Source organism: Uloborus diversus, chromosome 1 (genome assembly GCF_026930045.1).
Source record: "Uloborus diversus isolate 005 chromosome 1, Udiv.v.3.1, whole genome shotgun sequence".
In the NCBI taxonomy this organism is placed as follows: Eukaryota; Metazoa; Arthropoda; class Arachnida; order Araneae; family Uloboridae; genus Uloborus; species Uloborus diversus.
In genome coordinates this window covers 40,601,644-40,724,473 of record NC_072731.1, presented here as the reverse complement: position 1 = coordinate 40,724,473, position 122,830 = coordinate 40,601,644, and the positions used below count along the sequence as shown (strand labels likewise).

Genomic DNA, 122,830 nt, shown 5'->3' with positions numbered 1-122,830 from the left:
GCTAAAGCTCGGAAAGAAGCTTCCAAAGATATTGGAAGTATTGTTATAAAAAGCATTTACTTTGATGGACGTATAGACAAGACTCTGATAAATGAGAAAACAGGAGCTCGTTACCATCGCAAAGAAATTTTAGAAGAGCACATCTCAATTTTAGCAGAACCCGGATCAATTTATTTGGGACACACAACGCTAAGTCGTGGCACTGCAAAGGCAATTCTAACTTCGATTACAGCTCTATTAGAAGGTCAATGCTTGAATTTAGAAGACGTGATTTGCGTTGGATGTGACGGAACTGCAATAAACACCGGTTGGAAGGGTGGCGTGATTCAATATTTAGAGGAGTATTTGGAAAGACCAATGCAATGGTGTGTATGTATGCTTCATGCCAACGAATTACCCCTTCGTCATTTATTCTTGACCTTAGATGGTTGCACTTTGGGTCCTAAAGAATATTCCGGACGTATTGGAAAACAGTTAGCTGGTTGTGAAAATAAAATGACATTGTCTTTTTGCGCGGTGGATGGTAATTTGCCTAATTTGCCGAAAAATTTGGTTGATGAACTAAGCACGGATCAAAAATATCTTTATGAGATTTGTCAAGCTGTATCAACTGGTTTCTGTAGTCCTCAGCTGGCAAATCGCCAACCTGGAAAAATGGCGCACTCGAGATGGCTTACTTCTGCTAATCGTATACTCAGACTTTATGTAAGTACTCTTAATCCAACAGAAAATTAGCGATTACTTGTTAACTACGTGGTTAAAGTGTACGCTCCAGTTTGGTTCTTAATCAAGCAAAAGTCATCTTTTAAGGAAGCAGCCAAACATATTTTTCAAATGATTGTGTACTCTCGATTTTTACCCGAAAACTTGAAATCTGTTGTGTATTCTGTTATCGAAAGAAATGCTTTTTTTGCGCACCCAGAAAACCTGCTCGTCAGTATGTTGTTTGATGATAGGGAGCACATTCGGGAGTTAGCATTACGAAGAATAAAAAAAACTAGAGAGGCTGAAAGTAGCACTAAACGCAGAATATTTAAAACACCAAAAATTAACTTCTCTGCTAAAGATTATACGGAAATAATTGTCTGGCAAGAGTGTCAGGTTACAGCACCACCGGTTCTTCGACATATTTCTAACGAGAACCTTCAAATTATGGCAAAAGATAATAGCTTGGAAATCGTTGACTTTCCTTGCCACTCACAATCTGTGGAAAGATGCGCTAAACTAATAACACAGGCTTCACAAAGTGTTACTAACGCTACTTCTAGAGATGGCTTCGTTAGAACCAGGTTGCAATCTCGCGCAGAAATGCCAAATTTTGGACACAAAAATAAGTTTAAATTCTAAACTTTTGTCATTATTTATAAACTGTAGTTTGTTTATTTTGTTTTCTTGTGCTTTGTTTCATTAGTTTCTTAAATAAAATGCTTTCTAAACTTTATTTTTGTATTTTTTAAATCATATCGTTTAGGTCTGTCAAAAACGTAAAATATGCAAAACTTCAAAGAGCGGTAGAGCCCTCAAGACGACACGCAATTCCATTTTTTTTACCGTTTTCGTGATCTGTGAAAAAGTTCGCAAATTTTGACACCTCTTGTGATAGTGTAGCTCAATTTTTTTTCTCATATATGGACGGGACACCCTACTAACTATTCAGGCTCCAACACCATCAACGGTTAGCATCGATGTGAAGCTAACTGCAACATCAATTTCAGATCTACCACGTATTAGTGCAATACCAAGCTACGTTCGAGATTTCACGTGCTGAAAAAAAGGTCTGCTGATATGATGATTGTGCAATACAATTGCACTGTAAAAACATGAGACATCACTTTCAAAATGAATTTTACGGAAAGAAAACTCAATGAATGTATCAGTTAATCATTAAAAAAATATTTTGCAACATTATACTTTCAGAAACAAAACGAAGTTGCTAATATCTGCAAATAAATAAACCACGAACTCATGTGCTAAAAACGTTTGATTTTCCAACAAATGTCACATGTGTGTTATACTGCAACAAATTAAAAAGAAAAAAAAGTCTTTGCATATCACTAGTTTTTTTGACGAACGTGCTTTGTGAGTAGCCTACACACTTACACTTTATAATGTAATACGTAATAAATATACACTATGTTTAAACTTTAAAAAAATGAGTTTATTAATGCTTTCAAATTTCCTTAAAACCTTCTGTTTCAAATAAGAGTACTCATGTTTTCAAATAACGTGCTGATTTATTTACTACTCAAAAATGAGTACATGACTCGGTTCATACTAAATTTTGAAATCAATTCTTACTTAAAAACATGTTCAAATGCCTCAAAAATGAGCACATATTGTTTCATTACTGAGTAAGTGCGAGGTTTCAAAACTGAGCATTTGATTGCCTGAAATTTGAAAATCACATCGTCGGAGCCACATCATCTCTGCGATATGCTCAAATTTCAGTACTTTTTAGTTGTTTTTGGATCTGTTGTTTTTAAAGCGTATTTACAGAAATAGAAGAAAATTCAGAGATAAAGATTTCAGTATTTGCAAATCGAAGATGAAGAGATTCAAATAATTATCTTGGAAAACTAAGAAGTATAAAAAAAGAGAGAAAAAAACTTGTCTTGAAAAATCTATATGCAAAACCTTACATCATTGTTCTTGTTCAATTTCTGCTGCACTCAAGCATTTTTCAAATAACAGTAAAGCAAATTACTATTCATAAAGTAGAAAATACAAAAGAAAACAATCATAAACATAAAATATTTTTTTTTACATAAATAATCAAAAAATAAGCAAAATGTGCATTCAAAAACATCTCCCACATTAAAATATTTCACCCAGCCTATATAGTTAGAAAAAAATCTAATTAAAATAAAGACAGAAATCCCTCAAAAATGTTCCTTTTTCACTTTGTTTTCGTATTAAAACTGAGTATATGCAGTGAAGACGAAATGACTTTTCCTAAATCCGCAAGCAAACATATTCAAAAAACCAACTCTATACCGAAATGATCAAAAATTCCAACATCCAGAGTAATGTTCATTACTATTTACATTTTGAAATACTTATTGTGCAAACTAATTTTTCTTCCGAGTCTGCCACATAATATGTATTCGTTGAAGCGTATTCTTTATTCCAGAAATGGAAATGTATGATTATTTAATTTTCTTGGAGTTTCTCCAGAAGACATCCAGTGAATCAATATTTCGTCGTATTTGCATTGTTAAATTACATCAAGTTTTCTTCAGTGCTTCCTTTTATGATTACATTTGGGTTGAAATAATTTTAAGGTTCTTGTTTCATGGAGAAATTCTTCTACCAATTCTGCTTTATATAAAATTTATCAAGCAAAAGAAACGTGACTTATTTTTTAGAAAAAAAGATTTTTCAAGCTAAAAAAAATATTGTATTTTTTTTTAGTTAAATAACGATATTGTTAAAGCAGTAAAATATTTTTACATGTACTCATTTGAAATGTTTTTTATACAGTTAATACTTTTTCCAATATGAATATTATTCAGTTCCAATGCTAAAGATCTAGTTTTACTAAGATAAAATTAAATAATGCACTGCTTGATGTCATATAGAACAATGTAGTATGTGTGGGCGGTACAAAAAAGTAACATTTTGTGAGGAACGTTATACAATTAGGAATTTTCAGCATGAATTGCATTTTGCTCAAAATGATTCACAATCGGTTCTAAAATATCATTTTCTAATCATTTTAAAGGATTTTTTGCTGATCTGGAAAACAAAGCTTTTGCTTAGACAACACATTACGTTACATTATCAAATAAATTTGGGAAAAAATGAAAATGTTTCTTTATTTTTATCTGAACTGAAATATTTAAAATAACATATGTTTTTCTTCAATGGGTGTTATCCGCATAGAATCCGAAAAAAAACTTTAAATTTAAAGGATTCATTAACATGCTAGTTTTGTATTTTTTCCTCTTTAAGTTATTTTCTAAGATAAGGAATCGCAGAAGTTCTAATTTAAGTAATTGCATAATACTGTAGACACATATTGTCCATTTTAAGGCAAATATGAATTGTCACCCATTGTTTGTCTTACAAGCCCCTGATCTAAAATCATTAAAGACGGCTTAATGCATCTTCACGCGAAAGACGAAAGAAAAAAGAATAGGTCAAAACTAAAGAAAGTAATTAAACAAGCATCCAAAAATTAAAACGTGGAAAATTGAATTTTGATATTGCAAAAATGTATCAGTTGGTCGGTCTGCCTCCCCCCTCCCTTTTTTAAAAATAAATTGAATGTAATTCCAAATAATATAACGGATAATTGTTTTTAAATTTAAATTTTGTATCTTCAATTTGAATCTTATGAAGTTGTATGCTTAAAAGTTTAACTTAAACATCTCCAGGCAGGAAGGTAGGTCCTTAACGGTTAATATAGTTTTGTAAAACCTAACTTTTATGCAAGAACCAGGTAGCTAAAGACTAGAGATGTAAAATTTCTGGAAATTTTGATGTGGTGGAAAAAAATCGGTTTTTTGCCTCGTTTTTTCGGGAAAAATTGAAAAAGTTGATTTTTTAATGAATGAAATGGGTATGGCTAGTATTTTGAAAAGAGAAAAATGTATCTAAATTTTGAAAACATGAATTCGTTTCGCAAAAAAAATCTTACTCAATTTTTTAATGAAACACATTTAAAGTTCACGTACATGGTAGGCTATTATTGATATTTTCTACTAGTAGCGTTTACCAGGGCTGCTAGTACTATTTCTTTGCTCCAATACAAAGGAGAGGTTCCCTTATCATTTGTACTACTTATATCCATTGTGTTTTAATTTGGCATTAACATCAATCTTCTTCTCGCTGCCTCAAATGGTTATAAATGCATAAATCTACAGGTATGTTTATACATTCTGTAAAAATACAAAGGAATCAAAAATGTATAATCCTATTAAACTAATATCCTATCAAATATGTTTAACAACAATTACTTAGCTGAAATTACGAAAATGTATTTTTTAAGTATGTACTTCCATAAAATACGAATAAATAGCAATTATTTCTAATTTATGAAATATTTAATGAAGCACAACTTCCCAAAAGAACTTTTGCTCACCAAATGCCTCGAATTCATCCTTTATATTGAAATAACGGAGATACATCCAAGCTCTGCATTAACCGTTTACCCGCCAATGTTCCAAAAATGGAACAGCGTATTTAAGTGAAAATTTTCCCAAGAAATAACGTTAAAATAAACAAGTTTTTTTTAACACAGTTTAGTCTTATTTCAAAGTATTTTTTGATTTTCTGCTTGATTGTTTATATGTTTTCAATTATTTATTGCGATTTTTCAAAGATGAGTGTTTTTTTAGCTTTTTGCAACGTTTTCTTATAAAATTTACCAAAAATTGGTTTTTTCAGAAAATGTGATGATATTTATTATAGTTGTGAAAAATACTTCAATGTATGATTTTAAAATGCTTGTAGAAATGTACAATGATATTTCCGAAAGGTGTACCCCTTCAAAATAGCATGTTCCAATTTTGGAACATTGGCGCTTTTAGGGAGTCAAATTTCCAAGAAGTAAATCGTTCGACTTCCAAGGGGAAATTTCATTTTTCGTAATATATGTTTCTTTTTTTTTTCTCATTTTGAATGTACTCTGATGTAGATGTTGGCAAAACCAAGTAAGTTTATATTTTGAAAGGATATGACGTTTTGTTAGCAAAGAAAATAATAACAGTCTTCTGTTTGACGGACTATATGGCTCCGAATCCACACCTGCTCGGACAGCTGCATTGTCACGTAATAATAAAAAATAATATTAGTGAGAGTTTTATTCTTCATACTTTAAATGCAGTTCAATAATTCGCTAGCTTTGTTTTCGGGCGAAACGAAATTCTGTTTGACATATACCAACTGTTCATAAATGTTAAAAAATGTCTACAAGATTTCTTACTGTAGAACAAGCTGTGGCTTATTTAGAGACATTGTCAGATTCGGATTTGTCAGATGTAGATATATGCCAATTACCCCCTGATGAACTAGGCAATATCACTGAGGAAGAATAGATGTTGACAGAGATGAAATCCTACAATTTTTTGGTTTGTTGCTATGAGTGGGTACCATTCTGTTCCTTCTGAAGATATGTATTGGAGCAGTGCAGAAGATACATCTGTGCCAATTGTACTAACAGTTATGCCTCAAAATCGTTTTCGAAAAATAAAAAACAACTTTCATTTGATGGACAACCATGAATTAAAACAAAATGACAAACTAAGAAAAGTTTTCCTTATTTACGAAGAATTGTGTAAAAAGCCTCAACAATTTGGTGTATTTCATGAAAAATTAAGCATAGATGAATCTATGGTTCCCTACTACGGTCGGCATTCATGTAAAATGTTTATTAGATGAAAACCAATAAGATTCGGCTTCAAAATTTGGATGCTGTGCTCTTCAAGTGGATACCCACATTCCATGGAGATTTATTCAGGCAAAAAAGAAGGATCCCCTGATGTGCAATTAGGATCCAGAGTTGTAAATGATCTATTATCAGTTTTGACTGACACGTCTAAGCATGAAGTATACTTTGATAACTTTTTTACATCATATGACTTAATTTCTCAGCTATCAAAAAAAAAAGTGTACGAGCAACAGGAACAATTCGTGAAAACCGAACTGGCCATTGTCCACGGAAATCCAAAAAAGCCCTTTCTAAAGAAGATCGCGGAAATTTTGACTATCGATCTGATGGATCAGTGTACATGTGCAGCTGGAGAGATAATGCAGTGGTTACAGTAGATCTAATTGTTATACACATGAGCCACTTTCATCTGTAAAATGTTACTCAAATGCGCAGAAATGCAAGATAGATGTGCCACAACCTCATCTTATCAAGAGAAACAATGAAGGAATGGGGGGTATGGACGTCTTTGATATACTTTTAGGGAGCTACAGACCTCATTTGAGGAGTAAAAAATGGTGGAGGAATCTTTTTAGTAATGCGCTGAATATTTCAGTTGTAGCTAGTTGGTTACTTCATTGTGATTTACAAGAAGTCAAGATGAAGCATTTAGAGTTCCGAAGAGAAATAACAACTCACCTCCTAAGAAGAAAAGTACGAGTGGAAAGTCCTCTAGGGCCTCGTTGTCATTTACATAAACGGTCAAGAATGTCTGACGGACATTATATTGTATCTGCATCCCAAGGACGTTGCGCAGTGTGCAAAAAAATACGACTAAGAAATGTTTCCATTGCGACAAACGACTTCACCAGCAATGCTTCCTTTCATATGATGGGCATTAGATATTTCAGTATTGGATTTTCTGAATTCTGATATGTACACAAATGCAATTTAAAATATTATTTTTTCCGCAATAAAGTATGCTAAGCTAAAAACCGCATTCAAAACCTCTTAGTTTAAAAAAAATTCTCTGAAAAAAAAACTTCATGCAAAACGCCAATGTTCCAAAAATGGAACACACTGAAAATCATAGTAAAAATTTTTTTTCTGGAAATTTTATTTTATTTCTGTATTTACTAGACACAAATAGACATAATTTCAAAAAATTACTCAAATTTGATCATCCGTCAATAGTTCGGCGGTTAAACGGTTAAGAATCTTTTGGAATGTAAACAAAATTCCTGTGTATAACAACGCTGTTTGCGTGGCTGTGTGATTGTTAGTAGAAACTTTTCTGATACCCGCGGCAAGAAGCTAACAAATCATATTTCAGAATAGATTCCGAGCATAGTGAGAAATATTATTACGACTGAATATTTTTCAAATTTATTCAACTGAAATTTTGATTAGATGGCTACGAAAAGTTTGCGCTTTGGTAATTTCTAGAATAATTCGGAATGATTTTCACGCATGTTAAGCATTTTAAAATGTGCTGAACTTTTAAATATAATCTTTAAGAGGGTCATTAAATATTAATTTCTAGTCACATATTAAAAATGCGTTTTTGATATACTTTCAGAGTATTTTTCAGAAAATACGGCAAGTTTAAAGATGGAAACGACAGAATTAATAATGTCGTGCGTTAATTATAAAAAATGAGGCGGGTAACAAATTATTTTTTACCATCTACTGAATTTCAATATTTTAAGCATTACAAACTTAGAATTGCGTTACAAGAAACTTGTAAGTTTTAAAATTTATTTTTTTACAGAAAATAAGTTTTTTTTTTTACTAACAGCAATCACAATTGTAATGGAAAGTTTTAATTAACGCTGAATGCGATCTATAAAAATAAAGTCATGTCTTATGTGTTGTGTTTTATCTTATTATTCAGCAAGTTGCAAAATATGTGATATTTTTGTATTGCTCCATGAGTACTAAGTAGTTATGATATAGATATCGATCACATTCAGTGCTATGGCAAGAATATCACCTATTGATTTTACAACAAGAGAAAAGTACGGCAATGAAACCTTAGAATAGAATCGTGCAATTGATGAAAGTCCCCACACTCCGTCTGAACATGAACAGGTAAAGGGAACTTAAATGACACAGCGCATCACATATCCAACTCATGGAACTTTTTTCCCTCACACGTCTAGCCTATCATAGACTATGTATCGATGGATTCAAAACTTAAACAGGAGTAGCAGAAGTTTTTGTTTACTTTACAGGAAACCACTAATCAGAGAACTCGAGAAAAATACTGTAATTTCAAAATAGTATTTTTCAAGCAGAACTTAATGCGCTTTTAAAGGCTACTGATTTTTTTTATGTCATTGCACTCCGACGAGACCCAGATCTTTTCTTACAATCTATCTTACTAACAAACCTTGACAGATCCATTCCAGCGGAGCTCAGCAGCTACCCAAATTCAGCAATTACGCATTACATTATTTTGCTTTACTGGATTGATGTACATTCTTGGGAAAGAACAACCGTTATACTAGCAAAGGCAGCAGTCAATGACTTTCTCCATTAATCAACTATGAGTCTTTCTTTTATAAATTCGAATCTTCTTCATAATATTTGCATCCAAACCTAAGCAAGTCGGCAATTTCGTAGAAAAAAGCCAAAAAATGATCACAGGTTTTTTGAATTTTCCCAACAGTTCCTCTCTCTCCACGTGTTAAACGTCGTTTTTAAACTGTTTTTATATTTAGCCATGACTCTTTTCCTGAATACATAAATTGTTTCTCATTTTTAGACTCCTTTCTCTGCTCTTGTGGACAAAGTTTCCCCGCAGTACTTCCTCTATCACTGTTCTCTGACTCCAAATTTTCATATTCACTGGAATGATTCTCTTTCAAGTTTTCAAAACATTTCATCTGTACTCCCCCATTGCAGGAACTCATGAACATGCTTTCTTCGTTTATCTCAAGAAGGTTATATGTTCATGGGCACAGGATCTCGTCCATTGAATTCTACTCTTTTGTTTTCTTTCTCTGCTCTTGTGGAGAAATAGCCTCCCCGCAGTACTTCCTCTATCACAGTTGTCTGATTCCATATTTTCATATTTACTGGACTGATTCTCTTTCAAGTTTTCAAAACATTTCATCTGTCTTGTTACTCCCCCATTGCAGGAACTCAAGAACACACTTTCTTCCTTTATCTCAAGAAGGTTATATGTTCATGGGCACAGGATCTCGTCCATTGAATTCTACTCTTTTGTTTTCTTTCTCTGCTTTTGTGGAGAAATAGCCTCCCCGCAGTACTTCCTCCATCAGTGTTCTCTGACTCCATATTTTCATATTCACTGGAATGATTCTCTTTCAAGTTTTCAAAACATTTCTTCTGCCTTGTTACTTCCCCATTGCAGGAACTCGTGAACACGCTTTCTTCGTTTGTCTCAAGTAGGTTATATGTTCATGGGCATAGGATCTCGTCCATTGAGTTCTACTCTTTTCTTTCTTCCCAGTGTTTCCTTCGTTTAGTGTTTTATTCTTAGTGTATTTTGCCCGGGTATCTTACACTCATTTATTATAAAAAACAAGTTCATTTAGGTAAACACTTGTTTTTTTTTCTTTCTTTCTTTTTTTTATGAACACCAATCATTACTGTTATAACAATTTGTATTTTTGTTGTCAAATTAATTTAAATATATTTATAGATTTTTCTTCTTAAAACTTAGTCAACAGGAACATTTTAAGCAAATATAATGTTTTACCACTGTAAAGTTTTCTTTAGCCACCCGCTGTAACAAACACTTAAATAAGTAGAACTGAGGCTGATTCGTCATTTGGGGCCTTACTTAAACCAGCAAACCACAACTGCGGTACTTAAGGGGCCTTGTGGTGCAATGTGATGTAATACATCCAAATAAACTTGAATATGCTGTTGCAAAATGGAAGGCACATTCAGAGATACAGTTCCAAAATCTTGCAATGCGTAAATACTCCAGTTAAAAACAATTTCTTTTATAATTATTCGAAATAAAAAATATATTTCTTCAAAACAGTTCTTTATTTTAATATTTTCTTGAAATTATGCAACATTTAAACTGTAAAACATTCAATACGAAAGTATTATAAAATATTCTACAACTTGCATTACGCACCATGTTCTTTTTTTAAGGAATTTATCCACGCTTTAAAGTCAAAGACAGAAAAATAATCAAAATTATTTTATGCTAGTAGAAAAAGCAAACGGTTCCAAACTGTTTTCCTTTCGGCTCGAAAGAAATACTCATTGAATCCAGTAAATAGCTAAAACAACTAAAAGATTGTCATGTGCTATGTCCAACTGCCTTTAAAGATACATTCCTCAGCTTAAGCATGAAGTACATCCCAGGAGTATCTTACACAAAATCGTATTCTAAGCCAGCAACGTTCGAAGATGATTCTTTTATGTGTCATTAAGCAGCATTTTCTAATCCCAAGCCCTTATCTTTTCCGTAGGTGAGGATTCTGTCTCTATAGTACGTGGTTGTTTTAAGGTATTAGTTGGGCTCTTTTGAACTCGGTATATTGCAGTTTTGGACAATACATTCTACGTAGTCGTAGTTTCTTTTTTTTTTTTTTTTTTTATAAATGTACTTTCTGCGACGCCCGGCCTTGCGTGGTCTACCTCCAAAATTAAATGTATGTCAAGTGACGCATGTTTAACGGTAGAGGGGAAAAAAGGATAATCTTCTGAATGGTTTTATTCACTCTAATTTAAAAATAGATTGCGCAAACGATAATTTTCTGACATGAAAATGCTGTTCCATATTAGGCTTAAAAATGCTTTTAACTTTTTTTCGGTGATTTTACAGCCTTAGCTTCTTTTTGAAATTCGAAGTAATTCCATCATTTTCAGGGGTATTTTTCGCCGGCTTTTGAATCTTGCTAAATTTGAACTAACCGGATAATTATTTCGGGTACAAAGAGCCATTTAATGCCATTTTTGGGCTTTAAAATTAAATTTCGTATGGTTCGGTTCTTTTTTGGCGTTCAAAAACTGCCACACGTTCCTTCTCGGGTGCCCAAGTACCACCCTGCCAAATTTGGTTCAGATCTGACGAAGGATTTGTATAAGGGACACACATATATATATTCTTTGTTTTATTTATATAAATATAATTTTAAAAATGTATAAAAATTGAAAAATATGTACAGGGTGACCAGCGAATTAGCCCTGATTTCAAAATTAAATATCTGAACAACAAAGATCGATAGAATTATGGGGTAAACTATACGTTTATTAGCAAAACTGTAAAAATGGTGCACAATAGTTTTGCAAATTTAGTTACGAAAATTGCCAACAGATGACGATCTGCGATGAAAACTCTTTCTGTGAAAGGAGTCAGAAAAAACCCTAATAAAGTTTAGCAGTGTTTGAAATCAGAATGCAATTTTTTCAAAGTGTTCACCATACGAAGCAATAACGTGGCATAAATGAACAATAAAATTTGACATGACGTCTTGCAATGTCTCAACGGAAATTGAATCACATGCAACACCAATCAACAATTCAAGCGTATCTTGAGTAGCGAGATCGTTTCCACATAAACTAGCTTTCAATGCGTCCCACAGAAAGAAGTCACTAGGAGTCAGATCGGGAGAACATGAAGGTCAATCTATTCCGGTGTCAGTAAAACCAGTCCATACCTAGTCAATCCTCCAACGCTGTTGATTGCTGACAAATTGATTAAAAATGTAACGAAACGCTCAGTAGAACGTTGAATCGGTTTTGAAAGCTGTGACATGTTGCCATAGGACGGTGCTGTAATCAGTAGAATTCCAGTACAAAAATCACATGTTCTTCATTGGAATACATTATTTGACTTCCTTTCTAGCCTATTTTCACTGTCCAACAGTCGTACTGATCGCGCTCGAATCACATTAGAAAGGTTATTGATAGATCATTGTGCTTACAGCGCCATCTGTTAACGATTTTCATAACTAAATTTTCTAACCTTTTGTGCAGAATTCTTACGGTTGTGCTAATAAACGTACAGTTTACCGAATAATTCTATCGATCTTTGTTATAGAGATATTAAATTTTGAAATCAGGGCTTATTCGGTTATCACCCTGTACATTGGTAATGTTTTATTATTATTTTTTTATTTGAATGCAAAATCTATTTTTTTTACTAGCATAAAGTTATATGTATCACAAAAATGAAAAATCAATCATAAAATGAATTTTTTTTCAAGCCTTTGAAAAGACAAAAATTTAAGGAATTCGATTGCAAATTTAAATGTTAATCACAGCTATTCCTGAGCATTTTAAGGAAACAATTTATATTTTTAACTTCTCCATTGCTATTGTAATATGGTTTTTGACTCAATTGGAATAAAGTGAAATAACTTCTTCTTGCAATGTTCAGTTATTTCACTTAAGAAACATTAATTATTAAGCCATTAAGAATGAATTATTACTGTGGTTCAAAGTAATCCTGGCACTTTGCGTAGCTCTGAGCTAAACGCGAAAGATGTTGAAAAATTTTACAGTAAATCCGGGAGTTGAGCCTTTTTTTCTTTTTTTTTTTAAATTTGTGACTTTATAATGACTTTTATGCATGAAATGTATTTTACGCACAAAAAATAAATTAAATCATTCTGGGTTATTTAATGGTTGTCATACAACTTATATACTGCAAAAAAAGGTAAAAATACAGGGTGCCTTGAAAAAGAATAACTGTTTTAAAAAAATTATAACAGGAGAACGGTTTATGATAAAAAACAAATTCTTGCAGAAAATTCATGTGGTGGGCTCTAAATTATTTCCCTCAGAGTTCCAAATTTTAGTTCAAAAATGTTCCAATAGATGGCGCTGCACAGAGTAGTCGGTATGTCAAAAAAGAAAAATAGAAATTCACCGTTTTTTTTCTCCAAAAACGACATGGGATTACAGCCGACGACTGTTTGAAAATATTGTTTTTTGTTATTTCGTTCATTATTTTCGCAAAAATTATAATGTAATTCTCTATATTTGTTTTGTTTTACGGCATTACTATCTGCAGCGCCATCTATTGAAAAAATCTTCAACTAATATTTAGAACTCAGGCTGGAAAAATTTAAGACCCACCACTTGAATTTTCTGCAAGAGTTTGTTTTTATCATAAACCGTTCTCCTGTTAAAAAATTTAAAAACAGGCAGTCTTTTTCAGGACACCCTGTAGTTTATACATTTTTTTAAAGAATTTGTTCCTAATTCAAAACCTTTTAGCCCATAACTTACATTGCGGCGCACAACCCGTATATTCAGAGTAAGACGCCACAGCTTTGCGGGATTTATGCCGGCCCTGGTCCACGAACATAAGTAAATAATGAAACCTGAAGTATTATTTACTAAATGAAAATAGAAAAAAACTCATTGCTTGCAATGTTGTGAACCGTATAATGCTTGGACATTCATTTATACATAATGATCAGTAGTGGGATCTTAACCTGATTGAAAACTGAATTCATCTTTCTTTTTTTCTTATTTTTATACAATTTTAGAAGTGTTTCTCTAAATTTGATTTTTTTGAATTTGTAATAGTGGCTACAAAAACCACTGTTTTCATTATTATGCGTTTTGCTATAACCTGGCTAAGATTCGAAATGATATTCAACTTATGTTCTTATTAGGTGACTGACGACGGTTTTATATTGCTAATTCCAGGTTTTGTATGCTGTAAATTGATTTTAGATATGCTGCTTAGTACTGAACTTGTAGAACTGCTCCCATACGTTGTGCTTTTGTACTAGCACTTAACTTTTCCTCAGTTTAAAAACAAATAATCTTAAAGATCGTTTTCTTTAAGAAGCTTTATAACACTTGTTAAACCCATAAAACCTACTGCAGTAACATAAAAGTCATTAACATATTAAATGGTTCGAAAAAGTTCAGTGTTAGCAATAGCGGTACCTCATAAAGGGAAACTGCATCATGTATAATGAAACGCGGTGCAGCATGTATCCCTAATGTTACGGTTTAAACGCCGCGCACTATATATTTTTAGCCTTGTAAAGGAGAATGCCGTATTAAATACTTACTGTATAAAATACTTACACTTAGTTTTGACTTCAGAATTACGCAGGGTTACGGTATTTCCAGAGAAAAAACTATTTTAGAGTTAGGTGTTTAAAGTTTTGGTCGGAAAATTATGCACTTACCTCAAAATTAGGATTTTACTGCTAAAAGTAATTATCGAGTGGAACTCACGCTGTACACTGGTTATGGAAATATCACTTATCTCCTATACTGTGCGTTTGACAAATTTTTATGAATAATTATAAGAACTACAGTTGGTGCGGCATATATCCCGAGAGCGATAAAAAGCCATGATTTACCTAATATTTAATTAAAAGATCATAAATAAATAATTTCTTAACAATTCAAAACCCGTTTTCTTTCTGTAACATTGCAAGCGTTTTATAAATTATCATATTCTATAAAATACAGCAATTAGGGAGAGTAAAAAGAAAATGAGAAAATCATCAATACTTAGAAGTTTGATTAATTTTATTTTTTATGTAAGAAATAAAACTCAAAAAAAAAAAAAAAAAACTTTCAGTTATTAAACTATAAATTGCTCCACTCTTAACCATATTGTGTTGTTAAAGTATATTTTTAAATAGGGGATATCATTAAAATGTAACATTTAATGTTAATAGTTAATTGCCTCAAAGTTATGTGCCGCAATACGGATTTATTTATCCAAGGATGAGTTTACGAGCAAGATTTACTAGTATTGCGGAAATTGTGCGCATTAAGTTCGTGATTCTAAAACAATATTTCGTTCTGTTGCTTTTTTTCAAATGCAGTAAAAAAAATTACGTTTCGAGAAGCACATGCGAAGACAACTAAATTTAGTTTGTGCACAAAATGTATGCATAGTCAGTAACAAACAAAACTAAACGTTTTGTAATAACATAAAACATTGTTAAATCAACCTGTTAAAGAAACTGAGAAATTAAAAATTATAAGTGAAACAAAGATCCTGATAACTGGATGTATAATTAGTTACTTTAAAACACTATTAGATTTTCAATAACTTAAAATCGGTATTCCAAAGTGTATTCCAAATCGCAACTTTTGATTTGTTGTACTGATAACATTTTCGTAAACTTTCTTTTTGAAATTCAGATTTGAAAGCTGATGCAATATCCTTCCAAGCTGAGTTTAGTATCTGTGATTCTACTTTTCTATAAGTGGAATATATTTAAAAAATATATATAAGGGGCTTAATTTTGAAGGGGATGGTCCAAATATATCATGATTGAAAGAGCATTTAAGTTGCTGCTATGGTCCTGATTATTACAACTGTTACCTTTCCAGAATAGAAAGTAGTACTAGCAGTTGATGTAAAGTAAACTCTTAAATACAGGTCTGCTTCTGATGATTGACATTGAAGTATTACATAAATACAAACTGGTGCATAAAAACGCAATGACATCTCTTTAACATTATTTAAGTTCTTGTGCAAAGTTAGCTTTTACACAGTAAAAACAACATCTGCAGCAAAAACATATCGCAATATTCCTTATGTACTTTGATTACAAATAATATCTTTTAAACTAATGAAAAAACAAAATTGAATATAGTTAATCGTCTGAAAATCGTTAAAAAAAACATGTTATAAGATTGACTAATTTGGAAAAGATATAACATAAAAAATGTGAAACGTAACATATTTTACTGATTAATTAACTCTTTCGGTCGCCTGAGCAAATATATTAAACTAAACACTATTCTTATTCCAAAATTACCGTTTTTAAAACTAAAGTGCAATTATTAATGAAAACGTTTCTTTAAATACGAAAGCCGAAACTCTCATTTCTTTTATAATTCACAGAGGGAAAACAAATGTAACCATAATACAAGACTCCCACTGGCGGTTGTAATAGTCCTCTCTAAAATAACTGCGGAGGATTTGAATGTAAGCGGAACCATTTCAATAATGGCAGTATGTTCAACCGTTACCTCTTTTTAGAAACCCTCCAGCCATTATACTTTCTTAGTTTACCTTGTAATTAGAAAATACGGACTTGTAGCTTGATTATGCCATCTTATTAGGCGATAAATCAGGGTAGTGTTACGAATTGTTTCAGGCATTTTTTTTTTTTACTGCTAAGCCAGCTAGCTGCAGAAATAAAAATGCTGACAGCTGAGAGTGGCAAAAATCCACCCTCCTAAAACTAAATGAGGCAATTTTTTAGGGCTTTGTCTGCCGAAGTAATAGCATGGGCATTAATTTTGCTTTTGGTTTATGTAATTGCTGACCACTAATTGCGGCTTCTAATACTCCTCGTCTAAAATAATTTAGGGGGGTAATTAAAGGCAGACGGAAAAATCTTTCCGGGATTTGAAAGATGATTATGCCAAGGAGCTTAAATATTAGTTGTTTCTTCATTATAAATTGTTTGATTTAAGGTAATTCTATAGAATGACGAAAAAAAAGAGAGGGAAAAAAAGTATGGCAATTGCAATGTATTTCTTTCTTTTAAAAAGCACACCACTATGTAAATGTTTAAATACATTTTCTTTTCAGCCTGAATAAAGGAGAAACATAAATGATAGCGCATGTTTACTAAAAATGCATTAATGTCAATTTTTGATTTTAATCCCGGCTTATATGCATACAGATTTTTTTTTTCTGATGAATTATGAAAACCACGCTTCCCAAATCTGACAACAAAAATTGCAACCATTACAATTTTTTTTTTTAAGTAAGTGCTAAAAAAGGTTTTCAAGTGCAAAAATTCTTTAGGACTAAAAATTCAAGTTTAAAAAAAAGGCTAATATATTTTTTAAAATTAGGGTTCAAAAAGTGTACCTACAAATAAAACTTCTAAATTACAAAACTAAACTAAGTACCATTCTGTAATGTCTTTTTATTTCTTATACTCTAAAACTAGATCAGTTTCGTCATCGTTTCTATACAGTGTATTGTTTAATGTATGCTTGATATTGTTTTAATCTTTCATAATTTTTGCTTTTCCCTGCTTCTTTCATAACTACGCCCCCAATACGATAAACCTTTTTTTTATTTCGACAAGAAACTGTACTTACATCTCAATTAGTGATTTAAATTTTTACTTATGTATTTTAAAATGTTTACGTCCCAATTAAATTTGAACAAATGTTGTTATATTCGTCATAATGGTTAAACTATGCACTGATCGACATTGCCCGTGTTTTTCTATTATAGGTGTCTTGGATCCGTAGGAAAGATTTCCATGTGCTCACTGTTGGGTTAGATATCTACACGAGTGACGATCGCTTCCAAGCCCTCCACGCCCACAACTCCAACGATTGGACATTGCAGATTAAATTTGCCCAGTTAAGAGATGAAGGTCCCTACGAATGCCAAGTCAGTTCTGACCCCAAAATCAGCTTCTTTGTTAACCTCACAGTGCTTGGTAAGAAAAAAAAACCATAAATCAATATTTCTTTTGAAAAAAAATAGAAATACGTGTGCTTTGCTTCAAATATATATTGATATTTACGTTTCTCATTAAAATATGAGCTCAACTACACAACTGTTATATGGTTTTATTGTTTGAACGATTTAAACTTGATGCGTCTTTGATTTTCTGGACTTATCATGAAAAATTTTAGACGCAAGTCCTTAGTAATTACTATTTACAAACAATATTAATTTTTCAAATATTAATTCGCATTATAAGTAGTTTCGATTAGTTATTTTAACACTTCAATTTTTTTTAATTATATTTCAGACAGTGAAATCATAAATCCTAAAGTACTTTACTGCCCCTGGTAGGATTTAAACTTGATGCGTGTTTGTATTTCCTGACTTATCGTGAAAAGATTTAGACAAAAGCCTATAATTCGTACTGATTACAAACAATATTATTTTATATTCAAGCGTATTACATGTAGTTTTCACCAACTATTTTAACAAACCGACATTTTTTTTCTTAAATTCTACTTTAGACAGTGACATCATAAAATTAAAAAAAAAAAAAAAAAAAAAACAATACTCCAGGGGTTAGGTAACTGACTTCCTTTTACTTGCCTATTACAATATAAATCTTACGTTATGAAGTAAAAAATCCATGAGCTTCTTTACTGCCTTTGTACGAGTATATATGTGAAGCTTTTACTTTGAATTTTTTAATTAACCGAATTGTTATAAGTTCTAATAATGACTCGGAACGCTCGAAAAAAAAAATCCTCAAGTAAACATCATTTTGTTTAAACGTAGACATACTACATTTTTATCATTTAAACCATCATCTTAGGCTTCATAATGAAAACTTTTGTCGGTCATAACTGTTTTTTCTTTAAACTTAGCTTTCTTTTGTTATCATAATCATTTCTCCGGAAGACACCCTCTTCACTTCAGCTTATATCCCTGTTTTTATCCTTTCGGATGTCGTTTTCATGCAGCTTCAACAATTCAATTTTTTTCCACTGAGAGTGTTATTTTTTGTATGTGGCCAAACGATAACTTAGTTCATTAATCAACCAAGACGCGTTGTCAAAGCACTAGGTGAAACTTTTTTCTTTGGACAAGTAAGCGCTACCCCATTTTTTTTTTTTTTTTTTTACCCTCGTACTTATATATCCATTATTCCTTGGTTCCAAACTTCATTAAGGGCGTAATTTGAGTTGTATTTTTTCTTGGGTTAATTTTCCTTTTCTTCCTCTGGTAGATTTTTTGCTGAAATGATGTAGGAAAAACAATGGTCTTATTTTAAATCTTAATTAAGCAAAGGCCGTAATTTTTTCCAAAGTTCTATGGGGAAGATAGATAACTTTTTAATTGTTCTTATAGGATTATTATCGTGTACTGAAATAATGAAATTGCTTAGAACGAACTTTCAGCTAATGACATTTTTTAGAGTCTTGTCATTTTAATTGGATTAGTTCGATGTTTTTATGCCGTAGATTCTTAAACATAAAGCCTAGCTTATTAAACATAATAAGCAAACATAAATTGTTATGACTTTCTTTTGTATTATATAAATTTGTTTATTTGAAAAAAAAATCGTGGCCTTCGTTTTTAACATAGGGGCTGTCTCATAACTCGCATGAAAAACAATCTTACTATTTTATCAAATATAATGAAGCACTAATTATTAAGTTCAAATCATGTGTGTTTTAAACGCTATTACGTGCTGTATTTTATTTTGTAAATATTGACATTTAGCTTGCTACTAAAAATACTTTCAAGTTCGCATTTAAGGGCATTTCTGATTTGCAAACATTACTTGATAATCGTTCTATTGATATTGAATACTGTATAAGTGTTTATTTTGCATGCCATTTTTTTCAATTGTATTGTTTTTCATTGTAACAATAAATATTGCCACCATACTTCATCGAAAATTTTTGCTTGATAATAAACTCTGCAATAGTTATACAAATTCGCTCAAGTGCTCATGGGATACATTGATGACATGAAAGCGTATTTTAGAAGTAGAAGGTTTCTAACGAGAGTCAAAATTTCTAAAGCATTCCATTTGGATACTCAACGCGTAAAAAATGCATTTGTAGCTTTTCCGTTAATGAATACAAATATAGTAAATTAAATTTTTTAGTAAAATAATATAAGAGTGTTTCATTAGTCATAAAAAATAACGTCATAAGCTCAAGACGTGCTTTGCACTAAAAAAGTAGTTATCATTATTTTTTTTCGCTTGGTAAAAAGTAATTTTTTTGACTAAAAAACGCCCTTCAAATAGTGTTTAAAAATTTTATGCTTTATTATAAATAATGATTATGATTTGCGAGTTGGGATTAGATTTTGTTTAAAATGGGAAATAAGAAATAGGGAAATGTGGTGCAAAGTGAAATAGTTAAGATAACTTACTTTTTTGACAATGAAAAAGTAGGAAATCTGTTCTGAAAATTTAGGTACATAAAAGAATGAACAATATATTTTGTAATAAAACTTGCAATGAATCATTATTTTTTATCTTTGGCAATGGTCTAAAAAAATGGTCTAAAATTTTCACTTCTTTCTTTCCCGGGACAAAGTGAAAAATAAAGTATTTTTCTGATAAAATATTTTTATTCGCATATAAAATATATTTTTGATCAAATAAATTAATAAATAAATGAATGAAGGAAAAATTAAATGGGCACTGAAACAATAATTGAGTAAATCAATCAATAAACAAGTAAAAAATGAATCAGTTAATGAAATAGTGAATGAGTGAATAAATGAGGAACTTATTAAATGAAGGAATGTAAATGAAAGAATTAACAAACGAATACGGTAAAAGATTGAATAAGTAATTGAAATAAATTATTTCACTTTGTCCCATCCGCTTTGCCCCGCATGCACTTGACTAACTGTAACATACATTTTAAATAAAAAAAAAGCTTAATGTTTAACAAATAAATATTGCACTGAATATTGGTAGGTCTTAACGATTATTTAAAATGTAAATAACAAGAACTTTATCATTTAATAATAACAAAATAATTTTTACTTACAACACAACATGCAAGTATAAGCATCCATTTTTGAAAATTGCTTATATTATTATATTCTTTGATTTTCAGGTGTTTTTTTTCTTAACTGAAATGTACTACATGTGTTCAGTCTACATGTGTTCGTATATAGTTAAAATATTACTAGGTAGATGGCGCTAAATGCGGAGTAACTATTTCATTATTTCACTTTGCTCCGCAGTTCTCTATGCTGCTTTTGAGCGCAAGTGTAGCTAACAGTATTGGACATTTCGTTAAAAACTCTTTTCTTTTTTTTACTAACCGGGAAAAAGTTACTAAACACCTTTTTTTTTTTCACATTTGTAAAATCATTATAATTTAAAGAATAATTTATAAACCACGTAAGTAAATTCTTTACTTTCCTCGCTTTATATTCTAATAAAAGAAAGCTTGTAAACATTTGCATCTTTCTTTAAACATATTGGAAATAAAATGCCATTGAAGTAAATCTTCGCTGTAATAAATGTGCAAATTTTGTTATCTTAAGAAAAGCCGAAATTTAGAATTTACTTTTCTTTTCAAATCTCATTTAATCCACATTCAAGCAAAACGTGATAGGGAGATTTAAACTGAAGAAATCATAAAACACGTAAATTCAAGCCTATCTCATAAAGTAAATGAAACTAAGAAAGGTAGTAAGAAGAGCAAAGTTAAGTTAAGGTATTAAACCTTAAATCTCTTTGAAGATAAGTTCTAGAATGTAACAACAAATGTTTCCCTTCATGATGGGGGAAATCAGGAGCAGTATTAACTTTATTTAAATCCTCTTCACAGTGAAAATGTTCGGAATTTCCAGTTTTAGGAAAAAAGAAACAGATTACTGGGAAAATATTTCAGAACACGATTGTGCAAAAAGAAAATTTTTCTGCAGTTTTTACAGCCTATTATATATTCATCCATCAGTAGAGTTTCTGAATATTTTTATTTGTAGTAAGGGATATGTTCGTTCATCCAAATAACAAAATAATCAGACGCCACCTGCGCAAAATAAAAGGATATTCCTCCGTGCCCTAGTAATAGCGTCTGTTTTTTTTTTTTTTTTAGGACTCGACTCATTAAAGAAGAATTTTCACTATTGGAAATCGGAAACTGCACACTTACCCGGCTCACATAAACCAAATTAAACTCAACCAGAGAAAAAAGAACAAAGATATATATGTTAAATTATGAAATTTTTAAACTATCTTGATTCCATTCGATTCATTTGTCTGAACATTTACATAAAAAAGGTTAATAAATTTAACGGATTTCGTACACAAAACGAAAAGTTAAGTTAGTGTTTTAAATATAAAAAAAAATGCCTCGGTAGTAATTTTAACTTGAATAAACACGAAAAAAAGCGTAAAAATTAGAGTAAATTAAGTAAAATTATTTTATATTAGTTAACTTGCTGTTGAAGCAAAAGTATAGTGTTTTTGATGTCTGACGTATGCTTTTAGGTGAGTTTCAGTTTTTTTTCTTTGAAATAGATCCAACTTTTCAAGGGAGAAAATAATCTGAACTCGTCTAAAAAACATTTGAAAGAAAAAAACACTCTTTTGAAAAAAAATCCAAATGCCTGCAAATATGAGGTCTGAAGTTTATTTCGATTGATATGTCTGCTACAATCATTACAGCAACTTTTGTTTGTAAAATATACATATTGGACTTCAGAGAGAGTTTCGGGATCTCCCGCTGGTAAGAGAGGCGCGAGTCTCTAATAAATAATTCAACTCGTAAGGTTATTGGTGTTTTCATAACCGACCGAATTTTTACATTTTGATAATAATTTGAGAATAATCTTTTAAAATTGACTAGGTATCCGTAATTTTCTATTCAGGCTTCGAACAGTTTTTGAATCAACATATTGTAAGATAGAAGTAAATTTAAAAAGAAAATCCACGTTGTTTGCCAAAGACATTCTCTTAAACAAATTAAACAAAAATCTGTAAACACTTCAAAGTAGAAACTATTTAAACATTGGAGTAATGTTTTTACTCCATTGTTTGTTATTTCAACTCCACTTCTGTTACTCCAAATGAAATTTGAAATAAATTTTGTAGCTTACTTCAAAACACTTAGAACAGCCATTTTAGGAACACAAAATTCTTAGAATAATCCATTAAATAGATATGATTACAACATTATTTACATCCATTTAGATGTCACTAAAATGGTTAACATTGTTAGAAATCGATAAATATTTTCTCTTTTCGTCATTAAACTAAAAGAGGCTTCTTAAATTATGTATTATGCGTATGCATTAAGAACATGCAGGATATAATTTTGAATTATTGGGAATTGCTAAATCTGACGCTTCAAAATTTTGAAGCAAAGCGTTTTTCACTTCGTCAATTAAGCATTATTAAGCATTTCCTAAAATCCGTTAAAACTACGTTGCACCAAGTGCGTGCATTAAGTTTGGCAAAGAATCGCAATTGAGCTTCTGGAAAAGTAAAGTTTAAATTTATCGTCATGGTATTCTGATAAAAAATAGGAATGATAATTAATGCGTTAAAATGTATGAAAAAGAATTTAATTTTAAAAGCAGCTGATTAATGGCTTAATATAAAATTTTTCGGTTTTATTTTCTTATAAAGCTCACACACTGATAAAAATGTTAATATTTTATCTTCTTATTGTTATTGCTTAATCTGTATAGGCAAACGCACACACACACACACACACACACACACACACGCACAATTATATGTACTGTTTCCAAAATCAGCCAAATAAAAATTAAGAAGGCACATCGAAACACCTTGTGCTAATGCCAGTTTAATCTTAAATTCAAAGCACAAGTATACTCGGCTTGATCTAAGAATGTAACAATATAACATTGAGAGAAAAAAACAAAGAGGCTTAATGAGTTACATAACATAATTAAACGATTGAAACAAAACAAAACGAAGTAGAAAATTGGAATTTACAGCAATTATTTTTTTTTAGCAAGGTTTAGTAATTGAATAAAATTCATATTCATTGCCAAATTTAGTCTTCAACTTAAAATGAAAATTCGAATAATACTAAAGAATAAATGCGCACAGTTTTTTTTTTTCAAAAATAATTGTCGTGTGGTTGACCGTAACTACTTTTCGTTAAAGAATTTGGTTTTTATTCATTACCGTAGTAAAAAAAGTGTTACTTTTAGAATAAATAATAATAAATTATGATTATTATTATGGCCATTTTAATGTTAACGAATTAAATATTTAAAGAAAAATTGCGAGTTTTCTCAAATTATGTTTCAGAGTAGTTGTTGCAACAAACAAACCGAAATCGGAATTGAAAAAAAAAAAAAAAAAAAAAAAAAACCCTGACATATTTTGAATTAAAATATTTTGCAGAGTAAAAAATGATAAACTTATGCCTAAGACATTATGACTTTTCTGTACTTTAGTCTAGATGTCATCTTAAATAAACTTTGCGGAATATTTTTAACACATTGCAATTGTATTACATTCAAAAAATAATGCATATGACTTAATGTAGCAAGAAATACTTGCAAAATATTTAAGGTTTCATTTCTGTGGTTAGAATATTTTTTCTAAAACAACTTCATCTTGTGTTTATATCATGATAAAGACACGCATTTAGTACTACGTTACATTAAAAGACTTTTTTAGAAATTTTGCTGTAATGCTGAATCATTTAGGTATTTCTTTGTGCAACATCAGTAGTCGTGAAAAGATTTTTAATTACTAGCTAATAATGAATTAAATAAACGTCTTGAAATGTAATTACTGGCGTTAATTAGACATTAACGCACGTTTCTAATGATAGACTTGTCATAATTGTCACTTAAATAACGCTTGCACTCATGAAGAAGCTTACTGCCCAGCTTTCCGAGTCGTTTTTCCTCGAAGAAAAACAACTGAGCATCACTTTCCAATTTTCCGGGCTACTTCTTGCAATTAGGCAACCGTTAATGCAAAGAAGTAACAAACAAGTTAAAGGAGAGTAGCAAAGCATGGAAGAAAAAAGACGGTTTTCCGTAACCGTGACCTTAATTACCCGGGGAAGGAATTGTTTTCCAAATAAAGAGTGTTTGTTTAGCGTGTAATTATTTACAGTCCAGTGACGAGGCATGACGTTTGTTTCAACTTTCTTGTCAGGCTACGTTAAACTGTAACAAAACATGACATTCATAAGCTTGGCATCAAAAAAAAGATGCGTACTTTAGTAATGTGCATTATGTATTTTTACAAATTTCTTTTTTTTTCAAACTTTTGTCCATACGCTTATACTTTAAATTATTTTTCCCTTAAAATTTAATTTTTCTTTTCTAACCCGGTCATTTTTAAGCCAACATATAACAGAGCATATTTGAAATTTTAGTGTCAAATAAAACAGCGAGTCATGGAGATAGTTAACATTTCTGTTTTTATTTTGAAGGATGAAAACATGAGTAGAAAAAAAAATGTGTGAATTTTAAATTACGGCAATATGATTTATCTGAAAAGGGAAAAAAACATTTTAATGGTTATTGAGTAAGAGGTTGTTTAATGAACTTAATTTCGTAAGGATACATTTCATTTTTAAAAAAATCTTTTTACTTCCTTTAACATAATAAAGGTAGAACTGCATTCGCAAAAAATATTTTTTACCCAAGTGTCAGCTTTTATTTCCATTTACACCCTCGGAAAAATTTTGAGTATTTTGGCCCGACCGCACGTACATATGTGGGTCATTCGTCAAAAAGTAATTTTTCTGTCACACGCATTTTACTGTAAAAACTTTAAGGAACAATTCATTTAACAATGCTTTTTAATTTCATCAAAAACAGATCTTTTTAAACCTGCCAGCAATTTTTTACTAACACTTTTTATTTTAATATACTTTTCGTTCACAACATGTGAATTATCACCTCCGTGGCAGGTCACACGCATGGTATGACTGTTTATGTTGCTTACAAACTTGTTTAATTAAAAGCATATACTTATTTATTTATTATTTCTTTCAAAAGTTCTCAAATAATAATTGTTTAAGTATTTTTTTTAATTTTTAAATATTGGGTTTTAGTTTGTTTTAGTGTTATTGGGAATCATGTCTAATTCTAACCTTCGTTACCTAAACACAAAATGCCATTTCTCATTAACACATTAATGTTTAATTTTCCATAATACAAGGGATTTCCTCTTGTTTATTTTCAGCCATAAGGAAGTTGTGAGATTTTTGAGAAAAACAAGAAGATAGATTTTGTTTAAAATACTAAGTGAGGTTATTATGAATTCTCACCTTTGTGAACTTGAATTTCAGGAATGTAAATTAATTTTAAAAAAAAACAGTTCTTTCATTGAAAACCGTGGGAAAAAATGACTTGAGAAGTCTTAGTAAACTAAACCTCGATTTAATTACTGATTGTTTAAAATAAAAATACCTCCACTTTCTGTCTTAGAGATATTTCTTTTTAATATTTTAGAGAAAAATATTTAGCAAAAAAAAAAAAAAAAAACAGGAGAAAAAAGGGCAACAATCTCAAAGGAGAAAAATGAATAAAACTGTTCAATATCTTGAGATTTAGGGCTAAAGAAATGGTACTTCTTTAAATCCAAGTTTTCAAAAAGAAAAATTAATAATAGTCTTTGTTTTCCGAAGTTATCTGGCGCAGCTTAGCAGAACGGCTATGCTTTAGAAGTTCTTTTTGAAAATTTGAAAAAAAAAAAATGTTTTATATATTTCACCTGTTTTTCTTCAAAACACGTGGATTCTTGTTTTTGTGTTTCGGAAATGTTGAATAAATTTCAGAAACTACTAAGATTGACATTTTTACAAGATTGTTTCTTGTTATATTGCGTGTATTGTAAAAATACTACGTACACTTTTTTTTACGTTAACTCCAAGAAGTTAAGTGTAAACTGAAAAAATACAATCCTTAGTACTTAATGATGTAACGCGAAATTGTAGCAACAGTATTTCACGTGTAATATTAAGTTTAGTGTGATATCTGTACTTTGAAAAACTCAAAAAAAAAAAAAAAAGAACATACGATAGTTAGAAATTTAGCTTTTTTTTTTTTTTTTTGCACATTTCCTTTTGCAACACAATCTTTCCAGTGTAAAAAGTCAGCAATTCGTTCTATACATTTTCTTTTTAGTCTATCAGCTAGACCGAGAAATAGCGTCATTTCTGCGATAAAACTGGGTGAGATGTCAAGATCTTCAGTTTTTTGCGTAGATTACGAATATGTTAAGGCGGAAATCGAAATCATCAATTTATGAAGCTTCGGCTTTTTGTCAAATAGAGGGACTTTTACCAGCAAAAATCCAAATGAAAGTTAATCAGTCTTTAATTATATACTGGGAACTCCATTTTCTGCTCGATTCACTCGCTAACCCCCGTTTGCTGCCTCCGGTGGTGACACAATGCCGCCTGCAGCGGAAAGCAATTTCTAGCGAAAAATACTGACTTGTTGCATTTAATAAATGCAACAAGTTAGTCAGCAATTAATTACATACTGAGGTCTCCACCCTTTGATCGGTTCGCTAACTCCTGTTCACCACCTACGGTGGCTCAACGGCGCCTGCAGCGAGTGGTTAATTTCTAGAAAAAAAAACTGAATTGTTGCATTTCATAAATAAAAAAGGGAAAACATTTTTTAAAAGTTATTAAAAAAAGTATGCTATATGACTTTTTAACTAGACTTGGGGTAAACCTAACCTGGTAGCATTGTAAAGCCTACGCTGATCCTAATCTCAATATTATGAAACTGCCAGGTTAGGTTTGCCCGAACTATACTTATGTTGAGTTTTAAAATGTGCAATGTTAAAGAAGAAAAGTATTTAAAATCCTCTTACTTTAAATTGAATTGAAAATCGCTGTTGTCGTCATTCCCAGTCTCTTTACAATATCCAGTATTTATAAAGTCGTGACTATCTGCATCAAGCTCTTAGTTGTCACATAAGCAGTTGTAGATGTCAGTTCATGGCAAGTTGACATCCGAGAATGGACATACTCCTAGTTGGCAAACTTTGCATTTGTTGCACGATATCATTTCCATGCCTTCCTTGGGAGAGGGTATCTCCCAAGCCAAGTTATAACAATTTTATCGTTTTTAGCATTCCAACCATGTTTGTATGGCTTGGAACAAATTGATATTGAACAAGAATTTTTCCCCATATTGCAGCCTGGGAGTTGGTTCTCTTCACATGAAGACTCCCTGTAGATTTACAAGGAGGCAAGATCTCAGGCAGAACATAGGCTCCTTTAGAGCAGTACCAATCGTGCCTTAGCTTGTTCATGTCTCCAGTTTTTGAACCGCCGTACATTTTACATACCAAGCGTTCAAAGCTTGCATTCAAGGGTTCACTTACGGTTCATTCTTCACCAAGGTTTTTAACGGTTTTAGTATAAAATGATGTGGTGACCATTATTTTGAGGAAAAATGAACAATGAGAATTTCGTGCGTTAATATTTTATACAACAAATAAGTTAAATCGTGAAAGTGAACTTGAACGTTTTCAGCTAGCCTTTGCCGCTGCTTTTTGAATTTTCTATCTACTTATTTATATATAAATTTTTTTTGACGGCGTTCCAATCTTTCTCATTCATTTTTTTTTCTTTTGAAGTTTGGATCGGTCTTACAGCAACATCAAATTGTATGTGTTTTATAGTTTTTGAAAAAGAATTTAAAAAAAACATTTTAATATAGTAATCTAACTAGTTCATTTATTTAAAAAGTACAAGTCACCTTAAAGACAGAAGCAAGTCATGGTTATTTATACACTAAACTATTTCTTTTTGACACTCTCCGTTTTTATTTATTTATTTTTTTTTTAATTTCTATTTCTATTTCATACTATATGCTATACATTAAGAGCTCTATTACTATTAGAGAAATATTAGTTTATTTTTTTTATGGAATTATGAAAGATAAATTCAACTAGTTAGTTACTTGGTTCAGAAAACCATTCAGCTTGCCTTCCTCAATAGCTTGATACACTTGAAATAGAACGTTCGACCCTCACCCTCGTTTGAGGCGTTTTTTCATGTTATGTAAATCTGTCTCAGTAAAAGTTATACTGACGGAGGCAAACGCCAAAGCCTGACCACGGAGAGATGGTGGATGACCTTGAAGCGTAAACATCATTTGTAAAAAGCAAAATCAGCCAGACTGCGACAAGTAGTAAGATGCACGTTCTCACTGATCCAATCGATTACAAACTAATAGCAAACAACCCAAATACAAATAAAGCAAATAATGTTTCCGCTTCTAGGTCATCCGCCATTTCTCCATGGTCAAGATTTAGTTCGTAGTGCAATTTCTTTCGGTCAAAGCAGCACCTTGAGAACTTTAAAGAGAAATTGCTGCAGTTTGCCATCAACTTTATCTGTGAAATAAATGGGATTGTTTTACATCCTGCCAATTTTTGTTTTTTTTATTTTACTTCAGAAAATGATGTAAATTATGTTTGGCAATTTATTTGCACTTCGAGTATTTTTGAAGCTGTAATGAAACATTATGTAAAAGCTAACCCAAATACGAAACGAACGGATGAAGTTGTAGGAAAAACTAAGCTGTCGAAAAGATCGAGAATATGATGGATGAAGATGAATGCTTCTCCCACACTGATATTTTATTAAGAATTTGCGGTACTTTGTGATTCGTAGTTAATTAACGTTGTATTTTTCTTTGTTTATTGAAAAAATATCATTAAGTATAGATAAGGAATAGTATTTTTGATTAAGTTGCTGTCAATGTATCTTTTTAAATTAATATAATTCCTGACACTAGAAAAAAATCTGTGCATTTTTTTTTTTTTTTGTAACCTTGTTATAGAAATAAATATTGTTTTTATTTTTTTAAGGAAATATTTAATTTTTATAAATATTTGCATAATTATGTATATGTTAGCAAAATTACACAACTTTTGCAGATCAAATTGATTATATCGTCGCCTCAGACCCCAGAGCAATAGTGAAATATCTTATTGTTGCACTGGGGCGACGATATGTAGCTAAATGTTTAATAATTTCCATAAAACAATTCTGAATTTATATATCCGGCTGGAAAATCTTTATGTAGCCGGATAAGCTTCCTCCTAGAATTCTGTATCTAATGGAACCTGTAACGATTTAAGTCCTGGATCGTAGCTTAAAAGTAGTAACACGTCCCCCGTCATGGGGATAAATGCCTCCTTTTTATATTTTTTTTATGTTTGCTGCAGTGAAATAGCGTATTTTGCTTATTGAATCCGTAGTTACAGACACTATAATGTTACAGACAAGCGGACAGATTAGTAGATTTTAACAGTGTTGCCAGATTGGGGGAAATTTCCCCATTTTAGGGAAATCTGGTGCTTTCTGGGGAAATTTTGGGGAAATAGGTTTTGAGGGGAACTTTTTGGGGAAAAATTTTTTCCTTGGGGAAAACCTGGGGAAAAAATATTTTTTCCGTATTTAAATTCGCATCTTGACATCTGGTAGTTACATTGTTTGTATCAAACAGCGTTGGTTTAGCTTTGCTCAAATTTATGGAATTCGCATTTCGCATTATGTGGAATATTATGCTACGGAATTCGCATTAAGTAACCAGTAACCAGTAACGCATTAAGTAACCAGTCGCATTAAGTAACCTTGAGTAACTAGTTGATACGTGAAATAGGCAAAAATAAGTGTGATGAAGAATGTTCTTAGATAAATATATACAAAAATCATAGTTTAAATGTACATACAGAAGCAGAGTAAGTAAATGCGAGTAGAAAAAAATATTTGTTTATTTCTTATCTCTCGGTCAGGCGCTTGTATTTATGACTAGTGGCACCAGCACGGCTTTGCCCGTAGTAGAAAATTAAAAGGTATTTTGGTTCCCTTGTATATTTACAAAAAATGCATGATGAATTTCTCGCCAATTGGTTTGTCCATATCACGGTTCCGCATTATGATAACTTGGTAATTTAGTCGTCCATCTTATGATAATGTTGCTCTGAAAAATGTTCTTAAAATTGGAATAGAAAAAGAACAAAATCGAATTTTCGAAAAATCGCTTAAAGGTGCACATCCCCGTGCTACAAATTAATTCTTTGCCAAATTCCATGAAAATCGATTGAACGATCTAGGTGGTATTTGCGTCACAGAGATCCTGACAGAGAGACTTTCAGCTTTAGTATTAGTGAAAATAAAAAAAAAAAAAAGATAAAGATAAAGAAGACAAAAAAAAAAAAGCTAAAATGGGAAGAAAAAAAAAGTTGGGGAATTTTATTATGAAATTTGGCTATTTGGGGGAAAAAAAAAATTTTCAAGAGACGAAAAATATCAGAGAAAGTCGACTTATTTTATGAAAATATTAGTGGAAAAATAATTTTTGAATTTGGGGAATTTTGATAGAGAACATCGCTTTTTGGGGAAAAGTTAGAAGGGAATTGGGGAAATCTGGATTTGATCATCTGGCAACACTGGATTTTAATAGCACAGACATCATTTACATATTACGATGGACATCATTATGTATTTTTTATGAGAATATCATACAAAGGAAGGTTTTCTTTTGAGCAATCACGATTGCTTATTGTTCTCATTTGACTGTTTTGATGTCCTATCTTTTTATTTTCCCACCGCACCTCCGCACCCTGTCACCGTCGACCGGCTCCTCACGATGCTGCTCCTATAGCGAAAGCCGTCTCCAGGTTGCATCTATGTCCTACACACACGCGCATACATACGCAGCTACACACACACACACATAGACACAAACACATACACACACATACACACAACTACCCACACATTCATGCCTGCACACTGACACAAACACATATGCCTGCACACACATACACATACCCCTACACACAAACACACATACCCCCACACACAAACACACACGCCTACATACACACACTTGTGATTGCGAAAAACATAATTTGAATTCAAAATGTCAAAATTCAAATTATTTTTTTTTAAATCTCATTTCTTAGAAATGTTCGTCATTGCTTTATGATGGTCATTATCATCCCAAAAACTCTGACACAAAATCTTCAAAAAGCGAATAAGGATATTTTTGTGCAACCTTAGCAATAGTTCATTTCTCAGCGATAATTATGCAAACTACGCCACACAGTGTGAACGGTCACGAGAATTCATGAGAATTTCTTTTACAAAAATGACCGTTTATAAGTATAACTAGGTGTCATTGTGCAATGTACACAAGTAATATTCATACCATGTTAAATTTTTATTCGTTTATTTTTTTATTCCATATATTTTTATAGGTTCTAAAGGTTTTATTTCTTGTTGACTTAAAAGTGTCTACGCAGTTCCACATGTGTTACATCAGGAACACCCATTGATACTATTTCAACGTTCCAAAATAAGTTAATGTGTTAAAGGGAGAAAACACATACAATGTTTCTATCCCATCACATTTAAAAGCACCATTTTTTGAAATTACATTACACATTATTATTTTTAAAAAAGATATACTGTAAAGTTAAGCCCTCTTAAGCCAATTTTCCACCAAGGATTATTCCAAAAAGTGGGATATTCCATCAAAAGGGATTAAAACAATAGTCAGCGACGGTTTGGTATATTTAAAATGTATTTTATTAAGCGGGATATTCTTTCAATCGATATTCTACTAAGCGGGCTTGACTGTAGTTTATATGTTAGAAATGTATTTTCAGAACGAATTCACAATACACATACATTAAAAATATGTAAACGAAATCATGTGTTTGACATTTTGTTTCCTTTGTGTGCGGGTTTTCTTCTTCGAATAATTGTTTTAAAAGCCGCAGTGCACGCTAATATCATTTTACTGCAACTAATGTATCCTCATGAAATCTGAAGAACATTTTGGTCTAGTAAAATAATATTTTATTCAATCAACAACAAAACACTACACAAAGAATATAGTTTATTGCAAAGAGCTGATTTAATACTTCAGTTAGAAGTAAACAGCTATCTCAACCAAAAGGTCCATATTTCACTTAACTAAATTCAGTCTGAGGTTCTTCGTAGAGCGACTTTTACGCTGGAGTTGTTTTGCAGTATTAATCACGATGATGAATTCTTATCGTACTAAATCTAGAAGTGCGGTGTTCCATGTATCAACAAGTCAGAAACATGAGAAGGCATAAATTTAAACACTTCTCGCTGTGGTAGAGCGGATTTAAATTTTAAATGCTTAGACAAAAATGTCTTGTCTTGTAAAAGAATAAATTGTTAAATTTCATTCATATAAATGAAGCAGAATGTACGTTATATGTATATTAATAAAATAATGCATCCTTAAAAATGATAATACTGGAATACGATTAACTGACATAGAGGGGTTTTTGCAATATTTTCAGGTCAAAACATTAGTTCATTTTTCTTTCTTGGCAATTATTATTAAAGCTCTACGTGTAACGCCGATTATATTGTCATTAATTTTGTGCAATCTATGTTTTGGCAATCCGTATTCTTTTGATTACGTATATTCATCGTTTGAATGTAAAGTTAAAGAACATTCCGAAAACGCATGTTAAAAACCGATACAGCAAAAAAGGAGTCAATAAAAGAACAAACAATTACTTTTTTACTAAAGGAAACCTGTAAATGAATCAAAGGGAACTCTGACCTCTCCATCAATGTTCCGAGTATTAAGTTTAGTTAAAGTAAGGAGGGGATATCAGTCGGTCAACGTTTAGTTAAAGTAGGGAAGGGGGATATCAGTCGGTTTCCCAAAACGCACAATTTGTCTATACCTAGAGTCTATAGATAGGACTATAAACTATGTTGAAGAGATGCAGGTGATCAGAGAGGCTGTCGTGTCTTTCGAAAAGCCTAAAATCAGCGAATATTTTGTGTCTAGGTCAATTTGCGATAGTATATAACTTGTATTTCAAAGGATTTTGAGAAGCACAGCTACAGAGGTTCTACAAGATCTCCTCAGAGACATCATTTTTCATTATTCACAGTAACGCACTGAAACAGATATATGCAGGATACTCTTCCAGGATCTGTAGTAGTAATTACTGATACACTACAAAACAAGTACCGTGTGATACATACTTTCCGATGTACACCCAAACCTGTTTTTATGCGTTATTTTTTATGGGGTTTTGTTTATGTACGACTTAATGGTAAATTACAATTTCAATCAGATTGGAATTTATATGTAGAAATAAATTTCCTTATTCGGGAAATTTTGTCCGACTACTCGGCAAAAGTTATCATCACTTGGTTTATTTTGATTTCGTTTAAAGATTATTTTGTAAGTTTTTGGGATATTTTCTATGTGAGACTTCTTTATGCGGTGACCATCCACCGCAAAAAAAAAAAAAAAAAAATCACTGTGTTGCGAAAACAACTTTTTAAAGCTACTCATGAAGTTTCAAACGATTTTTTTTTGCGGTATCTATCTACCGCATACCGGTTTGGGTGTACTTGTATAATACAAAGAGTAATTTGTGATGCATAATTACTAATACATTTAAAAATACTGTAGAAGAAGCTGAGTAAAATGCGTTATAGGAAATTTATATTGTTAATGCTAACCTATATCAAAATATATAAACAAACTAATTATTGCGATAAAGATGAAGAACATTTTGATTGAATAGTTTTCTTTTTCTTTCTGGTTTATGCTTTTATTTTCTTCCAGTATAAAGTGTGATAGACATGACTGTTAAGGTTTAAAAGATCACTATCAAATATAAATGTGAAAAATAGCAACAAGCCCAGTAAAAATAAGGTTCAGGGTAGTCGTTGTAAATTGAAGAAAAAGTTAAGATTCTACCGGTACCAAGCTTTACAGACGCTCTTATCATAATACGTATTGATTTTGTCATGCGTATTTGTATCATTTTACGTAGTTTTTAAACTCATTTGAAAATCAAGTTTTTACTTTATTTGATATCAGACTTTCAACTTGAAGCAAGTTTTAATCGCCAAGAAATTACCTCCAAAACAATTGATTACTTCAATTACAAAGTAACTTGCCAATTTTAAAATCTGAGAAAATCTTAAAAAATCTGTAAAATAAATTAAAACAGTTTCCTAAATGAAATTGAGACTACTGGACAAACCTACAGCGATGATTAAACTAAAGCAATTGCTAGGGAACTTGGTTCCCGATAGATCAGGATTCTTTTGTCGATGAGATCAAGTTTCGATAAATTCACTTTAACCGAACCCGGTGCCTTTTTTGCAATTATGTTTAACTGGATTATTTTTATTTTTGTTTTAAATTAAATCAAAGGTTTCGCCTTTATTTAGACACTTAAATTTGTAAGCAGGTACAAATATATGACTTTTTTTTTCCTAACAGATCGCTGGTACCTTTTAATTTGCAATTTTAGGGAAATTTACAAAACTGGCGTCTTGAAGAACAGTATTCAGTACTAGGGCATCATCCGTTGTTCGCTTGTGCTACTCTCAGAAAAGTCAAAATACATTTTCCCTTCATCTTTGGGACCGACCAGATCAGAACGCGACAAGGAACAATTGTTAAGACTCCCAAGTTATTAACATCTTTATCGTTCCGGATTTTCTATATCTTTCGGGATGGCGGCGCAGAACATGCTAAGTTCGTATGGGGGGGATCCCGCTGTTAAAACTGATATTTCCATTTTTGCTGCTTATGGTATCATTTTACAGTATAATCTAACTATAAAGTTTCTTAATGACTTTAAGAGCTCTTTCTCAAGCTCAGTGAGTGATTATTTTTTCGTCGTTGTTATGTTTTTTTAAAAATAAATCTATTGACATTACATTACATCATAAAATTGTCTGAAGACTACATTTGATTCCAAATTTGGAGAAGAATAATTTACTTGTTTGACTATTTTTTTATGTCAGCGCAAGGTGGCGTATTTAAACTCTAGAACTTTAAAATTACTTATTTGACTGGTTGTTTTTCATTTTCATGGATATTTTCGTCTTGTACGAAATTTTGGCATTTAATTTTTAACTTTATCAACCTAAGTAGCGGCTACTTTTGATAAACATTTTGTTTTTAGTAGTATGAAGAAAAACGTTGAAATCGTTGTCCTACTATGATGTTCCTTGAAAAAATCATAAATGTTTGCTGTATTCATGCAATTTTTGGGTCGATTAGACTTTTTTCTCTTTAAACATGCATAATGATCAATCAAATTTTAAATACGTTAGTCAACAGGAGTTGGTTTAGGCTTTCAATGAGTAAGTAAGTGAGTAATAAAAATAATTTTTCTAACCTTAAAAGTAATACCATAACTGTATGAGGTGCATTCATGATATTTGCGATTGTAGGTGTTCAAGAGAGCAAAGAAAAGAGGATCCCAAAAGTGCCTGTGGGGGTTCTCCTCAGAGGGTAAAGGAGCTATTAGACATACAAACTTCAATTACGTGTAGAAGCTTTGTTAACATGAAGTGGTGGAAAGCAGCCCAAAAGGGTTTGTGTAAAAAAAGGAATGAAAAATCCTACTTTACGTACAAATTGTGCTGAAATTTTCAGTTTCTTTTGTTTGTTAAATAAGCAATATTCATCTATTAATTTTGATCTTAGCTCAATAAAAGTACTTGGGTTGGACCAATATTATTATATTTGAAGCATGACTCACACCAAAAAATACTGTATACAACCTAAGATGTGACTACTATCCAACAGCTATCGAACAACCTAAATTAAAAAACCCATAAGCTTCAGATATACTTTTTAAAAAGATTGACGCTTGTTTCGTTAGTTTCAAAATTACCGTTCAAGTTTTCAAAAAAAAAAAAAAAAAGCAACTTAAAAGTGAAATGTTAACAAGCGAATGGAGAATTTTAAATATAAACAGCTTTTTTTTGCCTAGATAAAGACAAAAATAAAAATGAAGTAGATGACATGTTGAACAATCTTTGCATATATATTACTTTTCCATAAAATAAACTTTAAAAAACGTGCACATAAAAATAATCTCGATACACATATATTATCATAGCGATCCTAATTTTAATATTGAATAAAGCACTATACAACATTTTTAAAGCGCTTGTATTATTTAAGTGTCACTTTTTCACAAAACGAGTAATAATTCATGAACAAAAAAATTCTCCTCAGTAAAATGCATAATTTACATTTTCAAAAAAACCTTTAATCAAACTCCATCATCAAGTTTGCCAGTCTCTTAAACGAATTTTAAAACCAAACCCTATCATAAAATATTGCAACAAAATAGGTGGTTAAGGAAAATCACGAAAGATTTTTAGGGTGCGAAAATACTTTTTTTCTAAGACTAATTTTTCTTTCTATGAAAATGTGAATTAGTTTATAATTTCATATAATCTGAATCTACATAGGAAACAAGTCAAAATTTCATTATTTAGGAATGAATGTATGAATAAATTTAAGGGAAAAAAGTTTGAGATGACGTAGAACAAGAAATAAGAAAAGAAGAAAGAAAAAAGTCTAAAAAATAACTTCAAAGACTTCATTTATCTTGCTGTCTCATGAATAAATGGAACAGCTTTATCCTTCGGTTGAAAATATTTTTGATGAATGTATAAATACTTGAGAAGAAGTAATTAATGATTATTATATTTACATCAAAGCTCTCAAGTACTAAGAAAGAACAAGTAATGATGATTTTTATATACATTTTCTAAACCAATATGTATTTTTTTAATTAGTCAAAGAACATTTTGAAACTAATAAAGTGAAATGAAATAAATTGATTTTTGATTGGAAGTGTACAGATGTCCCGCTAGTGTATAACAATGATCCGTTTTTTTTTTTTTTAAATCGAGATATTCGTAAAAGATTCGTTTTTTGCGATTGCACTTTTTGTAAAGAGTTTGTTCACAAAACTGCGTTCTTCAAATAAAATTTTTACTCTAATTTCTATCAAACCCTATTCGAATGGAGTTGATTTCTTTTTATTTTTCTTGATTACTTAAAAATTAATCATACATGCTTTCCTTTACATGCCAAAAATTGAATCAAGTTCGATACATACTTATTAGTGTCCTACTATAGTCACTGGCCAATGGATAAGAAACCGAAGATCACTATTTTATTGAACCGCTGTTTGCACGGATAACGGCTCTGATTCGTTTGGGCATCTGGTCTACAAGCTTCTGGAGTGCATTTACATCCAGAGAATACCATGCATTTGCAATGCAATTTTTTAGATCTTTTAAATTAGATGGAGGAGAAGAGGGCTGTTTAATGCGTCTTTCCACCACATCCTGCACCTCTTCTATGGAGATCCGGGCTGTGCGGTGGCCAGGGAAGATGTTCGAATTGTCCATGAAATTCCCGTCGCCATCAGGATAAAAAAACGCAACACTGCAGGGTGCAATTGATCTGCCAGTATATCTAGGGATCGCATGGCTCTTTGTATACCCTCAAAGAACACCAGAGCACCACTCCCATGCCAGCACAACATGCGCGATATCATGATACTCCCTTTAGACCCTTGCACAAAGCACGCATTCAAATAATAATCTCAAAGGTTTCTAATTCATTGGCGAGCGAGAGCATTTTAATCGCATGATAAAAGAAGGGAAAAAATGTGCACCTACTGTCAACAGTAATTTCGTTGCATACAGAGATGAACGCTGGAAATTACTTATTAATAATGAACTGTGTGGGTTCAGTAGTCAACACACACATCGCGCTCCGACAAGAAATGTGACATTCAAAAAAACAGCATTTGAGAAAGATCAAGATTTTACGAAGATTTTAAGCAGTTTAGTTTTTAACATTACAATCGGCGCAATATAATTTCTTTCATGAGGGACAAAAAGTGGAGAGAGCGAAGCTTTCAAATCATGAAAAAAAATTTCAATTCACGTGATGTATTTTAAAAAACAGTACTGGAAGAAATCAGGTTTCGTTTACGATACACATGTCTCCCATTCGTCGTAGTTGAACCATGTGACTTGGGATCTCCACCTCAACATTTCTTAAGATAATATTCGGACTTGCTCTCTCCAGGCACTAATTCCTAATCTAAGTATAATTATCATGTGAGAGAGTGAGAAGCAAAGGGATGTAAGTGGCAAAATTAAAATTTTGGAGATAACCAGCACAAATAGTCGGTGAACCCCTCCTCCATCTTGCGGAAAGATATAGTACTAGTAACCCTGGTAGGTACTGCTGTACAACATGGTTTCGAAAAAAAAATAACGAAAGCCTACCTAAGAAATTTCCTTAAAAGTCGTTTTACTCAAAACGTGAAAATGTCTACTTACATCCCTTTGCTTCTCACTGCCTCATGTGATATTTACTGTTTTTTTTTGTTTTTTTTTGTCTAAATTCAGTCCTTAGAGATAGAAGCACGTAAGTCACATTATGATAATTTTACAGGAAAGGGGGAAAACCTTTTTTCTGCCGCATGCAAAGGATGGAACGCGCTCTTTTTTAACCCCGATAAAAAAAATTGAAAATGACATTTTTTTTAAGAATTACGTTCATTTGGCTCGATGTGCAATTGGCTTCTACATGCTTACTAATAAACAGTAAATCGCAATTTTTTGACTCACGTCAATTTGGTTCGGAGGCACATAATTATTACTTAGGTCAGTCAGAAAGTTAGTTGCACTACTTGGTAAATATGATCCGTCTGAGACAAATTTGTGACATCTCTTCAGACATGTACCTTAATTGTGTGGCATAGCTTCTCCAATGCTAATTCAGTTTTTCTTATAATCACGTGCAAACATGTCTCGACAGATGTTAATAGCGTCCCAATTGGAAATACATGCAGTGGTTCGATTTTGTGGGCAAAAAATGCACCTGCACTGAAATTAACGGGCAATAGCATGAAGCGTATGGTGAAAATGCAATATCACGTTAAAATATCGTGAAATGGTGCAACATGTTTGAGAATGGACGTACAGATATTGACGACGCTGAGCGCGAGTGAAGACCAAGTTATGGTGGGAAGTGTGGGATCACCCTCCTTAGCAACCAAAACCTTTTAACACCTGACTTCGGTGTTTTTTGGTCCCATAAAACAAGAACTTTCATAGCAACGATACCATTCGGATGCCGAAGTGAAAGCTGCAACCCAACAATGGTTATCGGACATTGGATAGGATTTCTTTGCAGAATGTCTTGCTCTTGTACCACGGCCTCGGATAACAATAGGACTTAGAATAACAATAAACTTATTGTAAAATTTCAATCATTTTTTTTTGTTTTCTTGAACAGTGCAGCTAACTTTCTGACTAACCCTCGTAATTCATACTTAAAGTTGCAGACTTTTTCCTCTCAATTACGAAACTTTGATGATGTGTCACTACTGATTATATTGTTTGAAACCATCGCACAAAAGTTATGTAAGCTAACTTTTTGAGAGTTTTGCGGCAAGATATAGCATGACATTTCGATTTTGAATCAATAGCTTGTACGAATTTCCCAAATTTTGAGTTGCGTCACTTTCCTTGCTGTGGTGCAATTTGTGCTGATATGTTCAAATAAACATACACACACACGTGATTAATACTCGCATTTCGATTTCGCTTAAACATATTTTTTGTTTCCGCTCAATAAACGTCAAGCACGAAGGAACTTTAAACACAGATAAAGGAACAGGAAGCATTGTTTATTTTCATAAATGAATGTTAATGAAATTGATGTATAAACAGAGCTGCATCCGTCTTTGGAGGGAGGAGGGTCCTGGCATATTTGAAACTACGCTTAAGTTTTTAGTGGAGGCGGTTGGTTAGGGTGTCATTTCTCCTTTTTTATCGGAGGAAGGGGCTTCCGTTTTTGGGAGGATTTTGATGTAATTTGGAGAATATTGCTCCATTGCTTTTAGGAGGAAAGGCGTCTCTGATATAAATAACATTCAAAAATATAGCAAAAACTCAAATAAATATATAAATGAGTTAAATAAATACCTTTATGTATGAAAAGTAAAATAAGAAATGAAAAGGCCAGATAGTACACATTGCAAGTTTCTGCAGACACGTGTTTCGGTGTTACATGAAACTCTCTTTTCTACGTGAAAGACCTGATCTTGTGGATGAAAAGACATCCGACAAAAGCTAATGCCAGATGTCTTTTCATCCACAAGCTCATTTATTTTACATCGAAAAATGCGTTCCATGTAACACCGAAACACGTGCCTGCAGCAATAAGCAATTTTTGCTATCTGGCGTTGTTATTTCTTATTGTAAATCTATTGTTTTTTTTTTTTTTTTTAAATATAAATTTCCAAGTTGCACAAACGAGCAACATTGGCACGAGCACTTCCAACAAGCAACTTTGTCACCCATAAAATAAGCAGCACATTTAATTAGGTGTGACATAATAGTTTTAATATACTGAGTGAACTAAAATATAATTTTTTTTTTAACTTATTCACTTTTAAAGACAAATATAATCTTTTTTTCTTCATTTTAATCAATTTTCATTATTGAAATTGACTAGTTTTCCCAGTATTAAACTTGGAATAATAAAAATATCAAATAAAACGCCTTAACAATACATGACAATAATATTTTTTTTGTTCTTAAAATCACAACAGATAACACTATAACTTCAATTAAAATGCTCACAAATAAATGTAAACAAGGACTAAATATATTGTTCCCTATATATTTTTTGCCTTAAATATGAGTCATTGTGTAACTAAAATAAAGTGTTGATTTGTTAGCGAAAACATCGGAATTTTCTTTTTCTTTTACGTTATTCTAAACTCAAATTTGACAGTTTCCGAGTTTTTATATATATTTTCTTCAAAACGATGAAGGCTGCATTACAACGCCTATCAAAACGTCATATAGAGTTTAAGAATTTTCTCAAAAATATTCACGACAGGCATTAATTTTTATTAAAATACAAAGTCTCCGAAAAGAGCATTGGCAAGATTTATTGTCGTGATAAACAGTAGGGGCTGGAGGTACTTCCGGAAAAATTAAACATTAATACACATAGTGTTGGTCGGCGGAAACTACTGTTGGCGCGTAAAGAAAGAGAAATTGAACTTGGCTTTCTGCCTAAATAAAAGTTTTCGCATATATCTCTTAAAATTATTAAGCTTGTGTTTGACTTTTGGTTTTACACAACAAGTACAACCGTCGACTTTCTGTTGATGTTAATTAATGAATCTCATGACACAACTTTTAAGAAAAGTTAATGTTTTCTTAGAAAGTGTCAAAACACTTCCCAAGGAAGAATTCTAAAAGCTTTTACAAGAGTAATTAAGCTTAAGCGATGGTGCAAATCTGTTAATAAAAGAATTATTTCAGCAAGTTAAGACTTGACAAAAACATCGTGTCGATTAAATAGTGTTAAAATCTGAGTTATTACAAAATAAGGATTTAATCAGAAACGCATAAAAGAGGTTATAATATAATACGTTATTATACTTGCGATATAGTTTTGAGATGAATATTTTGTGACAAGTTTTGTAAGACAAGGTTTAAATTTTTAAAGTTTATAACATTTTTTAAAATTAATATTTTTTAGAAAATTTAAGTAATTAAGACACTCTTTACATAAATTTTAATAACGATTCGACCCTGTGAAACAGAAAAGAAAATATTTCGGTCATTTCTATCTTAAGTCCTTTTTTTAAGGACTTTTTTTTGGGTGAGATAATTTTTATTTAAAAGTAAACACAACATTATGATGCCCAGCACTATACAAATGACGTATAAAAATTAGAAAGTTACCTTTCGATATAACCAAACTTTGCAAGAAAATATAATCCGAAAAGCGTGATATTACCTTGAATGGGATCACATAGATATGTTCAAAACCTTTGAAGTAACTGTTATGCCAAGAAAACGTTGAAATGCACCTAGATTATAGATTTATATAATTAAGAAACAATTTTTAATGAAAGGAAAAGGAAGGGGCCGCTGATAAAATAGAGAAAATTCGTATCACATCTGCCAAAATAAATAAATAAATAAATATTGAATTTAGTTGAGAAAAACCATTTAAACTTGTGTCAATACGCTTGCTGTAACTTGGAAGCTTTAAAATTTGAGTCATCATGCAGAATTTAATTGGGGAAAAATAGAACTTTCGGATGGTATCAATATGAAAATTGTTGATTATATTCTGTGTTCCTTCCCTCTTGATTTTATTAAGTCACTGATAAACGACTGAAATGGTAACAAATCTAGAAAATACGATATAAAAAGCTTCTTTAATTCGATTGATTTATATATTTTTAAAAGTGCAAGGACTTTTTCACCACTAAAAGTAGGGAGTTTATTTAAAAATTTCGTCTTCAACTTCAAATGAAAAAAATCACTACTCGAACCTTTTAAAATTGATTTCTGAAACACTTTCAGTATTAAAATAAACAAGCTAACTGTTTACGTGATGTTATCCAGACAGTTATCGTATCTTGCGCATTTAAAAATACAGCTGCTTTTAAGATACTTTATTTTATACTGAAATAAGTAAAATCTTATCTTATTTATAAAAGTATTTAAAGACAAAATTACAAAAATATTTGCAACACGTATTTCGTAATTTCAAGAATCACGTCTACACCTATCATACAAAATCTATAAATTTGAATTGGCCTAAATATGGTTCGTGTATATTTGATTCAGAATATTTTTTTAAATATTTTCTTTTAAATGCTTCTCATTCACAAATAAGGCAGTGAGAAGCAAAGGGATGTAACTGCCAAAACTTAAAATTTCGAGACATCTAGTGCAAACGTTAGGAGAATCTCTTCTCTGTTATGGGGTAAGAGATGGTACTAGTAACTCTAGCAGATGCGACTATTCAGCAAGATTTAGAAGAAAAAAATCAATGGAAGCCTGCCTAGGATCTGATCTTTAAACGCGTTTTACTCAAAACTTTAAATAGTCCACTTTCATCCCTTTGCTTCTCACTGTCTCAAATGTTCATAGGACATTGCATTTTGGCTAATTGTGTTATAAAGAACTACCTGGTACCCGTAACCCAATTTTCATAAAAAGTGCAGATACGACTTTTGTGCTTAGCACGGCAGTATAAATCTAAGTTTGTGCCCTTTCTAACCTTTATTCTACAAAAACATGTTTAATACTCTTATATTATGTTTTCGCGATTAATTTTTAAATTTACCTACACAACTAAAAAATAAATGAAGCATATTTCATTACCACAAGTAAAATAAAAGCTATAAGGCGCGTTTTTATTGTCTCTGAGAACAACTATCTGAATGAAACACGTGAAGCGCGTATAAAATCGAAAAAAACTATTTATACTTTTAACTTCACAAAACTACTCTTCGAAAGGAACATCTGTCTTTTTTTAACAATAGCTTAGAGAGCAGAATAAAATGGATGCTTTTAAAATATTGTTAAACGGCAACTTAAATAGTCATGTAAATTTATGCAGATTTAATGGTAAAATCGATGTTTTTTCTAGACTTTTAACATTCTATTTGCATTTAAACCTCCCCGTTCCTCCAATGAAATGTGCTTACATCAATATTTTACGACTAAAATATAAAACAAACATTGAATCCTGCTATATATTTTTCTCGAATTCAAAACGAAAAGCGTCCATAATTTATTATTGCATTTTTATGATTCATATTCCTTTATTTGTTATTAATATGACAGTAAAATAAATAGGGGCTTTACATTTCGAATAAATTTATTATTTACTTACATTTTTCACACTTTTCGTTGACGACTTTTCGTATTCGGTGTATTCTTTCTATTTCCTACAGTAGTATTTATTTTCTTGGTTTAAAATACATAAACCTAAATATATACATCATCACTTAATTTTGTTGCAAACCCATAAATTAAGATAATCAGTAAATTTTAGTGTTCTTTGTTCTGATTTGGTCTGAGAATTTTTTTTTAAATTTCTGGTATATCAATCTTAAAAACAGTTTAATGAATTTTACTCTTAGACCGAAAAAAGGCAAACCTGCTTCTTTTCTCATTTCAAAATATTTCATTAAAGTTCCTGTTGAAACTATTTCTTATGTAGAAAAAAAAAATACTCCTTTCTAACAATGCGTTCTATTGTCTACCCCCTGTAAACACACTCACATAGAGGTTTTCTCATGCGACCATCGATACTAATATCTTTATTTGCATAAAATATTTGTTATCGCTTTAATTTATCAAAATAGGGGATTATTTTAAAATTGAGTTAGAATTCTCACTTTTTCATAAATTCTTGGTTTTAAGCAACAATGAAATTCAAGCAACATTTATTTTGCATGCCATATTGTAAAATGATGTGTACTTTGACGAAAATAGTACGTGCATTATATTCATGCACACTGAAAAACTCAAATAGTACCAGAAAATATCCACAAATTTTGGCTTCCATAAATGTTTCTAGTAGCAATTCTTAAGTTACTTTCCAACGTCACTTAAAAACAGACACCGCTTTAGTGAGCAATTAAAATATCTGCTATTAGAAAATGAAACATAATTGATTATTAAATAACTGCAGTTATAATACAGAAATAATAGTTTAAACAGAGCTATATATATATATATATATATATATATATATATATATATATATATATATATATATATATATATATATATATATGTACTAAAATAGATTAACACCTAGCGAAAATCCATTGCATCACCAAAAGTAAAATGGGATTGATATTTGTAAGAAACATATGTTACATAATGTAGTTCAATTAATACAAAAGTATTTCATTTCGACAATAAAGGTTATAACTTATAATACCTAAAGTGCTTCTCTACACGCAATATGGCGACATATTTCAGTAATAGCTACAAAAAATGTATGCAAATAAACGAATCACAAATTTGTAATTTCTTTACGATGTCTTTTCTATCAAAAACACATTTGTTATAAAAACTCAAATTTTTCTGATGTCTAACCTTTCACATCATAAATTTAGAAAGCTTCTTCACTCACTTCCAATTTGTTCAGAAAGTTGTTTCTACTTCAAAATCAGATCAAAATTCCTGATTTGGGGAGGAATATCTTTTTCCATCTACGATTCCAACAATTTCTATTTTCTTCCATTCGCTTATATGCTTTCCGTTGTGAAAAGAAAAAGAAAGAAGTGCTCACAACTCGAAAACTTGAGAAACAAAATATATAACGAAATACATAGGGAGCTGGTATAGAAAATAGTCCACAAATTTAAAAAGAAAACTGGGAAACAGAAGAAAGTGATATTTTCTTTAGTAAGGATCTAGTTATTTTTGTCATTGAATAATACCTGTATATGTTTGTATGTGCGTAATTATGTTTACTAACGATTTGGGTATTTTTAGTTAAGTATTTAATTTTTAATTATATTATTACTAATTGCTTTGATATTTCTATAAAAGTTTATGTCATTAATGTAAGAGAGAAAACACGTAACAGATGCGTAATTGATTAATTCAAGTAGGCTCCCTTTGAATATACAATAAATACAACAACAATTTTCTTAAGTTTTCCTTCTTTCTATTTATATGCATTTAATTGAAAAAAGTTCAATTGCAAGTAAGAGAAGATACTTTCTGTCGGAAAAATGTTCACAATTAACAATCACAAATACAAAACTAAACTACGAAGAATCAAATATTTTAACAAAATGCATACACCGTTTTTCAACCTTATTTGGATGTCATTTAAACTTGGAAGTACAATTTAATTAAATATTTTTTAAGAATAGCGATTTTGATTTTTTTCATTCATTACAAGGAATGGTATATGCCATACGGGTCATTCGTCAAAAAGAGTAACTTTTCTGTCACACGCCTTTTACTATAAAAACGTTAAGGAACAATTGATTTAACAATAATTTTTAATTTAATCAAAAAATATTTAATAATTTTTATTTTAGTACATTTTTTGATTCACAACATGTGAATTCTCACCTTCGTGCCATGTGACACATCTTGTGTGACTGTATAAGTTGTTTAATAACTTGTTTAATTAAAAGTATCTACATATTTAATTATTTTTCCTTTTAAAAGTGTCTCAAATACTAACGGTTTAAGTATATTTATTTTTTTTATATTGTGTTTTAGTTCGTTTTAGTTGGACAAGGAGTTATGTCACACAATAAATTCTCACCTCTGTTACCTAAACAAAAAATGCCATTCCTCATTAACATAATTTTATTCTGACTTCTCATCTCCGTGAACTTGAATTTCAGAGATGTAAATTAATGTAAGAAAAAGAAGTGAACATGTTTTCATTTGCCTAACATGTGCAGATTGTAGCAACGAAGAAACAAAAATCCCTGAAAAATGTATTTATTTGCCCTAGATTAATGGAAAATTCCTCAACTCCGTGAATCTCACCTCCGTGACAGACCTTATCAATGTCTTAATTTCTCGGGTGAAATAAAATGATGGAGGGGAAATACATCAATAATAAGCATTCTACCAATATTATAAATTGCCAGTATATCCTCAAATTTACTAAATATTAATTTTTAACATACATTTGAAACTATTAATTAAGCCGTACTTCAATTCAGTGAGCTTGATATTATATTCCCACTAATCATTAAAATAGCTGATTGTTAGCCCAATTAAAAAAAATATTCAAATTAGATATTATAAATTAGCTTCAATTTTTTATTATTATTATTTTTTCTTTTTTTTTATTTCCATGAACGACGCATTTTTATTTATTTTTATTTATAAGTAAAATAATTGAAACTTATAGCTGGGATATTGTTTATGGTTTCTTCTAGTAATTTGCACTTTCATCTAAGAATGACAAAAAAAAAAGAAAAGAAAAGAAATGGTTTCGAAATTGAAAAATATTTGCTCTCAAAAGTTACGTTTTCTGGAGAATGACCTATATACGTTTTATAATAAGCAACAACATTTGTAACTTTAATGGCTCCATTTATGATAAGTGGATTAATGAACGGGAATAGTAATTGGAAAATATGTTTGCTTTTTTCCTTCTGTATTATTCGAGTTGTTCCAAAACTGCCCTATATTTCTCAAATATGCTGCAATATATTGCAAAATATGTTTGAGTATTTTATCAAATTAAACTGTCAGTTTTTGAAAAAAACAATCGATTTTTGCCTTCAATAATCGTTTCTCATTTTAAATTTCATGTGATAAATTTGGCAATTTCAAACACAATTTAATACTCATTGCTTTTTTTAACCATGATTGAAATATCATGAAAAAAAAAGGATTATTATAATGACAAACTAAAAACCTGATTTGTTATTTTTTTAACGTATCAAAGATCTTTGGGAGAAACGAAAAACCTTTCTCAAGGGAAGTTTGCTATGCTTGCTCATTGCATTTGGCATTCTTCCATGCATACCACAGAAACTGTGACTCTGAACTCGCTAATAATCCCACTTTCTCAGAGAAAACACAGCTGTCTTTCACAAACTAAAATCTTGCTAGAAAATGCACATCCCCAAACGTTCATTAAATGTCGTCCACCCTTATGCCAGTCCCCCCACTCAGTCGTTTAAAATATCTTTCCTTTCAGTACGTAAATAGACGACCAAAGCTGTTCCATAAATGCATGAGATGGAAAGTTAAAGAAGATATCTAAGTTTTTTTTTTTCCATTGTTTCAAGGCAGAGTTATTTAAATTTGAAACTACAGCATCTTGAATGCAAAATTATTCATAATCATTTTTGCTTTGCTATTTTGCGATGGAAATTTCTATCGATGTTTAAAGAAGCGAAAACATATAATGAGATTTAAAACTTTATCAAAGTTCGCTATCCGTAAAAAGTTTGTTCATATTCAAGTAATTATTAGAGTTTTTCTTTTGTTTAATGTTCACTTTTTATTATGTTCTAAGATTGAAAGTGGGAAGTTAAATTGTGTAGCAAAATGCATTAAAAGTATTTACATGATAATTATGTAATTTTTTTTAAAAAGATCATTTGGTGTACTTGTAGAAGAAAAATGATATCATTAAACTGTTTGATTCTTATAACGTGCTTTCGTAATGCGTATATTTTGATTCTACTAATAATTTTGAAAACATGGTAATACCCTTAAATGATATTTCTTGACACATGTAAAAATAATCTTGAGAGCATTATTTCAGTCAATGAAGCATTGAAGTACCGAATGCAAAATGAATTAATCTATTACTAGTTCGGCTTAGGTTGCCCATTTCATTCAAACTTTTTCTTTTTTTGTAAATGAAATTAAAGGTGGAAATGCATTCCATTTCATAACATTAATTATAAGGTATTAATAAACAATGCACTCTGGCTACTAACATGGGCATATACGAAAATGATTTTTTTATGCGAATGTTCCTATTTTACACAAATAAAAAGGTCCAGAATCACAAGGAAGACGACAACGCTGAGTGTACCAAGAGTAGGTCCACTACATTACATATAATGATATAATAAAATGCATACTATTGAGCTCTTTAATTGCTTTTAAGTTATTTTTTATTTTTTTGTCTTAAGAAAATTTAAAACTATAATTGGCTCTTTTAAACGAGCAAAAAATCAGAAGATCCAGAAAAAGGGATACTGTTCCATTTAGCAGTCAAATATAAAAGGAAAGAGGTTGTAAGGGTAAGGTGTTAGCAAATGACCCTAGTATGTCTAATTGTCACCAAAAGTAAAAATAGGTAGGCGAATTATTACGTGAAAGGTTTTCAACACTCAAGTTTTAAAAAAAGATTTTTTTTTTTGGAATTTTAGTGCACATTTGTATGTGTATTTGAATGGTTAATTAGTGTATATTTGCATGTTTAATGAAATAAATATTTAATTCATATTTACATATAAATTAAATAAACAATATGTGCATATTATCCAAGCTCTACTGATAACATATTAGCTTAGACATAGCTGAAGAATCTTCCATGGCGGGAAAATACTTCTTGAAAGGCATTTTGGAACAGAGACACCTGCTAAAACAGGATACACTAGTAATGATCAATTTTGTTTAAAAAAAAAACTATTTGTAATCAAGAATGACAAAACATTTAAAAGTAATATTTAAAAAAAACTCTTCCCCCCCCCCTCCCGCCTTCCTTTTTACGCTGTTTATAATTTCTGTTTGAAATAAAAAACATGAAACTATACTTGGCTAATTGTTTTAGGGACGTTTCTTAATACCAATGCGTGTGACGTACACTTAATTTTTTAGCGCATATAATTTTTTGCTGCACATTAACCGAGCTTTACTGATAGCAAAGTACCTAAGACAAAGCTATAGAATTTTATATGACGTTAAAGTACTCCTTGAAAATTCATTTTGGAACACTGACAATTGCAAAAACAGGAATGACTGTAACAGTGAGTCATGTAGATAACCTTAAAACGTTATATGCGATGTCGGATTTTTTAAACTAGAAATATCGCCTTTAAAAATAAATTATAAAAGTATTAGTAGCAAAATACTGCAACTAGAATAGTTAATGCATCTTTAAAGCAAAGCTGCCGGTCTTTTTAAATATGAGGTCTATTATAACAAATAATTTGTGATAATCGCAAAATTTGCCACATACGAACAATATGTACCGACCATGTTCATCCATAATACAAATCAACGCATCGTGTATAAGAGCAATATATGTAGAGGTTTTTGTAGAACAAACTGTATTCGACTAGAAAGTTTGCATGTTGTACAGCTTTCTTATGAGGTAATAGAATCTGAAATATATGAGCCACTATTGTAGGGAAAACCAGAAGATAATGCCTGCTTGCGGAAATTTAATTCCTAGTTTAATTTTGTTCCCGGAAATTAAAAGCCCCCGATTCGAAAAATTCTCAAATTCAAAATACTGATCTAAATGATATTATTAATCTATACATATAATAAAATAAGATGTTTGTGTGTGTGTGTGTGGGGCGCGCATCCCGGGAAAACGGTAAGGCCTAGAAAGAGGAAATTTGGTATACAGGTGTAGTTTTTGCTGAAGTTGTGCACCTCGGGCTTCGATTTTTGATATTTTAATTAGAAAAAAGTTATTTAATGTTTTATGTGATTTTTAGCACTTTTTAGTACTTTTAACCTCACAGACCCCGAACCAATCGCGTCAGACAAATATTTTTGGTACTATAGTGTCGGAAATTTAATTTTAAATATGATGAACCAAAAAATTTTGAAGATAGAACAATTTTTGTATTTTTTATGAATTTTTGAAAAAACCTTTAATTTGCATGTTTTCCCGGGTTTTACTTTTTTCTAATATCATCCTGCGAGAAGTATCAAAGCCTCATTTCTGAAATTTAAGTTGGTAATAGTAAAAACATTTCGCCCTCTTCAGAAGAAAAAAGTTCTTAAAAATACGCAATAGTTTTTTTTTACAATTTTTTTTAATGCTCTACACATCATGTCCTTTCACGCATCAGTCGAAAAAAGCGTTCTTCAATCTTTTCTGCCTGTGACGTCACTACTTGGGTTTCGATTCGATATTTACGATGGAATCTTAATCGCAAGCAATGTTAATCTTTTTTTTTTTTTTTTACTATATAGCTTGCTTCTACATTTTCTGACGTGATGACCACGTGTTTTTTCGGCAGCGCTTGCATTTTTTCTTTCCTTTGTTTTGTTTTATTTAGGGATTGCATTTATTTCTTTTTCCATCCCCCTCCCCTCAAGCTGGACCTTTCGCTGTATCTATATTACGTTACATTTCATAGTTGTGCGCATTAATTCAATAAAAACAGCGAGATTTTTTTTATCTTGGTCAAACGCTACTTTTTGCACACTACGAGGAATTTGAGCTTTTTTTTTTTTTTGCTCTACTTAAATTAAAAAAAAAGCGGTTTTTCGAGTGTTCTTTGTTTTTATTAGGAAATGGGCGAGGAGGTCAAAATAAATAGAGATGGATAAGAAAATGTAGAGATAGATTGTAAAGGTAGATAGCCACCGAAGGCGGCAATCTTGGCGTAAAAATGATAATGACACAAAAAAAAGATAGAGATGGATTGATTAATGCTGCTGCCAAATCTATTCAAACAACCGCCGAAGGCGGCAAACTTGAAGTAAAAAGTTAAATGACAAGTTAGCCAAACAGCCGCCGTAGGTGGGTGCTTGCACATTGGGTGTCAATGCCCCCCTCCCTCCCCCACATACACCATGACTTTGAAAAAACAATGCTTTCACATAAAGTGGAAGTGCTTTTTGTTATTTTTCGACAAAATTTGCATGAAGAGTACGTCGTTTGGGTCTCCCCTCCCCCTCCTTTAAAAATATTCCAAACGACGAAACTGGAGACAGATCTAGAAAATATTTTATTCAAATTATTAATGATATAGATAGATATAGATTGATTGACACCGCCACGAAATTTATTTAAGCAGCCGCTGAAGGCGGCAACATTGGCATAAAAAAAACGAATGATAATACTGATTTATAGAGAAAAACATTGATTAAAGTCGTTGCTAAATTGTTTAAGCAGCCGCCGAAGGCGGCACCCCTGGCGTAAAAAGGCGAATGGCGTAAAAAGGCGGACCAGCTGGTCGCCGCAGGCGGCTAGTTAGTTATAAAGCCTTTGAAAAGCGATTTTCATAACATAGGTAATATCTCCATCGAGTTCAAGGCTATTTCATGTATATAATATGTTTGCTGAATATCACATGTATTGCAATTATTTCAGTAGTTTTATATTTTTACAATCAGCCATGTTTAGTTCTCAGTTTTTTTTTAAACTTGAGCCTTTTATAATCTGTTATAAAATGGCTCAAAAGCTCACATTTTTTTGAAATGAAACATATTTTGCAGCATGATTTAATATCAAAAGAATAGTAAACTTAAACGGATATAATTATTACATTCAGTAATAATATTCTAAAAATTCCATCTTTTATTTTAAAGAGTTCGAAGAAATTTTACTGGGTAACGCAACTTGTCGATGAATGCGACATCTGTCGCTTGTCAGTCAAATTTCTGAATCCAGTTCAGAACTCCACTCCCGAAAAACTATCTTTCCTTGTCATTTCGACTCTTCAATCTCCTATCTCAATTTCATCTTCCTTTTCCAACGCTCTGGAAAACAGTTCAAAAGCCCTTTCTTATAAAGTAGAAAAAAAAAGCGAAGAAACGTCTGAACTTTTCTTTGACATCTTTGCGTTTTGGAGAGAGAAAATTGCAAAAACGAGAGGAACTTACTTTGAAAAGGAAGGATATTAGCAAAAATGAAAAGTAACGTAGAAGATCAAGGGGATCTTTTTAAGTTATATTACAAACCAGTCAAAATACATATTAAAAAGTTTTTTTTTAAACAATATTATTTTGCAAAATATTTGGGGGTACTGTAATAAAAAAGCAGGGTAATAATTGCTTTAGCAGCACTGTTTCACTTTGAAACGTTGGCTTCATTTTTAAGATTCATTAAAAAAAAAAAAGCAAATATTTTCTAGCAATGTTTTTCTTATTTTCTTAAAATTTTGCAAGCAATATATTTAGAAGCAAATGTGCATGTTTTTATTACATATTGCAAGCGACATCAATATATATTATAACTATTGAAACTTGTTGCATAATTCCATATTTTAAAGTTTTTTTAGCGTTGTAACAGGTATTGCAATATATATTTATTCTTTTTTTTTCTTTCTTTTGTAAGGAATACTATTTTAATGAAAAAACAGATATGTATTTAAATAAACAAAACATGTAACAGCCATTTTTACCATGTTGTATTCTTTTTCTCTAAAACTTCATGATAAAATTTCAAAAAAAAAAAAAAAAAAAAACTTTTTATTTTTATTTTTAACGATGTACTATTTTTAAACAACTAAAAGTTTAATTATTCGTGTCAAATAAAAATAACCACTTATTATAAATGGAATGTGCGAGAAATTAATATTATTTTAGATAAAAAAAGTTTCTACGGAAGTCTAAGTTAAACAAGCTGATGTGTGCATCATGTGACTTCCTTTTACTCCGATTCAATGTAATTTTCTCATTATTGGCAGTTTTAATATGATTCAATAATTTGCTCTCTAAATAACACCAACAGTGGCCAAATTGAAACCAGATTAGAAATAAAAAAAATAAATAAAAATTCGCCAAATGTGTCGCCAAGTTGGCGACAAAACTCGGCGACCAAAAGACTGGCGAAATATCGCCAAGTGTCCGCCAAGTTATAACACCACTTGAAATTACATCGAAATTAACAATGATCTCCCCCTTAAAAGGGGCAAAAGAACCCCTTTGGAGCATCCGAATGCAACCAAAAAAAAGGTGCACAACTAGACCCCACTAGGAGTCTACGTACCAAATTTTAACTTTCTAGGTCATTCCGTTCTTGAGTTATGCGACATACATACACACATACACACATACGCACATACATACGTACATACAGACGTCACGAGAAAAATCGTAGTAATTAACTCGAGGATCGTCAGAATGGGTATTTCGGGTGTCTGTACGTTCCTAGGCATATATCGATGTGTGGTCGGGTTGAAAAAAAAAAAAATCAACATTCATTTGGGGTTGAGCAGAATGGAAATTAAGGTCGATTTCTGGGGGAATTTTTTTTCGCGAATACAATACTTCCTTTTTTGTAAAAGGAAGTAAAAAAGCATAATTTTGTAAATTTATATTTTCATTTTTATTTTCGTAGCAATTACTAGACAAAATGTATCATCACAAATGATGCATGGGTATCATCTAAGTTAATATATGTCAACTCACATAACCATAATTGCTGCTAGTTCATCAAAAGTGAGAGGTATTTAAACCATTTAAAAAGTCATCCAGTAAATATCCGTAGGCAATCCATTTTACATTGGAAAATGTTCTTGTTTAAGTAATCTTTATAAAGCAAACTCTTTTTTTTTTTTGACAAACATTTTCATATATCCTTTTCATAACTCTATTATTCTAGTTTCTAATTTTCTCCACACCGATTCCTTCACACGTATTATTAGCGATGTTGATTTCCAAATTAGAAATTATCTTTCTGCGATGTATACTCTTTTCTAGTTGAAAAATCAGCACATTACGAAGTACATGTTCTAAAGTGTCATTAGTTTCAACAAAGCACCTAAGAAAGGAGTACATTAATCCTAACTAATGAGGAAAATGAAGAAATTTCTTTGTTAAGAAATATTCTTTCTAAAAAACTGTCTAAGTTATAATTTATGTATGCTTAACATCCACGCCACCAAATGACTTTTTTTTCTTTTTAGCCATAAATATTCATTGCATTTCTATTAATATTTATATACGTGCAGTATTTATTGTTTTATTTTCTTTTCGACAGATAAAGATACATTTATAACTTTTGGAAATTTCTGTCTAACCTTTTGTGTGGTATTTTAAAATTAAACTAGGAAGATCCACGGATTTTTTAAAGATCGATTAATGCATAGTGTTTTATTAAAAATTGGTAAGTACTAAAAAAAACTGATTTTCAACTAAATAGGCTAAATTTTGACTATCAAAACCAATCAACTAAAATATTTCTCGCGATTAAGTTGGCTAACCAACTAAATCAACTAATTTTTGACCAATTATATTCTCCTGAAATTTAAAAATATTTTCTTGGGATGTAATTGAGTTTAATCCGTAATTGTTACACTGAAACAGCTAATAAACCCTAATTTAAAGTTATTTCAGTATTTAGAATTTGTAGATTAAGTAGGAAAAGCTTTAGTACAATGTTTGAAATGGTTATATATTTAACTGCCGATTCTAATTGATCTTATCCTATTACAACTCAACACGGATTGCATTCCCTCCCTTATTTTTAATTAAATGTAAAATATCATGCTTATTAATCTTTAAATGTATAGTTTTTTTTTTAATTTGAAAAAAAAACATTAAATGTTATTTTGCGTTGGCGTAATACTTTTTGATTAACGAAAATAAAATCAGTTTGGCATAATTATTTATCATAAATGTATTTGATGCATGGTCGAGATAAAATCAATAAATGCATAGTGTCTAGAGATTATAAGAAACGAACTGCTAGTAGTTGGTAATACACTCAAATTTGTCTAAATTTCATTAATCTTGACCTAAACGTTAAACTGTTAATACAATCTTTACTAATCTGAGGAAATGCTTTTTGATAACTATTATATTGTTAAACGGTTTACGCTGGAATCATCCGCAAACAGTAATTATCCAAGGGTTATAATTTTTAAATCCTCTTTGACATTTGACAACTTAAATATGTTTTTACACTATTTATTTCTGCCACAATCTTCGTTATAACCGCATATGAAACTGATTTTTATTTAAATACTGCCCATGAATTGATAATCATGCCATCTGTTGGCTTGATGACATTGGTCTAAATAAAATTGATATTTAACTGAGCTCTTCAACCCTTTTTTTAACTACAACAGCTGTTTGCAGTTATCTGTAACTACAGAAGTAAAAACCTATATTTATTTTCAGTTTTTAACTATAACAGCTGTTTACAGTTAACTGTGTCTACAGAAGTAAAAACCTATATTTATTTTCAGTTTTTAACTATAAAAGCTGTTTACAGTTAACTGTATCTACAGAAGTGAAAACCTATATTTATTTTCAGTTTTTAACTATAACACCTGTTTACAGTTAATTGTATCTACAGAAGTATAAACCTATATTTATTTTCAGTCTGCAATGGCAATGTTTATTTTCACTAACCAATTTGTCTCACTTTAAATTCTCAAGTCAGTTTTTTACAGACCTGAAATTATCTTACTTTGGTAAGTTAATTGTAAAACCTTAGCGAGAGATGATCATTGTGTACTTTTCTTATGCAAGTCCAAAATTATATTACGAAGTTTGGTCAATACATTTGAAATCACCCAAATAGAATAAAATTTGTTGCTCGACATTTTTGATTTTCCTAATTTTTCTACTTGTTACTACGTCGTGAGTTCAAAAGTGTTCAAATAAACTTTTTAGACTTTTTTTTTTTTTGGACCAAAAACAAGTTTTACGTTAATACATCTAACTCGGTTAATTTTATAGCCATCAAGACAAAATAAGCTCCTACATCATCAAAATGATGCCCTACATATGATTTGCCTGCAAAATATTTTTTAGGTGGTGAGAAAGGTGAGGGAAAAAATTCACAACCACAAATTAAAAATTAGCAAAAAAAAAAAAACGAGTCTTAGTGCGGAAAAATAGTCAAAGGAGGAGAGTCTCAGCTCCATTTTTTTCTTTTGTAGATATAATATCGGACTACTTGTTGTAGAAATTTTAAACTTGAGAACTTTGTCCTTTTTTTTTTTTTTTTTTTTTTTGCAAAATGTTTCAAAATGGCAAAAATCGTATTTCGCAAAGTTTAAAGTAAAATATCTCAAATGGGACTGAGTGAAAAATTATGAAGTTGATATAGGTGACATCTTTTTATAACATGAAAATATGATAACAGTTTGATGACTGAGACTCAACTGGTAATATAGTTATAGTGCATTAAGGTTGACTAAATATTGCATTTTCGCAAAGTTTAACCCATTCGATGACCAGCCTGAAAACCCTTAACGCGCATGCCGCAGATAACGAAACGGAGTTGCTTTTTGCTACGTTGTAATAACACTTTTCTCCCCATTTTGCTATCGGTATTTTAATGTTGTTTTTGCTGTTCAGCTTGCATTAGAAAATCGCTTCGCTTTATTTGTTTTTAAGCGCTGAATTAAATAGTGCAATAAAATACAAGGTTGCTAATATGTGCTGAAATATTCATACATTTACGCAGTACATAACAGGAAAATAAGAAACAATAGAGGATTGGACGAAAAGAAATTATTTTCATAACACTAATTATTTTATTAATTTATTTTTCTTTTTACTTTTATCTCAGTATATCTTTTTTTTTCTTTTACTGTTAAACGTAAGATGATCTATCTTTCAAAAGGCCTCAACAAAACATTCTTCAAACAATTGACTGATCGATCCAACGTGTGAGCAAGCGGACAAAACGCTGAATGGACAAAAACGCTTTAAGTGTGGGAATGATATTCTAAGAGGATAAAAAGTATTCTTCGGTGCCTTTTGATATATTGTGACACTTCAAAACGACCAATAAACACAGAACCCTTTGATGGCAGGACTATGGTCGTCTTTTATCGTAATTCAGGTGACTTTTAAATCTCTTCTGAATGCCCAGATATCAGTTGCTCAAGCGTGGGAAGTATTTTAAAGATAAATGATTACAAAAGATCAAAACTTGCGGCTAATCCCCTATTTCCCTAAAGGATACTTTTGTGCATGCAACTAAAAGCCCCCAGCTGAGAGAGGAATAACTAGACCGACTGGGAGGTCTGTATTCTCCAAGGACCCTCTTTGCAAACATCCGAGCAAGTTAGTTCCATTCAAAGAATGGTCAGAAGGTTTTAGTGTTTTGTGGTCAACCCTTCCACATTATTTTCTTACAACAAAACAGTTTAGCTCAGAAAGGAATTTCAAAGCAAGCTTTTATGCTTATATGACGGAACATGTCTTTAGAAGGAAAAAAAAAAGGAGATCTTGCTTGAAATCGAGTCGGATTTTAAATCTTTTTTTTTAAACATACTTGGATAAATTTTAGTTAGTTTCATAGGATTATTTACTAATTATGGCAATTTGATTATTGAAAAGAAACCAAATATTTAATTTATATTTTTAAAATATCATAAAAGAAGGTACAATTAAAACATTGGAGCTATTTTAAGACAGTAAATAAAATCTGAAAAAGAATGGGAGAAAAGGAATGTTTTGTTTCTTATGAGTAAAGCGTACAAAAAAAGAACTCAAGATATTATCATTTTATTCGTACTGTCGTATCTGTTTTATGTTTTACATAGTCAACTTTTACGTATAGTCAATGCGGTCGTCTTTTTTTTCGTGAAATAAAAAATATTCAAAACCGTATCACTAAAAATCCATCAAAGGGTGCCGCGAATATAAAAAGATATAATTTACGTTTCAAAATATCATGATTTAAAAATAAATAAGCACTAAAAAATAATAATAGTATACAAATAAATAAAAAGCGTAGTAAACACATTATAATAATTAAAAAAAAACGTACTCGTACAAAATTAAGATACGTAAGATAATTTTTAAAAAATATTGTGTAAAATAAATTATAAAATTTGAGGATTATGAACAATTTAGTGAAGGATACTTGCGTAAGAAGGTGGATTTTTGATAACAAGAAAAACATATTTCTGTTTATTTGCTTTATTCAGGCATAGAAATATTGATAAATATGTAAGGAAATATTTTCACACTTGTTCATCAGGAGTTCAAATGCCAGAATGCTAAGAAACAAAGCTTCCACGAAAAGATAAAAATATAATGCCTGATTATTTGAAGCATTATACGTGTCCCATCAAAGAGTACTTGAAAAGTTAATATCTTAGTAAAATAAAATAAATTACAACAAGTTCTGTGAAATACTATAAGTTACATCCCTTTTGTCTAAGAAAAGAGCTTGATTACCGCTCCACTAAAAGCTCCAGAACCCAACAGAGAAGCGCAATAACAGGGTTCTGCTCCTGGAAGGATCGCCGACACATATTCGGCCGAAGCAAAAACTGCTAGAAACGCCGTGACGACACAGGATCGTCGAGGGCAGTTAGGAACCATTTTCTTGCGACGAGCCTGAATCGCCGGGGCAGTATTAACACAAACTGCGCGGCCGATCCTGTATCGGCCGGGGCAAGGAATGGGTTAAAGTGAATTATTTCAAAAGGGACTCAGTGGAAAATAATGAAATGAATACATGTAACACTTTTTAATGAAATAAAAATTTGATGAACGAGACTCAAATCGGTCATATATTGCATTATACATACATTACATTTAGCGTTATTAATGGTAAAAATGCACATTTTAACTTAATATCACTGGATCTGAGTGTGATACAAAAACATAGTACGTGTTCATTTGATTTGTCACTATGTTAAACTATAATTTTAAGTATTAAAAATGATGAAACTTCGGTGCTCAGTTCTCTTATTTTGTGCTTTCTGTCACGAACACATTCTTAGTCATTAAGAAGTTATCTCGCTTATAACTTTTTCAAAAAAAAAAAAAAAAAAATGAAAAAAAAAAAAAAGAACCGACTTTAAAATTGCTCTAAAAAGTGAAAAATAATTTTACTCTTTGAACACCATCGATAATACTTTTAAACATAATTTTTGAAGTTGGCGCAAAAATGAAAAGTAAAATCTAGAGTAACCATGCTTCGTTCATATTTTTTTCAGAAAATCATCCAAATTAGGAACGAAACATTTATATCGTTACTCAAATATGCTGTTATCAATGCATGTGGTCGTGAAGAAACTGGGTTAAATTTATAGTTGTAGTTGAATTATGGCTGTGAATGATTTTATCTATCGTTTTTGCGCCGACTTCAAAAATTATGTTTAAAGTATTATCGATGGTGTTTAAAGAAAAAAATATTTTTTCGCTTTTTAGAGCAATCTTGAAATTGGTTTTTTTTTTTATTTCAATTTTTTTTTATTTAATTCTTTTTAGTGTAAATGTATTTCAAAAATAGTGAGAAGTTACCATCACGAAATTTCACATTATTTTCTTCATGAAAATGCTGCACATTAAAAGATAACTATAAATACGCCTTAATCTTTAAGCGATTAATACTAAACATTTATCTTTGTCCATCTCTGGAATTCATTTGTGCATTAATTTAGTTATAACCATTTAAATATTACGTTTTCCTAAACTACTTTACATTTCACAGCATACAAGTTGCTTGTGATGCAATCCTGCGTCTCTTTACTTAGCCCCGAACATCTGTTACTGGCAGAAATGATAACGATAAAAATACTACTATAGTTGAGACAAACCTAACCTGGTAGTATAGTTAAAGCTACGCATATCCTAACCACTGCATTACCTCGCTTCCAAGTTAGGTTTACCCCCACTATAGGGCAATGACACTGAAGAAACTTATTACTAGCTTCAGAGAAGCCTTCATTAAAAATTATCATTGCAATTACTATTAATATTTTTGTTGTAAGGCACCCAACTTTCGTTACAATGGGTTTTATATTTAATCATTTAATAGGGAAATTGTAGAAATTTACTGTTTTTTGACCACAATTTTTTTTTCAAAAAGAAATATGTTAAAACAAAGTAATGGGACCTAAGTTGAGCCAACCGCTATCCATTAAAAAAAAGAACCATCAAAATCGGTTCACTAAGTGAGACGCTGTGAGTAGACAAAAAAAAAAACATACATATGGTATGAACTGATAACCGCCTCTTTTTTGAAGTCGGTTTATAAAAATATAAAAATGCTTTTTGATTTAAAAAGTTGAGGAATGTACTGAATATAAAACTTAATACACAACACTAACATTTGTATACTCAGAAACAGCTACTGAGACCATTTTTTATTTGAAATACACAAAACTAAATTAACAGTAACTCACACACACCCCCCCCAAAAAAAAAATGTTAAACTCATTAAAATAAAAAAAAATTTTACCATACCAACTATACATAAGATCTTATAGCAGGCTATAAATTAAAATGTAGTGCAGATGATAATAAACTATTTGTTAAAGTCAACTTAACTGGCACAGTAACTAAATTATATCTCATATTCAAGACTGAACAATTATTTATTTTATTTAACACAAATTCCTGTTGCCTGAATTTAATTTATTGAATCACATATATTTAAACAATATGATGTTTTTAAATGTAATATTTCTCATTATATTACAATATATATTCTTTAAAAAGGATTTTTTCTATGAATTAATGTTGAATTTTGTGTATGTGTAACGCAATATTTGACCAATTTTGATGCAATGCAATTCTGATACCAGTTGAGTCTCGTTCATCAAATTTCTATCACAGGTTCATATCATAAAAAAGTGCAACCTGTATTAATTTTATTATTTTTCACTCAGTCCCTTTTGAAATATTTTGCGTTAAACTTTGCCAAACTACAATTTTTGCCATTTTTGAAAAATTTTGGAAAAAAAAGGACAGAGTTCAAAAGCTTAAAATTTCTGCAAAAAGTAGTCCTATATTATATCTATACAAGAAAAAAATAGAGCTGAGACTCCCCTCCTTTTACTATTTTTTCAGCAATAAAACCCGCATTTTATGCTAATTTTCAGTTTGTGGTTGTGAATTTTTTTCTTCACCTTTCTTATTAATTAAATAATATTTTACAAGCAAATCATATCTAAAGCATCATACTGATGATGTAGGATCTTATTTTGTCTTGATGGCTGTAACATTAACCGAGTTAAATGCAGTTACGTAAAACTTGTTTTTCGACCAACAACAGCTACTCAGCAAACTTAAAATGGCGCGTAAAAAACATATGAGCCTATTTTTTTTTTCAATAATTTTAAAGTCACTTAGTAGTTAGAAATAACTGGTAAAAAAATTCGGAAAATCAAAAATGTCGAACAACACGATATGGATTGATCCAGAATAATTGATTATCCCAGTTATATGCAACCCAAATTCAAAATAATAGAATATCAGTTGTTTGAACAAAACTTCTCTTTGAGTCGGAAAAAATGAACGCATGCAAATTCAAAAGAATAAAACTCGTTATTCATGAATGGGTTAATTAAAGCATTTTGTATCCAGAAAGAAATGACGCATTCTAGTATTGATATTGCTTCTTTTGAAAGTGTTTTCCCCCTTTAATACGAATATTCTAATTTTTTGACTCAATGTAAACCTTCATCACTATAAATAAACTTTTGTATTATTCTGTCTATTATTATTTATAATTGAGTATATTTGAAATGAAATACGCACTTTGAGGTCTAAGAGATGTGGCAAGTTCATTTAAATAAATAATTTGCACTTATTTTTGGTTAGAAGAAACTTTTTTTAAAAAAAGGGAGAAGTATTCTATTATTTTGAATTTGGGTTTGTAGCAATGTTTTAATGAACTTATATAATTTTGTTGGGTAGAAATTTACTAGCAAAATAAAATGCCTAAGTAATTGTTTTTATTCTAAGATAGTTTCATGTGACTCATATACTTTATCATTTTACAGTGAAAATTGTATAGAAATGATTATTCCTCGATTTGTAGCAAAAAACGAACAAGTGTAGGGCTGATAGCTTCTCTTAAAACTGTTAATGTTACCTTGAACTCCGGGTAGCTGTTTTTTTTTTTTGTTTGTTTGTTTGTCAAACATGAATGTCACTTTACATTACTTATACACGAATAGCTTTTAGTGTTATTAATTGACTTAGGTAAAATATATTAATATCTAAAAATTTTTATTAATTAATTAAAAAATATTATTAGCCGTTAATCATTATTAATGACGGTCAAAAAATGTCGTTTTGTTGATAAAGCGATCTCGGGGATTTTTTCATTACTTCATTGAAACAATTGAAATGTTTGCTCACAAAATGATTGTGTTCTTTTCGAATGACAAACTGTTCTTTTTCGCTCGTTAAGTTAATTGCTTATTTATGCATGTTTTAAAAGTTTTTTCCATGAAGTATGTTAGTAAGATTTTCTTATTAATTTAAACCATTTAAGAATTTACATTTTTATTGTAGTAATTAAAAAGCTACGCCAACTTAACGGAAAGTTGCCCCATATAACTTATTTTTTATATTAGTGCAGCAGGTCTAGTTAAATTTTTAAGCTTTTTTTTTTTTTTTTTGAAACACTGTGCGCATGGCGATTTATTTTTTAAATAAAATATTAAAGATCTTTCTTCGGCTTACTCTTCGAATTTTAAAACCACAACCTCACATTCGTTTAAAATGTATTCGCTCTAACGATGGATACGGGATAAAAGCAGATCCATAATACATGAGGCAGAAAAGTCAAAGTAGATCAAGTTACTTTTTTTGAATTTCCAATTCCTATACATTTTATTTCTTTAAAAAACACGAACGAGAGTTTTTGTAACGAATAATGTAGCTTACGTTATCTTTCTGCATGTTTCGTTTTAGGTAAGATATCCAATGCTTTGTTTAAAAGATTTCAGTTCGGTCTTGAAGAAACGAAGTTAGCTCTAGGCCATTAACAATAGATTGATCTTATAACTAAGTAATTAAAAAATATTTCGTTATGAAAGCCCTCTCTCTTTTAAATAATATAGAATGATATGAAATGATATAGTATATATTTTATGAATACATGTATAGCTTTGGATTTATTTTATTTATTTATTTATTTATTTTTCGCGTGGTGGATAATAAAATTGATGTTACTACTACAGGATTCTTCCAAATAAATAAATAAATATATATATATATTTTTTAATATTGTCATTTTACTGAACAAAAGCACGTTTTAGCGTTTAGTTTTATTTAATCATTTTCAACAAACTGATTAATTTTCTTAACTGCCTATGTGTTGTTCGAACTGCTACAAGACATTATCACCCAGAATGTAAATTCAAAACTTCTACATCGCACTGCAGTGATAAAAGGGTTAACATCTATTGCTCACAATATAGATGTGCATTAAACTTAGTTATAGTTACACACACTAGAAAAAATAGCAGTCTAATCGGCTTACACTGCAAAGAAAAAGAAAGTTTTCTTTTTTCTTTTTTTTTCAACTTATTTGTTTCAACTTCTTTGAAGTTGTTTCGAGCTTTCAACTTCATTACTCTTATAATTTAATTTTTTGACATGTTTTGTATTTGGAGAGCAGGAAAACAAAAATTGGAAACACTTTACATGATGAAAAATTGTACAAGAAAAAATAACGTTCACAAATATTATTACTGTAGATTTTCACAATATAACAAAATACTTTGAGGAAGTGAGTGTATCTATTGTACGATAAAGTATTTTTTTCAATTTAAATTTCACGCGTTTTAAGTTGCCCGCGTTATTTGTACTTAAGGCACATAGAAAGATTATACCGATTTGCTTTAAAATAAAATAATAAAATTAGTTTTGCAACTGAACTTGCTTCGTAAATAAAATTCATGTATTAAGCCCATCGTTGAGGTGTAAAAAATCAAAAAGTGAACAAAAAAAATATGTATATTTTTGAATAAATGTGATAAAAAATTGAAATGAAAACGTGAAGAGGAGGAAATCCAGTGGCTCTCATTTTCAAGAGATTCGTGCATCGTTACGAAGCTTATTATGGATAAAACTTCACACGTTGTCAGCTATCTGAGCTCTTTGTGAAATAAAATAATAACCTGTCTCCTTTTTTGCTATTTATCATTTTCCCATTGAAAGATTTGACATTTTCCATAGACTTTCAGCAATTTTAAATGCAAAAATCTTTCTCTTTTTTTCTTGATCTCCTTTTAGTATTTATTATAACATGTCGACTATTAACAGAAAACGTTTTTTTTTCTTCCGTAATAGTAATTAGTTCTAGATACATGATTCGTATTTAGAACAATATAGTAATATTAGTGGTAACATGAAAATAAATTTATATAAATATAGTAATATATATATATTTATCATCAGTACCGTGCACATCATATTTCCACTTAGTAAGCAATGATTACCAGTGTACTTTTAACTAAAATTTCGTTGTATAGTTATTAAATATATTAAGTATTACAGAAAAAATAACAACGTTAAAATAGAACAAATAACCATAATAAGTGCCGACACGGGCTTCCGGGCCTCCAGATTACTAGAAGCCCCTAGATGTTCTTCGAAACTGCGTCCCACGATGATGATATCGTCTAAGTAGACCAGACAGCATTCGTAGGAAAGTCCTCTTAACACTGTCTCCATAAGACGCTCGAACGTAGCTAGTGCATAGCAGAGGCCGAAGGGCATCACTTTAAACTGCCATAAGCCTTGTCCAGTTGTAAACGCTGTCTTATCTCGGTCATCAGGGTGTATCTCAACCTGCCAGTAGCCGCTCTTCAAGTCCAGGGTCGAAAACCACTTGTGTCCGGAAAGAGTGTCCAAGGTGTCGTCTATCCGTGGAAGAGGGTAACTGTTTTTCTTGGTGATTTCATTCAGCCGTCGATAATCGACACAAAATCTGGTGGAGCCATCTTTCTTTCGGACTAAGACGATGGGAGAGGCCCAAGGACTGGATGACGGTTCGATTACATCATTCTCCTTCACCTCTTTCAGGAGATCTTCTTCAACCTCTTCCTTCTTGGCGAACGGTAGTCGTCTTGGATGCTGTTTATAGGGGGGGGGGGTATTCTCCAGTGTAAATCCTGAGTTGCGTTAAATTCGTACGGTCAACATCCTCCGATGTAGATGAAAACAGATGCTTGAAGTCGTCCACCAATTCTTCCGCAGCAGTTTTTTGATCTTTCGATAATGGCGCACTCCTAATTAACTTCGATGTCAAGGACTCAGAAGACACATTCTCGGGGGAATTGATTCTTCTAATGATGCAGTGTACTGGAGTACAAGTTGCTAACACTTCACCTTTCCGGATATTCATTGGCCTTTCACTCACTTTGGCAACTCTCACAGGAATTACATCCTTAGAAAAGTCCACAAGCGTAGATGTTACCAGCACTCCTTTTGGGTTATTGCTTAGGTTAGGGTATTCAATTAGTCCAAATCGAAAACTATTGCTTTCTTCAATGGCGCCAGGTATTAATGATTCTGACCTTGAGTGAATCGATAAATCTGTTTGGGCTATTATTTGATGAGCGGATTTTACATAATTTTCAGCGTTGAAGATGGCTATGTCTTCTCTTATCGAGTGCCGTTCATTAGTTTTGAAGTCCAGGGTGAAGTCATACTTCTTTAAAAAGTCCAATCCGAGAATGAAGGGGTCCGTGATAGCAGCAACGAATGCGGTATGATGGTAAATGGCATTGCCAAACGCTATTTCCAAGTCCACTTTACCCTCAATCTCAATTTTGTCACCTGTCACAGTCTGGAGACTTACACGTGGCGATGTCCACAACAGTTTCAATCCAAATTCACGAGCCACATCTGTCCTAACGATTGTCACATTGGCTCCAGTGTCGACAATCAGTTTGCAAGGATTCCCATTCACATGTGTGTAAATGAAAAGTCCATCGCTGCCACTACTAGTAGAGGAAATCTGCAGAGCTCTGGTGGAGGTGATTTCTTTCCCTCGCGTAGCTTGGCGAGCCGGACAACTCCTTCGCAAGTGCCCTTCACTACCGCATTTCCAGCACTTCTGCTCTTGTTTCTTTTGGGCTGTTATGCTGTTCAGATGTCTTGCCAAGTCACCGAGTTGTTTTTCAAGTTCAGCGAGATGGGACGACATGGAATTAGGCTCATCAGCTTCCAGAGTCCGGATGGGATGGCGATCCACACGGGTTGCTTGCTGGGCGGCCTCCAACTTCATCGCATACACAACAGCAGAATTCAGGTCTTTGACATCCGCCATCCGTAGAGCTTTCTGGATTTCCGGATCTCGAACCCCGTCGATGTAGTAGTTGAGTGCCAGGTTGTCTCGAACATCCACAGGGCAGTCGCAAAAAGCAAGATGAGACAGTCTCTCGATGTCCGCCGCAAGCTCTTGCAGGGTTTCCCCGGTTTTCTGGAAACGGGACTTCAACTGGAGTCGGCTGAAATCTTTCTGGCACTTCTCACCGAAGCGAAGCTCCAACGCAGATGTGAGGGCGGCGAAATCCAGGCGCTGGCCGTCCGGAAGGGTCTGAAGAATGTCCGCTGCGTCACCTCTCAGGGATGCTGCAAGATGGCAGGCCGTGGTAGCAGAGTCCGATCCGTTCGCTTCCGCCACTATCATGAATTGAGTTTTGTAAACCTGCCACGAAGTTTTCCCATCAAATGTAGCAAGTTTAATGGACGGACGAGCAACCGATGTGGGAGCGCCAAACTGTACAGATCTGCTTTCCGCGGTCGCCAATCTCCTTTCCATGTTTTTAATTTTTTCATCCACATGATTCTCAACTGTTGCGATACGGTTTTCTACTGTTTCAAAATTTTCATCAAAAGCATCAACCCGATGCTCTATCTCATTAAATTTATTTTCCATCACAGTCTTTACCGAATTAAGGTCGTTTTTAATTCCCTCTTGGTTAGAAGCTAAATCATTTTTCAGCACCATTAAATCACTTTTCCATTGTTTTTGATTAGCCGACATAGCATTTTTTAATTGTTCTTGATTAGCCGCCATACCATTTTTTAATTGTTCTTGATTAGCCGCCATATCATTTTTTAATTGTTCTTGATTAGCCGCCATATCACTCTTCACAGAGTTGATTGCGTCAACAAGTTGTTTTAATTGTTCATCCATTGCGCGAGTAATCACATAAAGTCCACATTCAAAAAGTCTTTATGAAAAAATGTCCAAAGTGACACTTACTCCAAGAAAGTCCAGAAGAAGCCCCACGTTGGGCGCCAATTTTAACGGATCCGGCGAGACTTTCAACTTTCTTGAAAGGACGACACAATTCTTGATAAAAACACAGGAGCTTTATTTACACTATGTACAGGAGAAATCGTTAACAACTGCTAAATTAATCATCAGCAATTAAACAAATATCACTCAACACCGTAAACTCAATGGTTACACACGTATTTACTTCCAAATACGAAAACAACACAGCGAAATGCCTCGCAATAAACAAAGCTAATACACTCTCAGTACAAATTCTCAATCGAAACTCAACTTTTTATCCAGCGTAACGGCTTATATACACACCGAAAAGAGAGCTCTCAAATATTCCAGAAAATGCTACACCGTTCTACACTTTCATTGATAAATTCAGTGAATGAAATAAGAAGAAAAAGAATGGGGGGGGGGATCGTATACTTCGGCCGAATGTAAAGGGGCTGTATATTCATTTCGGGAAACTATTTACAGGTTACGTTACTACAATAATTACTATTTACAGAATTTGTAACAATATATTTATTGTATAATGAATAAAACTTTTCTAAAACTAGGAAAATTATTTAAAAGATTTTGCAACTGTTTAAAATATTATTAAGTGATTGAGAGCAGTTTTTCATTCATTTTTTTCCTTTGAAAACTCGGTGGAAAACAACTTTAAGAAAAATTCTGAAATTAGGAAATACAAAGTGAAAAAATACATAAATTATGCACTTATTCCCGTTAATTTTTCGTTAAAATCATCTTTTAGCAAAAACTCAAAACGCATTTAGAAGATTGTTTTAATTACTAATAAGCAAAATTAGTGCATGTAAAAGACCTACACTCTGTCCCAAAAATATAGACAAAAATATAGATATTTTTTAAAAACATCATGTGTTGAATTTATTAAAAACCTAGAAAAAAGGATGTAGCGTAATTATAAACACTTTTTTAATTCATGAACTTTTTTTGAATTTGAGAAACACTTACAAATGAAAATATGAAATTGTGTTTTCATTACCTCTAGTTACTTCAAACACATGGGACAGTAAATTTTCAAAAAAAAAAAAAAAAAAAAACCTGACTTTAATGACTAAATTCTGTAAATACAGACTAATACTAACCAATTTTTAAAATACTGACTTTAACTGACTTTTACTGACCAGTTTTATGCCCTGTGTGTATTATATTGTGTCTAAGTTATTTCTTGTCACCCTGTATTTCAGACAGTAGTGAAGTCAACTTATATCTTACGTTTAGGATAAACCTGAACGAAGCATTTTCTCCAAAGTGGATTACATTACCCTTCTGACAATCGATAAAACTACGGGAACGATGATCAGTATGCGCAACTAAAGATTCGACTTATGGCTTCTATTTGGGGATGTGGAAACATTGCTATCTACGACACGTCCCTGCCATCAAGACGGTCCACATTAATTACCCACATCCGTTGTAGGTTCGGTATTAAGTCTGAGAATTAGCGCCAACAACATCTATATCAAGACGGGAAATATTATTAATAGGTCTTAATGTTCGTTAGATAAAGCGTCGCTGACTACTTAATGCAAATTGGAAGTTTGGAGGCAGAAGGGAGGCAGAGGGAAATATGATTTAGAAAGTATTATAAATTTCCGAGCAGTTAGCAAAGTCAACATTTGAATAAATTTCATCAGAATTTGGTTATTTCTACTTCTTGGCACTATCTTATCATTCCTACGTATCTTATTAAGGTGATTTTGTTTTGAATATAACAAAACCGTTTTCATGAATATTTAACAAAAAAATTAAATTCGTTGAAATTTGTTTTTTTTTTTTTTTTGACTTGAAACGTTCCTTGTTTATTCATCTGTTTTTTTAGGTTGCATAGAAAATATGATGTATGAAGTATTGGTTATTTAATTACAATTAACAAAGTAAATATTTCAGTATATTTCATTCAAACTTGTTGATATTTTTCTTATTACTTTAATTGTAAAGAAATATTTCACTATGTGACATTTTTAGTCGTATAGTCTATATTTAAGTATGTAAAATGTTCTAAATGTAGGGGAAATCCGGGCAACGTGAATACCTTAAGCTTTTCTTGATTATTGTCGTTTAGTTATTACTTTGGAAACTGAAACAATTGTTTATAATCATTCTTCATTTAATGAACTTACGTAATGCAGTAACAGTTGTCCTTAAAATTAATTACACTATTAGATATAAGGTCAGTTTTCAACAATGGCATAAATATCCACTTTGCCCAACACCTTGGGTAAAGTGGATTCGGTACCAGGGCAAAGCGAACACCAACATTATTTACCATAAAACTAAACATTTTAAATAAAATAACCATCAGAAACTAAAGGAATATATCCGAAAAACATTTCTTTGCTACAATGCCAACTATTGTAGTTATTACAAACAAAGAAATTGAATTAAAAAAAAAAAAACTAAACATCGAAAAGTAAAGGAGCATATTAAAAAACATTTTTTCCACAATACTAATTATTGTAGTTATTACAAACAGCGTTATAGAACTTAAAAATAAAACAAGTATCGAAAATTATTGGTTCATTTTTAAAAAACATTTTTTACAATACTAATTATTATAACAAACACAGAAATTAAACTGAAAAAAGTCAATATCCAAAATTTCAAAACATTTTTAAAAAAAAACATTTTTTCTGCTACAATATTAATCATTGCAGTTATCACAAAGAAAATCATTACTATTTTCGAATGCTGAACACTTTTTATGGCATCACCTGAGTACAAATATACATTGTATCATTTGGCCGATCATCTTCTTCAATGAACATTTCACCACAGAAAATGCACCTTACATCATCAAATTTCTTTACTCCCTTCTTAACATTCTCTTATGCAATCCTATGTTCTGTACCACAGACCTTTTTGGTAGTGGTCTTTTTAAAAGTCTTTTGAGGAGCTTTAGTAGAAACATCATTTAGTTACTTCATGACAGTCTTTTTTGAGTTTTTAAATATTTGTTTCTGATTGTCCTTTACTGGAGTACTTGTCAGGAGTGTAGAACTATGTAGCTTTAGCTTACGTGTTGTTATTCGTTTAGCAGGCTGAGAAATAGGCCGTATAACGGAAGGACTGTAGTAGCACATCCAGGTTTGGGTGAAGCGGCGGGAACATCATTAAATTAGACTTATTCTGTTGTTTCTGGTCCCATGGGAGTATGAGGACAGTGTTCAATCGTAGCACTGTCTTGGGATCTTAAAAATTGAAGGACTTCCAGGTTCGGATGAAGTTACTTGTCACGACCGGGCATAGTGAATATGGTATCCAATTTGCCCAATCCGCTTTGCCCTTCAGGTACATTTTTGAGGTTACTAAAAACTACTAAAAAATCAAAGCATCTAAACTCGTCGTCTCCGGATAGTTGAAAGCTACATAATCGTACATTAAATCCTAGTCATAACTAAGAACATGTCACAAATAGTTTTACAGTTATAGATGAAACATTAACCTCTGTAAACTAATATTGTTTTCCCCAAAACATACTTTTTTCGGTCACTGGCGTCGCGTGAAGCGAACTCATCCCGACGTGTATGCCGCACACGGAGCGGCAACAGGCGACCGTTGCTATGACAATTCGGTTGCCGGCCAACTAATTATTTGGGAGTTATAGGCAAAATTCACTTTGCCCGGGGTATCCACTTTAACCGTGTTTCCCCTATATGAGCTATTTTTCATTAAACAAGTTGTTGGAGTAGCCACACACATATACACACAGACAGATACATCATGTAGATATTCAAGAAAATATTAAAGTTATAAAAATGGTGATAAAAACCTTGTAGGCTGATTAACCTTCAATCTTGTGGCGTTAAAAACCTTGTAATGTAGTCAAAGTGAATTAATTTAAACCTCATAGGCAAAATAAGATTATTAAAAAAAAAAAATCCTCATCTGGTGAAAAAAGGCACGAAAAAAAAATAAATAAACAAATAAAGTAGGAAGAAAAAGGAAGAAAAGTAAGAATCACATCAAAATAAATACATTTTGTTAAAAAAAAGAAATAAACAAAAAAAAAATATCGTTTCGCTATCTTCAGGGTGACAATAATACTCAAATAAAATATGTTTTATAGCTGCAGGTTCCCAAGGTCATTGTTTAACTCTTCGTAGTTGCATAAATGATGTAACATAAAATTTAAAAAGAATACTTACACGCGCAGTCAAGCTTACATATACTATTTAATAAACAATACTTTTAGGTAATTAAAGGATAAATCAAATTTTTACGAAACATGTATAAAAACGAAGCATATCAACTGTAAAAGCGTATCACATTTGTGGAGCATTTCTGTTCCTCAAAGACTTGCGGTTATTTTGACATTTGAAATATGTTGTGAATATGAAAAAATAGGGCAAACTTAAGATATTGATAGAGTATAGCTAAAATATTTGAAATCAAACGGCATTTAATTCGGAGTTTACAATATCAACAATAAAAGTGTTTGGATTTAGATTAGTTTAATGCATTCAAAATCTTGCAGTAAAAAACTACAAATACACAAAATCCAGCCTCTTCCGTCCGATAAATTACCTGGATTTTTTTTTTTGGGGGGGGGGAGGCATTTTCTTCGCGTAGCAAGATTAAAATTATTTCTATATTGAAAAAAAAAAGTTTTTTTTAAATATCAAAATAGATGAATTCAACAAATTTTCAATTTTTGCTAAAGTAACTTTAATTTTAACATTGGAAAAAGTATTTTATTCCATGCACTACCCTAAGCAACACTATTTTACTATTGAGCACCCTTTATCACATGATAAAATCATTTTCAAATCTATAATACTCTAATTCTGAATCTTATCAGTGCTTACTATCATATTTTAAATGTTGCCCCAATTTCTCAGATACACTCTGTTTACTATAAGCTTAAGATGCATGCACTAGTTTCATTTTCACGTACGGAATCATAACTAATGCAGTCTTAGTAACTGAGAATTCTAAGAGTTTTCTGCATATATTTTTATAATAGAATAGTTTCTATGAGATACGAGTGAAACATGATACACTTTCTATGAGTTGATCTTGATCATAATGAATTGTTTTCATTATGATCAACTCATAGAACGTTTTCTGCATATATTTTTGTAATAGAATAATTTCTATATGATACGAGTGAAACATGATACACTTTCTATTAGTTGATCATAATGAATTGTTTAGTTTACCTATTACCATTAATTATAGCAAAAAAGTATTTCTGTTTAGTACAGTCTTCCTCTCAGCTGAGAGGTTTTTTTTTCCCAATTTTCAAAAATTTCACTGTATATAATTTTTACTTTAATCATTAAACAAAATTATGAAGTTAAAACAATAAAAAACATTTTTCTTGCTTATTATTATTATTATCATCATTATTCTTATTTTGTTATTATTTTACTGTTCCGAATAAAACATTCTTCGGCATTGTTTAAAAATATTCAATAGCAAAAGAGTTGCTTACAATATTAAGGCACAAAATAAAGAGGTATATCCCTCTTAAATCTTTCGGATTAATATATTTATAGTTAACTGTAAACTACAAGAATTTATTGAAACCCCTATAACTGTGTTTTTTTATAAAGGAATATGTAAAATCAATAATTTCAAAAACATAATTTAATAAGCTTAAAATGTTTAAAATCTGATTATACCAGTTGCATACAAAGAAGACTAAAAACAATTAAGAGTTTTTTTGCAAAAACTTCTTAATAACGCTGATGACTTGGAACATATAAGAGAAAAACTTTAACGCAGTTTTGATAGTCCGAGTTTGTTTTTCCCACAATCTGAATATTCAAGAATTTTTCTTACTTTGACGCAGAAAAATTGCCTGAAAAAAAAAGTGCCCCCCCCCTTTTTTAGAACTTCTTGTAAGTATGCATTTATTTTGCAGAAGGGTTTGACATTCACAAGAATTGCCACACACTATCTTCAGCCATGTTGTTTTTACTATTTATATCAATTAGCAGACAAATCCTCCCATGCAGAATTAGTTTAATTTTATGTGAAAATGCCTGGTTTGTATTCTATTCATCTGATATTTAGATTTTTGAATTTTTTGTTTAAAAATATCGATTACTGACCCTTTAAAATACGCATCAAGCTTTATTGGCCTTACATTGCATCAAAATGATTTTTTTTAATGATACACCTAGTTAAATGACTGAGTTTTCTCTCCATAATATATTTTTTTAAATACTTGTGAATTATTATAATGCCGCGGGCAGGTAAAGGCAGTAACAGCATTTTTTTTATTTTTCATGTCAACATTTTTATCAACTATTCTACTTTGACTTTATTGTACAAGTCTGCTTAGCTACTTTCCTCAGAAAAAAAAACCCGTCTAATTAAAAGATTTCCCTTTAAGTATACAATCCAAAATATACGTTTTCAAATAGATACGTGGTATAGTACCTAATGTATTAAATAACTAATGGAGAGATTAATCGGAACAATTAGTCAATTCACACTACAACTGCCGATATTCTGTTATACCTTAGAAGGGCCGGAAAAGGTTAAAATGACCGTTCTAAGAAGCTGCAAATGCTGAATAAAATGTCTATTACGAAGTGAAGCTTTTTATGTCATCTATAATATGAATTAACACTGATAAAATTTAAGTGAAGAAAACTTTATCAGTGTAGTAAAGTTTTCAAAAAGACAAAAGTATTCAAAAAACAAAAAAAATAAATAAACAAATAAATAAAATAAATAAATAAAAAACTTTCACGTGCACTCAGTTTAAATTTAACGTCAAAAATTTGATTTACGCCGTTGGAAAACAAAGAAAAAAAAATCTAAAAATCTGCGCGAGCGATTATAGCCTAAAAAAAATAACTGAAGGTCACACATTTAGAATCATACTCTTCCTGCGTTTTGTATGAAATTATCCAACAAAAGTATGACCAAAAGTAGCCCACGATCATTTTGACTGCTTTTGGCCACTTAGGTATAATCTAAATTTGCATAGAAAATAAATAAAACAAATTAATGAATTTTTCGGTGAAAGATGTTTATCAATCTTTAAACAATACCAAAACACATCAAAATGAACAAACAAGACCAAAACATTTTCGAGCGAATTTAAAATCATTTTATTGTCAAACTCACCGGTCTGACCATTCCAGTGTAAAATTACAGACAGTTGTTATTATTTAATTATTTGAATGCATTATTTTGCATACTTTAATTGTTAGCAGAATATTTGCACTTTAGTTCCATTTTCATTACGTAAAAACATTTCAGCACATTAGTTTTAGAAATATACGGGTTTGATAAAATGTGTAAAAGAAAGATTAATGTAAAGGTAGCATAAATCACTCTTTGAACTGAAAATCCAGAATGAACTTGAACCGGTGTTGAATATTATAATAAGTTCAGCTCCGGTTTAATACAATAAAATCATCAGTATGCGAGATCACGAGTTTCCTAGTGCTCCCAGAATTGGTTAATTTGGAAATCAAGCAATCAGAGTGTTTAAGCGTATGCACTAGCATTTGAGGAAGACTGACTAAGTCAACCGTATTGTTTGGAACACGAAAGATAAACATAATGTTTCATTAGGTTAGAAACTTCGGAATAGTTGCTAAAATAAATAAAAATCAAATGTTACGAAAATAACTATTTATAACAATTGTTTACAATGTAGGGAAAACAGAACGAACGTTATGGTTGTTTTTGAATGCCTAAAAATAGAAACTGAAAATACTGTGAGTCTTTTAGTTCGTTTTCTAGAATAAATATTTTTAAATAAATGGATGGAAAAGTTTTAGTTTTTATAATTGCCGTATATCTTTTACCGTTGGATATATTTTCTTCTCAACAATGCAGTCTAAAATCAGAATGCGTTTGACATGTTTATAGTTGATTTTTGTTCTCCGAGACACTAATTTAGCAGAAAAATATCCAATCTGTTTTTCCAGTTTCAGACGCAGATTTTTTTTTTTTTTAACTTCTAATGCAACAATATTTTGATTGACTATATAATAAGAACAATGTAAAATTAATTACATATATATATATATATATATATATATATATATATATATATATATATATATATATATATACTATTTTTTTCTAATATTTTGTTTTGGCAAGTTAGTGATTTTTCCACTGGGCAATGCTTGGTCACACACCGCACTTCCTATTTCACATTATCACCTTCTCTTGCATGCACGATATCCTGTTTTGTCACAAATAGAGCATGTATGGGATCACCAATTGTGGTACGAGTTGACGTAGGACATCATAGGAGCCCGCAATGTCTCAATTATCTACTACATGGGTTCTCAAACTGGGCGCCGTGACATCCTGGGGTGCCGTAGGAAGGTGCGAGGGGTACCGCGAAGTGTTCATGGCATCAATATGTGTATGTAACTTAGATGTGCCGAATAAGGCCATTCGATCATATTTTGATGCAGAATAACAAAAGTTCACTAGAGCAAGACTTCATCGTCATCACAACGCATAAATGAGAACAAAAAAGTATTTAAAAGTTTCAATTAAAAGTTTGAATTTTAAAAGAATAATCAAAAATATTCAAACAGTTCACATGATATTTATGATTGATTTTAAATATATTTTTTTAAAAAAATGTTAACTTAAGGGGGTCCGGAACACATTTTGAAAAAAAAACAAAAACAATTTAGAGTTTTGATTTTTTTTGCAAGGATTCACCATCTACTTCATAAGCAAAATCACAACATAGGGTGACGGCACCAGTAACAGAGAAGGATCCCGTAACAGACAGTCATAAGTTTGGATTAAAATAATAAGAATTTTAGGCGAGTTAAAATGATGTTGCTGTGGCCATTGAATACGGTCCTGTCATCTAGTTTTATCAGTGTGAATTTCATGAGTCAGTATGTATTTACAAGGTAGTAGTGGAAGTTTATGAATAGCTACCTCGAGGTTAGCTGGCGCTTCATGCTGCAGCTAGCTGTTAACTTTAAGAAGATGGGTGTTTTCAACCATCATTTTGCATTGTAAAATGTCGACATGACTGCATGCTAGAGGTATTTTTAATGTTTGAAATATGCTCTTTTAAGTTTTCTCATCGTTTTCCATGTACAATCACTTCTAATGTGAGTTTTATCTATGTCTGTCACTCATCCCTAGATAACTCGCTTTTCTAGTAACAGATACCTATGTCTGTTATTGGCCCTTGAAACCTTTTTCATTTTTATCTTTTTTTTTTCGCTCCAGATGAGGTTATTCATTGATGTGATTGTGCCTACAGGTTCAAAATTGGAAATTGAAAACCGTGACTAGTGTCAGACAGGGTATATGTTAATGGTCCAAAAGGGTATCTGTTACTCTTGCCATATTTTTTTGAACCTCAGAATAGTGAATAAATCTTTTTTTCAGTTCAGGATGCCCCCCCCCTCCCTTGCCAGAAATTCTCTTACAGTGAAGAACAAATGCAAATTGCCCTATTGGATGTAAATAATAATGGTATGAGTGTTTTGAAGCTTCAGCGAGAAATAATAGAGCCTCACGAGTTACACTTTTGAACAAAGTGAAAGGTTTTATGCTAGCATAAGAAGGATTGGTCCAGACCTAGAGCTTTCAAAGAATGAGGAGAAAATACTCATACTCTGGATAGCCTCATCATCTAAAGCAGGGTTTCCGATATTAAAAGAAGAATTTTTAGACAGTGTGTAGCTGCTCTTAAAAGAATTGGGGTGAAATAATTTTTTTACAGATGAAAGACCTGGGACATCATGGTATAATGGGTTTCCTAAACGGATCTTCAGTCGCTCATAGGATCAGTGAAAACCTGACATGGAGTTGTCCCGTTCAAAAGTAATTACAGAAAGCCTAGGCAACTAGTTCAAGACCGTTTACGACAATTTAAAAGACAATCATCATGGCACTTTAGAAAATCCAAATTGAATTTTTAATTGCGACGAAACTTTTTTTTTTCTCAACCCAAAGGCATTCCGAGTGCTTGCAATAAAAGGTGACAAAAATGTATACAAGGTTGTGAACAATGATGAAAGAGAATGTGTCACAGCTTCATTCACTGCAAACGCTGCTGGGCATCTTCTACCACCAACAGTGATCCATAAATACGTAAGAATCCCAGATAGCATTAAGTTCAGTGAGGTTGGGGATTAGAAAAGTCGGATTCAGGGTAAATGGCAAGCAAGACGTAGTTTGAATTTTTGGCCAATATATTTTAGCCATGGCTAAAAACTCAAAGGCTGAATTCAGTTGAGCAATCTTGAATTACTTATTGTTATCATTTGACCTTTGAATGACGTTCCTATGATTTTATTTCCCCCCCCCCCCCCGCCTTCCTCTGCAGCACCACCGTCACCCGGCCCCTCCCGATGCTGTTTCTCCTGCAAAAACTGTCTCCAGGTTGCGTTCATAACCTACACACACACGCATGTCTACACGCATAAATTCCTACACACTGTCGCATACATATGCGCACACATTCACGCCCTCACACACGTGTACGCACACACACGCCTACACACACACACACAAACGCGCGCGTACATACACACACACACACACAAACGCGCGCGTACATACACACACACACACACAAACGTGCGCGTGCATACATACACACACAAACGCCTACATACACACGCACACGCCTACACAAAGACACACTCGCCTACATACACACGCACACGCCTACACAAAGACACACTCGCCTACATACACACGCACACGCCTACACAAAGACACACTCGCCTACATACACACGCACACGCCTACATACACACGCACACGCCTACACAAAGACACACTCGCCTACATACACACGCACACGCCTACACAAAGACACACTCGCCTACATACATACGCACACATACGCTCGTGATTGCGGAAAACATAACTTGAATTCAGAAAGAAAAAATTCATTTTTTTTTTTTAATGAAAATTTTCTAGTTGGATAGGTACTCAATTATCGTTCATTTGAATGTGTACTAGAAACAAAGAACGTTTTCAAATTGTTATGAGAAAAATCGAATTTTGTCTATTACTCACCCTCTCTGTTACTCATCCTTTTAGCCTGTCTGTTACTTTGTATCATCAGATTTTTCAGTGTCTGTTACTGGGGTTCGGAATTTTCTTCGAAATTTAACAAAGAAAAATAGAATTGACTAATTCAGAGGATCCAGAAGCAGCCAAATGTTAGATGAGATGTTGTTGCATGAGAGAAAAAGTGTTTGAAACTGTAATTACATTTAAAGTTTCAGAAAATTGAGTTAACCTAAGAGCGATGTCTTAAGCATGTCTGTTAAAGGTGCCGTTACCCTAAATCTTTTAAAAAAATGCTTTATTTAAATTTAATTATTTTTTTTAATGTAAAGTTGCTCTCAATCGCAAAAACTCAAAATATTCTTGGCCAATTTTCAGTTTTTTTCAAAAAAAATTTGCACAAATATCTAAGCTAAAATTTTTATTCGGCTAATTAAAAAATATTAATTTAAGAATAAAAAAGAATATTTGAGAAAAATTTTGAAAATTCGATAATACTTTTTTTGCAGCAAAGTTTTTCTTTCTTTTCCAGATTCGACGAATAAAAATTAAAGTAAACTGAATGAAATTATCTTTATCAGTTCCAGACTTATGTGAGTTTGAATCCAAAAAAATAGGGAAAAATTGCACAATGGAGAAAAACGCGTTTGAAGTTTCAAAGTTAAATATAATATATGAGTTAAATGCACGCAACAAAAATAATTATAAATTTCGTTTTAATTAAGATAGAAAAAAGATTCTTACTTCGTTTTTAACCAGGAAAAGGTGGAAATGTTTTTTAAATGATAAAAAGAAAAAAAAAAGGAAATTTGACGATTTTTGTGTCCTGGACCCCTTGATACAAGATCAAAATATTCGTTACGCTTTTAATATTTTATTTTTATATATATATTTAAGCCTTTATAACTTTATTAAATTTCTAACTGTCATGCCCGAGATAATCTCGGACACAGCATTGGTGTTTGAAGATGTCAAGCTCGAGTATTACTCAGGTTTTTTTTTTTTTTTTTTTTTTTTTCATTGAGTCCAAATATACAGGGCCAACATCATCTGTATATTTGACATCCTGTATATTTGACATCCAAATATACAGGGTGTTCCGTTTTAAACTGTATGACCTCTATTTTCCCAACTGTTAATCCTAGATGCATACTTCCACTTGCAAAAATGTTCAAAATCAGATGGGGGTTATGTACTTAATTTTGATGCAAAAATGATAATGAGTCAAAAATACAAAATTTAAATTTTTACACGGGTTGTAGGTGCTCTAACTTATGTTCTGGGAAATAATCTCCATTGAAAAATCATTCAAACACAATAAGTTCACAGAAGTACGACCAGTATTCAATGAGATATGAAACGCAACGTTTTGTGACTTACACCACTTTACACTCGCCGTCAACAACACCTTTTGGGGGAAAGCAGTTAAATATGGTTCAAAATTATATGTGTGCATAGAGTTTGGTTCCTCAAATTGATTAAGGTTCTACTGTGTGTTTTTGAGCATCATGGCTTAACATTTGCATTTATTTTTGAATAGCAATGAAAAATATCAATAGTTGTTTTTTTTTTTTTTTACTTCGATAACCAGTCTTTCTTCTGAAAGGTCGGTAATTCTCATTTTCTAGATGTTCCCTTAAAACTTTGAACGCAAATATCTACTTGAGTTATGGTCCCAGAAATGTCAAATTATTTTGTCAAAAATATCTTTCGATGGAGATTATTTCCCTAAATATAAGTTAGAGGACCTAGGGCCATTATAAAAAGTTAAATTTTGTATTTTTTGACTCATTTTTTTCCTTCAAACTTTCAATACCTTAACTCTGCATTTGATATTGAACATTTTTGGAAGTGGAAGTATGCATCTAAGACTAACGGTTGCGAAAATAGAGGTCATGCAGATTAAAACGGAACACCCTGTATATCAGAAAAAGTATTTTTTTCAATTATTATTATTTTGGTTTCATCTCTTTGTTAAACCAAATATATGCCAGGAAAAGTTCAGTTGGGTTCATTTTAATAGACGGAATCATTTTACTGAAAGTTTTTAAACGGTAGATTTTTTTTTGTTTTTTTGTTTTTACAGAAAATAATGCTATTCTAGATGTGAACTTTACCACTGCCACGCTGAGAAGCAGCCGTCTCCAGTGAATATAAAGTGGCTTTAAAGCCGTAAAACTTTAAAGCATGTAATTCAAAATATAAATTCTTAACTATTAAGTACATATTTTTTTCCAATACATGTTAAAAAAATAGAAAAATAAGTAACCACATAACGCAATCATCTTGACAATTAGTAGCTAACAGACTATAGGAACGCATTTGTAAAGCACATAAAAATGCCCTGTTTAATCGTCATCTTTCGGTGTTTTACTTTGACGGAGTGTTATACGTCTAATTTTTATACTAAATGTAATTACATTTATAGTCAAAATATTTGGTCTTCATATTTAACAACTGTTTATTGGTTTAAGTGTTTTACTTAAAATGCATGTAATAAACGCAGAATTGTGACAGAAAACGCAAAAAATAAATAAATAAATAAATAAATTGTTTCATTACATAAAACTAACTGCGGAAAATTATATTTTAAATTTACATCAAACTTTTACATATACTAAAATAATAAAAAATGCATTCGCGCCCGTGTGTGCCACTCTTTTGATAGAATTCTGTTTTGCTCTTTTAGAAAGATTTCATTTCTGATTTGATTTTCAATCAAGAACCCGGTCGATAAGCATCGTAAAGTAAAACAAACTTCTGGAAACGACTTTTTGCCCGAGTTTCTAATCAACAGAATACAAAGAAAGACATGGAACAATCATTATGCACGGTCACGCGTTTGAAATGACTTCCAGATTCGGGTAAGATAGTAAACATAAAGTTCTATGTCACGTTCTCGTGTTTGAAGAAGACTAGATGAATCGCTGACATTAGCTAATTTAAGAAAGTTTCAAACTAGGTAAATATAAGTCTATGAGTTGTGTGTACATTTCATATATATATATATATATATATATATATATATATATATATATATATATATATATATATATATATATATATATATATATATATATATATATATATATATATATATATATATATATATATATATATATATATATATATATATATATATATATATACATATATATATATATATGTGTGTGTGTGTGAGTGTGTGTATACTCACAAAGAAGTAATTATGCAAATGAGCTGAAATTCACGGTAAATGTGTAGCAGGATAAGATATGCAAAATATTAGAATTACAGAGACGTCGTGCATGCGTGAACCAAGTTCGGTTCGCTGAACTGCGGCGTAACTTGGTATCTCTGTATACAGGGTGAGTTCGATCGAATCTGCCATACGAAAGGGGGTGATAGAAGAGCCCAAATGGAGTATAGAACCACCCATTATCGTGTTCAATCCTTAACCGTAACCGAGTTATGGTGGATATAAGGAAAATGAGTAAAAAAAACAAAATTCTGAGAAAACGACCGATTTCTGAGATTCCTGTAAAACTTACAAGAAACATAAGTACACATTTCGAAAGAACAGGTTAAATCCTGCAAAATCACACTTTTCCCGTCAAGATAGTAGCATTTTACAGCGAACTAGAAGCTTTGAAACGTTTGACACACTCAGAATTGAAATGGCGCCAAAGTTTTCAAGCGACATTTTCAAAAACAACCGTATGAGCTACAATCGGTCAAATCTACCAAAAACTGTCCCATTTTACTAGCTTTCAGATGATACAACAAAAAATTATTTTGATGTTCAAGTTCAGCAGAAATTCGGGCTTTTGTTTAAAGCAGTGTAAAAATTTGCATTCGTTGAAAAAGGAAAACCAGCGAAGAGTCGCTCCTGTTGTGTTTTAAATTTTTTGTTTCACGAAGCTTGCTGCTTTCTTTGTTTAAAAAAATGATAGTTTTATACGAAAATAATAATTTTAGCATTTTTATTAAGTGAAAAACACAACAAGAGATAACAATAAGTAGAAATTACTCTCCCTTGCTTTTCACAATGGAAAAAACAATATTAAAAAAGTTACCCTAACATCAATGAGCACATTTAATCAATCTCCAAAATCTACAAAAGCTGCTGAAATTGGTCGTCGCCACACCTGATACGCGCTCTTGCCCTTCTGCGAACGGAAACAACCGTTACTCTTTGTGAAATTTCATTTCTTAGTTTCACTACTGCTTCCTCAAGCTGGTCGCTCAATTCTTGCAAACTGGCTACTTCTGCTTTGTAAACTTCTTGTTTTAAGAATAACCAAACAAAGAAGTCCACTGGCGTCAGGTCTGGCGATCTTGGTGGCCAAGAAATGGAACCCGTACGACCAATCCATTTGGGACACTCTTCAGTTTGAAATTCCCGAACGGCATTTCAGGAATGTGCTGGGTCTCAATCGTGTTGGAAAATGACTTTCTCTCTCTCTCTCTGGAACAGGAATAGTATCACGTAGGCCAGGTAAATGATGTTCACTGAACTCTAATATGGGCATGATAATTTTGCATAACTGGCATCAGTCTGCTGAACAAAATCCATTTTTTACCCCAAGTTCCAAACTCGATTTAATTTAAATGTTTGACTGGTCGTAACCAGCGATTATTTGATGGGTCTGCATATGTTTTAAGCAGTGGTATTCCCATAGGGTATACTTCATATACGCCGTATACTCTCAAACTTTTTTAGACACATAGCGTATACCCTCAAGCTTCTTAAATTTTCATATTATGACATACTATATGATCACATATACTTATTGTGCGTAATGGATTAGTGGGAGTATACCCTCAGAAAAAATGATGGGAACATTACTGGTTTCAAGGTGTTTTAATGCAGGAAGCACATATTTAGAGTTCATGGAACATCATTTGCCTGGCTTACTGGATGCTATTCCTGATTCGGAGAGAGTGGAAATCATTTTTCAACACGGTGGTAACTCTGCTCATTTTCAAATGCCGTTCAGAAGTTTCAAACTGAATAGTATTCCAATGTATTGGTCTTACGGATCCCATTCCTTAGCCACCTATATCGCCAGACCTGACACCAGTGAACTCCTTTAGGGGATCTAAGAAGAAGTATACAAAACAGAAGTAACCAGTTTGCAGGAACTGCGCAACCCGGTTTGATGGAGCCGTAGTAAAACTAAGAGATGAAATTTCATTAGGAGCAACGGTTGTTTCAGTTCTCAAAACGGCGAAAGCATGCATCAGGTGTGGCGGCGAGCAATTTCAGCATCTATTGTAAATTTTGAAGATTGATCAAACGTACTCATTGATGTTAGTGTAACTTTTTTATTAATGATTTCTCCTTTGTTGAAAGCATGGGAAAGTGATGCTTTTTTATTTCTACTTATTGTTATCTCTTGGGTTTTTTCACTTAATAAAATGTAAAAATTATTATTTCGATACAAAAATATCATTTTCTTGAACAAAGAAACCAACATGCTAACGTGAAACTGAAAGTTTAAAACAGAAAAAGGGGACTCTTTGCTGGTTTTCCTTTTTCAACGAATGTAGATTTTTACAGTTTCAAAAAAAAAGCCTAAATTTCTGCTGAACTTAAAGCCCAATATGATTTGTTGTTGTATGATCGGAAAGCTTGTGAAATGGGCCAGTTTTTGGTATATTTGACCGATTGTAGCTCAAACGGTTGTTCTTGAAAATGTCGATTGAAAACTTTGGCGCCATTTCAATTCTGAGTGTGTCCAACGTTTCAAAGCTTGTAGCTCGCTGTAAAATGCGGCTATTTCGATGGAAAAGGTGTCGTTTTGTAGGATTTAATCTGCTCTTTCCAATTATTTACTTATTTCCCTTGTAAGTCCTACAAGAATTTCAGAAATTGGTCGTTTTCTCAGAATTTTGTTTTTTTACTCATTTTCCTTATATCTACCATAACTTGGTTTCGGTTAAGGATTTGACACGATAATGGGCGGTTCTATATCCCACTTGGGCTCTTCTATCACCCCATTTCGTATGGCAGATTCGATCGAACTCACCCTGTATACAGGGCTGTAAAGGTTTTTTTCGGAATCATTGTATGATTATCTGCCGATGGTAGATTTTTTTCTAGTACTCTATGTGCCTCGTTCAAAACGCAGAACATCATAAGAAATAGTAACGGAGTTCGAATGAGGCTGTATGATTTGGATGCGTGAGGGGAACTTACGCATGTAGAAATCAGTGTCCGTATGTGGCGTTATGCCTCAACTGTGATGCATATTTGTAAAAGATTGACAGATGACGATGAATAGGCCGAAGGACTCCCACCAGCTCACGCAAACGAACGACGCCACGACATTATCGACACCTCATCCGCCTAGCTGTGATGGATCTAATAGCGTTCTTTTGTACGCTATACAATAGAAGAACGTTGGAGTTTGGATACAGGTGTCACACTTGCTGAATCGACAGTTCGTCGACAACTGCGCCATTGGCTGCATGCAAGAATTCTCCTATACAGGATTTTCTTTTCCGTCTTCAATGAGCGAACCACTCAAGCAATGGCGTGCAAACTAGCAACAGGTTGTCTCCTCGGATGAGTCCAGATTTAATCTGCAGTATAACAATGAATGTTTACGCTTCAGACGTTACACATGCAAACGTTACCTCCCAGAGTGTGTAATCTGACATTACACTGGCAAAACGCCAGGTGTCATGGTCTGGAGCACTATTGAATATCAAGGGCAGTCCCATCTGGTCCGAATTACAGGTAACCTCAATAACAAGCGCTACTTCAGGGACGCTGTGACGCCAGATGTACTACCTTTTCTTTAGAGCATTTCTGGTGCAGTGTTTCAGCAAGACAATGCAAGTCCACATGTCGCACATAACGTACAAGTTTTCTTCGGTGCATGACAGGAGGCGCTACTTCCTTCGTCTAACCGTTTTCCTGATATGACGCCCGTAAATCATGTCTCAGATTGCATTGGTCGGAGACTCGCCCATATGTCTCGTCCGGCAGTTGGTACTGGTAAATTTTTTCTTCTGATTAAAGCCATATGGGATGCTATTCCCAATCATAAAATTCAGCTCCTCGATGATTCGATGCCAAAACGTGTGCAGGCTCGCATAGCTCGGCGGGTAGTTACATTCGATATCAATTTACGCTAGATATTTCCATTTCATTGATCCATAATTTTGATCGTTTATTTGTAGCACTATGAGCAATATGTGCATTTAATTTTATTCAATCCAATGAGTCCTTCATGTAGTCATGCGCATATATATATATATATATATATATATATATATATATATATATATATATATAAACAATTCAAACGATCTGGCCCCGTTCAATGACAACTATAATACATTTTATAAAGAAAAGGCAAAATGATCAATTACAGTCGACTTTACCATTCCTTTATTTCGAACTTTTCAATGTCGGTCCCAAAATAATTTAGCGTTGTCTCTATATCTCGAATGTAATTCTTTTAAGTAGAGCTCTTTTACGAAAGTTTTGTTTTATTTAATGAAAAAAATGGCCAAAAAAGAATAAAAATTGTTTATTTTTCCTTTCACACCTTCCTTTACATATCAGTTTGTATGAGGAGGATAATTTATTTACTAGAGTGTTCTGCATGTTTGCATGGAAAGTAGCTAATTAAGCAACTTTTTGCCGTGACTGAAGATCTAAAATTTCATTGAGTAGCACCTAGATAATCCTAAAAAAATTTAAAATGTTGACCAACATTGGAAAAAGCTGCTTTTATTCTCTGGAGATCTCACATAATCATGGTTTTAGGACAAAATCGCGTTAAAAAGCAATGTGAACTGAAGTTAAGGGGAAAAGTTGGGCCTACTATAGAAACCTGATTTAAAAAATGCTTTATGAGCGGAAGTTTTATAACTATCAATAATATTGAAGCTAAATTGACCGACGAATAAGAATTTTTTTAAATATTTGTTGATGTGGTCTGGCCTAAAATGATATCATTTTGGAATATTCAGGAAAATGTTACTGCATTTGCATTCTTTGTATTATTGCTCTACAATGAAGTGCTAGGTAAAAAGTTGATGGGGAGGCTGCATGTGTAGATTGTGAAGAAGAACCTTCACCACCTCCAACCAATCAGCAAGCACCAGATTTTGCAAAAAAATTTTTGCAGTTCTTGGAAAATTCTGAAAGTGTGATTTTATTGTTACCAACTTCATAAATTTTAAGATGCGATTTAAAGCGAAAATGTAACAAGTCAAAAACAATTTCCTTTTTCCTTGTATTTTAATAAAATGTATTCTTCGTAAGGACATTTTCATGTAATACTAATAATTAATTTTATCCAATTTGTAGATGATATAATCTATCTATTATGCAATATTTCTGGGGAAAAAAAAAAGAAAATTATTCTTGTGAAGGCTAAGAAGAAAACTTCCGATAACTCAAACTACCGATTACTTGAAGGTTTAAGGCAGTCCCTTGGGACTTCAAGTTATGGAAAATAGCTCCAGAAAAAAAGCTTCGCTGTTAAAATAAAAAAGAAAACAACATTCATATATATTTTTTCCCTTTTTGTATTTCAGGAAATTAATTATGCAGTCAAGCCCGCTTATTAGAAAATCGGTTAAAAGAATGGTTCGCTTATTGTAATTTATTTTTCATGCACCAAACCGTTGTTCTTTGTTATTTTGATTACAGATTATGGAGTATCACGCTTATTGGAATAGTTTTTCGCGGCAAATTGACTAATCCATTAAGCGAGTTCGATTGTATTCATAAATTAGATGCTTGCTATTTTGGAAAAATCTAAATGAGCCTACATTTAGATCCAAAGAGTTATTTATACGCTGTTTTTGCCCCCCCCTCCTCATTAAGTAGAAATAGGTCCAAAATCGTAGCGTTATCCTGGTGGTATTCATAATTTGCCGACCTTTATAGTTAGGGCAAACCTAACCTGACAGCGTTACAAGCTGTTATCCTTCACAATTCAGTGATTGTGTCAACTGATTAAGCTATGATGATGCGTTTAAAAGGCAAGACCATGTTTTGCTTCCATTAGTTGAAGTTCTCGTCAGACTTCTGGGGATTGGTGATATGCCGCACGAAAGACAAATGCAACTCTATATTTACAGCGACTTCAAATACGGAATATATAGCCACTACAAAATGACTTACAGGCTTGACAAAAACGTTTTTCAAAATGTAGCTTAGACTTAGGATTCATACTATTCGTTGTTACTATGAGGTAGTAGTGCAAGGGCCTATGAGTGCCCGACCTACGACATAGCATAAAAGTCTACTTAAGCCCACTACAGCAGGTATGAACGGTTTGTTATTAAAGCTGAATTGCACTGGTTTGTAATTAAACATGTATCAAAGGGGCGTAAAATTGTTGCAAAAACTAAAAGACATAAATTCCTTTCATGACACATGACCTGGTGGTCCCCATCCAACCATCTCCGATTTGGAATACATTTTGAAGAGGTGCAGACATGCCATTGAAACTAACCTATACAAATTTTCAGCTTGCAAGACACAAATCATAAGAATATAGGATATCCATAAAGGAAAAAAAACGGGCGCTACCCAAATTGGCCTACTATGAGGCACATGACAAAACCTGTTCAGGCATTTTGAAGCCTTCTTTTATTGACGCTAGATCACCAGGATTTGGGTCCTGGAAGGTAAAATTTAATATAGGTTAATTTCAAAAGCATGTCTGCCCCTCTATAAAATTTTGTTCAAATCGGAAATGGTCGGGTGAAGACGACGAAGTCACTTAACATGGAATGACTAAATGATGCTTAGTTTTTGATGCAGCTTTTGCTATCTGTTTCTTGCAAAAGCCAGCGTGAAGAAGCTCAAATAATAGCGAACCTAATGTGATGTGTTGATTCAGAAAAAATGGTGCTTCGTTACAGTGACGTAGGTCTTTAGCTTCCGGGATCTATCTCTTTAAGTATAAGCAAACCACAAGAAGGGGAAATATTAAAAAAATAATAATACAAGTGGCGGCTGCGGAGTGAAGACCGCTGAGACGGAAGCTACGGAGATTATAGTGGATAAACTATCAAAAAGTCTCTCCATGCAACTATGGTTCCATCATCTCTTCAAAGCCTTTTCGTAACATTATAAAATGGCACCATCTAGTCCTGACCACCGGTTGTCACTGCTTTTAACAGTTTCTTGTGGAGGGGTGTTCTTATTTTTGAAGTTGCAGATATTTTACGTGACGCCCCCTCAATTTGCTCCATTGCACAAATAAATGATCCTTGCAAACTTTTTAAGTCAATCCATGAATATTAACACGTGCCCCTAGGGCCTCCTTTTTTGATTTTCAAAGAAAATATTGTGAATTTTCTCATTTTTATGTAAAAATATTCTATAAATTTTATATTTAAAGTAATTTTGAACCTCAATAGGTGCTGCTACTTCCAGACCGACCATTCTCTCACTTTCATTCTGTAAAATTTAACATGTTACAGAGAACAAAATGTACACCAATGGCCTTGTGTCAAGCGTACCGCTCTTCTGCGCTTGTTCCGCAACCAAGCGGCAGGGGGCGTTTCACCCATCAAGATGGACACAAGAGATTCTATAGGCCATTAATGAATGGCCCAGGTCATTAATGAACTATCCTTTACAACAACAATTGCCTCCACCAGGCTTTGGGGGTGTTGATTTACAAAATTCCCTGTGTATGTAATAGATGTGTCAAATAGAGTCGTAAGGTTTCAATGCTATAAATATAAGTAATTGCAATTATATTTTGATTTGTTGTTCTTTAGTTATAAACATACCTAAATGCTTATGCAATTTTTAATTTTTAAAATATAAATTTTGAAAAATTATCGATTACTCCTAACATAAAAATATACTGTATTTTCCATAGCTAAAATATAAATAAAAAAAATCAGATCGGAACAATGTAGAAATCCATACTTTAAATTAATTACATAGTCCTTTATTATCATCAAATTCTTGTGATTTACAAGATTTAGAAACCGAAATGGGTATCTATCATAACCTGTTGAACTTTTGTTTTCTACAGCTGGTCTACCACAATGCAAAAAAGCTTGACAACTATTGATATCTGCTCGTCTTTAATCACTGTTAGACAAATGCCATATTAGGGATAAAGATGCTGTTCATTTATTTACATCCTACGTAGATGCAGTAGATTTAAATCCAAATGACCTAGTGATCAATCGTACATTCCTTAAGAGAGCAAAAGAAAATCTTCGAGAGATTTTCATGAATGACAATTAAACTTCATGAATTTAAGTTAAGATTTTGTAGTTATTCACTGGGATACAAAGCTACACCTAGATGTAACCGGAAAAAGAACACCGACAAGATTACCGTAATAGCTTCAGGTCCTAATATTGAACAGTTACTCGGAATACCTTAGATATTCCTTCAGTTGTATATGATATCATGGATGATAGCTCTTTATTACTAACTGTTCCTACTGTAGTGTTTGATACAACGACGACTTGCAATACCAACCGTATAAATTGTGCATGCAATTTTTTAGAGCGAAAACTGAACGTTGATAAATTACATTTGGATTGCCATTATCATGCACTTGAAATCGTACTGCAGAGTGTGTCGTTAAAGAAGTTCTTGCCTTTCTTAGTTCTAGATCAGATGTTCAATTATTTAAGCGTTTCAAAATTTTGTAAAAAAAATCTCCATCATTCAGAACTGATAACATTTCAATCAAGTACACATAGAACTTAAATTCTAAAAGACGAAGTTGATGACATGTTATTGTTAGTAAAAAGCGGAATTGAGAAAGATTACAGAGAATTCTCATAACTTGTAATAGTATTTCCTGGTGAATTTCCTCCTACAAGGATATGTTTTCGGCAACCTGGAGCTTATCCCTGAGCCACATGGGTGGCAAAAGGAATTTTTGTTTGAAAATTTTTGTATTTGGGAAACAATTCAAATTGAACTTACACGAAAAGAAAGCCCTTCAATACTGTTTTACAAAGCTGTTTTACATTTAAATGCTGTATGAAGATATGGTTTTTTGCAGCAACCCAATCGAGGTTCCTTTGAATAATATAATATGTCTGAAAAACTAGCAGCGTACAAAATGACGACAAACATGCAACAGAAGCATTGATTGGAAAATTCATAAATAACTTATGGTATTTAAGGGATAAACTAGTAGCTTTGTCAGTATTGGATGAAGGAATTAACTTTGAAGGTCGGAAAAGAATAGTCCAAAAAATGCTTGTGATAAGGAAGACGTGTCTGATGACTGTTTAAAAAATTTCGGATAACATTAGATGATTTGGAATACTTTCTTAGTAAAGATCTTCCTCTTTATAGAATCAATTACTAATCAATAAAACTGTTTGATAAGTTACAAATACTAAAAGTTTATTTCCTATTTGATCCTGATTCACCGCAAAATGAAGGAAGCTATTTAAGGGGAAGAGATATCGTTAAAATACTGAAAATTGTGAATGATACAATTGGAAGAGGAGCATTATTAATCGAAGAATTTCACAACTAATTTACCAAATTATGAGTCACAAAAACAATTGATTTTACAGACCGTCCAAGACTATCGGAAAAAAAAAAACACACTGTCGAGATACATTGAGAAAAGCGTAGGATTAAGGAACGTTTCTAAAGCATTATTTTATTCTTATTCAACGAAAAATCTTTAGATGATATAAAGTAATTAAAAAGATTAATTTTAGTGCTACCTCACTAAAAATATTTTGCAAACATAGGAGAAACGATGTACGGGGTCTGAAGTAAAAACTCGAAGATTTGTGGGAAAATTATCAAAAGTGTTAAAGTTCAACGGCCTAGGGGCATGTGTTATTATTGACCGATCTAGTTCAAATTTTGCACACGTTATTTTTTGTTATATTGTCAGCGCTTTTTTTTTCTATAAGTTGTTAACAGCTTACAGACGGCTTAAATCAGTGTTTTCTTTATACACACACACACACACACACACACACACACACACACACATATATATATATATATATGCTATAAGTATAATTATTATTTCAAAAACTTAAAATCTTAAAGAGCCATGGAAACGGAAGAAAAATGCCGTCAAATTTATATTTATACACTTATACGCATGAAATTAAAACTCAAAAACATTTATATGACAGGAAAAAAGTGAGTAATAATAATAATACTTTTTTTTCAGTAGTTTTACTAGACTAGCTTTTATAATATTATGCGACAGTAGAATTGTTATTAAAACATAACACGCTCCATTTGTTTTTATTTCACTTGGTTATACAAATAAGATCATTTATAAAAAATGAAATCCATTATTACGTTCCTGGTGACATTCCAGCGCACATAACATTTCAGAAAATGATAAAAAAATGTTTTCCATTACGAGCAGCTTGAGCGAAAATCCCCGCCTATTTTGCTGTTCTCAAGCCTTCTTAGTTACTTTTCTTATTACAAAGTGTCAACGCAGTAAAGTTATTATTTGTCAAGACAAGATTTTTATTTTCGTAGGAGTCCAATATTTCACGATGTACTTTATTTTTCTTTTCAGAGCGTTAACGTGATAATGTGCTAGACTTTGTTGCTTTTGGGTTCCAATATCTTCTTTCTTTAGAAATTCTTGAGCGAAATATACGGACTAGTTTTTAAAAACTTCTTCTCATCGCATTTTTGAAAGAATACTTTCCAAAAATATTTCTTTAGAAACAGAAACGTTGGTCAATCTTTTGCAAAAGTTTCAAAAACTTATCTTTTAGTGTAAAGTAAATTTTGTAGGAGAGATCCTTGTACATATTTGATACGCCTACAAGTCAGTTAAATGAAACGTATAAAATGTTTTATCCTAAGAATAAAAAAGACCCTTATAATTGAATGGGTTTTTTTGCTTCCAATTTAACCATAACAATATCAATTTTTGTATCTGGAGTTTGAAATGTAAACTGATTAAATTTCGAGTTTCTAATATCTTATGCTGTTTATATTGCATTGTTTAAAATGCTTTCTCTACTTGTTGCTTGACTTTCTTCGTATATTGCAGAAACATGACAAAACATTTTATGAATAACATGAGTAATCCAATTTATGTCTCAGTATATCCAAGAAGTTATCCAATTACTTTAAAGTAGTAAAATCACGTGTGTAAAGTAAACCTTTCTGATCTTTGTACAGAAAGTTTTGACGTACATATTTGTTAAGTTTATCTATGAAGTTGTATTTAACGTAACAGTTACTTAAATTATAGAGAATGTTTCAAACTTCTTTAACGTAAACCAATATAGATGTAAGCAAAATTTTTTATTCTTATTAAAAGATTTGGCAATTAAAACGTTTTATCTTAAATAGTTTAAACTGTGCCATTAATAACTATTAAAAATATATAATAATCATGAAGTAATCATAACTCTCTGCTTACTTTGCTAAGAATTATTTACTTGATATCCTTCAAAATCAAGTTTCAAAATAAAATTGTTCTATGTTTCTCTTTAAAACTTCTATTATTCGTTATAATATTTTATAAATTTTCTTCCATATCGACGGTGTGAACACAGTTTTAATTGGTATGTAGGTCATAGTACAGTGTTCAGTGCTACATATAAGACTTGTCACAACCGAAACGGGAAATATATTATTTTTTTTTAAACTTTTGAAATAAAATTAAGAAGTTTTCATTTAAAAGCTTGTTGTTTATATTAAAACTTCGAAAAAATACATCCATAATTATCCCGCACCTAACACTGATTACTGTGAAATGATCTATGTTGCAAAGGCGTAAATACAATATATGGCACGTAAATGCCTGTTTGTGTTGTAAACGCATACGAAGCGTACGGTTTGGCGGCTTTTTATATTGTAAATGGATCATAATTCATGTTTACAACTTTTTCTTTCAGTTGCTAAAGCTGTCATTGAAGGCGCTCCAGACATCTACGTGAAGAGTGGCAGTTCCATAAACTTGACGTGCGTGATCACACAGAGTCCCGTGCCGCCTGTCTTTGTCTTCTGGTATCATGACGAGAGAATGATCAACTATGATTCCTCCAGAGGACAGATAGCAGTGCAGAAGGCAGGTGTTGACACCGCCCTGTCGAAACTCTACATTAAAGATGTTCAGCCGTCAGATTCCGGCAATTATACCTGCTGTCCTTCCAACGCCGAAGCGACCAGCATTACAGTACACGTGCTCAATGGTACGTTAATAAACACAGGGTAACAGGCAAAAGCAATCGTAGTCCTCGCTGTAGACAAACTTGATTTGTTCAACTTTTTTGAAAATTTTAAACAGCATAGACAGAAACGATGGTACAACGTAAGGGAAGAAAGCAAAACAAAACTTAAAACCCCTTATGTGTCGAGGTGATATTTTTGTAACATGAATTGTAAGGGGGGCAGTAGGGTAGAGCTTATTTGCACTGAAAAAATAAAGTTTTAATTTTTGTAGGTCTTACCCTCTTAATTTGTTCCTTTTGATGAAAAACCACTAAATATGAAGTTTGAATGAAAAATTTTGATATTTAGAGGTAGCTCAATGAACTTGAAGTTTGTTACATAGAGAAAATTTCGACAAAAAGTGATAGTTAGGGTCTAGTGGGGGAAAGTGGTCAATGGGGTAAAGTGGTCATTCGTCAAATAAATGGCTATAACTCGGAAATAAATGTTAGAATGAATGTGAAAATTTTTTTATAGAGTAGGGCAGTTAGAAACTACATTTTGAGTTCAAAATTTTACAACTGGCAAAATTTTATTTGGTAAAAAAAAATATTTTCTGTAAATATGAAAAGTTTTAAAATCTAAACACCTTTTTAACTTCCTTGGAAAATTTTGTTTGTTAGAATTATGAACAGATTGACTACATAGGACGCTTCCTACATGTCTCAAGAACTCTTACTCATTAGCAGTTAGCTGAATCTATTTTAGATATTTTTTTAGAACAATTTAAGTAAGATGGGGTAAAGTGGTCATAATATTAGGCTTAACAAGTATTGTTCTTCTAATGTCACTTAATCGTTAAGTATAAGGGAGATATAAATTAAATATTAATTTCACTTAATATATATTGTTTTTTACAGTAAATGGGGTTAAATATACGAGTATATGCGTATGCATACGCATATACTCGTGTAGGCACGTATATAGACGTATTCACATAAATTCACCAATAAATACGTATATGGGTATCTGCAAGTATTTTTAATCTATACAGATATACATTCGACTATACACGTGTATACTCGCTTATACTCGTATATATACATAAACACTTATATACTCAGGTAGACACTTACATACAAGCATATATACAAGTATACAGGGTGAGTTTTAACTTTTGGAAAAATTATTAAAAGGTGTTAGAGGGGAGGATAAGAAGTAAGAATCACACATAAGGTCACAAACACAAAACTGACGCGCTACATGCACGCAAAGCCAGAAACTGATAAAAGCAAAATAGGTCAAAAATTTATTACACAAAGACAATTTTACACAACCTTTTAGGTCTCAAGAAAATTTTAAGGGGGAATAATGAAATTTGCGGACTGCTGATGTGATACTTGTGCGTCGCAATCACAAAGCACGCTCTGTTGCAATTATAAGACTTTTGAAAAACTTTCATCAGCCGCTGCGCCTTTGTTCCGATGCTTGTATTAGAGCTACTACAGGCCGTAACTTTTAACAACTGCTCTAAATATTTCTTAAAAACTAAAATGTTGGGTAAAATCATCTTTGTGTAACAAATTTGTGATTTGTTTTGCATCCATCAGTTTCTGGTTTTGTGTGCATGTAGAGCGTCAGCGAACGTAAGTTCTTTATAATTCTTTGCTTCTTATCCTCCCTTACACCCCTTAGACTTTTGCCCGAGTGCTTGGATTCACTCTGTAGGCACAGATATATATAAGCTTATATACGCGTGTATATACATGTACTCGTGTATACATACATGTACTGGTGTATACACGTAAGTGTACGTATATACGTCTATACAGGTATATAATCGTGTTTGCACGTATACATACGTATACTCGTGCTTCACAATGTGAGTAGACTTGTAAAAACACGCACTGAATGTATCCACGAGTTAACTCGGGTATACCCGTACATGTGTGTATGTACACTTATATATGCGTGTATACGTCTACTGTACACGTATATACTCATGTATCCCCGTATATACTCGAGATACAAGTGCGTACACTCATATGATGTTTGTTTACACGCGTATATACCCGTACATACACGTGACACGTATATACTCGTGTAGACACGTATACACTCCTGTAGGTAATCACGTATACATGCTAACATACTCGTGTATACACGTATATACTTGAGTAGGCACGTGCATGCATGTATCTGATGCATACATGTAACTACTCATATATGAACGTGTTTACTAATGCTTATACTACACGTATATACTCGTGTATACACACATATGCTTGTGCATAAGCTTGTAACTATAAAAATAACCGGAAAATACAAATATTAGGGTTGTTTGTAATGGTTTTGCATATACTTTTAACTATGATCACTTTACCCCATGCTATGACCACTTTCCCCCACCCCATGGGGTAAAGTGGTCATAAATACAAAGGGAAAAGAAAGTGTTATAACACTACTTAAATCAATATTTATTTTCATAAAACTCAATGTACCGTGTTCTTTAATAATGCAATGTAAAATAAAAACAAAAAAAGTTTAAGTGTTTAAAGAATTTATTGTATTTATTATTCACCTAATTTCAAAACCTACGATTTTATGACCACTTTACCCCACCAGACCCTACACATTTATTTATATAGCACTTGTAAATCAATTGAAACATGAAAGAAGGTAGTTTCTGGGTTATAAAATGCGCCTGGCATTGTTCTGGAAATAAGTTATTATTTTGAAACAGTCCCAGATAAAGTCACTTTCCTGCTGTCAGGGTATATTCTGCGGTGTTTCTCGATGACTTGCAGCAGAAACAGCAACTGTCTTTCATCATATGTTATCAGTCCACTGAACTCCTGAATGAGTGAAACTCCACGTTCAGCATAATCATTCACTGCATTTAAAGTTTGAATATTTTTTTTGGCTTCTTTGTAGTCATCTCTTGTTTCCCACGATGCTGGATCAACAGAAAAATAATCTACGGGCAGGTTTAATGCCTGGAACAGTGACATAGACTTTGCTGTTACAAAAGCATCCAAATTTTTGTTCTCAAATGTTTGAAGATCAATCTTTCTCTGTTTAGAATTTTCTTTAGCTGGTTTTATCATAGCACTGACCATTTTTATCTTGGTAGATGCACTGACATGACTATCAAGAAAAGCCAACGAAACTAGTTCCTCTGGTAAATACCATAAATGGTTGGAAAACTTATTTGCAGCTGCTTTCGAGATATTTGTATCAATAGCCGAATATTCAATCAAAGACTTCATTAGTAACAGGTCATTATATGGAGCACTTTCAGCTTCTAGTGCTGATATCCATGCTTTCATGTATACACGTGCAATGGAAATGCATACAGCTGTTAATCCCTTCTTTTCTTTAGATGTAAGCTTGAATTGTGATCTAAACATCCAGATTTTGAGATTATAAATACATTTCGACATCTAACGGTCGTGATGCATGGCTCCAGGCGACATAAATTTAACACCTCTAACAGGGGCAGTTCCAAGGAAAATAAGCACAAATTCAACTAATTCTTTATAATCACCTCTTAGTTGGTTATAAGACTCTTCCATGTACCTTTTTGCATAAGCAATTGTATCTTTTATATCCTTTATCAGTTCATTAACTACGTCAATTGAAATTCCAGTTTCGAACTGTTGGTGTCAATGAAGCTCCAAAATTCCTTGAAACGTTTGAATAATGGAATTTCAGGAGAAGATGTGGCTCCCTTGCACACTTGAAACACTGAACCTATAATCAGTCCCAACACATGATGCCTGCACGCAAAAGGAACACATGCACCTGAGTTACTGCCAGTGTTTGAACTGGTTGTGTCAAAACACATAGCATGTATGTTGTTTGATATTCCCCAGCTTTTCAATAGTTTTAAATACTGCTGTATCCTTTGTCTCACCTGTCCCAGATGGAATTCTTAGGAACTGCAAGTATCTGGTGAATTCTTTTCCCAGTTACTAGTACAGGCAGGCGATCCACTTTATCTTTTGCAACGAATCAGGAATTAATTTGCTGTCCCAATGGATAACTAGAGTGGCGTTAGGTTGAAACTTAGCCTTTATATCTGCATATTTCTGAGCTTTTTCCTTCCTTCTTTGACAGCGAATTGAGTCCTTATTTAAAGAAAATTCATTGATATTGAATCCTAAGTTTTTTGCAGTTTCTGCTATGATATAGAAATCCTTTCGGTCTGACACTTTTGTTCGGTCCAAAGCTGCAGCAAGTTGGGGAGTAACTATAGTTTTTCTCCCTCGCTTCCTTTTCTGTCTTTTTGATGCTTGTTCTGTGATATCCATTTTCTTACCTTCTTCCGTTGAGCTTAATTTGCTATCAGTTTCAGTATCAGTAGAGGATTCAAGTTCCACTATAGAATCGTTTAATTCTTTTAATTTTCTGTTGCTGTTATTCGGACATTTGCTTTTGTTTCTCGTTCAAGAGCTTTTTTCTCTTTTATATCAAGCTTTTTATCAACTCTTAACATTGATCTACATCTAACTTTCTTCCTTTGTGCTATTAAAAAGTCTTTGTCTTCTTGTAAGACTGCTTTACCGTAAAACATCAGCATGAGCAACATCAAAAAGATCTTCTAGTTTAGAGAGAAAAGTTGATTCCTTAGCTTGCTGTGTTGATGAACATCAAGCTTTATTTTTCTTCAAAAGCTGCCTTTCTTTATACAGCTTTTCAAGCTTCATTTGACAATTTTGGTTGTCTCACATAGGAATTCTAGCTTTTTGCCAAAACTTGGAAATTTCTGTGATGGTCAGAGTTGAAGCTTGTCTTACGGTTTTCTTCAATTCAAGATGATGATGCAAAAAATGTCCCAGAGCCATACGCAAGGATGGCAATTTTCCATCTTTTAATTCTGGAACTGACCCACCAAGAAGATACAAGTCATTTTGAGATCTTGTGGCTTTTGCAGTCATTTTGCTTTCAAAACTGAAGCAAAAATAAAATACTGAAAACAAAACACATAATGGAAAAGTAAGCAATGTTTGCTTTTCGAAAAAAAAAAAAGATCCCGCAATGTTAAAATTTTCACAGTTGTTGAGCTACCTTTAAATAATCTTTAAATGTGCTAATATTTAGCCTGAATTTTTTTTTCATGCAAAGGAACAAAATGAGAGGGTAAGAGGTTAATATTTTCATAGTTGAAAAATAAGCTCCAACCTAGTGGGCAGTGCGTATGTAATACCAGAATCAGCCCCTTAATTCAAGAAATCAAAGTAGGAAACTATCAATGATTTTTATGATATTTACTTATTAGAATCAAATTATGCATATAAATAATTTCAGAAAAGCATTGCTCTCTTTTGAGGATTCTTCATTCGTTTGAAATATTTTGTCATTCATAGCGATTTATTTTTCGCTTTGTCTAAAACTCGTGCTCAAATCTCCCAATATTTTTGTCCATGCAACGAAAGTTTTATTCAAAGCTTTTTTCACAAAACAATTTTGCCAAACATGTCGAAAATTGTGTAAATCTTTAGGATGTATTTTCGACAGTAAAGCCATATATTTAAAAATCGTAACCTTTTTTGTATGCAAAATTTAATTTTCAAACAACAAAACCTGTCTTGTCCACTTAGCCCGTTGAAGGATATAAAAGTATATTTCGCCCATCACATTAAAAAAAATAAGAAGATTTCAATCTTGGATATCTTATGCTTGTGCTTCTCTGTCATCCTATGTATGCTATTAGGCATTTCTGTTCATTTTTAACGATAATAACATAAGCAACATTAACTATGTTAACATTCTCAAATACCGTCTTGCTCTTCGAGGTTTTTTTTTTTTTTTCTCTCATTTGATGCTTTATGCTGTGCTTAAATAAACTGATTTGATGAACGTGCTTGAAACAAATAACAAGTGCGAAGTGCAATGACTTTTAGTTTAAATTAAGTTAAAATGACTTGTATTAGTTTATGATTTACAATATATCAGTGACGCAACTTTTATTAATTGAAATATTTCAATTTCCATTTATAGTGTATTTAATTCAAATATTGATGAGTTTCCGAGTTATTTATTGTTTGAAAGATACATACAGTGACTGAAAAAAAATAATAAAAAAGTAACTGCATTACTTGCAGGAATTCACATTTTTTTTAATCTAGAAAAAAGAGAATAATTCTTCTGTAACTTTTGTCACATATACATAAAATGTGTGACTCAGCTGACATGTTTAAAGAAAAAATAAACAAATCACCTATTAGTCCCCTAAATGTATTTAGGGGTTCCAACAAATAAATGATATAACGAAAAACGTTTTTTAATCATCGTAAATAGCTTGCTTAAAGTTGCTAATTTCAGAAATTTGTTTACTTACAGTGAGCAATAACTTTGTGCATTTTCATGAAAGTATCACTTATATTCCCAAAGATATAATAAAAATTTTTTTTAACTATTTATTTTGTCCGCATGATTTCACTTTATAACGTGCAGCGTTTTCCTTCCTCGCTTACGAAATTTTCAGAAAAGTTTACTGCATACAAGAGAATTATTATACTAAAATTTGAAATAAAACATTTTAAATATTGATAATAACTTGTTTCTTTCTTTTTTTTTCAATAAACCTGTTTTTGTTCCCAACCTCACTGAAGGATTGAAGGGAAATACTGCAAATTTCCAACGATCCTTTAACATCCGTCGCCTACCTATGATTGAATAATCGAAATTCGGCTCATTAGGTTGCCGGCAATTTTTTAACGTTTTTATGATATTTAATTGGATTTTTTTTTATAATATGCCAAATCTATTGCCCAAATAAGACTGAAAGTTATAAATTCCTATGATAAATTAATTGTTTTAAATGCTTAAATTTCATAGAATTACACACACAAAAAAAAAAAGAAAACTTTTGAAACACAAAGTTATTTTAATACTAAGGTTTCTTTAATTTTTTTTCTGTTTTCAATATTTTCTTCAATTACTTTACCCAGTTTGTATTAATCTACTGGATGTCTTCTAATTAACCTTTAACTTTAAAATAAAATAACATCGCAGAAACTCAGTAAGTGGCGCTGCTGGTTAATGCAGTGGTGGATGGTATAAAAGGAACTGTTTCATGTTAGTTTAGCGCCATTACGAAAATGTATCCCAAAAAGCTATATTCAACCGAAGACCGTATATTCACTGTTAAAAATTGGTATTTCTTTGGTAAAAATGCAGTACTGTTGCTACGGAAGTGGGTTATTGCTTACCAATAGCCAAGCAACCATCCTGGTTTGGCCACCGCATTAACCGAATATGATTCCATGCGACTTCTCTCTTTAGGGTCACATAAGAGACTTAGGGTACAAGAAAAAGTCAACAGATTTCAACAGCATCAAGAAGTACATTGTTAAACTCATTTGCAAGTTTTAAAAGTGAAACACTTGAACGAATTACTTATAATTTCCTGACTAGGTTGCGCCATTGTATCGCCTCTGAAGGTTCTCATTTTGGAAAACTTTGATTAAATTTCCTTTTCAATTTTCATTTAACCGGGTTGTAAGTCGCGTCTCTTGATATTACGTTAGTGCTCTCATTTCTGTCTTTTTTTTCACCCCAGCGACCCGTGAGAAGTAAAAGAATGGTGAATGATTTATTTTAGTGTCTGCTTCGGCTAATGGAATGTATACCATTTACCATAGAAAAGTATGTAATAAAGGAAAATACTTACAGCATACGCTGAAAGGAAGTAACTATCAGGGAACTGACTAGGTTGTCGCGCTATTGGTCCAAATGACCGACAAGCATTTCCGAAAGCAATGCAACATTGCAATACTGGAAAAAAATTCTTATAATTCTGTGTTAGGTTTGGGGAGTTACTCAAGGTCAGCTACAGAGATGGGCCCCATTTTTAATGCAAAGGGTGTTGGGATATAGCGAAGTAGATGACAACGGGCGTTGAATAAACCAATACGCGGAGGGTTTTGAAAAAGTTTTACTGTGCTACCTAGAACGATTCTTGTGTTATTTGAGGGTAAAGTTGTAGGTTAACTAAAAGATTGAAGTATATCTTCAGTATAAATTAAATAAACGAAATAAAATAAAAGCTTGCTCTAAAATCTTCTAGTGCACCTTAATTTCAAGGGATATGTTGTTGTGTGTAAGCAGAACAGATAATATAAGCTCAAAAGTTGCCTCATCTTAATTGAAGAATGCAATAGCCATGATATGTGAGATTTTGATTTTATGACATAAAACTTTTAAATTCAATCAAAGTTTTTAAAACTTTGGATAAGAATTTAAAAAGAAAGAAAAGTGTATTTATTGCGTTATGCCGTTTGTTAGGGAGCCTTCGCTTCTTCTGTAGATATTACATTGTGTACCAAAGTTCTTCCTGAAGTTTAACATTGTGTTTTCCTCCATAGGTGAAAAGCCAGCAGCCATGCAACACGATGCGAATCCCGGGCATTCTGTGTCCTGCTCTTTTCAACCAACATGCTTGATTCACTGGATCCTGCTACTATTTTTATTTTGCATTTTGAGGTGACGGAAATAGCATCAAACAAAGATGTTGGATTATACCTATATAAATATACACACATAAGAACTACACTTCATCTCAGTTTGAAAGTCTATTTTGGACAGCGACTTCGTAAAAGTGACTTTGAAGGAATTATTTATTTATCGAATTGTGCAAACCAACTATAAGAGACACAGTTTTAATGCACCGTGTAATGTCTTTGACTACGAGCTCTTTTGACTGTTGCTATCGTACGAACATACTACTTGCCCTAAATGTACAAACTAGATGGGGGCATGAGTGTAATATATCAACACGGTGCTGTAGTTCATTTACCTTTTTAAAAATTCAATTGAATTCCGGCGAATAAATCAAATGAAAAAACTTTATAAATAGAATTCCCTTTGATAAATGCTCATACAATTATTGATGAAGTTTGATTGCGTTTATTGTGTTTTGCTAATTTTAATGTTTATTTATATGTGTAAAAATGTGAGCCATGAAGTTTCATGCATGTAAAATTTTTTCACTGAAAGCGAGTCTAAAACGGACAAAAGTGGGCTATATTTTGAACAATTTCTTGTTTTGATAAAATATTTAACAAAACATTTTCCCATATGGCCAAAAAAATGCCTAGAATAAATCATATACAATACTGCATTCAAGTAGAGTATAAACTCGTTATTAGTGGTTTTAGCGCATTCGGGGAACATGATCCTTCTGCATTTCATTTCAAATTAAACGTTGCGAATAGTTAAAATACTTCAAAAAATTTTAAGCTAGTTTTTAAAAGTTTTAAACTACATCATGCCGTTTTTTTAATTAAATCGCATAACGTATAAAACTTCTTCCGAGATCACATTGTCTAGTTTGATAACGAGGAGAAAATCTTGTTGAATTATATCGCGTCAAACGTAATAGTATTATTGCTATATTTTTGGGAAAACTTCATCAAATTAAAATTGTGCGAAGTAGGAGGTGAAGTACTCTGATTCATCAAGTTATAGTTATGTGAAGACGAAAGGAGTTACATGCACCAACTTTGGTGTACGAATCTTTTGACGTTGCACAGTTGATGCTGAAGAATATTCTCTTTTTGAGTTTCGAAAATCATATTAAACTGTCTGTTTGCAATCCTTTAGAAATCTCTGTCAAGGTTAGAACACGACCTGTTCTAATAGCATTGTCAATCTTATCACAATGTTACTGATATGTTTCAGCAACCCATATTAAACAGAATAGCGCATACACGGCAGTTTCATTTAAACCGAGTCAAGCTTAAGAGCACGCGTGCTATTCTTTTTTTTTTTTGCTAGCTTTGTTAAGTTTAATACAGTATATGAGATCGTTGTCAAGTCCCACTTTGCAGGGTGTTGGTAATCGTTAAGCGTTACATGCCGCATCTGTTATTAAGGCCGTGTAGGTTTTAGAGTCGCTTTCGAGAACTTGTAATTTGGGAGATTAAAAAAAAACACATTCAAAATTACGTAATAGTTTTTAGACAATGTGCTTTAAGTTTATTATCCAAAAGTCTCGGTTCTTCTAAATGTATAATAAAAAGTAATGTTCATTCCACTAATATTAACGGATAAGTTTAAAAAGGTCGAGCAAAAAAATAGGCAAAAAATATATATATAGTCTTTGTAATCATTAAACTGACAACTATAATTGATGTATGAACAAATTTATCAGAAATATCAAAAGAGGGGGACTGAATTCCTGACTGATATAGATTGCTTTTAACTAGCGATTTATTTCTGCTTTACAAGTGTATATAAGTTACACAAAAAATATTTGAGAAATTATTCAGACAATTAAACAATAATCTAAACACAATTTGAGCACACTTATAGATATTGTATTTTTCTTGATGCTTTTATCATTTACATTATCTGTAATTTGAAGAAAAAAGAAAACAAGATTATGTTTATAACAATTTTTTTCAAACTGACACACATAATAAACTCACAAACCGTATAAGTTTGAGCTTGTAAAGCTTTGGTAACAACAATGCCAATTATTAGTTAAAACATTTCAGTTACTATGCTGTTTACGTAAACAGATCCGAACGAGATTAACTGGCATAGTGTTCAAAAAGTGTTATGCTTCTTATATTTTTATAGAATTATTGCTGAAGATAAAAAAACAATAATACTTGATCATTTGGGCAAACAATTAATTATGATTATATTGATAGCATAACTGCCTATTTTTCTTTCTTCATTAATATACTGATATACATTTTATCTTATTTGAAGATTGTTAAGGATGATTTTGCTCTGTTTATATTCGTACATTGAAAATACGGCATATTGTAGTCTAACCTGCAATATATAAATATATTCGCAACAGTTGGCCCTGAATGCATATTTCAAATTTTAAAAATGGTCAAAATGTGATAAAGAGTTAGGGTAAAAAAATTAGAGCTAAAAAGAAAATTAGCGAAACATACAAAATCTAATTTTTTACTCGATCCCTAGAACTTCATACCTATTTTTTGAAATCTCGATTGAAAAATAGTACCAAGACAAAAAATTTAATACATGTGTAATAAAAACTCAAGGAGGTATTCGGTAGGGATCGTGAAGAAGATAAAATTCGAACCTATCGCCCATCTAGAAGAATGACATATTGCCGAAGTAGAAAAATATCATATTTATCTTTTTAAAAATGCTATGCCACGATGCGTGAAAACACACTACAAAAGCTGTAACAGTTGGAAAAACACATTCTGTGTGTATAATTTTAAACCCTTTTTCGCTGCCATATTTACCACTAAAAGGTAAAATTTGCTGCTGGCTTCATATTCAGTTAAGGGGTCACAGTACCTTTTAAACATTTTTTTTTCTCCAAATTTAAGTAAATTTTATATATATATATATATATATATATATATATATATATATATATATATATATATATATATATATATATATATATATATATATATATATATATATATATATATATATATATATATATATATATATATATATATATATATATATTTGAAACCATAACATGCATACTTATTTCTTAATCAAAAATTTATTTTCAAAATTTAAAAATATTGCCTACTTTTTCAAAAATTCAAAAAATTGAAAAACATTATTTTTTTGAAATCCCTAAGGCTTTTTTATTTTTTGCATTTATTAAAAAAAATTTTTGCTAAGCGATCACTATAATCATTTCTAAAAATCTGTGCATTCATTTGCTTATGAGTTTAACGAAAAAATTTCTGTGATTAATTATGTAAAAAATCAAAACTTTTTTTTAAATTGGTTTTTAAAGATTTAACATACTCTAAACATTTAAGTAATTTATAAAATGCTTATCAATGCACAATTTTGCCAAATATGTTATCCTAATTGCAAAAAGTATTACTTTAAAGCTGTATCTTTAATAGAAAAAATCCTTAGGGATTCTAATGACATGAAAACACAAAAATACCATCATCGAGGAAAAGCAGTTTAAAGTTTTTCTTTTGCATAAGAACACATAGCGAGCATGGCCTAAAACCACTCATAACTTTTTAAATATTTGAACTAATGCAATGAAACTTTTTCCCTGTGTTCAGAATAGCTTTTAGTTTCAAATAAGCAATAAAAAAAATTTTTTGATCGTTTCATCATTTTTTAGGTACTGTAACCCCTTAACATCGTTCGTACTCATGACAAATGTTTGTGCTCATATTGTTTTTAAATGCTTGTAATTTCCCTATCTGTTATGTGTTTCTTGAGGTTCGCATAAAAAGTTGAATTTTGAATTTTTCGCTAATTGTTTGTTTATTTTTTCGTACTAACGGTTGCAAAAAATGAGATATTGCAGATTAAACGGAGACACGCTGCACAAACATATGTTACTATATATATATATATATATATATATATATATATATATATATATATATATATATATATATATATATATATATATATATATATATATATATATATATATATATATATATATATATATATATATATATATATATATATATATTGAAGAAGTTGTTTAACAGTGTTAATAAAAACTGCCGTATTCTCTATCTGAATACTGTTATGTACGTAAAGCTTCTGGTTCCATTCCAGGGTTAAAGTTATATTTAACTACCTATTCAGAAGCACATGTTTTCGCGCTAACAAAGAGAACTGCATTATTTTTCCAAAATATATCAGAAAATCAAAATATTATTATTTTATCATTGTTTTCATTTAAGATTTCGTAGATATTTTTGTTCGGGAAATTTTACTCTGATGTAGATTAAGGAAATTGTAGATACGCAGTGAATGGTGAGTGAAAAGAAAAACTGTTCTTTTTATAAGAATACAATAATTCAAGTCCTAAAAACTGATTTAGTCCACAAAAGTGAAATCGCTCAAGAAAACATGGGAATTGTTTATGTAATGTGCACGGCTTCCGTTGCATGTAACATTCCGTATTGTAAAGAACTGTAATAAAGTATTCGAAATGTTTTGTTACATTAAAGTAGTATTTTTTCTTATTTCAAAGTAGCATAAAAATATATTTTATGTATTGTTTAAGCAGTAATACTGAAAAATCATTTTCGAAAGTTCCATTTTTTTAAGTAAACGTTTCACGTATGAGTACAGAAAAGTTTCCTTTGTTTTCACTCTAATCAGGGAAGTTTCTCTGTGATTGGTGTCTTTATTTTATCAATGTACAACAGAAATTGAACAAACGAAAAAAATAAATGCAAATAACTAACACAATCGCTGAAGACAACACAGTGAAAATTTTGTGTAACTTTACTCCATAAAATCAGTGGGGGCTTAACTATATACACTGCTTGGGAGAAACTTAACTAATATAATTGGTGCAAAGCTTGTGGAAGGTTACACTATGATAGTATGATTATCACACTATGATAGTGTAACTACAGCGTAACGTCTCACCAATTTCTGCGTAAGGTTACACCAGAATTTTTTGCATACGTACAGAGAAATTGCTTTGAGGGTTAGACATTAGCAAAAATTTCCTTTGACTTTCTTGAACGGGAATTAATTTTTAAATGTAAGTAGAATTGTACTTCAAACTAATTATTCGAAATTTTAAATCATTCAGATACATTAAATGATCAAGTAATACTTTCTTTATACACGTTTTAAAATGAAAGTATAAAAATAAACTAGTATGTTAAAATACTTAAAATTTCTGATACCAGTATTTGAAAACAAATCATGCTAGAAACCCCTTGATTTTTGTTGTATGTACAGCTTTTGTTTTAATCATTCGTTTAAATAATATTTATCAAGTTCATGCTTTTTCACAACCAATATACATATTTTTTTTATTTTATTACACAAACAAGTAATTTTTATTGCACTTAAAGAGGAAATTGCAGTCGGTGTCCAAGTCAACCATACAAGGTCGAAAATCAAGCGTTTTTACCGCTTGGCCGCTAAGACTAGTTTTTGTTTCTCTGGTAAGGGTTTACCAATTCTGCACCGCTGACTGTTTTCACGCATGCGTTTTGAATTTTACACAAACCAGAGTACAATGTTCCTCCGAAAATTTGAGCTCTTAAAACAATGATACTACTCACTTCAGAATTCGTGTAATGTTACAAACAATAATAGTGGCAACCTTATACAATTTGTTTTAGTGAATACATACACAGGAAATATAGTAAATTATAAAGAGCTTCATTTGACCTAACTTATATCATCTACTAACAGTATGTAACAAGGCAGAACCTTTTGCTAGTTTTCCACAAAACTGAAGCTCAAGCATACTACTTCAGTTGCCTCTGAATCTCATTCTTGAATTCAGTTCAGGTTTTACAACAAACTGAAACAAAAATTAAGCTTTGACCACTTTATCGACCACTTAAAACAGCGCAATTGCATGTGAGTGCAGTCAAACGATGTTGCTAAATTTCAAAAATTTTAAATAAAAAGTATTATGTACATTATATTAAACACATTGTCTATCTAATTCAGTACCTTGCAGTACCTTTTCAGTGTTTTTAAAGAATAAATAACGTAAACCTGGTACGCAGGACTGAGTAAAATGGGTTATAATTTAAAATCAACCATATTTCAAGAACAATAATATCTACGTACCTTAACATGCGAAGGGTTTTATCATGAAGATGGGATAAAAGACACATTCGTTTATCGTATAGATGTGATTTGATTCATAATAATTATTCAAATCCTATTTCCTTAATTAATTTTGAGACTTAAACTAGCCATTGGAAGCCAGAAAACACATAACAAGACGCAGCTTAGCTCAATAAATTACTGTTGTTGTGCTAATGCATAGCGTTACAATAATTAACATAAAAATAAAATATTCTTTAATGGGTTTGAAATAAAATTACAGAAAAATGCCTTTATCAAAGTTAAATTCTTAAAGAAAATAACATGTATCTCTTATATTCTTTACAAAAGTCATTTCATCTTAAGAGGAAAAAAACGTTACGAAGTCAATTTGCCCATCAGGAATCTCTCGAAAAACCAGCTTTCTGAGTCCTACATTGAAAAGGAAAACATACGGAACTCATTTACTAAGATATGGTAATGGGGATTTTTTGTACCAAAAAAAGGGGGCAAGTAATATTTTTCGAGATCCAAAAGGATGATAATAAAAGTTTGATGCATTGCTGTACCTTTAAGGAAATGGTATTTTGCATCGTGTAAGAATAATTAGATAAGTATATATACTTTTTTTGAGTGTACATTTCAACTGCATGCTAATAACAGGTATTAGTAACCGAGAAATAAATCCTGTAAAAGATTTTTTTTTTTCGTATTCTAAAAGGAGATAATATCATAAGATTTTCAAACGAAGTGAGAAACAGGGTGGATAAAACAGATTGAAAAAACATTTCGGTTATTCGTGGAATTTAGTGTGATTTGACCCCACTGGCTGATCTTGCGTTCAATAAATTTTTAAAAATTATCGTAAAGATCTTTCTCTGAAGAAAATGCATTTAATGATAACTTCCAATTACTTAGTTTAGAGTATATCTCAAAAATCATTTTCGTTAACGCCCATATTAGAAATTCAAGCATTTTTATCTAAAAGAACTAACACATGTTTCTACTAAGTTTTTATCACCAAAAGTTTTACAAAAAGTTGAAAACACTGAAGCTTCTGAGAAATTTTTACTGTTTGATTTCAAAAAAAAAAGCAAAAAAGAAAATGAAAGTAAGATAGGAAAAAAGAAAAAAAAAAAACAAATCTGAATAAATACGAAAATGCAATACCGTTGACATATCATTTTCCAAACAGAAATAAATAAAAATTTTAATTATTTAATTCATTTTTTTTACCTTTGAAAACTGTAAAGATTGTTTTATTCATTGCGATCATTATTTGTTTTTTTATTATTATCCTAATTTATTTTGTAACTTTTTGTCTGTTTATAATACAAAAAAATCCAGCTATCAACTTTTATGGATTTAAATGGCCAAAAAACTTCCGTGTTTTTGTTAAGTTATTGTATTGCCTTTTTTATACTGTCTACATTTATACGGACAGATGAGGGCCAAAGTAAAATTAATTATAAATTTAAATTACAACAAATTTAAATTTGTTTTGAAAACTGCAGTATACAATGAGAAAGAGAGAGAGAGAGAGAGCGATGCGTTTAACAATTGAACTTGTTTTGTAATATTTTATGGGTTTTTTCATTGGTCAGAAAATTTGTAACTGAAAAAAAAACTTAAAATTACCCCTTCCCCGCATAGCCATCGAAAAAAGAAAGTTTCACATTGCTCCTTATATCCTTACTGCACCATCTGAGTGTAGTAAAATTTATATTCGTAAAATAAACCAAAAAAAAATTATAATTTTTATTATTGTTTACATTTGTCTTCAGACGTATTTGGCACCAAAAAGAGTAAACTAATTTATCATTTTCTCTTTGCTTCATAAATCCTTACTGCATCATTCAAGCACATTAAAATATATTCTAAAAAATAAATAAAATACAATACTAAACATTTTCATAACAGTATTTTCTCCAAACGTGTTACTATGTGACTACCAAATTCTGAAAATGACTATATTGTCTACCCTGATCTTCAGACGTTGCTATTTCGGACATGAACCAACAGCATCTTTAACAAATGTTAGATAATATTGTCCGGATATATAGATGGCTCTGGAAATTGAGTAAATTAATTTATTATTTCCCTTTTTTATATGTTTCCTTACTGGTCCATTTGATTACAGTAAAATATGTACAAAAAATGAGACAAACACAGTAATACATTTTAGTACGCTGTTATATTACAAATATTACAGTATGATAACCAAATTTTTAAAATGGCTTTGATTGTGATCAATCTTGATCTTTAGCCGTAATTTTTTGGACAGGAATCTACAACTTGTTAAACTAATAACAGCTGATGTCAGTTAATATTGTCCAATAGGTGACTCCAAAAACTCAGTAAAATACTTTACTATTTCACTTTGCTACATATATCGTTGCTTCACCATTCGAATACATTAAAACTTTTTCAGGAAATAAACAAAAACTATAAATTAAATGTAATTACATTTTTTACATTTTTTAATTATTTATAATTATTATTTTTTCTTTAGTATTGCAGAAATTTCATCTAATAAATACTTGAACTTTCTTAAAAATGCATTTTGTATGATCAGTGTAGAAAAAAAATAATTTTAATTTTTCGGAACTAATATTCTCTATAATTGATTTTTTTAAAATTTAATGCATTAAAAATACGCTTAAAACATGTTCAGCACATGTTTTTTTTTTTTTGAAAATACAGAAATATAATAGCCTTTTTTAACATAATAAGTTTCATATGATTCACATATTGTGCATTTTTTTTTTCAAAAAAAGTGTTTGTTTCAAAACGAATAAAAATTATAACACACTCAAACATTGTTAAAATAATCTCGAAGGAGTCTGTAAAACAAATTTGTCTCAACTGTCGTTCATCTTATCCGACAAACAACAAACAATACGAAGCGGATGACAAATGCAGTTCGTCTTATACGACAAACAATAAACAACAAACAATACGAAGTTTATCAGAAGTGTAGTTCGTCTTCGCAGTAATTCGTTTTAAACGTGTTCAAGAAAACGATGTTCGACTGTATAAAAAGATTCTATTTTAAACTTAATGAGGGCGCAAACTAATGTTACATGTTTGAAAAGAGTAGACTAGTCAGTAGGTTGATTAAAATATCCATAAACCACTTGTTAATTCAAATAAAGCATTTGTATATTTTCCAAAGAAATGAAAGTAAAAAATAATAATATGCCATTTCCACTTTTAAAATAATTATTTTTTAAAGCAATTAGCACGGAAATTTAAAAAAAAAAGAAATCACGCCGCAGTATTTCATAATACATTATCATTAGTAAAAAAATTATTAGTAAAAATAACAAACTACACATTTTATTTTTGCATCCTTATTCAACTGAATACAAGTTATTTAAGATACATATCCAAAATATCTCTTGAGAAATATATAATTCAAATTTACGCTCGAATGAGAATTTTAATAGAAATTAAATATTTTGATTAAGAAGGAATCCTCAAATATTTCCTATTAAATTCTTAAGAGACCAATGTAACGTCTGCTATTTCGGGTTTTCTAAAGTATAAAATATCACTTGCATCTTTCTTCTAGAAAATCCTCCATTATTAAATTTAAACATTCGTTTTGCATTTGTTGATGTACATTTTTAAATGTTTATTACTTTTACCTTGTAGTAGTAGAGCTTATATTTTTACCTATGATTACTACATTCTGTATAAATAGGTACTTCGATAAATATGATTGTCGTTCGTTTATAGTTAACATTTATTCAAAACATACATTTCCAATGTAACTAATCCCAGATAAATACATTACACCTTGGTTTTTAAAAAGTCTTTAGTTTTTGTTTCATCTTCGGAACGCTGCTGAAGGTTGTTTGATTGGTTCTATTAGGTTTATTGGTGCAAGAGTCCTTATAGACTATACTACGCCAAAAATCTAGGCTATAATACGCTGATAAACGAAGTATAAATAAACATGATTGCAAGGTCATTTTCTTATTTCTTTTTTAAATACATTTAATTATTTATTATAATCGCTATTTTTTTTACTATACTGTACCAATTTGAGTGTCATGTTTCGAAAAGTCAATAATTATTTACTACGATTACACCCAGGTTTCCTAAAAAATTAAAGCCCTTTCACTGAATTATATGTTTGTTACAAAAATAAGTTAGTTCTGATGTTTCTGAAAAATTGACATAGAAGAAAACAGCAAGAGCCTAGGGAAACTATATCAAGTTTTTCTAAAGGTTTAGTAAACTGTTTTGAGGTAGAAAATATTTTTTTTTATTGTTCTTTGAGGTCTAACATTTTTTCAAAACCCCATTAGTTTGCCACATTAAAAATTGTTTATTTAAACGTAAGAATCAAAGAGAGAATTGTATTCCCGAAAACATTATCACCTTAATTTCAATCTAAGTTTTAATGTTATGCCCGTAGTTACGAATTTAGTTTGTTTCTGCTTTTTGTGAGTTTGATAAAATATGTCCATATATAGTGCATACCAAATGGAAAAGACACAAACTGAATTTCAATCTAACTTCTATTTTTCAAGTTTGTTTTTGACGTGTGTTTGAATGTATTTATGTAGAGAAAGGTTGCAGTCAATGTCGGTGAGTACTTATACAACACAGTTGTTTTCACCACGGCTCGTTCACAACTTGATATTTTCTAACCTGTGACTCACACGTTTTAGCAACTCTTTTGAGTTCTGTTCCTTCCATGTTGAAAATTTTTCATCCTTTAAAGTTGAACTTTACGACAAGGCTCTTAAAAATTTTATAGAGCTAATTTACCATTTCCTTACTTAAACAAGAGGCTCAAGCTATTTCAGTATTCTCTGGAAGTCAGAAACTTAATTCAGGGTGCCGTCACATGAATTATCTTTTTTATTTATTTATTTTTTTCTCGTTATTAAATCTGAAGAAAATATTATCTCTTAGTCTATTTGAAAGTCAATTGTCACAAATACTCAAAAGAAGTTTTAAAAAAGTCTCCAATTTCAAAGTTTGATAGACAAATTCATTTTCTGTTTCGGGGATGATAAGTTGCTTCGGGACTCCATATTGTCGACATATTTTGACAAGGTCGATGTCACCGTACTGTAACACTCTCTTAGTTATCCAATGGTCATATTTCACTCATTTTTACTTTCTTCTATATCTAATATATAGAAGAAAGTATTGGATTCGTGCAAATTTTTGAATTTCGAATTTTGACGGATTCGAACGTTTTGAGGTGTGCTGAGTTCATTTCGACTATTTTTGGAAAATGTCTGTCTGTCTGTGTGTGTGTGTATGTATGTGTGTCACGTCTGTGTGTGACCAGTTTTTTGTGGCCGCTCTACAGCAAAAACTACCGCATGAAATCGAACGAAATTTGGTACACATATGTGCCCGTATGTGAACTTGTGCCCATTGGTTTTTGGCGCGAATTTCTCCAAGGGGGGTGGAGCAATGGGACGTTTTTTTAGTTACGCGTGCTTGCTATTCCTCAGGAAGTAACTGGTGGAATCAAACAAAATTTGGTCCATATGTTGCCTTTAACAGGAACAGGCGCTGATTCAATTTTGGTGTCAATAACTCAAACGGGGGTTGAGCTATAGAACGTTTTTTTGTCGTCAATTGTGACTGCTGTATCTCAAGAAATAATGAACGGAATGAAAGAAAAATTTATCGGCAAGTAGCCCTTAGTGGGTATAAGAGCTGATTTTATTTTGGTGTCAACAGCTAAAAAGGGGGTAGCGCAATCGCCCGTTCTTTTTTTCCATTGTGAGTGCCCTATCTCAAGAAGTAATGCTACGTTCTGGTTGAAATTTGGAATATATGTGAATCCATACGTAAACAGCCTTTGGTTCAATTTTGACGCCAATCGCTCCAAGAGGTGTTGATTTTTTTTTTTTTTTTTTTTTTGCGAATAAAAATAGCTTTATTAATGCAACAATAAGAAAGATAAATCGTAATAGATTGTCGTCTGCGTATTTCTCGTGATTTTAATTGTATGGAAATGATCGGAAATATTATCTCAATGATTTAAAATTTTTAACTGTTGCCATCTTATGTTTGTTAACAAATAAAATATTTGTAATTAATTCAAGCAAGGCTTTTAAAATAACTTTCAATTTTCGCTCTTTGCTTTGCTTTTGCAATAATTCAGACATTGGGATGGTCGTCAAGTTTTTGCATGTGTAATTTTGTTTTTGTTGGGAATATTGCTTCCTCGTCAAGCATGGGGAGGGATCAGAAAAAAAAAAAGAAAAATATAGAAGAAAGTTTCGTGATGGCCACAACATACTAGTTGGTAATATTCTTGAACTGTGCTTGAAACTGCATTAAAATGTATTTCAAAAAATTTTTAATCCTTTATAAAAGCTTTTAAGCTGAAATTCTAATAATTTAGATAAGTTTATTACGATATATTATTAAAAAATGTTTCTTCATCAATTTCACGCTTATTAAGAAACATTTGATAAATGAGCTGAAATTATTTCTATATTTGTTCATAAATAAAGCACTTTGTCTGGTGGTTCATTTATGGAAAAACCTAGTGGTCCAATGACAGCAATTGTGACATTTTGAAGTCTCTAGTAGTTGTTACTGCTGTGCGGATTCGTGATGAGACATGAAATGTGGGGATAATTGTACTGTAGAAGGCACTTTTTAGATAATGTTGCCTTGCAGTTAGTGATAATCAAAGCATGGTATAACAATTTGGAAATGCCAATTGTTTGTAAGAGAATAGGAGAAATCATACTTGGACATTTAACAGTAGGCTGTAATAATTCGAGCTCCTTGACGACTCTGCATTAGACTGTTTTCCGACAAAGAAAGGCATTAAAACTACTTCTGCGCCTGGAAAAACTCCAGTGGAGGAACTATCTATGCATTTTAGTTATGGAACCGGTCCTTTCTCGAAAAACGAAAAAAAAAATCTTAGTCTTAGCAGCTTGAAACAGCTTGTGAAACTTTTTTTTAAAATGCCATGAATAGCTCAGATTAATTGCAAATAAAAGCTAACTTCAAATCACACACACACGTTTGATAAATAATGCAAACCACTTAATGTTATTAATTAATTCAGAAACTTTTCACCCTGATGTAATGCAGTCTCTTTATATTACGTTAGTGCTCCCGTTCGATTTTTTTTTCTCTTTTCTTATCAACTCGTGAGACGAAAAACACTTCTGAATAAATTCTTTTAGTGTTTGTTTCAGCTAAAACAAGAGATACCATTTACTACACAAAAGTATGTACTGCAGAACAATACTTCCAGCGTAGGCAGAAAGAAAGTTACTATAGGAGACCTGACAAGGTTGTCGCTCTATTGATCAAAATGAGTGACATTCATCTTCGAAAGAGTAACAATAGGATGGGCAAAATAATCGAATTTCTGCAGAGCACTTAGCCTGCGGAAACTTAGTGCGGAAAACATGTGACTTCCTAACACTAATTACTGTGCAAAATACCGCTGAACTTTAAGCCTTAGTGCGATAATTTCTTTAATTTCCTAACACAAACAATTGCATAAAATTTCAAGTCAGTGAATTTTTTTTAATGCTTTGACAAGAGGCCTGTATTTTGTGAATTTTACATAAAATTCCCTAAATACCAGTGATACACTACAAAGTAGCTACACTCCTAATACTTTGCAATACTTCAAATTTTTAATCACATCAACGGCATAAGACCACCCCTTGAACCAGGTCCTTCCTTGAAGGGGTTACTGTGAAGGGGGTCAATGCCCCCTTACTTCAAAAAAACTAACGTTTTAAATAACGTTGGCGTGGTTTTGTACTTTTTGATAATTTTCATTAAGCTCAGGTCCTTTATCCCCCTCCCCTTCTCGGAAAAATCGAAAAACCTGGCTTGTCTTGAACTAAACTAGGCTTTATTTTGTTGTTTATACGGGGAAAATGATGCGGATTTTAAGTGGTTTAAATATTTGTTAGAAGTCTGATGCATATTTCAAAATATTTTTAATTCGCTTGATTAAAAGCTGGAATCATTAGTCAGTTGGAGCAAAAGTTTCGAGGACTCCTTCAGTGGGCTATTTTCCTTTCATATCTTAACTTTCATTGCGGCATCTCTTCTAGTTTGTTGATGGTTCAACGTCAATCAGACTCCAAATCTTACTTCAGTAAAATTAGGAAAAGGTTGTGCGACTCTGAAAAGCGTCCCATAGTTGGTTTTAAGCCATTAGATTGCAGGCTGACTCGACGGTGTTGAGTTAAAACCAACAATATTTATTACTAATATCATGTGCCGTAAAATAAGGCGTATGCTCTGTTTATTTTACTAACAGTGATATGGGTGAGCTAAATATGTCGCGCTGTCTGAAAACCGCTAAAAGAACATAAAGATTGTACACTTAAAACCACCAACTGGGTTTCAATTCTTGGTCAAGTTTATTAATGTATATACTCCATCCTGGTTTAGAATAAAAACCAACCATTATATTAGAGACGGAGCTAAACATGCGTGGGAATTCCTTCGTATGTTCAAGATACTTGCCGAAAAGGTATCAATGTAAGTCATTTTGTCAATTGCTAGAAAAGGTACATTTTGTAGTTTTAATAACGCATAGTTTACAGACTTTATAAGTAGTTTTATAATTTTTTCTCAATGAATAGAAATCTTTATCATAGAGGCAGTTCTTTTTTTTTTCTTTGGGTATTTCCCAGATAAATTTTTGTAACCGTATAAAATCATTGGATTTTTATCGAACATTTTCTTACATGAAAAATTGATTATTTAGTTAAAGACCTGTTAAATTTTAAATCTATACCCACTTCAACAGTCACACGATTTAAAAAAAAAAGAAAGAAAAAAAAAAGGTGTTTTTTTTCCATCGAACTTTATATCTCTTGCCAGAGCAGAGGAAACTGACCTAGAGATAGGAAACTTCGCTTAATAATTTGTGTTACGAGTTTACAAAATTAAAGACATGCCCGTTATTTCGAATTTTTCCATGGGAGGGGGATACATGACTTGAACTCAATGAAATTTTATCGGAAAACTAAACCACGCCCACTTATATGTAAAAGCGTTCGTTTTTTAAAGTAGCGGGGGGCATTGATCCCCTTGCCTCTAAAATTTTAAATGACTGACCTGGTTCAAGGGGTGGACTGATGTAATTGATGTTATAAAAAATTTAAATATTGCTGCGTATTAGGTATGTAACTACTTTGTAATATGTCACTCGTATTTAAGGAATTTTATGTAAAATTCTCAAAATTCAGGCCTTTTGCCAGAGCAGAAAAAAATAACTCACAAGCTTCAAATTTCTGCAGTAGTTTGTGATAGAAGGTAAAAATTACTGCACTATGGTTTTAAGTTCAGTGCAGTTTAAAATATTTTGTAAATTGTCTCTTTATTTGATGTTTTTCTAAAAATCTCTAAAATTCAAGTCCCTTGCCAAAGCAGAAGGCGTTAACTCAGAGTCAAGAAATTTTGCACAGTTATTGGTGTTAGGGAGTCACAAAGTTTTCGCACTAAATCTAAGTGCTGTGCAAAAATTCGATTTTTTCGGCCCATCCTACTATACAATCTTGAAATACTGAAAGGAATCATCAGCATTATGTGTGCGTGTTAGGGAGTTATTCAAAATCAGCTTCAAAAATGGTCATCAAGTCCTATCATTAATGTAAGAAGTAGTGGGATAAAGCGTTAAATACGACAATGCAAGGGGAATAGACCAATACGTGATTATTTGAAGGTTAAAAAACAAATGCCTTTGAGAGTACTAAAGTATATTGTAAAGTGCAACAACCGATGTTGCGATTAAAAAGACCAAAAATCAAACACAAAAATACGTGATTTTGCAAGTTTTCAAAGAACATGCATTGTATTTGCATTAAATTTTAACATTAAATGCGTAAACACATATATCAATAGAAATATGTATAAACGTGTAAATACAGAAACTTTAAGTTTTGACTCATTTAAAAATTAAAGAAGGAAATATTTTAAAATATGTAATATTTTCTAAAGACAAATTTACATTTCATTTATAAAAGAAAATTCCATTCACATATTAAGATAACTTTTCGCTCATGAGAAAACTTAAACTCTTTAATGAATAAAAGACTGAAATTGTTTATATTTGGTAAATTAATGTTTAGTCAGCGACTATTTAGTCTTCTGGGTGAAAAATTTAAATATTTGTTCAAATAGATTTCTGATGGTTTCACAATAAGCAGTTTTGTTTAGAACACAAGAATAAGAAGCAATAATTTATTCCTTTGACGTAATTTCATTAGTTTTAAATTGCTTGAAGAAAAATTAGCATATGTCTCTTAAGAGATTTGCTTTCCAATGAAAATTAATCTAGCGACTACGCCAATTAAATATTTAAAAATGTAAATTTTTCACTTCACGATAAATATCTCTAAATTATTATAATTATTTTAAATATGTTGCATTTTTTCAGAAAAGTATAAGATAAAGAGTAGAGGGAAAACTTAACATCGTTTTTGTGTTTCAATTTATTCTAATGCTTCTTTATTTTCTGAGGACGTGCTAAAAAATGAGAAAAATTTACAGGAATAATAGTTTTTAAATTTTTCAGGGTAGTCGCTTAAATAAGGTAATAGTTTTTATCTCACGGAAGCATGATTCAGTACATTGTACATTTCTCTATAACCTATCAAAATAAGGTAAAACGCTTAAAAGTAAACATTCCATGCATGACTTAAAAGTAAGTGACTAAAGTTTATTTAAAACCAAGAGATATCACGTGGGGCACACAATTACGTTGCAATGTAAATATTTATCTGAAGTTAATCATCCTTTAAGTATTATTCTATCTAACAGCCCCCTTTGGTAGGTGAAGTGTTATTTTTAATTTTCTTTCCTTTCTGCGCATGAAGCAATCATTTTTAAGAATTCACGTGTTAATGGAGTAACTCACACCCTACGCGACTATTACTGCGTCGAAATTTCACACTCTAAGTAGCGTAGTTTGTTACACCCTAGCTCTTTTTTGCATTTATATTGCTTTGCACTCCGAATACTGGCGTACAAACGTAAACTTGCAGATTATGAAAAGATAGAAAATGATGATTTATAGAAAATTTGAGCTAACACTGATTGGAGTAACTCAGTCACCCAGTGCGATCTTTTTTGTCACTGTTAGGTGCTCAATCTCTCTCGGGTTAAAAGCAAAAACTGCTTAAATTGACTTAAATTTCGGCAGAAATACACTGAGCTATAATTTTCATCTGATTTCACGCTAATCTCGAACACCTAACTAGAGGAAGTGGTCTAAATACGGGCCATGGTCTAGATACGGGCCACCTGCTGAAAATGAGAGAAGGGGGTTGTGCGCAGTCGCAAAAATGGTACCGAATGAATCAACAGGAAGGGGCAAAAGCGTAGTGAGCAAATGACCTTCATAGCTAGAGCAAGTGAGTTGTCAGGAACTGTTTTATAAGAAACACTCAGTTTTGAAGAACTCAAAACTTTCCGAAACTTGTAGAAGTTAATTTATATATTTTTAGTTTATACAAAGAAATAAGTGGTTTTTATCTTAAAAAAAAGTGAATTTGTGAGCTTTCTTTCAATGTACTTGATTTGAAATATTTATTTGTTTAGTAATAGTTTAATACACCATAAACTTAAAGTACTGTGTGGTCTAAAAACAAGCTACCGATGCTGGTCCGATAATAGGGTAGTCCGTTTTTGAACCACCATTGGTAGCTCGTTTTAAGACAACGCTGTTTTCGATACTTGAAAGTTTTGACTTAATGTAATGACTTAAATTAGTTCATATGAAATATCTCCAATCCCCTCTATGGCAAAGAAAAAGAACAATCGTGGCCGCAAGAGTGCCCAGACTTGATTCATCACTGGATCACCTTACAAAGAAAACCTGTTGAAAAAAGTGGAGCGTGCAAGGAACAACAGTCGGAAAATTGTAAGCGGTGAATCAGTTGCCCGTGAAAACAGAAAACATCCAAAATTTTCAAGTTAAGCCAACAAGTCAAAGAGGAAATTCCAACGATAGTAGTCGAACTCGAAAGGAGACAACACTGATCTTCCTACTGATGGCAAATACAAGGCTGACGAGTTAGTGGTTCTTGTTTTTGATATGTCAAGAATGCATATTTCACGACAGATTCTTTTCGGATGAAATAAGAGAAGAAATGAATCATAGAACACATACATTAAATGTAAATCTTGTTTTTTTTTTTTTTTTTGAGCAATCACGATTGCTTATTGCTTTCATTTGACTGTTTTTGATGTCCTATCATTTTTCCCTCCGCCACCCTCCACAGCATCAACGTCGACCGGGTCCTCACGATGCTGCACCTCTAGCGAAAACTGTCTCCAGGTTTCGTCAGTATCCTACTCTTACACGCATACATACACGCACCTACACACATATACATATATACACTTACACACACACAAACACATACACACACAAACACACACACACACACTCACATACACACAACTACCCACACACTCATGCCTGCACACAGACACAAACACATATGCTACACACACACACATACCCCCACACACTCATGCCTGCACACAAACACAAACACACATGCCTACACACACACACACACACACACATACCCTCCACACACAAACACACACGCTTACATATACACACACACTCGTGATTGCGGAAAACATAATTTGAATTCAAGATGACAAAATTCAATTTTTTTTTTTTTTTTTTTTTTTTGTGTGTGTGTGTGTATGTGAAATTTGCGATAAAATAAAAATTTATTACGTGAATAAACAATAATTTCTTCTGTTTAATCTGTGTTTGGATTGTATATCAACCTCGCATAAATATTGTTTTTCTCAACAAAATGTATAAAATAAGTTTTGAATGAAATTTTGCATCATATGCTTGACTGGGGCACCAGACTTGGAGTAATTGTCGATTAAGTAATCGTAATCCGCGTATTCGATTACATTTTTATGTAATCGTAATCATATGTAATTGTAATCATAACCATAATCTGGCTATGGGGTGCACACAATCTTGTAATCGTAATTTTAATCAAGTGTATCTTGCATAATCGTAATTGTAATCTCAATTAATCGTAATTTAGCTTTGTAATGGGGTCGTTTCCAAAATTTTAAATGTAATTTTTTTATGAAAGAGCATGCTTAAAAACGTAAGCTTTGACCATTTTTTAAATAATTTGAGTCATAAGGACCACGCCTTGTTTGAAAAATCGGACACTTTAAAAATTTTATTAAAAACTAATTGTTGAGAAAATTGAAGTATTTTAGATCCATGTTATATTTGTCGCTTGTTCTATCAATTTCAGTGACTAAAAGTAATACTTTTGAATGAAGGAAACAATCCCATTGTGTAATCCTGACTAGTTGAAAGTGAAAAATTTTAATGCTATAGAGATAAGACGATAAAAGTTCAATTTAGGCTATTTAGTCAAAGCCTTAGGCCCTGATTTTTATTGCTCATTATCGGTTGTTTGTAAATGAGGGTCATAAACAAGCTTTGGTTTGTACCCCGTAGGTGCCTTTGTGACAGGAACGTGTTCTTGTTAATTATTGGTCACCAATTTTCCTTTTCATCTGTCAATGGCAGGCACTAGGCAAACGAGCGATGCTTCCGACTCGGGAAGAGAACAATATCAAAAGTACTTAACACATGTTTGCGGGCCCTTTCCATTCTGAGACTTTTAAAGATTAATCGAATAGAACCGACACCCGACACTACCGTGTCGTCGGTCAGGTTCCACAAGACCCTTAAAGTGCTTTTATGCATTTGTTTGTCCTCACATTGTTATCCTTCTTACATTTTTCGAAAATTTCAATAAAAAAGATTTGCGAATTAAAAATTAGTTTATTATATTTCTGTAGAAAGCGTATATATTTTATAACGGCATGAATTAAAAAATACACATATTAATGAAAATTTTTCTACCCCTGAAAAACTGCCTTCCCAGGGCAAGCGCCCTGAGTTCCAATGCGATAAATAGGATCTGGTCATCTTTAATATTAGTAAATCCAAAACATAAACATCAAGTACGTACGTTGTTACCAGGGTTGGCAAATTTAAAAGCTGCGAATACGGGACAGCGCTCCTACTCTCTGTCCGTATTGACTAATGTATATAAAGAAGTGCAAAATAATCTGAAAAATCTCATACAAAATCGTGCTAAGTAGATTAACAGTTTCTTATGAATTTAGTCTGTCATAAAACTCATAGCTTATTAATACCTTTCAACATATAGATACAAGCAGTTCAGAGATAATTAACTAAACAAAACTTATTTTGCAGCACTATTTTAAAAATATATTTATTGTTAATTCAATATTTGACAATCATTACTTCAAAGTTGGCAAATCTTACTAAATAACAGAAATTTGAAAATTGAGA

The 122,830-nt window shown here is 31.7% G+C and overlaps 1 protein-coding gene across 1 annotated transcript; it reads left to right on the top strand.

The window, feature by feature from the left end:
- The first annotated feature begins 16,301 nt into the window (after positions 1-16,301).
- Positions 16,302-102,763, top strand: LOC129234378 (neurotrimin-like). Its single transcript, XM_054868372.1, has 4 exons — positions 16,302-16,307; positions 17,553-17,763; positions 93,684-93,980; positions 102,312-102,763. Exons 1-4 carry the CDS (start codon positions 16,302-16,304, stop codon positions 102,431-102,433), a joined length of 636 nt encoding a protein of 211 aa, XP_054724347.1. The 3' UTR covers positions 102,434-102,763.
- Positions 102,764-122,830: the final 20,067 nt, after the last annotated feature.

What these genes read in the sequence shown, in the direction of transcription:
- LOC129234378 (XM_054868372.1), top strand. An exon ending in TGTTAACCTCACAGTGCTTG is followed by an intron (nt 17,764 to 93,683) that starts GTAAGAAAAAAA and finishes TTTTTCTTTCAG; the next exon opens with TTGCTAAAGCTGTCATTGAA. An exon ending in TACAGTACACGTGCTCAATG is followed by an intron (nt 93,981 to 102,311) that starts GTACGTTAATAA and finishes TTTCCTCCATAG; the next exon opens with GTGAAAAGCCAGCAGCCATG.